The sequence below is a fragment of the Dermochelys coriacea genome, chromosome 3 (genome assembly GCF_009764565.3).
Source record: "Dermochelys coriacea isolate rDerCor1 chromosome 3, rDerCor1.pri.v4, whole genome shotgun sequence".
Lineage (NCBI taxonomy): Eukaryota > Metazoa > Chordata > Testudines > Dermochelyidae > Dermochelys > Dermochelys coriacea.
In genome coordinates, this window is record NC_050070.1 from 119,552,713 (window position 1) to 119,696,891 (window position 144,179).

The window sequence follows — 144,179 nt, forward strand, 5'->3', positions numbered from 1 at the left end:
TAACTTGCTCAGCCCCTCAACCATCAATGTCCACATGAAGATGCTTCCATACTCTCGGGGGGGGGGGGGGGATGGAAGGAGAACATGAAACTGAGCTATTGATTATCTCATTAGACATTAAGGTCCTTTTCAGAGCAATTCCTTTATTCCTTCTACACTATGCAGCAGAGGGGAGCATACATTATTAACAATTGAAGTCTGCTATTGCATATCCTTAGTAAAAAAAATTAGGGGAAGTTATGTGCATTGCAGATTATATTCAGATACTGGATTTATAAACCGACAAGTGATGCATGACTTTCAAATGAAATTCATTGGAAGCTATTATACTGCATTGATCAACAGGCAGTGCATTATCCACTTCTGCACAGTACTCAGGATTGACAAGACATCCCACTCAAAACTGCTCTAGAGAGAGATTCAAGGCCATCTGCAGCACTTGTCAAGCTTTTAAAACCCTCCATTTCAATCCACACCACAGAATGTATTAAACCTCCAGGTAGCCTGAGCATCTCCTCAACGCAGCACAGAATAATTTAGTATAGACACATAATGCAAGATTTGGGCACAAAGGGTGTGTTTATTAGAACCCATGCCTGCTTGGTGTGGCGCTCTGTCCTCCTCTAGTGGCACCTAGCCCAGCTAGATTGAGGAGCCTGCTACAGCCTAAGCTAACTCATGCAGTAGAGGCTCATACTCTACACTTCAGAAGTTCTGGGTTCAATACTGCCTGCTGACAACTAGGGTCTGTCAGCTTTACATTATGACTAACGAACACTACAAACTGCATGATGCAATACTTAGGTGCCTTGCAGCAAGTTACTATAGAATGAGTAGATGGTCATGGGCTAATGCACAAGGTTTGGGCTGTGATCACTTTGTGTGTAACTTTGGGCCAGTCACTTGAGTCACTTCTGCCTCTCCATCTGCAAAGTGGGGAAAAAAATTTACACCAGAACCAGGCAAAGCTTTTCAGATGAATAGTTTATTCACTAAAAATAAATAAATAAATAAAAATTAAAAAATATGCAGTTTTGGATAAACCAAAATGTGTCAAATTCATGACAAGAAATTCTACTCCCTGCTCATATCAGGGGAGCAGATTTGAACCTGGGTCTTCTATATGTCAGCCACAGGGCTAAATGAGGGCTTGGCACCACCTCCACTACCAGCCCCTCCTGTTTGGTGAGCATTTCAAAATTGCTTTTGTTTGTAATTTTAAAAAAATGATTTAAAATGCTCAAAATGTTTCGTTCCAGGTCAAACATTTTGTTACACAACAACATTTATTTTTTGTTTTGCTGAGAAAACAAGCTGTTTTGGGTCAATCCAAAATGAAGATTTTGATTTCAGTTTGGCCTATGAACCAAAAATAAATAAAATAAATCACTTATTTGTACAGCTCTAAATTTACACCTCCCCACCCCTTTGTGTGGTAAACAATGTTGGTAAGTGGCTTGGAATTCCTCAGCTGGGACGATGCCAGGGAAGTACAGGTTGACACTCCCAACGCTCTTGCTTTTGCAAAGAGTCTGATTTAACGGATATTTAAACTAATGTTAAATTTAACTGACATTGCATTTTACGATGCAAGGCTATGCACAAAACACTCTCTTCCCTCCTCTCCTGCTTGAATCGAGCAACTGTCATTTAATTAAAAGTCATGTGCAATAGCTTTCCATCTTTAAGTGAATTTCAAAACAGTCTTTGAGACCTGACAGAAAAGGTATGGCCAGGGTTCAGTTCAGTTATGGTACTTGATAATTTTTCAGAGACCAACCACGCCAAGCATCATGAAATTCTATGGAAATAGTTACAGGTTGAAGGGTATATTTGGTTGCGTTCCCCTTTTAAACAAAATACCTTATTTGTCTGTGCTAGACAGCTTTGCACCTTACTGTATAATTTTACCGTACTGTGAATGCAACAAAAAAGGCAGAACAAACAAATAATGCTATGGAAACTATCTTCAAAAAAGAAAAGCAATAGGTAAGATACAAAGAAGAGACATAACCTTTCAAATGCACTAAATAACTCATCAAGGACAGAAGAAATAACCTTTTGAAATCATTAGATTCTGTAACCAGACCAACAAATAATTAACTTTAAATATGCAGCCAGGGATTAATGTGGATCATAGATTTCAGATTCAGAATAACAGTAGTTACAAAGCCAGGAGAGTTGCTTAGTGAAGGCAGACATCTTCTATTGATTTTTACATAAGCCAATCAGATCAAGGCCAACGTGTTCCACTTCTTATAACTATGGGAAAGTAAAACAGCAGGATCAGTACTCTGCAACCCAGGCAATGCCTTCCTCCACTCTGGATATGCCCACCCTCTGGGCTTCTGAAACACTAGTTTTATTATTATTCATAATGTGGTGGTGCCAAGACGTGTCAGGTGTTTTCCAGGCATAGGAAGCCAGAGTCATGGCCATTCTCATATTTATCAGAGTTCTTTGCCTCAAGACAAATTTAAAGAGACAGAAACGGAGTCTGACTCGAGATCTGATCATTTTCTGAGAGCGCAGAGAGGAAAGTGTGCACAAAACAAAAGGAGGCAAATGACACAGGATTCTCAATACAAACAGAGTGCCTACATTTCTACATGCAGGGAAGGGGAAGGAATCAGAAGTGCTCAGCATATCTTTACAGCAGCATTAGTTTGTTGATGAAAGTGTAAACACTGCTGAAAACACCATCTGTTGCCAAGTAGAGGGAGCCATGGTGACCTTTGGGACAAAAAAAGATGGGAGATGGAAGAACAAAGTTGGATGATAAGGGACAGTGCATTACAGGGACCACAAGCAGTGGCTATAATAGGCCAGGGGAGGCTAAGCCTCCTCTGGTGCAGCTGCCACCAACCCTGGACGCCTGGGCCATGGAGGCCCTGTCTGTGCGCCACATCTTCCCATCCCTGCTCCATCCCTTCCCCTAGGCCCCCCACTACCTGCTGCTGCCTGGCTGAGTTCCATCTCTCCTCCACTCCACTCCACTCCACTCCCCATCGCTCACTGAGTTCCTCCTCTCCTCCCCCCTCCCCTGTGAGGTTGGGGGAAGGAGGAGGGTGGAGGAGAAGAGGGACACAGGGATCAGCGGATAGTGGAGGCCTCACTGGGGTGGGGGAGAGGAGAACATGGCAAGTGGTGGCGGGGGACCCAGCAGAGTGGGGGTGGAAGAGGCAAGACAGGGAGCTAGCCTCCCCCATCACCTATGACAGGGGCATTAGACAAGAGAATCTGCACTACCATGTGGGTCACTTAACAGCAGCAGTTGGAAATAGGAATCTAAATGAAGGGCACCCTGTTAACTAATATCTAAAGAGCCATTTTTTGGATGCTCTTTTGAATTTAACTGTCATAATTCACACAGGGTTGGATTGGCGTAATGGTAAGCGTTCAATACTTGGATTGGCCAGGCCTACCCCTTTCAGTCAGATAGCTTGGCAGATGCCATTCTTTGCTCTGGCTTTGTGAGGTGGTAGTTAAGAGGATAACGTAGGCACTCAGCGGCTGCAGACACGAAAAGGAAGACTGCCCTGAAAAATGCAGTAGTTGCAGCTGATCAGAACATGGAAAGTTTGGTGCAGTTTCTTTGGAATAACAAAGTAACTACACTTCTCAGACCTGGTCAGAAAGTCCAGTACCCTATCTATCAACTCCATCTTTTACTGTGTTGAAGGCAAACAGCTCAAATGGAATACCTTGCATAGCAAAAACTTCAGTCTTAGGCAGTACAACTAAAAACTGTTGAATATAGATATACTACATTATGTTATTTCAACACTCTATGTTTATGTCCCTTCACTTTTTCTATGAGGAAGACACTAACAGTAACATTTTATGACACTGTTCTCCTTTAAATTTCCCTTTCTTGCATTCCCCACCCCCTCATTCCACCCATACTTGGGCATACATAAGCACTAGACAACACCACCTCGCCTGTTAGCATAAATTCAATTTCTGACCTCTACATAACACTGTTTAGGCTTCAGGAGGGGAAAAAAAACCCTATAGAACACAGAGTATTTTATTTACCTTCCTAATTGAAATGAGGGTTTGGTAAAGTCCTCTGAGATCTTGGATGAACTGTGCTAGATATTTGTAGAATTTTTACTTTAAGTTTAACTTTGGTGGCATGCCAATTCAAGAATGCACAGTCTCACTCCCCACATGTTAATATGGAATTAACTAAGATCTAGACAGCGGAACAACATGGTGATTTTTGCCAGTTTCACATTTCTGGATGAACCTTCCTTTGATCAAAATGAAGTGGAATGAAATTATGAAAAGCAGGAAACAGCCTGAAAAGTCACCTAGGAATCTTAATTTTCTCAATCATTGCTGTAACGGAACACAAGTCTGGAGCAGCAGGGGTCAAATTATAGTACAAACTGTCATGCTATGCCAGATAAATTATTCTGTGCAGCATGGTTATTAAGTGATAGACAAATAAATAACATTGTAGGACTGATTGACAAAATCTAAGTGACCTGGAGCTAAGGAGGCCACCATGGAAATAGCACTACATAGTCACTAAGATTTTAAACACTAAAATTAGATTTACCACAGCACAAAAGTCTTAAAATAGCATATGCCTGTGCTGGCTACAAGTTAACCAGGTGCTAAATGTTCTTAAACTTGAAAGCCCTAAGAAGCCTGATGTATGTCCCACAGGAACAGGCTAATGATGGAGGAGAAAAACATTTATTTTTAAAATTACGGCTCTGTTGGGGTGTGTTGCTATCCACCAGAGAGAAAGTGTGCATGCAACATAGTCTTCAGGACCTTGCTAATACGGTCTTCTACTCCACCCATTTGTTGGAATGCATCACTCCACTTATATGATGCTTCCAAAGAGCAGGGGCCAACAGGCGCCAGAGCCATGCAGCAGCTCAGGGTCCCCAAGGCTTGTACCTAACTAGTGCTACCAAGAAGGAGCAAACTTCTGCCTGATAGAATGTTCCCAAGAAGACTCCATAACAGGGATTCTCTTATAGTGTTTCAACAGCTAGGATCCTCTCCTATTAGGCCCTCTCTATCCAGAGGGATTTCACTGCAGTCAGTCTATGGTTACCTAGAAAAAGCAATCAGTGACTTCTTACTGTCTGAGAAGTAGGGTTGGCTTAGATCAGTTTTTTTAATGCAGTGGAGGCACAAGAACTGGTCGGAGCAATAATTTATTGGATTATTAAACTCCACCCCAAGAAGGCCGCTGTGTAGGAGGATACCATTGGCTTTTCCAGTAGGAGACCCCAGGAGTTGCACCTTGTCTGCTCTGTAGGTCTCTAGCATAAGACACCAAACCATGGGGCACAAGGGTTTACCACATCAGATTTCACTCCTTCACAGAACCCACTTGTTTTTTCACGCAACACATATGTATTCTCATTTTGCAACTTGGTCTTTTTTTAGTAGATTTGCTGTATGACAGAAGAGCACTTCTTGAATTCTTTACATGAGCATGTGATCATATATCTGGTTAAGCACCTTATGGAGCAAAAGATTAGAAATACTTATATTCATTTCTGGGAAGACTTTAGTTCCTCTCCTCTCCAGTAAAGCCTTGTATGTGCTAGACGCTGTACAAAACCAGAAATGGTATGGCCACTGAATGCTAAAAAATACAAAACAAACCAAGACACCGGAGGGAAAGGTGGACAAGTAGTGAGGTGATTAAAGAGACCCACATATGAAGTAATGTGAAGGTCCCAGTTGCAGACAACTTTGGATTTCAAAATAGCCTGTTTGAATGAATTGTTGAAGCAAATGCTTTAGCTTGGGTCACTGACTCATTGAATCTTTTGCTCATATAACAAAAGTACTAGCTGATGAATTGTTGGCAAATGTTGTTAGCTGCGTTGATCCCAGGATATTAGGGAAACAAAAGCGGGTGAGGTAATATCTTTTATTTGACCCGCTTCTGCTGGTGAAAAAGACAGACTTTTGAGCTATACAGAGCTTTTCTTCAGGTCTGATAGGGCTCTCCCTTACCTGAAGGGCAGCTCTGTGGTGAAATAGACAGGCCTATGAACTAAACAGAAATTTGTCCAATTTAAAAAAAGAGAGATTACCTCACCCACCTTGTCTCTAGATCAGTGGTGGACAACCTGTGGCCCGCATGCAGCCCGTTAGGGTAACCTCCTGGTGGGCCGCCAGTTTGTTTACATTTGCATGGCCACCCGCCTCTCCCAGTGGCCATGCTTCGCCATTCCCTGGGGGCCGCAGGTTGGCTACCATTGCTCTAGATTGTTGGCGAGTCATTAACCTCAATATGAACATAAGAAATTCAGAAAGTCCATCTCAACCTGTTGTGATGACTGAGTAATATAGTCAATGTCCAACATATTTACAAGTGTCACTTTGACAGCCATCTTCTCTCTAACTTATGTTATTTAGACTGTCTCACATTCTGGCCAATAGGAAACATCAGTATCTATCCAAGGGATCATTTACTCTTCAAATGACCTGATTAGGATCCAAAGTCAGAAAACAAACAAAAAACTTAGCATTCACATAGGGGGTGGGGGGACACAAAAAAACCAAAACAACTGTGCTCATCACTATTAGCTTGGCTTGTTTGAGGCTGTTGGTAAAAGCAGCACAAGAAGTTGGCAGTGTAGCTAACCTACTGTCTCCTTAAGACAGAACAAAATGCTGGCAGGTGACAGTAAATACAAAGAAGATGGCTCTCTAGAGAAAGGCCCTTGTCATAACTTCAAGAACACAAGGAAGAGAATAGCAGATTTTTGTCTTCTTGTTTTGAAGTCAGTCTTAAAACTGAGTATAGCTCCACTGGGAAGAAAGAATTTTTCCCCAGGGGAAATCAGGGAAATCATAGAGCTCACACAGAATAGAGAAAAGATGGATATTTTTCTTCTGGAAGATTATCTTTAGTAGTTGGATGCCTAAAATTAAGACAGGAAATAATGTTTAAATCTAGGATTATTTCAAGCTACTATGACAACTCAATTAGGAAATTTGGGTCCTCTTCTTGAGGTCAACCGAGACCCATGTCAGTCTTCTCCTTGGAAGGCCCTCCTTCCTGTTCTTGTAGATCCCTGCCACCTCAGTCCCTGCGTATTGTCCACCCTGCTTGCTGAATGAGGCAAAATCTCTACAGAAAGAATACTTCATGACCATGTAATTAAAGACTGTATAAAACCAAGGAGGCTGATTTAAGGTTATCATGGGGTCTGTGTTAATTTGGCTGTTTCCTAACTAACTCTTTTTCCCCAATCCAAGTTTCTAGTTCAAATATAAGTAATCAATAGCACAGTTTCAATAGTAAGTTTCTTTAATACTTTACACTTGCATCTGTTTTAATAGCTGCATTTCTCTGCAGCAGGTCTCCAACTTGGTATACTCTTTTGTGTATTTAATATAGCTAATTATGCAGCATGTAGTTCTGACCTTAATTGACAGTGGCATATAGAGGAGAGCTAGTAGATTCTTAAGGTCTTGTATCTATTACGAGACCATTGTCATTTTTAATGTTCAGGTCTCTTGAAAGAGTAACTCTGTCTTTCATTCCATCCCCACAAAAATAAATTTATCACAGAAAGAAAATCAACTGGGAGCAGGTGGCATTAAGCAAAGCAAATTAGATTTTCTGCTTCATTGGACTGCCACTTTCCCCACATATGGGGTGGGGGAGAAGCAATCCCAGAATGCATGTGACAGACCAAAAGAACTATTAGAAAAGTAGTCAGAGTTCACATTTTTACAAGGAAACTCACTTCCCTAAGTACAGGCCCCTAAAATTACCTGTAAAAATATATTATATATTTTAAATTTAGCAATTAAGCTTCATTGTTTTAGACAGCACCATAGACTGAATGTAATATTCACTTTGCTGCTCTTCTCATAGACAGATTTCTGAGACCTTGCTGCAGTAGCCATTGTCATGATAAAGACTCAATCACTTTCTATCACTGAAAGATGAAATCAGACTAAGGAAACAGTATTATTCCTAAAGATAATCTCTCTGCTTCATTGCAAAGATTTCCCAGAGCTCCCTTTCTGCCCGATTCCTGCTACAGATGTAAAGAAACAGCTCAGCTTTTACCAAACAGTTGTCATACAGGAGTATTGGCTGTGATGTCCATACCAAGTCATATGAGCATTTCTCAATAGTTGCAGAATCTAGAGTTTATCGGGATGCTGGGGCGGAGTCTCTAAATGAACTCTTGTGAAAACTGACAGTTTGACAGCAGTGGGGACCTCTGTTTCACCACAGCATTACTGGCAGCACAGCAAGTTTCCCCCATGCTGCCCTGCCAAGCCCAAGCCCATCCAGTTCTTGGCCTCGCTCCTGAGACAGTCAGCAGTAGTGCCAGTTGCGATGCAGATTCAGAGGTCAGCTGTTTCAGTCCAGTTCCTAGTAAACATTTCACATACACCAGTGCACACCTGTCCAATTGTCACGACTAATCAGGCCTAGTCACAGAAGCCCAATCGAGTGATTTATTAGAGAGCTATCCATGGCATTTGGGTTTGAGTTGATGACTCATTTTGGACAAGATTCAATTCTGCCCAAAGGCAACTTTGCACTGGCATAGCTGGCACATAAGCTGTAAGGCCCCCTCCCCAGGGAATAGATCTGGTGCTTGAAGGTTTTGTGCTAGACAGAACCCGCTGCACCAGCTTTGCACCGTTCCCACAGAAACCCTCAGTGCAGAAGTATTTTTGTGCAGATTAGGGGGCGGGGAAGTGACAAACCCTGTAAGGATGCGAGCAGGGAGCACAAGTTTAGAGCTGCCCTGCAGCTACTCTAATCTCTGCCAGGGTATCAGACTGGACCACTGCAGCCTACGATTATAGCAAGCTACATATGGACTCTCCTCGGTCCCTGCACCAAAGTTCAACAGATTAGTCTGAGACCTCTTCATCAGCACTCAGTTCATCTACTTTGATTTCTTAAAGTTGCAGAGGCACAGAATGACAGCAGCAAAGCAGAGACGGTGACCCTGCTCACATGCAGGCAGTCTCTGCTTGTGCTGACCAATGAAGAAAGATTGAAAGAACTGGGCATGTTTAGTCTAGAAAGGAGGAGGCTGAGGGGAGACATGACAACAGTCCTGAGGTATGCAAAAGGTTTTTATGAAGAGGTCAGTGATCAATTGTTCTCTATGTCCACCGAAGGCAGAACAAGTAGTAACTGACTTAGTTTCCTGCAAGAGAGCTTTAGATTAGATATTGGCGGGGGGCGGAGTTGAACTATAAAGATAGTTAAGCAGCAGAACAGGTTACTTAGGGAGGCTGTAGAATCCCCATCATTGGGGATTAAACAAATACTCGGTGGGGATAGTCTTAGTATATTTATACCTGCATTGGCGTGGGAGGCTGGACTAGATCAGTGGTTTTCAACCTTTTTTTCTGGTGACCCATTTAAAGAAAATTGTTAATGCCTGCAACCCAGGGTAGCTGGGGATGAGGGATTCAGGAGAGGGCTCTGGACTGGGGCCAGGGATGAGGGGTTTGCAGGGCTAGGGTACATGAGGGGGTCAGGGCTCTGGGTGCAGGCTCTGGGGTGGGGTGGATGGGTTTGGGGTGCAGGAAAGGGCTGCAGGTTTTGGGGAGGCTCAGGGCTGGAGCAGGGGATTGGGGCATGGGCTTACCTTGGGTGGCTCCCAGTCAGCAGTGCAGCTGGGGTGCTAAGGTACCCTGGAAGCAGCCAGCAGCAGGTCCGTTTTCTAGGAAGAGGTGCACAAGCCACCAATGGGAGTGCGGAGCTGGTGTTTGGGGTGGGGGCAGCGGATGGAGCCCTGTGGCCCCCCTGCCTAGGAGTCGGACCTGCTGCTGGCCACTTCCAGCATATAGTGCGGTGTCAGAACAGGTAGGAACTAGCCTGCCTTAGCCCAGCAGCACTGCCAATGGGACTTTTAACGGCCTGGTCAGTGGTGTGGACCAGAGCCACCGCGACCCAGTGCCTTACATTCCGCAACCCAGTACGGGGTCGCAACCCGCAGTTTGAAAACCTCTGGACGAGATGACCTTAGGGCCCCTTCCAGCCCTGCATTTCTATGATTTTATGATCCTATGTGAGCTAGATTGTGTGGGCAAAGAGTGGCAAGCCTGGGGAAATCCAAGGATGAAGTAAACTCCAAACCCCAGTCTGGACGAGTCATCTCCTAACCTTCGGGGAACAGTCGAGATCTGTGTCTCCCAACAGGATTGCCCACAAAGTTTTAGGAGTGGTATCTTTGTACAGGGGTCTCTGCAATTATGCTTGCTGCAAAGGAGGGGTGGTGAGAGAAGGAGAAGCATCATAAGAAATAAATGACTAAACCACAAACAGCAGCATTTGGGCTCAGCATGCTTTGCTAATGCACAACTGATAAAAAGCACATTTTTCCCCCTCTCGCTGTGAGTGACCAGTTTTATTAATGTCTAACGATAATGTGGAATGACTGTGGGAGGAAAAATGTTTAAAATAATAAAAAGAAACCCTACAGATGAGAGAGATTGATTTTAATAAATACTGGAGAAGACTTCCCCCCACGCTCCTCTCTTCAGACACTAACAGACAAGGAGTCTGCGGCATCAGTCTTACCAGCAGGAGGCTGGTGATAGGTTGAAAAGCGTGGCTGACAGGACGGAAATCAAATCTCAAAGAGAAGTAATACAATGCAGAACGTCTAATATTGCAGATTATGGGGGGGAGACCAACCGCACAGGGGTAGTACAAATATCATTACACACAGGAAAAAAACCCACAAACTAATCAGAATGACAGTTCTGCTAAAAATCAACAGGGATGCAGATGTCAGGTTCATGACTTATCGCATTGTGAAAGGAACCATCACTGGCAACTGGACTATATTACACTCTCTCTCTCTAGTGTGGCTGATGCCCAGAGGTTATACAAGTGCTAGAATCTTAAGATCACGCCCCCACGCACACCCAAGAGAGAATGACTGTGCTCAATACAGCATGGTCTCTTCATGGTACTGTATTCTGTGCGCCTTGTAGCTTCTTCTGAACACATACCCATTTAAGGGTTAATATGAGCAGCAGTGCCATTCTCATGATAAATACTGGCTTAAGTACCAAAGTTGTAGCACCCTAAACTGAGAATCACACTGCCCAAACACTTTTGCTTATAGGATGAAAAATTTGCATTTGTGTATAAAACGTTACAAGCTGTTTCTATGCAGCACATTGTGTCAGTTATTTTCTCACACAAGTCTGCAAAAACCATCCTCCCCAGAACCTCACTCTTCTGAAGGGCATTAAAACAACCCAATAAAAGGGCTCTGGAGCCCTACTAGGGAAGACTCTTACTTGAATTCTTATCAAAATTTGGCAGCAGCTCCTTTATCAAGCACACTTCCTGTTTGTGAGCTAGAGGTTGAAGACTATCCCTAGTTTTATATTTGACAGCATCTGACAGCCCTCCCAGGCTTCAAAGGATTTTTCAGCCAATTGCATGTTGCCTAGATGAGCTCCAGCATGTGCAAAACAGATTGTGGTTTGGGTATTTGCAGTCTTATCAGAGTACGTGGAATAAAACTCCCCAAACCCACTTCTAGTCACACCTCTTTCTCCTACTTGTAAGAGGTTTCATACAAGCCTATTAACATGGAATACAATCAACAGGAGACTCTAAAGTTACATCTAGTCAGTTTTAAAACAGCTTCATGTTCTTGGTCACTAGATGAGTTGGCTGATGGGAGCTTGCAGGGCAAAGGCTGGGGATAATGGGAATATCTAAAGGTCCAGGTTGAGATCACAATCTATGAAACCCACATTCTGGTGAGGAGAGCTGGGCAGGAAGTGATTTTCCTATCCCATGAAAATGTGATATTCCAGAAATATTCCTGTTCTGCATCAGGATGAAACCAAGACCTATTGATTTTATTTTTATTTTGGGGGGGGGGGGTGCAAAAAGTTAAGCAGAAGAGACATCTACCCCAGAATAGCTGGGCCAGAAGGGCAGTCACCTCGGCTGTAGCAGCCTAGGTCAAGTCCCTGCTCTAGTTGACTTGAAATGGCTAAGGTTAAGTCCCTGCTGTGAATCAGGCAGAAAAGGGACTTGAGCGGAGTCTGCCACATCCCAGGTGACTGCCCCGAACACTAGGCTGTTAGCTATTCTGAGAATGGTGAGTTCATCTGATCAGAAATTTAATCCCGCCTGCAAGAAGCCTTTCCACAAAGTTTCGGTTATGCTAAAAATCAGCATTTTCCCCAAACAGAAAACAGTTTCATCGAAAAAAATCTCTGAGCAGATCTATTGGTGGGTTTGGTTTTGGTGGTGGGCCAAGGGGAGAGTTTGCCTATCCTATATGGATCAGTGAAGCCCTATATGGTTAGCACTTTGTGTTAGGGGTCAACAATGTTGATAGTGGAGGGGGAAGGGTGGGGGGGGGGAGAGGAAGAAAAAAAGATTACCAGGGGCCTGGCCTCCCCTCAATAGTAACTATTCTGAATGGATCAGAACTGGCTATAACCCAGGTATGGCTGACATTGAAATTCAGTAAAAAACAACGAGGAGTCCTTGTGGCACATTAGAGACTAAAATTTATTTGGGCATAAGCTTTCATGGGCTAAAACCTACTTCGCCAGATGCATGGAGTGGAAAATACGGTAGAGAGGTATAAATACACAACATATGAAAAGACTGGAGTTGCCTACCAACTTAATTGAATTGGCTCGTTAACACTGACCCCCACTTGGTAAGGCAACTCCCATCTTTTCATATGCTGTGTATTTATACCACACTACTGTATTTTCCACTCCATGCATCTGATGAAGTAGGTTTTAGCCCATGAAAGCTTATGCCCCCAAAAATTTGTTAGTCTCTAAGGTGCCACAAGGACTCCTTGTTGTTTTTACTGATTCAAATCAATGCAGCTACCACTCTGAAAGCTGAAATTCAGTGGCATTCTAACTAATCATGGAACTATTGTCCCGCATACATGACACAATCATATATTCTTTCATTTGAACTTCAGTTTTACTAATACAGCATTGGTGTAGGTGTTTACCATTTCTGAAGTATCTAATCCAATAGGTATATTGAGTACATGGAACTGTAGGTACTAAGACTTAAAATACTAGACCACTATAATGAAGAATTCCTTGGTACACACAGATAAGTCAGGTATTTGGGCTTTCTGACCCCGAGTACCATTTCCATATACTTATAAAAGAAATTGATGGTGCCTCATTATCCATTCCCCTCTCCTCAGCCCATGTGCTTGCCTCTCCCACATCACAGCCATCACTTCTGATTCTCCAGTCCTGCCCATCATCTTCATGGTCATTCCCCAGACATCTCTAGAGGGAACCCTTCCAGTCTCTGCAAGAAGGCAGATGTGTTCTGTAATTCTCAGGAGCTCGTCAGGGATCATGTCTCTTCACTCTCAGTCAGGAAATCAGCATGCTGCTTATTCCCACCCATGAGAACAAACTGATGAAAAGAAACATTTCTACTGCTCTTTATGCCTCTAAGTCCTACCAAGCACTGCACTAGATTTCTCAGAAGCATGCTTCTTCTGTGAGACTTCAGTCAAACAACCATGTAAAGACCAACTGGCCAGTTGTTCCGTAATCAGCACAATAGTTCATTCCTGGCATTTTGTTTTTTAATTTTTTTTAAACCAAAAAGGCTTATGCATTCTATGTTTGAATTAGGAGAAAAGCTATAATGGGGAATTAGGTGTATCTAATCAGTATACTATAGAACTTAGCTTTTACATTGCCATTACCTTCTTTGTGTTATAAAATAGAATAATACAGAATAAGAGCTTCTTTATTAATGCCTAATAGCATGGTAATTTAAAATATTCAAGTTTCTTTAATAAGGTACTGTAGGAAATGTTACCTAATTTGACAAGATTAATTATACAATTAATTTGAGACTGCGCTCAATTAAATTAGTAAAAATTCTTAAGAATACAGGAACCTAACTGAAGTGAGATACCTATTAAAACAGGATATTAATTAGACAGATGAAATAATGCATTTTTGTTAATATAAAGGGCATTCAAGACTTGGTAAAGATGTATTATTTCATTCCTTTAATAAAATAGAGCTAGTCCAGGCACAAAACAATTTAGGAGAATCACTCAGAGCATAGAACTCTCCAACAAAGCTTAACAGGGCCGGATTCTGATCTCACTTACACCAGCATAGCTCCTGCTGCTGGTGGAATTACTCCTGTTTTTGTCTCAGAGCCAGACTACATCCGGACCAAGAGCGTAGCAGGTGTCTTGATGCATAAAACATGCTATTCACTCATTTTTATGAAACAGGGCAGAAACAAAATTTCAGAACCACTATAGAACTTCTGTGTTCATAACAACAGACTCCCAGCTGCGATAAGCAGGGCTCTGCTACACAGTTTAACTGGAACAGGGGGAAAAGGATGAGAGAAAGTTATCTGGATGCCAAGAGTTCGACTAGGTACGCATGGGTGAGGTAGGGAGGAGGAGCCTTCCCCAGCAGAGGCATTTCAGGACAGAGAACGCAGGCGCTGGCCTTCCCCAAGGAGCAAGGCCACAGCCCCCTCTTTCCTGAATACTGGAGTGGAATGCACACTGTGCATCAAGAAGAGTGGTAGTACCACCACGGCAGGACATGCTGCTCTAGGGCAATTCTGGCTCACTCGTCCAGAGCTCCAGAGGAATTCTGGCTACTACACCCCTGCCAATCCCCACCATACAACCATAGCCCAGCCTCAAACATTTAGTCAAGATTTGTCACATGAGCAGGAAGACAAAATTCTTAAGCTTCTTGACCTCAGGATTCTTCTCATTTTTCAAGCCTGTTGTTGGCACTAAATAATTCTATTTGACATACTAGTTGGTTTAACACAGGTGAGGTCACAAAGCCCAGTATGGATGTCAGAGTTTAAAAAACAAAAAAAAAAAAACATGCAAAGCGATAGTGAGGAAGCCCCCAAAGAGGTGACCAAACTCCTATTGCCCAATTGAGAACTAGAGCTGAACAAATATCAAAACAATTTCATGACTATTCATTTGTTTTTAAAGGAATCCATTTCTGTCCATTTCAGTCCTTATGACTGTCCCCCCCATCACTGTACCATCTGAGTGCCTCCCCATCTTTCATGTATTAATCCTCACAACCACCCTGTGACAGAGGGTAGTGCTATTGTGCCCATTTTACTGATGGGGAACTAAGGCCCAGAGAGGCTCAGGGCTAGATTCACAAAGGGACTTACAACAGTGAGCCTAACACCTAACTTTAGGTGCCCTGCTTCCCAGTGGAATCCTTAGCCCTGAACTAGGTCCCTAGACTCCTTCTACAATGCATGGGGAGAGTTAGCTGCCTAAGAACGGGATACTCAAAAGCCAGCATATTGAGTGATGAGCTGTTTAAACTAGCCACTAGGAAATGCAGAGGAAAGGGGTGGGGCATAATGCCCAAGCAGAATTAGTCACCGAGTCCAGGCAGGAGGGAGGTGGCTCCCTCCTGTTGCGATTCACAGCTGAGAGACATCTCCTAGAGTTGTGCCTAAGCCAGAACAGCCCACCCTCCACCTCCTACATAGTGTGGGGGTAGTTCCCTCTCCCCTTCACACTCTATAGGCCAGTGGTTAGAGCACTCACCCGGGATGTGGGAGACCCAGCTTCACTCTACCTGATTTGGAGAAGAGACTTGAGAGCTCAGGTCTCCCACTTCTTAGGCGAGTGTCCTAATCACTGGGGTATATTCCAGGATGGGTCTTTCTCAATGTCTCTTGTTGAAGCTGTTCCACTTTAAATATTTTATACAAAGTCATTGGGCCAGAGAGAGAGAAAATGACTATAGCCTGCTGATTAGGACACTCATCTGGGAGACCCAGGTTCCAGTCCCTGCTCCAATATTTCTTACAGAGTGGAACAGGTTCAGCGGAAGAGATCCATCCCAAAATACCCTATATCCCACTGGTTAGGGATCTTGCCGAGGACAGAAGAGAGAGACCTGGGTTTGTGTCCCTGCTCCACCTCAGGCAAAATGAAGCTGCAGGAATGATTTAACCATGGAGGGATAGCATGAGACTACTACCTCAGCTTTACACATGGGTAGAAATGTATGCACTTAGGGTTCTTAGCCAACGGATTCCTAGGCACCTACATGGTTAGTTAGCAGCTGGGGTGGGGTGGGAGAGAGAGGTCAGATTTCTGAAGTTTGGCACCCACATTCCTTTGTGGTTTTAGCCCCAAGTGACTTGTCCAAAGTCACAAAGGAAATCTGTGGTGGAGCAAGATCTTGAACACAGGTCCCCTAAGTCCTATGCTAGTGTAACCCACACACTTTTTTGGGTGTGGTGTTCTGTCCCATCTAGTGACACCAAGACCACTTAAAGAAAGAGTCTGCTCTACAAACCTTAGCTAACAGCCAACTGGCTGTTAGCACATGTGGTAGAGGCTCATGCACTAAGCTCTAGAGGTCTCAGGGTCTGTTAGTGTTACACTAGCACCCCATCCACTGGGCCATCTTTCCTCTCCTTTTAGCCCACTTCACATTCCTTTGGTGTGCAAAGTCTAAAAAAATCATTCACACAGTTATTAGGAAAAACATTGACAGAAGGTGTTTTTTGAAGTAGCACAGATAATCATGAAAACCTGATCATAAAAGTTTCCACACCAACTATCTGTGGGATGTTTTAGTGCAGGCCCATCCCACCTGGGAACAGAAACACTACCATATGGCTAATATGACCAATCACAGTTAAGAAACCAGCTCAATATTTCAAAGAATTTGCAAGCAAAATAAAGTGCCAGCAAGATATTCTTCAAACAAGTTAACACAGCAAATATAGACAGACAACAATCAGAGAGTAGAAACTCTAAATTCATAAAATAAGACATTGTGAATTCATGACTTAGCTTTATTTAGACATCATGAGTTTGAAGTTTAAATGCAACTCAGGTGATATTAATTTGTACCTGAGTGCAGACCAGTACCTATGTACCAATTATCTAATATGACTCAGATAAAAACCAAGAGCTTAAGGATGTTGCAGATCATTTCATTAACTTAATGTTTATGAACTAGAAAGACATTAGTTTAGCTATGTGTACTAGACTTAAATCACACTGCAGAATTTAAAGAAGTTTCAAACCCCAGGATTAAGCAGCTCTCAAGTTCCAAGGTGCCATGTCTACTTACAACTTTCACTTGCAGCTGCGAGGACGTAATGTGCCTTCTCTGAAGCACTTTTTTGAATTAGCAGAAACATCCAGAGTTTTATGATCTTAAAATGAAGCCTACCAATACAGCTATCCAAATTAAATCATTTTGATGCCTGAGAGATTGAAAGGAAAGGAAAAGAAAGGAACCAGTAGTTTTGAATAAACTGATATGGGGTGAGAGGAGAGGCTTAGAAGGATAGAATGAACTGAGTGTGTGTGTGTGTGCGGGGGGGGGGGGTAAATAATATGTGTGATTTGAACATTTAAAACAATGAGTATTCATTTTCAAAAGAAAGGTGAAATGTGTTCAGTTACTAACTAAGCAATTACTGCTACTTTGTTATTCAATAGATACTCTATCTTTACAGGTTTCAGAGTAGCAGCCGTGTTAATCTGTATTCGCAAAAAGAAAAAGAAATTTATAAATCTCTCCTCTGTTTTTTCCACCAAATGCATCCGATGAAGTGAGCTGTAGCTCACGAAAGCTTATGCTCTAATAAATTTGTTAGTCTCTAAGGTGCCACAAGTACTCCTTTTCTATCTTTACAGTCTAGCCTTTTTAATATAATATTAGTATGACTGAGTACAGGATGGGAAACTACCTTTTCAGACCAAGTATTCTGCTGTATCAGAATAAAGGGCAGAATAAATAGGCCCTGTCAAGGCTGAGAGGTTCAACATTCCATCTACAAAGTATAGTACCCAGATTTCCCCCTCTCCTCACACCTCAAACCAGCCTTCCAAAACCACAAGCATCGACCCTCCCAGACCTGCTCCTGGCCAGTCTTCTCCCCACATTGAAAAAGTCACATGCTAACAAGGACCACCTTCACCACAAACCCAGGACTTTGGGTTTCTCCACATGAATGAGCCAAGTACTCTGTTCTTGTGAGCAGCAAGTGGATTGGTGTACATTTTAATCCCTGTCTGCTTTGAAAGAGCAAAGCAGAGCAGAAAGTTTGACTCTCTGCATAGTGACACATGCACCAAAAGGTTTGTTTTAATATTACCAGTTTTGACAAAGTCCTTTTCATTCCTCTTGTAATCTTTGTTCCTCCAACAATGCAGATTACGCCCTCTTCCATTTGGGTAGTTACCATCGCACACAATGGAAGAGCTGGGCCCAAACCAAAACCTCAGATCCAAGCAGCCTCAGACATTGCAGCTGGGCCTCAACTTCATCATAGGTCCAAACAGCTCTGACTTTGGGAAAATTTGGATCCAGATCTCCACTTTGTAACTCAGGCCAGTCGAATGTCACTGTTTATCAGTTCCAAAAAAAAGTGTGTCCAGCAACTAAAGTGCACCAAATCTCCGCAACCACAGAATGCATACTTAATTCATTTAGTACACAATTTTACACAGGCAAAAATCCTGCTGCGAGTGGATTTCTGAATTTACTGTAAAAAGAAAAGGAGTACTTGTGGCACCTTAGAGACTAACAAATTTATTCGAGCATAAGCTTTCGTGAGTGAGCTGTAGCTCACGAAAGCTTATGCTCGAATAAATTTGTTAGTCTCTAAGGTGCCACAAGTACTCCTTTTCTTTTTGCAAATACAGACTAACACGGCTGTTACTCTGAAACCTGAATTTACTATATCATTGTGTTTTCAAACAGAAGCATTGCCTGCAGAGAGCAGCTCAATTGGGAATGACAATACATTGCCAGCTAATCAGTACAGCAGAGTGCCATGATGTAATTTGGAAGCAATATGGAAACAGGGCTTCTGGGAAAGACATTCAAGATAGTTGCACTCATTAGTTCAAGAGGCAAAGCACCAATCTATGGGCATCTACACGCCACTGTTCTGTCCGTAGTTTCTCTTTTAATGAGGCTCTCTGATCAAGGCTATCAAGTCGGACAGTCACAAGCACTGAACCCTTTTATCAGACCCTCTTGATCATTATACTGTATAACAGAAAATAATTCATGCTAATTCTTAGGCTAGAAAATAATAAAATGCACTCAATTGATTAAGCTGTTTGTAGGAGTCTAACATTATGGCCTCATCATATGAGGTATCCATGAACACTGAATTATTCTAGATAGTTAAAGCAATTAGAAATTTTATTCAAATTTGTTAAGCTTGCTGCATTATTTAGCCAGCACACTTGAGAACTACAGAAACAAAGAGCCCCCCACAAGTTAAATTCCGAAGCAAAGCAATTCTAAGGAATGAGATTCTGACATTTCCAAGTAGGCTAGAATAAGGGGTGACTGACTTCAGGGTGGGGAGACTATACATTAAATAGAGCTGTCCAAGTTTATCTAAAAGCAGAATGCAGTGGTACCTGGTCTGGATCCAGAAAGGGAAATTCTCACACACCAATCAGGGCGGGAGGGGGCTTAGGCACAAGGGGCTTAGGCATTCCAACATTGAGCATCACAGTGCCAAACTTTAAACGGGGGAGAAAGGGGGGGAAAAAGAGTTAGGAACAACGCTGCAATTCACAAAGTCAAGTTAGGTGCCCTAAACAACAAATGGGGAGAGATAAGTGCCTAAGAACCTGATCCACAAAAGCCAGCATCCTAGGCAGGCAGCTGTGCAAACAAACCAATGGGAGACACTGAGGAGAGGGATGTGTGCTAAGCATCCTCTTCAGTTTTTCCACATGCTCCCCTCCTCCTCCCAGCCCCACATCTCAGCAGATAGATGGACATGCTTCCACTAAACTGCTGCAAGGAGTTGGAGGGTAACAAAGAAGTTGGGAATAGCCTCTGATAGGTTCCTCTTTTTGTTAAAAATACAGTTACTACAGCACCAAGGCAGTGGTCAGGCCCACACAGAGAAATTCTTGCCTCAAGTAGCTTTTGCCAGTCACTTTTACATCTGGTCACTGAAAACAACCATGCCATGTGCTGTTGTACAGTACAATCTGTACCTGTTGTCATGGCAGTTACGTCATTACATTATTGAAAAATCAAAACAGCAAGTGACCTAGTATTTCTACATTTTGACCACAGAAAGAAGGTAGGGAGGGGGAAAAAGAGAAACAGACATATTATAAATTGCCCCAGAGAAGCAGTTTGGTTATGTAGTAACAGTAAGTATCACTTCTCTGATTTGTCTTGGAATCTGAACGGTTTTGGGTTGGCTTGTAACAATGTAACACCAAGTGAAATGTGCAAGTATCACTTAGAATATTTCTTGTTGCTTTCCAGGTATGAGTCATGTCACTCAATGCAATCATTGGTAATGATACAAGAGCATTTTAAAACATGACTTTTATTATGCAGGTCATGAAATTTTCTGTAGTGTACAGCCTGCCTTTGACCTTGCCTTGCCCTCTCTAGCCTCTTAAGCAACTAGCTCACTCATGGTCGATGCCCTCCAGGAACTTGCTAATTACCAGAATGTTAGAGTGGCCCCTCTGTTCTGGGTCGGGGAGTCTCTGGTTGTTGGGAAGTGAAGTAAATAGGATTTATTCTCTCAAGAGAGCCAACTTTACCCCCACCAAAACCAGGAATGCCCCCTTTTCCTTTGAGCAACTCTTCTGCTGTAAAGTACTTGGGCCTGTTGTGGGTCCTCGCACTCCCTCAGAACTAGATTAATTCTTAATACTCTGAGGGTTAAGATCTTTTCAGATCAAAGGTATTTACAATCTTTTAGCACTCCATAAATTCTGCTGTAGCTGAGGTAGAAAATATAATTTCATTATCAATAAGTTCATATAATGAGACAATATTCCAGGTAGTCTACTGGGAAATGAGAATGCACATTTCCTTGGTAGCAATTTTGTGCTTATTGGTCTCATAATTTAAACCAGTTTCTTCACAGGATGTTTTTTAAGAGGCAAATACACTTATGAAATAATTGTTCCAGTCTGTGGCAAAATTTACACCTGTTTTAAGGCCTTTCCCCTACACATGGAGAATCCTCCATAAAATCAATACCACCTGCTTTAAGGCTGTTTTGCACTGCCAGAGTGGCACAACGCAGCCCTAATAGGGCTGTGGGGGTGGCCACACAATTCTCCCCTGACTAAATCAAAGGCTCCATTACTGAACCACAGAGTTGTCTCCACAATCCTTGCTTTCCTGTAAGACTCTAGCACCATGATAAAAGCAGCAACATATTGAATTCCTCAGGGCATTCTAATTGTCCTGCTGCCAAAAGTCTGCCCAATTTTTTTTGTAACCATTACAAACCTAAACAAGCACTTTTTATTAAATTTCTTACTCAGTACTATGCAGCCCTCTCCTCCCCCCTGCCCTCTTTCACATATACCAGCACAGCCTCTGACCCAGGATGTGATCTGCCCAAATTGATATTGCCTAAAATAGCATTAACTAAGAAACTTCCATGCTGTAAGACAGGGGTTCTCAGACTTTTGTACTGGTGACCCCTTTCACACAGCAAGCCTCTCAGTGCAACCCGTTATACATTAAACACATTTTTTAATATATTTAACACCATTATAAATGCTGGAGGCAAAACAGGGTTTGGGGTGAAGGCTGACAGCTCGCGACCCCCCAAGGGACAGCTCGTGACCCCCCTAGTTTGAGAACCTCCGCTGTAAGATTAATTCTGGGATATTTAACCACCTGCAGCTGTGGGAAAAAAACATCCTTTACTTATACCACAGCAGCACTCAGCTCTATTATATTTTCGTTGGGGTTGTATTTGCTTTTAACTGAGTTGCAACAGCCCAGTTAAAAGTGCAGATGTGCACACTATAGGGGTTTCTGGGGCTCAGATGTGTTTTCAAATACACTGCTGAAATCAGCAATGAGACTACAACCCACCCACCCCCTCCCAGAGTTGTTATAAACTGATCTAGAGAACCTCACTAAAGTTGTATGAACCTATGAGCCCAAGGCAGCTCCCATGGCAGTACTATCAGAACTCAGATTGGGTTGTAAGCTACTCTGCCTTTATATTTGGGCTGACAAGAGGTGGAGCTAAAATAAAGTTCCACCTACAGTCCGAGTCCACCCCTTATAGAGACCGGGCTATAAAGAGAGTGATGAGAAGTTGTAAAAGGCTGGTAGGTAATTTCAGTTATAAAGGTGAGAAATGCCTAGAGTTCAGTAGACTTGAGAGCCTAAAACTATCTATAGGAAACAATTATATAAAGAAATAGCCTGAGTGCTGTTTTTGTTTATTATTTTAAACGCTACAGCTCTGGGGGCAATTCTACAGAGAAGAATCTTTCCCAAGAAATGCATTTTGACCATTTCTTCCCCCCACTCCCGAGTATCACTACTGGGGTGTGTGCATGCACCTTAAACTGTTATATCTTACTATAAGAAGTAAAGTCCCCAAACTTAGTAAAACAAGCTCACTCTTTGCAATATTGTCTGAGCAGTAGAGATGGCTGATCCCAGATATGTATAGCTTTACTTGGGAATTCACATCTAAAGCAGGTTTGATTTCCTTTCCCTGCCCAAAAAGCATAAACTGCAATGTAAGAATCAATCCTGCACACTCCCTATCACAGAGCTGGTAGCTGATCAATCCTCTCATTGGAGAAATGCCTGTAAAGGCACCATGGCCAATCTCCATGCATAATTTGGCCAGCCAAAAGTCCACTACTCAGACATTAACTTACCATATGACCATTGTAATTTTTATTGACTTACTGAGTTCTATCTGTGTGTTTGACACTGCTCTAAACAGAGAGAGTATAATCCCTTCCCTACAGAGTTTCTATAGTTTCAGGGACCTCCTTTCAGAGGCCAGGAGGGAATCTTCTGTATAGTTTATTACGTTCGACTCTTCTTGGTACCTTCTGGATTTATCCCTGTGACAGAAAGTTAGAATATTTTGCAGGATGAGATGAGCCAGAAATTCTATAGAGTATGTAGCTCAAAAGCTTGCCATGCAGATACATTGGATGAAAGGAATTGGAGATGTGAAAAGCCTCGAGCCTTAACATAACATAAAAAGAGGACATGCCACTACATTTTGCAAAGAAACGAGTTTGGTTAACAAAATATTGGGTCTCAGACCAATGTGATTTTTCCAGCAAGAAGAATTCCACGTTTGGTAAAATAAATTAAATATTTTTGTGGGAGGTTGATTTTAAAGAGATAATGGCAGCTGTTTAGAGCTGCTCTGAGGTTCAATGTGTTAGAGTGAGTCCCTGGGGGAAGGGGGCGGGAACTGATTTGTGGGCAGAGTGCAGGTGAGATAGTCAAAGGTGCACAATAAATGTATCACATAACTCCACAGTAAAGCATAATAAATTTCCACCCTGTATGTGGAGAGATTTAAACATAGCTATCTAAGGAGATATACAGAAATATAGTACCAATTAGATAGGAAGGCTTTCTAACATTTTAAAAAGCCTCCTATTTGGGAAGCTCATAATAATAGTTTGTTTAAATACAAACTTTAAGGTTAAAAAGGAATATTTGTCATCATAACTTTCGCTGCTACCAGCCACAGCTGTTATTTTGTTGGTGAACATTCTATTACCATGAATAAAGGGAGGAACAGGGAGCAGTTATGTATCAAGATACTGAAGACAGAGATCAAGTACAGTGTAACTTGTCAGTCGGATATTAGAGAGATGTTTAAGACATCCCTCAAGCATGTGATTTCTTGACTCTAGTTTTGAATTCCTACAGCTGAGGAGATTAGCACAAGTTTCTTGAGCTGCAGGAGCATTATTATACGGAGGCATGATGGATAGTCACAGGTTGTGATAAAGTTTTTGTTAACTCAATAAGATGAGCAAAGCAGAAAGGGGACCCTCTTTATAATGGATTTTCTCTTACAAGTAAAATTCCTAATGGACGTCAAATACCAAATGAAATATTATTTAAAAATGGTGACGTGCTGGAGACTATTTTTCCAAGTAACAAAGTCACCTTATCCCTGTGGATTTTATTTTCTTTCCCCCTCCCACCATTTTTCCTGTTTCTTTCTCCCTGACCCAGGCAGAATGATGCAGACAGCACCTTCCTCTGCCAGTCTGCATTAAAGGAGGGGGATTCACCCCTGAGGAAAGGCAGGCAGAGTTTCTATTGCAGCCCTTAGTGGGAGTCCCCCTGGGGGATGGGAGCTTTGGTTTAAGCCACTGTTCCATTTGAGTCTTTGTGGCAGATGTTGCTGGATGTGAACGCTGGCTGCCTTAGCCATGTACATTCACAGAAACATTTTGTGCTGCAGTGGCTGGCTAAGAGCAAAGGAGAGGTCACCATGACCGTTAGCTGTCATCAGGAGTATTTTCTGCCACAAGGGACAACTTTGTGCTGTTACAGACCGTGGTTCATTTTAGAGAAAGGAAAGTGAATATAGACAGGTTAACACCAAAGAAAGAGTCACTGTCAGAGCTGGGATTTGAATTGTGTAACTCCTGGCTACCCATCTCAGGCTTATTCCACTCCACCTTGACACCTCTTTTCATACCCAGTTGTAATGGGGCACTCACCTCTTGAGCAGCTCCCAGTGGCTGAGTGTAGTCTTTTTCTCACCTCAGCACCCTGTGCAGGCTTCCGGCCAACCTTGGTGAGTCTTCAGTGGCTTGACCCTCAAGCCAAGTCACAGAGTCTGAATGAAACCCTTCTGGGATATTAAGGAGTCCAATAACTATATCTATTTGCACTAAGTAGGATCTTCAGCCCCAGCTCTGATTTCTTGAAATTCAGCCCTTTGTTAAGGCTGCCAAATAAGGCTGTCCCTTTCTTGGGGTTTACATCACTTTACCTCTGGCTGGTAGTGAAATCCACTACTCCAGGTTCCAACCTAGGGACCCTACGCACAGCAGCCACACACTGCTTGATTCAATCTTTCACGGTTAGTTCCCTAGTTCCTCTTCATACCAGACCCTTTTATCTCCAGCCCTACCCCAGGGCCAACATCATTAGGACCTTCTCCATATGCAATCTCAGTGCAAGTTCAGCCCACCATAAGCTCCAGCTAATTGTTAAAGTTCCTTTAGCTAGAGAGAGGACCCCACCCCCTTCTTCTGCTCCCAGCTTGGAGCTGACCTAGGAAGCCCCGGCATCTCCTGGGCCTGCTGGGCTCTGATTGGCTACATCTGAGAGGCCTCTAGGCCACCTTTGCTGGAAAGCAGTGAAGAGCCAGGAAAGGAGAAGCAGAGGGTGTAGTAGGACCATGAGGCCTCCTGGAGGGAGCTACAAAGGTCAGGTACACCCTGTCACAGTAATTTTTCCTGCTTATTCATGATTTGGAGAGTGGTACTTTAGACAGTCAATAGCAATTATTCTTGGTGAAAAGAACACACAATACAAATTAGAGTAATATAGATTTTCACCATTAATGTTTAGTTACCCCATTAGATTTACACTGAGTACATAAAATTTAATAAATTGCTTTCACTAAAACCCATTAACTGACGCTTAGAAATAGTGTTTTAATCCAAAGGAGTGCAGCATAACATTACTGCCGCTAATAGGCATGTTGTAGCAGAGAAAACTCCACTTCTAAAACAAAGCATAGCCACGGTGGCATGTGTTTATATAGTCTGAAGATGGGGGACCGGATCCGCAGGTGGTATAAATTAGCATAGCTCACCAATATACCACCACAGAAATCCACTGAGCTACGCCAATTTATACCAGCTGAGGACCTGACCCCAGAACGTAATACTGTGTTTCCTGACCCTTGGAACACTGGCCCATTCCCTGGTGAAGCTAACCTGGACTGGAGAATGGCTAACTAACAGGTTTGGCTGTTAAGAATTACTATGCCCGGGACATGGAAGGATCTGTAGCTATGGGGAGGAAGAATTTAGTCCAAACTTGTGCTCCAGCCTGCCTCTTGCCTCCCGTGAATCCCTCCATCTCCTTCAGCTGGTCCTCTCAGGGCATGTCTACACTGCAGTCAGAGGTACCCACTCTAGCTTTGATCTAGTTAGCTTGAACAACAATAGCAGTGAAGCCGTGGCAGTGCAGAGGGCAGCGGACTGGGCTGTACAGTCCCACCTGGGCCCCTGGGCATGCTGCCATTCTCCCATTTCTTCACTACACTTGTTTTCTGAGCTAGCAAATTCAAAGCTGGTTTAGGTTTGTCTACACATGGTGCAGTCAGAGCTTTAAGTGCAGTCAAGGCATACTCTTAATGAGAGCTGTGCCTTTTGGTTGCCAGGTTCTCACTCAGTAAGTAGCAGAGGGGTTGACAATATATGCCTGCTAGGGAGGCCAACTGGTGGGGTGGATACTTCCTGAAATGGAAACCAAAGCAGCTCTATGATGAAGAATAGGCCAGTGTCAGAGAACATGTAGGTGGAGAGGGAGAACGTATGGGGAGCTATTCAACTGACCACAGTGAGAGATAGGAAAGGACTTGAAAGTGGGGGAGGGGTCATTTTAACAGGACAGAACTGTGCTAGGATATAGGACATCCCATGTGAAGGGAGGGTTAGAGGCCTGAGGTGCCCATGGCATGTTCTGATCATATAACCCAGAATTCAACAAACCTCTTATCTGGTTGATACGTCTTTTCCAGGTAAGATCTCCCTAGCCATTTCATGTCCCTTTTTGAAGGAAGTAGTATGAATCAACATGTTTTTTTGCCAGTGATGTAGTCCTAGTGTAGATGCGAGTTTCTCAGCTTTTACACAGACCTTGTTTACCTTGTTTTCTTGCACTGTAGTGTTGGGGGAAACTCAAGGGTACCCTGGTCAAAATTCTGCAGCAAAACTGAGCAAATGGAGCAAAACTGAGGCACCTGGCACTGGCACCAGACACTGTCTGAAGACAGGCTACTGGGCTAGATGGACCACTGGTCTGACCCAGAATGGCTGTTCTTATTTACAGTAAATTTATATTATTTGTGTTGGCCCTTTCATAGGTGAAAACTTTGATACTAGCAAATTCACAATCAAAATGGCCAGAAATTACCTGTCTGTCCCCATTTAATGATGGTAATGCCATTAACGTTTGCCACTTCATTTTTGACTCATGGAGCATCCTAAGAATGAATAGCTGATGATTGGCCCTGGTTAAGAGGATAAGGATGCAAGAATTTTTTGCAGGTTAATAATATACCATGTTTTTGAATGGGAAAGTTTAGCATTGTGTTAGGATTTTTAAAACTGCCTAAAAGCTTTCAAGGTAGACATTTATCTTTAAATCAGAAAATAGCTTTTGACCACCACCCCCTAATTCTACAAGATGTGAGCATGCAGAACTACTACGTTTATTTAACAAACAGAAGCTACGATGTAAGACCTGATATTGGTATTCGTATTAAAAATATAAAACAAACCAGTCCAAGCCTCTTGGGAAGAGAAATGTTTAGATAATGTTTTAACAAAGAAATCCCACACAGAATGTTGTCCTAAATTTTGTGCACCAGCACAGCATGTGCTTTCAGACAGGAAGATGAGAGACTAGGGAATCAATAGATTCATTTTCCTCTTTAAAACAAAACTATTTTCTCAACAATAGCCAGAGAAGGAGGGGTGATGCCCTGTAATAATTTATGAATACTATATGCTGGCCTTGTTAGTGGGTTTTTACAGCACGACTATATTGGGTTAAAAATCAACAGAGCTGTTGGTAAAACAAGCAGTAAGAGGAAATACTGGGTCAAAAGAAGCCACCCCAATAGGTAGTTATAGGAAAATGGCAGAGTAATTGGGTCTGAGGAAACTGACTCAAACCTCTTACAGCATCTATAAAATTCTCTTGGAACAAACAGGGCGAAAGCTTGGGAAATGCAAAGAAATGCTGGCTGGATAAAATGGACTGTCTCTTTCCACGTGGGTGGTAGTTGTCATCAGGGGATGAGAAGTGCCTACAGGTACGAAACAGATGTGTATAGACTCAGTTGTTTTAAAATGCTTTGTTCCTACTGTTAAAATTAAAAGAATATTTTGGTTTGAAGAAAGCTGTCTGGTCACTTTATTCACCACTGGTCACAGATTCACTAAGGGAAAAGCTGCAGGTACCAAATCCAATTGAATCTTTTGGATAAGGACAGTTGATAGAGTGGGCTTGGGCTACAGTATCCTGTGGAAGACTTGCATTTCCAGGATAGGTAAGGGCACAAGGCCTGACATCTGAGGGGTGCAGAACTCAAAAAGGGGACAGAGGTATAGCTGGCCCTTCAGCTGTGACAGGAGGCAACACCACTGCTCAAACAAATTGATGCTGGAAAAATCTTCACTTTGTTCCTGGCAAAATGTGCAACACCAACACTCCTGAGCTAAAAGACGCTTCTCTCTTAGCGTTTGTCTGCACTACCACCAAAGACGTAAGCAGTTGCCCTGAGCAACTATGTTATTTGATGATTTATCTTTTGTGGATTGAATCTGGAGTGACTAACACACCCTGAATTGCAATAGCACCAATGATGCTGCTATAACACTGCATTATAGAGGTACTGGCAAAACTGCTGTGGACTTCTTTGGGACCATGATTCCATCCACAGTCTATAAGTAGTATGCAAACAATAGAGGAGAAGGTCAAATGTTGTGGCAGAGCTCTGACCTTGTCCCTGTGGGTCCCGTGCTTCCAGGTGGTTTATGCTAGCCTCAGAGGCTCACTGTACCCTCCACGTAGCCCTTCACTGTCTGGGGCCAGGGTACAGTTTACTGAGCCCTTTTCATCATAAGCCAGCAAAGCGGTTGGACAGAGAACTCCCACAGTCTCTGTTGTCCCTACAGGCTTATTCCAGAACAGTTTAGCCTCCTGTCCTGACAGGGGCCTGTCTTCCCCTCCCAGGAGGTGTTTCTGTAGCAGCAGGTTGGGGGGAACCCAGGCCCGCCCTCTACTCCAGGTAGCTGTTGGCAGCTGACCTTTCACTGCCAGAGTTGCTACATTTCCCTGGGCCACTTCCCCACAGCTCTCCCGCTTCTCTCTCTCTTAACACCTTCTTCACCCTTACCTTAGGGCTCCCTTATCCAGTAGCTTGAGAGTGTCTTCATTACCCAGCCCTTCAGCTGTACTTGCTCTCCTCTGGCTTTCCTCAGCTTGACTGGAGTGAGTTTTTTTTTTTAGTATCAGAGGGGCCTTAATTAGAGTCAGGTGTTCACATTAGCTTAACAGCCTCACCTGACTCTTTGCAGGCTAATCGGAGTCATGTGTCCACCCTAGCCTGGCGCAGCCCCTGCTCTGGTCAGTCAGGGAACAGAAAATTGCTTATCCAGTGGCTAGTATATCTGTCTTCAATTAGTCTGCTGTACTCAACTGGCCTGGGTCTATCACTATACACACACACACGTACGTACGGGCATATTCTGAAGGCCTTTGCATGGGTGTACAGGAACAGAAGTGCCTTTCTTGTGTGGCTGTGCAACAGTCTCTCACCACAGCAGTCCGTGCACTGACTGAGCTCTGGAGATCATAGGGACTGATCACTCCTGCTTTCTCTTGTAAGCAGGATGCTAAAAAAAACCCAAAAAACTGCAAGTAGCAGGATGTGGCCTGTAGTTTGCCCACCTCTGGGCTAGGTCATGGAAGATCTAACTGAAGATAGGTGATTGCTCGGCCAAAGAAGTGGACAAAGGCGGGGGGGGGGGGGGGGGGGAGAGAGAGAGACCCCTGCAATGTTACACTCTAATAACAGGGGGTGCTATGGCTATCACTGGCACTGCTTAAAGCAGAGGTGGGCAAACTACAGGCCACATCCAGCCCCCAGGACCATCCTGCCCGGCCCCTGAGCTCCTGGCCTGGGAGGCTGGATGTTCCCCGAGCTGTTCCCCCTCCTCCCTGCAACCTCAGCTCACTGCTCCACCAGCGCAATGCTCTGGGCAGCGCAGCTGCGGAACCTGGCCTGACCTGGTGCTTTGTGCTGCACGGTGGCGCAGCTGTAGCGCCACCAGCGCTCCAGGCAGTGCGATAAGGGGGTGGTTGGATAGAGGGCAGTGGAGTTCCGAATTGGTGGTCAGGTATGTGGATATGGGTCAGGGAAGTCAGAGGGTGGGGAATAGGGTGGTTGAATGGGGGCAGGGGTCCCAGCAGGGGGCAATCCAGAAGGGGGGGGGAGGGGTTGGATGGGGCAGCAGAAGCAAGGGGTCCCCAGGGGTGGTCAAGGAGAAGGGGTGGTTGGATGGGGCACGGGTCCCAGGGGGCAGTCAGGAAGGAGAGTGGGGAGTTGGATGGGGCAGCAAGGGGCAGGGGGTAGTCAGGGGACCGAGAGCGGGGGGGGGGGGGGATGGATGGGGCAGGGTTCCTCTAGGGGCCATCAGGAAACAGGAGGGGTGGATGGGGCAGGAGTCCTGGGGGGGAAGGGGTCAGATAGGGGGCAGGGCTAGGCCACACCTGGCTGTTTGGGGAGGCACAGCCTCCCCTAACCAGCCCTCCATGCAATTTCAGAAACCTGATGTGGCCCTCAGGCCAAAAAGTTTGCCCGCCCCTGGCCTAGCCCACCAGCACATCTTTCCACTTCCATCACCTTCCAAGGTAACAAAAGTTCAACTAAAAGAACCCACTCCAACATCCCGACAGAAGATCTTTCTGACTCTTTGGGGCTACACTGAAGATCCTGCTTTTCATCCCTACTCCCAGGGACTGCAAAATCCCTTTTTTGTGCTTTTGACTGAGCACTACTTCTTAGGTTATTTTCCACTAAAGGCTCATCTTCCTGGCAGGTTTCCCCACTGCCTCACCTCACCAGGAGTTCTGGCAGCTTCTCCCAGGAACTTCTCTTCTTCTTACAAGCCCTGTCTCATGGCCTCCTATAGTAGTCTAAACTGCTCCCTAGCATTCTCTCTACAATGCCTTTACCAAGTTTACCCCAGAGAGACAGACCCATAGCTTTCCTCTCCTGGATCAGCTCCCCACTTAGCTTTCTCTCTCTAGGTAGTCCTCCCTAACCTTTTCATAGTTGGGACCACTAATTGCAATTAAATCAATCAGCTCAGAATCAGCTGGAGATTAACTGTTGTATCACAGGCAAAGCTGCATCCAAACACTCTTAAAGAGCCAGCCAGCCTGTGACATACCTTCTACATAGGGTAAATGCCACAATATGTCCCATATAGATTTCTTTAAATAGTATAAATAAAGTGTCAGATCAGACCACCTGGCCCTCAGCCTACTCACCAATAATTGACTGATCACCTATTAGGTATCATAGCAGAGCTGAATCTTGAGGAGAGATTTGAAGAGGGTAGTGGCTTTTCTGATCAGCTCAGGGATGGTTTTCAATTTCATAGCATTGTACTGAGCCTATGCTATTTTCCCTGCCATGTGAAATTTTAGTAATGGCTTACAGCTGATGTCAATGTGATCCAAAATGAAATAATAATTGGTTCCAAATAATTTCATTTTGATTTAGTTCTCATTTTTGCAGTATTTTGGGTTGACCTGACAAAGCAGCGCATTTTGACTGCCGTGCAACCTGAGAAAGGCTGACCCCCTCGTCTTTGCCAAAGGCAGAGTGTAAAACCTGGGACCACCTGATACCAGACTAAATCAAATTAGAAATAAACAGTATTTTAAAGCAGTGTATGTCTTTAAAGCTTTTCCATTGACCATTACTTATTGGGTTTCATTTCCCAGTCACATATAGGTATGAAAAAAAATAGCACATTCAAGAAGGAGCAAAAGCTGTTGACAGATATTTTCCTTAAAACACACACACACACACACACAACAGTTTTGTGACTATAAAGACATTGTTATGCCTTCTTGTTGAGTGCTTGGAAACCTGGACAACAGAGGCAGATGCAAAACAAATTTCTAGCACAACTTAAAGTCAAACTGATTAGAATGTTTGTACAGCACACGGAACATGTACCTTCCAAAGTGCTAAATACTACTAGTTGCCCAAACAGACCCCTCTCGAGTCACACAAAGAAGTCGGCCTCCATAGAATCATCTCCCTTCTGTGTGGAAGGGGAGGGTAAACTGTTTCCATGGTTCCATTCCCACCACCCTTAGGACCTCAGTGATGCCTCCCCACTGGGACTGAGAAAGGGGAGAGGATGGAAACTAGGCAGAGAGAGGGCAGATGCATATCATCTCACTCAGGCCCCACAGAGATTCCCCGAAGAAGAGACAATCCTGGGCTGTAAGGCTGTGTTATCTCTACCACTGACGCTACCACCAGGGGTACTGGAGACATTCGTGACCATGGGAGTCCCTAGTAGTGTGGCGCTAACACAGCTGTATTATTAGGGAGCTGTGAGTAGCTGAGATATCAGCAACCAGAGATGATGTCCTAGGCCTATTCTGGACCTCCCAGAGATCTACATGGATCATGGGGAATCTGCCAAGTAGACAGCATTTTGTGCTGTGAGGCAAACGCTGACTGTCTCTCCCCCAACAAACAAGGTGAGAAATCTTCATGCGTGGATGCCCTCCCCTGCGTCTCGCCCTGTGGGGCTTTCCAATGCGAGAGGATAATCTGGGCAATTATGTGTAAGTAGGGTCTGAATGAATGCTTCCCAAAGCAACCCTTAGATACTGAACCTGGCCCTGGTTGCTGCTGGCTCTGCCTGGCAGAAGGGTTACATATGTATAGATCATTTTCTTTCTCTCATTAAGCACAGCTCTATTCCAGGGGTAGAAAACATTTCCAGACACCTACTCATCAGGAGAGGTGGTTCAAATCTCAAAATTTGATGTTGGGAAAGAAGGGATTAAAATTTTGAAGAAAACATCTGTGAAAGTTTCATCCTATATCTTGACCAGCCCTGCTAGCCAGACAACTAAAAATCTGCCAACCAGAGGCCAATACAAAAGGTGGCTGGGGACTGCATCAAAACCCAGGGTAGCATCTTGGTGGCAAGCTTAGCATTTCATGACCAGCTGCTAGAAAGAAGATAGAATTCCCACCAGGTTCTCTCTCTGAACCCCATTCAGGGGCTCTTTGTTTCATAACAGACCCTGGTGTAGTTCCTCATCACTGCAGGAAACTGAGCTCTGTGTACTCTACAGCAAGCGGTACCTAAATTCTCTGGCAATGACTTGGTGCATTCTACAGCATCCAGTCTGGGATGTTGGAAATGCCAAAACAGCTTCATGTAGAAAAAAAACCCAATGGAATGACATTTTTAAAAAGTGAATAATTTCGGTGCAATAGCCACTGGTGCTATTTAGATTGATATCAAATTCAATTAATGTTATACTGCCCCTATATTTTCAGTTTTCGATGTGTCCCAGATTTTTTCATTGATAACATGTATCTGCATTGTAGAAGTTGCCCAAGGGAAAGCTGGAGATTTGGGCAGCTAGGGAGGAAACAGTTGGAGCTTTTGGCATCTGAGAAGAGAGAGAAAGTTTAAAATTTTTGAATAAATCACACTAGCATGATGTTTCTGCTCAAATGATTTGAAGTTATCAGTGTTAATATAGTTACTTATAGTTACCAGTGTCAATATATACATTACCATCATTATGTTTCAGCATAATGAAATGACCAGGGCTGTGCACAAAACTCAGAGTAAATATTTCAGGCTCACTGCAGATTGAAAATGACATACTGCATGGGTTCACATTTGCTTCATGCTTGAATAGTTTTCTTCACAAACATAATTCTTTTTTTTAAAATGAAAACTTAGGTCCCCAGGCACATTTCTGTGAGAAAATCAACAGTTATGAAGTCCATATGGCCCTGTACACATATGACCATTGGCCCTGATTTATATCTCCTTCACTGCTGACATGATTAGGAGATGTCACAGTACTTGCAGGAAATCATCAGCTGGCTCAGACTTTGAATCCGGGTAACACTGATGTAATGCTGGTGGAATAGGGTAACTTAGTCAGGATAGCAGGATAAGGAAAGAAGGAAAATCTCTTATCCAAAAACCAAGGAACAGTCTCCAGAGTGAAAATTCAAAGCAATAGAAAGGCAAAAATTTCAATATTATCCTTAAGTTCTTATTTTAGGTGCTATTTATTGAACAATCCTCTGACTAAAGAACACTTGACCCTGAATTATAGGCAGGGAATGTCTCTTCTATAGTTACACTCCTAAAGAAGTCATGACTAGCCAGCTCTCCTAATTTCTGCCCCAAGTGGATACCTTTACCCAGTCCCTGTCCTAGCCCCACTGATGGACTCTTTGATCCTCCTCTGCCAGCTCCTCCTGAGGATACTTTGGGGTTGTCACTGACTCAGAGCTGTGTCAAGGCCTCTCATTCCCCTGGGCCCGATTACTAAGGACTCTGTCCTAACTGTTCTCACCAAGTGAGTCAAAAAATGTTATGATTTCAACAATTGTGACCAGAGACGGTAGATATCATAGGCCAGGGGAGGCTAAGCCTTCCCTAACCTAGGCTGTGGTTCCACCCATGCTCCGCCCTCCCCCATCCCTGAAGCTGGCAGGGGCTCAGCTCCAGCCCCAGCCTGGAGCTCCACCAGAAGCAAGGGGCTGAAGCAGATAGGGGTGGCTTGGGCCAGTGCTTGGGCCAGCTGGCTCAGTCCAGGCTGGCTCAGGGATCGGGCCAGCCAGCATTGGTCAGACCAGCCAGTGGGAGTCGCACCTGCCAGAGCCACTTAGCATGGCTCGGGCTGGCCAAGGCACAGCTGGCACAATCCAGGGTGGCTCGGGTTGACCAGTGTAACTGGGGTGAGCCAGCCAGGGGGTCGGGTCAGCCAGCGCGGCTCAGGTTGGGATGGGTAGCGCAGCTGGGATGGGATGGCCAGGACTTCTCGGTGGGCAGGGGGAAGGGGCTCCATCCATGAGAGGGAGACGGGGTTAGAGGGGTCAGGGCCTCGAAGCATCTACATTTACAGGACAATTACGCTAGAACTCAAAGAGGGTGCTACATTTAACAAGATAATGGCTCGATGTCCAGTTGGCAGCCAGTATCAAGCAGAGTGCTCGAGGGGTCAGTCCTGGGTACGGTTTTGTTCAGCCCCTGCCAGCTTCAGGGATGGGGGAGGGTGGAGCATGGGCAGGGCCATGGTTTTGTTCAACATCTTCATTAATGATCTGGATGACGGGATGGATTGCACCCTAAGCAAGTTTGTAGATGACACTAAGCTAAAGAGAGAAGTACATACACTGGAGGGTAGGGATAGTGTCCAGAGTGACCTAGACAAACTGGAGGATTGGGCCAAAAGAAATCTGATGAGGTTCAACAAGGACAAGTGCAGAGTCCTGCACTTAGGACAGAAGAATCCCATGCACAGCTACAGGCTGGGGACCAATTGGCTAAGCAGTAGTTCTGCAGAAAAGGACCTGGGGATTACAGTGGATGAGAAGCTGGATATGAGTCAGCAGTGTGCCCTGGTTGCCAAGAAGGTTAACAGCATATTGGGCTGCATTAGTAGGAGCATTGCCAGCAGATCGAGGGAAGTGATTATTCCCCTCTATTCAGCACTGGTGAGGCCACAGCTGGAGTTCTACATCCAGTTTTGGGCCCCCCGCTACAGAAAGGATGTGGACAAACTGGAGAGAGTCCAGCAGAGGGCAAAGAAAATGATTAGAGGGCTGGAGCACATGACTTATGAGAAGAGGCTGAGGGAACTGGGCTTAATTCATCTGCAGAAGAGAAGAGCAAGGTGAGATTTGATAGCAGCTTTCAACTACCTGAAGGGGGGTTCCAAAGAGGATGGAACTAGGCTGTTCTCATTGGTAGCAGATGACAGAAAAAGGAGCAATGGTCTGAAGTTGCAGTGCGGGAGGTCTAGGTTTGATATTATGAAAAACTATTTCACTAGGAGGGTGGTGAAGCACTGGAATGGGTTACTTAGGGAGGTGGTGGAATCTCCATCCTTAGAGGTTTTTAAGGCCTGGCTTAAAGCCCTGGCTGGGATGATTTAGTGGGTGTTGGTCCTGCTTTGAGCAGGGGATTGGACTAGATGACCTCCTGAGGCCCCTTCTAACCTTGATATTCTATGATTCTATGAATGAATAACCCAGACCATTGTAAATTATTTATACATAAAGGGGCATCTCAGGACATATCTGATATACCCTGAGTGTACCTATATGTCCCCAACAAGCTGGTAGCTGGTCCTAAAGAAATTTTTGACCTCACAAGTTTCTTCAAAGCATGACCTTTGTTTCTGAGTTCTTGCTTGATCTTGCTTCCTCAGTATTTTTCCAGCTTCTTATATCCATCTTACTCAGAGCATAGCCAAAGTGTTTGCTCCTGGGCTATCATCTCAGCACCTATTCCTCAGCAGCCAGTCAGGATCCCTTAAAATGAACAGTATCATACTAAACAGGAAAAATCTGAAATTGTTACTTCAGTATATTAAACAGATTATGAAAAGCTTCTTGTTCTGAGTGAAATTCTTATTTTAACCCAGAAACCAAAATCAGATCCTGATGCACTGAACCAGAACCTTTGAAGAAGCAAAACAAATAAATTTAAGAAAAAAAAGTTTCAGAAAACCATCTGAACATAAAACAGCGAAGAATCCTAACAGTGTGCCATGTTACCCCAAGAACAAACACAGGGATCCAAGAGTAGCCCCCCTGTTGCTCATTTCCAGGTTCCCAAGATGTTGACCTATTAATCTGTTCCTGCAAGGTGAAAGGAGAGGGGCCGCTGATGAAGGGCATAGGGTAAACCCCAGCAATTCTAAGAAACTCCCCAGGAGAGACTAGATCTGGTCACCCCAGGGAGGACACGGATACAGCCCTCCGCTCAAAGTGTTGACATCCAGGCAGTACTTTTCCAAAACAAAGTCTTTTCTTTATATAGTGTAACCAGCATTTCCTAATACATCTAAACCTAAATTAAAACATAAACATAAATCCCTTAGCACAGATATACAAGCTAAAGTACCCCAGGTGGTAATATCATTCAGTTTGAATGGCTTAAGTGTCAGTATCCTGCAATATGACTGATCACCATATACAGAACATAATCACTTAAAGTCTGTTCTTGGAGTAACAGCCACTGTAATGACAGGTGGATAAGACTCCAGGACTAATTTATCAATGAGCGGACAGTAAGAGCAGCCACTGTTATGAGCTCCTTCTCGCTAATGCAACTTCCCAAAATTAGTTTCTCATTAAACTTAAAACATGATGTGTAATGATAGGGCTTTAATTCCTTTCTACTTTCATTTCCCATATAATTCCTAGCTACTTTCTTCTGCACCTGTCTTTTATTCTTTCTTCATTCTTTGCTACATTTTTTTCCTTTTCACTCTTCAATTCTCTCTCTCATACACACACATTTATACCATTGCACTGTTTGTGTGGGGGGAATTCTCTCTCAGGTAACCAAGGGGAACTGTGACTTATCCCTCTCCAGTCCAGACACAGAATTCCGGTTGGTCATCAAAGGGAGTTGTATGCAAGTAATAAGAGCAGAATCGTGGGGTTGAGCACTTGTATGTAGATCTCAGAAAACAAAAACGGATTTCACTTTGAAGAGGAATATTGGTTCGTCATTGAATAGATGCAATAAAAGCCAGGAGGACGCATTTCCCCAAACAGCCCGGTGGCATGTCAAAAATAGGAAAGAAGGGCAAAATGCTGATCTCAGATCAGCACAGCAAATCTTTACTCTGCTCCAAGAAGAGAACTTTCCCTTTATAGCGGAAGGAGAAAAACAAATTGAGGAGTAGGTTAATGCTGAAATTATTAAGGGAGGCAGATGGGAGTGATGGTCACCTCAGCGCAAGACATTAAGTAGAGTTGTAGAAATTCCAAGTTTCAACCATTTCAAAATTTCATTCCAAATCTGAACAAAAACCAAAAGAAAAAAAAAATCAAAATTTTCCGCTAGATGGAATTTCTAAAAATATATTGTTTGGGGGTCCAATCAAAGCATTTTGTGTTGATTTTATCTTTTAAAACATTTTATATTTTAATATAAACCATAATATTAAAATAAAATGAAAAATCACTTGGAAATGAAAAAATTGAGATGTTCTGTTCCAGTAAGGTCAAAATGTTCTGTTTTCACTTTATCAAAATGCTTTTTTTCCATTTTTTTCCTAAATGAAATTTCATCAAAATCAACATTACCTCTGAAAGTTTCAGTTTTGATGAAATGGCACTTTCCAACAAAAAAAATTTTCTAACTGAACATTTCACCCAGCTCTAGTGTTGAACACACTAAAGAAAATGGAATCAAGTTGGGGTCAGAATTAGCAACTATGACTCAAAACCTCAATAAATCAATGGCCTGAGGTGGTCCTGATCACTTCTTGACTGCTGGTGCTCAGTGCCTCTGGAAGTCAAGTCATTCAAGTGATTAAACCCATTTATGATACTACCAATATAAGAGTTGATCCAAAAAGATCACAAACAACAAAAAGCTAATGAGAACCTGGGGAAAATTAAGGTTGTGCACTTAGATACACTGAAAATACACAAAATCCTAAATAAAAGAGGTGAAGCTTAGGGAGAGCTTGGGTTAGAGGTAAAAAAAAAAAACCCATGTGCAGAAGATAGAAAATATCTGCCCTTACTTATCTTACTGCTACAGGATTTTATTTAGTGCATAGACATTAAGATCTTCGTTTGAGATTGTTCTGGGCCAAAAGATACGGAGGATTTTTCTGAGGCAGGTTGCATGGAATGAAGACAGTTTGGACATGTCATGCTGTCTCATTCCCCAGCATTCTGCACTATAAAGTAGTGTTGAAAGTACGCAGCTCTGATAAATCTCAAGTTTGGTTTTGGTGCTGTCGTTTGATGATTTCCAGACTGTATTTAAGCTCCTGAAGGTGTTCCTGGCTTTATTGATTTTGTTCTGGATGTCCTGTCTTGTTCCACTATCCTGGCTGATGGAGCTACCCAAGTATGGGAATGTTTCTATATTGGTGAGAACATAATCCTCTATCCGTACTGGTGATGGTGAGGCAATATTAAAGGTCATGATATCTGTCTTATTGCAGTTGATTTTCATTCCAATTTGCTGGCTGAATGTGTTGAGTCGATCTCAAACCAAGATCTATTGGCACTGAGCAGCAACATTGCCAGGAGGCATTGGAGATGGATCGGCCATGTGCTTCAGATGGAAACTGATTCCATCACCAGAGTAGCAATAAGATGGACACCTGAAGGCAAGCGAAAATGAGGCCACCCGAAAACGAGGCCACCCGAAAACATCATGGTGAAGAGCTGTGGAAGCTGAGCTGAAAAACCTGGGGCACAGCTGGGGAACCATTGACAGACTCGTCAGAAACAGGCAGGAGTGGAGGAGCTTCATCACTGCCCTAAACGCCAGAGGCATATTAGGAACATGATGATGATGAACAGCAAGGCAGTAGGTGCCTTGGGCCCCAATTCTGCAATATAATTTGAGTGGGAGGACCTCTCTGCCTGTGCAAAACAAATTGCAAGATTGAGGCTTTAAAATTTTAATACATAAATATTTGGAAGGGGTATATCTGACTGCTATGACATTAGGACAGCTGTCTTCCTCTGTTAGTTTCACAGAGAATAATGTGCACAAGTAACATCCCCCTGTTCTGTAGATTAACAGCCTTACAACAACAAGTCGTCCAGAAAAAGAACCTGTCATTCACAGTCCTATTTTTCTTACTGGAAATCCTTCCTGGAGAAAGCTATTCCATAGCTGCCATTCTGTAGTCGGGAGCCATCCATGATCTCAGAAATGTGTGCAATCTAGTTTAACAGAAGATTAAAAAAAATACACCTGCAACAAAATAGAGGATATTTTTTTCAATCTCATTCCAATCCATACTATAGCAGAAGATACATTTCCAAACCAGAGAAAATAATTTCACTCTTTTTGAACATAGTTCAGTGACAGAGGCAATGCTAAAGATGATAAAAAAAAAGTACTGTAGGAACACCCCAGATTTACCGGCTGGTTCTGAAGAAGGATGTCACTTCTGTATGATGAATGCACCGTTTAGATGTGATGATTTGTCTGCAGTGCTTTCATGTAGAGAACTTGAGCAAAGGAGGATCCCTAACATTTTATTTACAAGGGTCAAGCCCTCAATATTTAAATTTTGTAGAGCTGTCTTGCCTCCTTTCCTTTTTAGCTTTCCATTTTTCCTTTACCATGTGATTACTAGTATAATAGGGCAAACAATCAAAGGATTGTGCTTTTCTAATTTTTTTCCTCATTTGAGCTTCCCAGCTTCCTCTCTTGCTGACAGTCCTAGCATGAGCAGCCTCACTAAGATAATTACTGTAATTCATCTAGCAAAACACCCAACTTATATTTCAGTGGCTAATTAGACAAACTCCCAAATGGGTCATTTTTCAGCCTCCCTCCTTCCCATGAGCACCAACCCTGAGGGGACTCTTTCTCAATTAGGTAGATATTTCTGAGAATGAATCCCTTATCCTCTAAATTGAAGATTTACTTTTTTTTGAGAGAGAGAGAGTGTTAAGCATCTGAGGCCAAACTCAGCCATGGTGTAAGTGGGAACCACTGCAATGTAATCATTAGAGTTATACCTGCTTACATCCAGATTACATTTGGCCCTAGTGTATTGCCAGATTATTATGGAAACAAAATCTAGTGGGGTTCTTTTTCCTATTTTTGACCCAAAAAAAGCCAATGGAGAATTATTGTTATTTCTTATATGTATAGTGACTAGAGGTCTCCCCGAGACTGGGGCCACATTATATGGTAGGCACTGTGCAAACACAAGCAAGAGCCAGTCACTGCCCCAAAGAGCTTACAATCTAAATAGACATGACTGACAAAGGCAGGAGGGGAAACAGAGGCACAGACAAAAAGTGCCTGGCTCAAATTCACACAGCAGGTCAGTGGAAGACACAAGATTTTACAGAACCCTGCCAAGCATGTAAGCATAAGAGGGGGGAAATTTATCCCTTGTTTTTACTCCACATAAGACCACAGAATTACACCAGAGATGAATATGACACTAGGGTTTTGGTCATTTTGCAAGAGTAGTAAGAGCTCTCAGCACACTGCTCTTTCACCAGGACTTTCAAAAGTAGCTTTGCAAACTCAGAGATTTTTCAGGGTTTCTAAGTACCCTGAAAGATGTTTGGGGCAATGAGAAAGGGACAAACAGAGTTCCCCTGAATACTTGAAAAAGTATTATCCTTAATAAATATTAGGGTGTGGAATGTACATTCAGAATCCATTGAGCAGTTTACTTTGGCTATTGCTGTCCATTCCTACTGTAAAAAAAAAAAAAGCCACACAACAAATAAATTAAAAAAAAAACGAAAAAACCCACCACAACCCCAAAAAACCACCCTGCTCCAATAATTTAGCTGATATACATTTTCCACAGCATTAAAAATGCACCTAGTCAGGGAAAGTGCTATTTTATTATTCAGTTATGTGAGATTTATGATATTTTGGGTCAGCATAAACTCAGCAACAGTATGCTCAAAAGTGTTCTGGTTATTATTCAAGGGTCTTTCCCCACTTCCCAAGATAAGCAAACAACATGCAGCGTTTGAACTCCATCATTCAGAACTGTAACATGGAGCAATGTGTTGTGGAGATGTAAGCCTTTTGTGCAGGTAACACAGAAGTCACCTCTCGGCTGCTGCGGCTGCTGCTAGTGCACTGGAAATAATTTGGCATAAAATAGGATATGTGATGTGTAAAATCATCAAACCAGCAAAATAAATGCATGGTTTTGGGTTTTTTCCCCCCCTCACACAGTTGACAAAAACAGATGCTAATGTATTGTGTGCAGCCTATTGAAGTTCAATTGTTTCCTAAGACAAGAGCTCTTAAGTACTTCTCACTAGCTGAGCTCTCCCTCTCCCTTTTCTTCTGCTGTAATTTTAGAGGTGGAAACAAATGAAAAAGGTTTTTCCACCGTAGCACAATGTCTCTTCTTCTGTTGCCTGGCACAAGCTTGATGCCTGCTTATTTTCTGCTCCTCTTACTTCCACAATGAGCCCCAACGAGGCTCCCTAATGACAAAGAATTATTACGGTAGTATTGATACCTGTTGTAATCACTGGCATTCTGGCTTTTCAATATTCACTGTTTACCTTGGATCAAGTAGCTCTGTGCTAATGCAACAGAAGGTCACCAGATGAAGGGGCTGATAACAGAGGGACTGTTCTACTTAACATGCGTGGAGGATTATGCTTTTCAGTCGTCCTAGAGCTAATCTTTCAAGTTGTCCTTTTTTGACTTTCTCAGTTTAATCAGTTTAATCTCATCTTCCCTCTTTTCTGATTACAAGGATTTGCTGTTGAAACCTTGCCTCCACAATAAAGACCATGTGGCAATTTATTCTTATATTGATTCCCAACATCTCTTTTCCTTGACTAGTGCACCAGTGGATGGTGGGAATGATAGGGGAGGCGGAAGATCCTTCTAGTGCCTCGTTTCTAACAAATCCATATATTCTAGTTCTCTGGGCATCTGAATACTTCTTTACTACATTGGAAGGCAGAAATGGCAGCTAGATTGGAAACACTCTGAAGTGGTTAAAGTGAGTGGAGACAGTATGAGCAAAAAAATAAAAATAAAAATCACAAGATCATTGTAAAACTGGGGCTACTTCTAATCAAATTGTTTGGGCCAAATTGTCAAAAGGCCTGCTTAATATTGGTAAGCACATCCGTTTATATGATGAAAAAACAGCATTTGTCTTCCTATCCCACACAAATTAGGTAACAATGTAAAAACCAGTCAGGCATGAAAATTACAGTTTGCACATATGAGTCTATGGACATGCAAACAGATGCACGTACAATTATTCCTGGCAAAAGTATGCATGTGGCCTTTAATGTGTTTTTGCAACTCTCCCAAGAGCAGCAGGATGTTTTCTAACTATGACTCTTTTTGGATGAAAGGGATGATAATTATTTAGAACTTGGTTGTAACTTTGCCTAAACGTCTGTGCAGGAGAATAAAAGGGAGGGGGAAAAAAACCCACATCTCACACCCCTAAACAGGCTATACAAACCTTGGGTCTTGATGCACAGGGATAAGCAGGTGCTGCGTGTCACTTATTCCCCACTTGGCATAGGCGGGCAGGAAATGGGTTGAGTCTTGGCTCCATTCCCCCTATGCACTGACCCCTACAGCAGATCCTACATAACATGTGTCACGATTTCGTGATGGTATAGGCCAACAGCAAGTTACAACCTTTCCTGGAGCAAAGGTTGTGATGCACTGGAGCTGTGTCTGTACAACTTATGAATTCTCTTTGACATTTGAAGTTGTGTTATGCAAAACTGCCTATATGTATGTGGATCCATCATTGTTGACAGGTGCTGTAGAAGGTACTTGCCAAACAGATACAATAGAAGGTGTTTGGGACTTTGTTCCAGATGTTTGCACCTAAATAGGGATACAATGGACAAACTATCTGCTTTGGAAACCAGCTGACGTGTCTGAAGGGAGGGGGAAGGTAGGAGCAATGGAAACTTACCAGGAGCAGAACAAAAGAGGAAGGGTGCCCAGGAGGGGCTTAACATACGTAAATACAAAAAAGAACAGAGAAAGACAGGAAGAGAAAGCATGGGGCAAGTGACAGCAAGGTCACAGAAGCAGGGAAGTGGTCCCAGAGGGAGAGAGCGCATGGAACAGCCTGCATGAGGAAGGGACACCCTCTCTACCTGCATTCTAATTGGGCCCTAAAAATTCCCAAAGGGAAGGGTAAGATAGAAAGAGATGTGTGTAGTGTTTATTGTTTTGTATGATCTGTACTCTCCTGCACTTTACCTGGTTAAGTATAAAAGAGCATAAAGGCATTAGACTGTGCAAAGTGTGTGTATTCACTGCTTCACAATTGCTGTGTGCCTCTGAGAAAGTTAAATGTAAACCAGAAGCTTCACACCCTATGGGTGGAGTTCTGAGAGAGGGGTGTGCTCAAGTAACTGGGGCATCTCAGGGATCTGTGCTTGTCCTAGAGGCCTACAGCAAGTGGGATGAGGAATCCCATTTCCAAGAAGTGATGGCAGACAGAGTCAGTGCCCAGGAAACGTGCCAAAGAGGCCAGTGGAGAAACCACTGATTCAGCCTGCCGAGGCTCTAGAAGTTAATTCCTTACCAGTAGATCCAGAGCATAGAGTTTGGATTTACAACTGAAGAGCAGCTGGGCCAAATTTGAATATGAGGCATTGCAGCCTGGCACATGGAGTCACAGCACCACTCAGGATTGGTGCCTGCCATTGATAGAACAACCCTCCCACCCCAGGCAGGCCCAGATCCCACTGACAATGTCACTGCCACTGGTATCCTCACACAGGCCTGAGGTGACCCAATAGGCTGAGAGCCCAGAAGTAGGAGTGAGGTTGGGGAGACCACTCCTAAGGGCAGCAGTGCTGGAGCTCAGGGAAAAGCAGGACCAGCCTCCTGGCCATATGCAGAGCAGAGCCTCTGCTCTCCCTCCCCTCCACCCCATTGGAAGGATGGGGGTGGAGGGGCTGGCTCAGTTCCAGATTTTGCTCTGGGATCCCAACAATCTCCATGGCCCTGACAAGAGGAAAAAGCAGAAAGAATTATACCTCCGAGTGTCTGAGCCATAATCCCCACTCTTATACATGTCTACTTCTGGGGTGGTCCAGGTTATGTACCACCCCTTAAACAGGGCCATGGGTGCAGTCACAATCTACCCCTTCATATACATCCACAATAGAAATAATTCTTCCCTCCCCCTTTTTGGCCATTGACTGAATCACAGTGAGATGGGATCTGGTGGTCTGGGCAGATGTGGCTGTTTTTTAGCCCTACAAGCTCTGTCTATTTTTCCTACATTTAACGAAAGATTCCACTCTCTCATCAGGGTTCCTAGAGATAATTATATACTATAGCTAGCTGAGGTGAACATCTGTTTTAAGAATTGTGAACTTATAGAGACCATTTTGTCTGTCTGATCTTTCTTGTTTTCCAGTGTGCCCTATTCATTTCTCTGCTAATTAAATATATGTGAAATCACTAAACCACTGGGTCGTAGAAACAATTAACAACCACAATTAAAAAGCAGGGGTGGAGCAGACTCCTTTCTCTCTCCACTGATTCTGCTTGGGAGAAATTGCCCTAGTTTTTAGCTTGTGTTTTCTTTTCCCTTCATATGGAAGTCTTTGGTTCGTTGGGGCTTACATACCTAATGACAACATGGTGGAGTTAACCCAGGAGAACAATGCATCCCATTAATCTGCCTCATGCTTAATTGGTAACTACTCTATGGGGCTGGCATTTCAAACACAGATTGTAAATGTACTTGAATTAGTTACTGTTTAATTGATACAACTGGCACACATCCTAGAACCTACATGCACACACCATAAAGAGAGAGCAAGAGAAAACAACAAGGAGCAATTATGAATCATCTTTATATGCAGATATCAATTACAGACAGAAAATAATTGGATTTCAGATCATTTTAACAAGGTTAAATAGAGAGAAGTGGGCACAGTGGAAAATACCAATGACTACTGTCCATAGGTGTGTGCCCATTACCCACCTATGTCATAAGCTGTTGTGACCATGCCCTGAAATACTGCCTTAAGAGGACAGCATCTCAGCCAGCCAAAGCCCTAATTGCCAAGGCTTTGTTTTGGGTTCAAGAGACCTAGGACACTGCAGCAGGGTGGGATAAGGTTTGTATGGGCCAGCCAATGCATCTTGCCCCCTACAGTCCTTCCTCACCCACACACAGGACGTGGAATTGAGCACCGGAGGTTCCTCAAGATTTTGAGCCAGCTGCCATGAGAAAGACAGTCTCCTAGAATACAGAAAATTATTTACCAGCCTACTAGAGAATAACAGACAGTTGCTATATATTAACTAACAAACAAAAACAAACCTGACACAAAAATCACAAAAGCAAGGAAGTGAAAGATTAAGCCTCTCAAAACTACATACTGTTTTCTCCTCCATCACCCTCAGGTATGAGTTATCCCCTATCATATACCACAGACTACACACCTGTACCTTGCCTCTCCAGGGATACCAGCCTTCCACCAACCCCTTTATGAAACTATCCCCCAGAAGCACACCAGTCTACCTCTCATTCCTCTTCACTGCATTACCCCTCCCCCCCAACACTATTAGCTGGGGGGATGCTGTGACCAGCATTTCCTAATTTAATACTAATATTATATGTATTTCTATCTTACGTAAATAGTTGCGTCATGCACATAAAGCAGAAGACACTGCCTTTCTCAATGTGGGCAACAAGCAGTCACATAAAATTATTGTCTCCTTGCCAAAAAGTGGCTAGTATAGACAGGAAACGTTCCAGGAAAAGATGAAAATATCCAAGAGATGAAGATAGAAATATTTCAATGATGAAAAATTCAAATTGTTAAACATTCTTGTAACATGGGAAAGTGAAAAAAAAAAAGGCTTTAAAAATGCCAGGTCCAGATCCTTGGCCATGGTTTTAAGCCCCTTTTGTGTTCCCCCAACATGGGCCGTTTGTGTATAGATATAGCAGCTGGAGAGTGTTGGCATACTGGGAAGTTGCCACCACGCAGGAGAGAGAAAGAAAGTCAGGATGGAATTTACACATTCCTGCTGCTCATGAAGATAGATATCATTGTGTCTTTAGTTACTGGGATCACTTTGAATCAAAGCACTAATTAGACTCATTAGCGATGTTCCTAACTAAGGGTTTTACTGATCAAGTCTCCACCTTTCGGGGCTAGAGTTTCACCTGCACTGAGCTAAAAGTGCTGGGAAAAGGCATCGGTAAGCCTAGAGCTACTGAGGGTCACAATGCCCTGGCTGTGCGCTGAAATGCCCACTCTGCCAGCTGAGGATTGGGCAGAGTGCTGTGTGCAGTAATGTGGCACAGCATTTTTGGAAGCAAAGAAATCAGGCAACTTTTAAATTGCTGCCCATGACTTACTGTTTTCCAGAAAACTGGATTACAAACAATCCTGGCCGTAAAAATTGTTAGAAAAATAAAATCATCGACCTTGGTTTATCTTTCCCTTTAGGGAGAAAAATGCCAGGAACAGTTCTAAGATGTGCAATTCTGTTCACAAAGCATACCGATATTACATCTGCACCAGTATCCAATTTGGATTTTCAAGTAAAAACAGCCCTGCCTTATGGGTGAATTTATACACTCACAGTATTACTAAATTAAGATAGAATCACACATCATATAACCAGCTACCTTTCCCAGACAGACCTGGTTGCGCTAATCATAAACTTCCATTCAGTGAACATAATGCAAATGCAGAAAGGGGAAGCACTAATATGATAATACATATTTACTATATAATCTATTTATTGAAGCTTTTCCATAGTTAAAGTTAAAGAAAGAGCAGGAAATCCGAGGACAAAAATCCTAAGAAATTACAGAGAAAGAAATAAAGCACCTAGTTGCTAAGGATCCTTATTTATATGGGAGAGGCTCCAGATCATTAGAGATCATAGATTATTCAAATAGTGTTGGCCCTTTGGTCTAAATGGCTAGCCAAAGTTTGAAGCCTTACCAAGCTGTTTTCATTAGCATGAGAAATTGGTGATACAAATCAACTTGGTTTCATGTTATTTACAAAAACATGCTTACAAAGTCCTGTTTGGTTTCCTGTTTATTTTTAGGCCCAGTCACTCAGCTTTCCACCTTCAACTTTTTGTTTGTTTTTTGTAGATAAAATCATCTTGTAAAGTTACTGCAGTACAGCATTTGAGTGTAACCTTTCATTCTGATTTGTTATTTGACTCCCATACTAACTCTGTTGTGAAGAGTTGTCAATTCCATTTATTGACCTGTGACAGGTTGGATCACAGAAACCCCTTTCAGGGTAGCAGCCGTGTTAGTCTGTATTTGCAAAAAGAAAAGGAATACTTGTGGCACCTTAGAGACTAACAAATTTATTTGAGCATAAGCTTTGTGAGCTACAGCATACATCCAATGAAGTGAGCTGTAACTCACGAAAGCTTATGCTCAAATAAATGAGTTAGTCTCTAAGGTGCCACAAGTACTCTTTTTCTTCTTGAGAAACCCCTTTGGGACTGCCAGCTGATGTGCCTAGACTACCTCTGAGCCGGTTTTCCCTTAGGACTTCCCTTGGGCTTGTTTGCCCTTGGGACTTTAACCTTGCCTTGTTTGAGCCAGACACGCTGGCCTGCTGCAAACACAGATCCAAGTCTGAACCACGTCCCCCACAAGCTGCAGGCTTAACTGAAAACAGCTTAAGAAATGCTCCTGTCTCCAGCACTCAGATACCCAATTCCCAATAGGGTCCAAACCCCAAATACATCCATTTTACCCTGTATAAAGCTTATACAGGGTAAACTCAAATTGTTTGCCCTCTATAACACTGATGGAGAGATGTGCACAGTTGTTTGATCCCCATATTAATACATACTTAATAAGTAAAAAGTGATTTTATTAAATACAAAATATAGGATTTAAGTGGTTCCAATTAATAACAGACAGAACAAAGTAAATTACCAAGCAAAATAAAATAAAACAAGCAAATCTAAGCCTAATACAGTAAAAACTAAATGCAAGTAAATCTCACCCTCAGAGATGTTCCAATCAGCCTCTTTTACAGACTAGATTTCCTTCTAGTCTGGGACCAGCAATCATTCACACCCATGTAGTTACTGTCCTTTGTTCCAGTTTCTTTCAGGCATACCTTGGGGTGGAGAGGCTATCTTTTGTGCCAGATGAAGACAAAATGGAAGGGTTTTCCCAGGGGCATACACAGTCTCTCTCCCCCTGTGTAGAATCCAGCTACAAAATGGAGTTTTGGAGTCACCTGGGGAAGTCACATGTCCATGCATGACTCAGTTTTCTACAGGAGATTCCCAGGAAAGCTCAGATGTGGACTGGCATCTATCAAGGTTCCTTATTAGGCAAGTGCTCCCAATTACTTGAATAATCCCTTCACACTATGTTGATCAAATCTGCCTTAGGTGTTTTCTAAAGCAAACACTTTAAATATAAGCATAGAGCCAACACTCATAACTTCAGATATAAAAATGATACAGGCATACAAATAGGATGAATACATGCAGAAGAACATAACCTTTCCAAAGATATGTTACATGGCATATCTAGCATAAAACATATTCCAGTTATGTCATATTTACACTCATAAGCATATTTCTATAAAGCATTATGGGGTGGAACACATGGACATATTTAAAATCTGTGCTTGGTTAATTGACTCTGGCAAATAAAACTTTGATGCTTGCCTTGGTTCTTTCTCAGCCTGGTTATTGAAATGGTTTTCTTGCTGTTTTTAGTGCATCTATCTTAATTGCAATCAGTGCAGAATCATTTGGCTTGCCTGGTATTGTTGTGTTTCACATTCTTTTCATACACATCTGTTACTTGGCTCACCACTTTTCTTGCATATTCAGTTTAAGATTTTGACAGAGACATTGTCATATTTAAGCCTCTTGCGGTACGGGCTGTCTTTTTGTTATATGTGTGCACAGAGTAGTACAATGAGGCCCTGATCCTTGGCTGGGTTCTCCAGGTGCTGCAGCAGGACAAATAATAAATAAACAAGCTGTACTTCAAATGTTTATTGTGGCTGTCAAGGCACTACCGGCACCAGCATTATTCTCCATTTTAAGTGTAACCTTCAGCCAGGTGATGTTGGCAGCAACAAGGGCTGGTTTCAATATCTAGGGGTTTCTCTAAGGATCACAAAATAGAACCAGCTCGAGCGCCAGAAATCTGGCAAACTGAACACGACCCCTGGGTGCATCTAAGAGGCAATACTTCCCCATTTGCAAGCACTGTGTCTGTGTATAACAAAATTAAACATTTATTAAGAGGAGAAGAAAACACAGCATTAATCTGGGACAACATTGCAACAATGACTTTGAAGTATACAGGCAGTAAGTAAAATACCCACCCACAGTATCCTGGGTAGTGTCCTTTGCCTTGGTTTCCCACCTTGCAGTGTGAAAGTCCAGCAGATGAATGTCCGTTTAACATACCACTCCCCTTTTCCCTCCCTCCCTTCCCTCACTCCTGGTTTATTGTCCTAGGTCAGCTGCAGTCTCTGCTGCTGTTTGTCACTGACTCTGCTGCTCTCTCTGCCACTGTCACTGCTGCTGCACTCCGCTACACCATCGCTGCTGCCTTTAGCAGCAATGCTGTGTTCTGAGGTTCCAGCACGTAGCCCAGTTCTTAAAGATTTCAGATCTTAGTGATTTCACTATTGGTGCCTCTTCTATGTTATCTTTTTTCACCATACCTGTCTCCATACCAGGTCTAAGAGCCAAGGCTCAGCCACCCTTAGTTCAGCTTATCAGTGATTTCAGCTTTAGTGATCACTAAGAAAGACTCAAGACTCTCAATTGAACCTAGTCCAGTCTAGCTTTAAACACTGGAGGTGGGGATCAAATGGCTTCTAGGACAGGCCCACACCACCATGTAGGAACATCCATACCCATCCGCTCCACCTTTCCCCTGGAATTTGGCATCACTACTCCTCATTTAGCGAGTGAGGTTCAAATCAGCATGAACCCCCACAATTAGGGCATATTAAATACAGTTATATAAGGATTATAACATTTCATTACCCCTGCGCCCAAGACTAAAGTGAATCTTAACCCAAACCAGCCAAAATTGATCACTTCGGCCAAGCTGGTTGGTGTGAGATCACCTAGGCAAAGTTGGTGTGTCTATGCAAATATAAAAGGAGTACTTGTGGCACCTTAGAGACTAACAAATTTATTAGAGCATAAGCTTTCGTGAGCTACAGCTCACTTCATGCAAATATAGTCTGCTCCTGAAGTATTTTTCCCCAATTCATCACTAGATGGCAGTGGAGAGCTCATTCCAACCACTGCTTACATACATATTGGTATAAGGGCACTGGCAATACCTCAAAAATCAGAATGAACTTTTTAAGAGTGCACATGGTAAAAATAATAAATATAATAGATAGATTAATAGATCCAGGAACAACCAAACAACCAAAATTTCATGTCTCTCCCTTATCTCACAAAAATCAACTTTCCTCAAAGAGACCCTTCTCACCCTTTACGCTCTTTGATCTTCCAACCCCAAACAAATTCCTTCTTCCTGTCCTTCATCTCTAAACAGCCTGATCCAATCCCACACTCCTCCTGGTGTTCTCTTTGGTCTTCTCCTCTCAGGGTCTCCAAAGAGATTTATTGATTTCTCAGAGTTTTGCTGCTGAATGGGGATTCCCTATCAGGTCACCCAGCCAGATGCTAAAGATCTTGCTGTAATGAGCCCCTGTGCATGGGTGAGATGTTATTTCTCTCAGAGCCAGCCATAGTTTATGTTTTCTGGGGAGAAAACAACTGGGTTTAAAAGTGAATGAAAAACAAGCAGAACATGGCAAGAGTGAACAGCACAATCCACCATGAAATCCACTCTGAGCAGTTACCATGTGGATCTAGTTTACTGTCATGGTCCCTATAAAAATATGAGACCATCTGAATTGTTCTTAGTGTCTTTCTAAAAGCATTATGTCTGAAATTCATGCTTGTCCAGATCTTATGTATCACTTAAGCCCTGCTTTGAAGTTTTAAGTGGGATTTAACTGGTGCATAGGCCGTATGCTGGGCCCCTACACAGGGTAGAATTTCACCCACTTTGCTATTCTTCGTGTTTCTTGGAACTCTTTCCCTCAAGACATGTATGCTGTGGACTCATTATTTCTATTTAAAAACAACAACAAGACTTCCAAAGTTTTATTTCATTATTATCTTCCTGAATCTGTTTTATTTTGTTCATGAATTATGTACTGCACAGTTTATTGGTGCTTGAGAAGCTGTGATATCAAATCTCCAAAGACGTAAAGCAAAGTAAACCACAGAACTCAGAGATGGAAAATATCCTTTTTTTTAATCTTCCTATTCTCTATGCTTTATCCAGTCTAGAGCTTTAAATCTCTCAAATAAAAAGGACAGATCTTGACTATTAAAATAATAGAATAGCTGTCAGTTGTGAAGCTGATCCACTGCATAAATGACACCAAGCCCTTTTCCTCCACTTTTTTTCTCATGCCCCTGCAACTGAACCTTTCTCAGGTTTCCCTATTGCTTCTCATATTGTCCTAGATGGTAGTCCAAAGATTTCATCCATGGACAGGCATCCAACAGTTAGAGGATTAAGTTATCACACATGATTTGTCCCTAGTGGCAAGATATAACCTGACATAATCCAAAGAACTATATCTTAACATGTCAGGATTGCAAAGAGATAACATTTACTTTGCAGAAGGTAGCATATGATGAAAGCTACAGAGTATGTAGTGAGGGATCCTTTTGTTGGCATGAATCTAGTGCAGCCTTAATTCCTGAGTGACTAATACAGTAACGGAGGCCAAGGATTAATACTTGTTCCACATTTTTTTACAATGACATTTAATCACCTTTAATTATATCAGACACAGCATGAAGGGTTAACCTCACCTCCATTTACCTGATGCATTTCTGTAATTTTGAAGGGCAGATGTTCCATCATCGATACGTCAACAAACTCAGCTGCTTTCAATGGCCATTCAGAGGTAGATTCATAGATTCATAGATACTAAGGTCAGAAGGAACCATTCTGATCATCTAGTCCGACCTCCTGCACAGCGCAGGCCACAGAATCTCACCCACCCACTCCTATGAAAAACCTCACCCATGTCTGAGCTATTGAAGTCCTTAAATCATGGTTTAAAGACTTCAAGGAGCAGAGAAGCCTCCCTCAAGTCAACCATGTCCCATGTTACAGAGGAAGGCGAAAAATCTCCAGGACCTCTCCAATCTGCCCTGGAGGAAAATTCCTTCCCAACCCCAAATATGGCAATCAGCTAAACCCTGAGCATATGGGCAAGATTCACCAGCCAGATACTACAGAAAATTCTTTCCTGGGTAACTCAGATCCCATCCATCTAATATCCCATCTCAGGGGATTTGGCCTATTTACCCTGAATATTTAATGCACATTCTTATATCTATATGAGTAATGTAAAATTATGTATATAGCAATCGATATAATTGCAAATTGTAACATGCACAAAAATTTCACACACTATCACATATGTGCATATAATTCATCTGTATTTCACATAACACCTGTATATGTACAATTCCTGTCTGTAGGCCCTATTAGAGGACTGTGATGAGGTGTATAAACCCCACACTGGGCAACGAGGTGTTAAGGGATTATTTTGGGCTCAGCCCCACTCCATCTGCTGGAGGAATTAAAAGGCAGGGAATTAGCTTATTTGGGTGGTAGAGCTGGAGGTGAGCTGACCTGCAGCCTATAGCTCCAGTAGCAGAGTAGGAACCCTAAGACTCTGACACAGTTGCCCAAAGGGGACCTCCCTAAGGGAAGGGAGGCCTCACCTCAGAGACTGCCAGAGAGGGAAATATCCTGTGGACCTTGGACTTTGGTAACCCCCTTTACTTATTGTGGTTTGGATTTTCCCACCAGGGGAAAGTTTTAGACTAAGCAGACCCCAGGGGGCATGGGCAAGAGGAGGAGGTGCAGGGAGAACAGCCTTAAGCAGTCTTGGTTGCTAGACCACTGGTAGCCCCAAAGGGCCCTGGGTCGGAGCCTGGTAGAATGGGAGGCCCTGGGCTCCCTACACACACAACTGTCTTGGCAGTCAGCGGTTGCAGCTGTGACCATTAGGCCATGCTCCCCAACCAGACCCCAAGTGAGGCTCATTGCAAGTACCAGTGGTGATACAGCTTATGTGTCATACACAGACTGAGTGTGTAACTCCATGAGTCCAAGTGTGCCAAGCCCTTTATAAAAATGATATTTTGCTACAGGTATCCTTTAAAACATTCCAATAACAAAACTGTTTTTTTACAAATGTGCTTGGGACCATTACTGCAGAATACTGCACTATTTATTGTAATATGGCTAATACTCATAATGACAGCTGGCCAGAGGCCAAAATTTCCATTCCACAAAGAGTTCACGAAAAACAATCCTTTTGAAAACTTTTGCACATTGGGATCTTGTCAAAACTTCCATTTTTATTAGGTGTTTTAGCTGGGTCTCTCTCCCTCTTCCTCTCCCCAGTCAGAGCTGACCAGAGAACCTTCAATTACCAAAATCTTCCCATAGAAAACTTTATCAAAAGTCATACAGGGCTGCAAAATGCTTTGGCTTTGACAAAACAGAATATTTTTATTAAAAAATATTTAGTTGAAAATGTTCTAACCAGCTCTACTCATAACATTTATACTGGATGCTCCAGATCCAGGCCTTCAAAACACTGGACATGTTTACCATCTGGTAAGGGTTTTCTAACTTTTAATATGCTATCAACCACGAGCAAGTGGTCAAGCAGGCAATTGTAGAAGGCAGGAAAGCAGCATAAATCTTTGAAAAACCTGATAAAATTTTTAAGATAGCTCCCACATCTACAGCAAGACGGAGAGTCTTACGCAAGCCATGCTGTTGCTGTGGTAACATTACACCACCCTTCTGGTGACTGCAGCAGCAAGGTGTCGCCATAACACGCCTCAGTGGTTTTACCATCCTCAGATGCAGACAGGGATATGGGAATATTATCTCAAGTAATTCTCACTTGTTCTCATGCAAAGACTCTCAGAGGATATGCAGCCTGAAGGCTGGCCTTTCGCTTTTTCTTACTAGAGCAAAGGATTTCATTTCTCAGACCTCTAAAGAAAGTTTACACCTGTATTTATAAAACACAGAGGAAGAAAGGCTTTAAATAATACATTTCTAGAGCATTTGTGTGCAAATGCCAAGGATAACTGAACTCTTTTGAACCACGGGCAGTTTGAAAAGCATTCTCCAAGTGCACACTTGAAATTGGCTGTGAAACAGCTCTGCAGCAACAAAAAGTCACTGAAAACCAGGAAGTACCCCTCAGAGAATAAACCTTCCTGGCTTGCATTCCTCTGATCCAGAGATGGCACAGTTAAAACAGGAGCCAAGAGAGATTTTCTGATTTTTGCTGCAGAAGACTTTTGTTGGAGGGAAAGGAGCACTTTTTAAAAAGAAAATAGTGGTTTGGTTAAAAAGCAACAAGAGCACTGTAGCACTTGACTAAGTATAGTTTAGTGGCCATTTAACATATTATGTTTTTGGTGAGTTTCAAGAGGAAGAGGACAGGAGTACATGCTGAGGGTTAAGAGAATCATAATGCTTGCAGCAGGGAGTTCTTATTTATTAGCAGTGAATGAGCTGACAGTATTTTTGTAAGGGAAACCCACAGGGAGTTTTCCCTTTAGCCCATGATAACCAGAGCAACACAGAGGGTGCATGCATGCAATGTATGCAGAGAAGAAGAGTACAGGGCTGGGGAAGCTATTAAATTGCTTTCCTATTTAAAAGACCTGTCTCATAGCCATGTGGACAAAGGCAAGATCATTTAGCAAACAATGTATACTTTCAAAAGGAATCAGCTCTCAATAGGCACCTAAATCTCATTGTTCACAGAGGAAGCTGGTGGATGCTGAGCATGTTTGAAAATATAATGCTCATCTTCCATCCTGGGCATTTACACCATGTGTGAGCTTGGTTCCTCTAGCTATGTTTGCTATGTCATGCACCAGATGGAAAATTGAACAAATTCTAATTGGCCATATCTGCTGGATAGCAGCAACAGAGATAGGAAACAGAAACAAAATGTTAATCATAATTACAAGCAAGCAGGAAAACATTTGTTCTGCAACATTCTGGAAATGGATCTGTGTGAAATGGACAGTGCTAAATGTATATGTAGACTCCAGATATCTTTGGGATTCTTTAGAATGAAAGATGACATATTGTCTGTTAATGTATCACAGTACCTTTAATTTCCTTGTCATGTCTTATTAAAGATGCCAGAAGATCTACACTAAAGCCATAACTAACCATAATGGAGACGAGGGGCAACCGTGTATGATTCCTTTTCCTAGCTGCTTTATATGTTGTAATATGAACTACTGCGAGTCAAGAATCAGCCTATGAAACTTGTCCCAAAACCAGGCATCTGTATGACCTACCTCAAAAGTGCCACTCTACGAGATCAAATGCTTTTTCTGTTTCTGTTGCGATCATAACACTAATTTGTTTTGATTAAAGTAATGAATTATATTAAACAACCTCTTCAGCTTATGAAAAGCAATACATCAGCTATAAAACCCATCTCATCTTGATGTTATATGGTAGATAATATTTCTTCAGATCGGTTTGCCAACACTTTAAGCCCTAAACTTACAAACACTTAAACCCCTAAATAACTTAATGGACTTGAGCAACCACAGTGAGTTCATTTTAACATTGCAAATAGTTAGATTCTGCTGCTGAATGTTGCTTTCCCTTTATAGTTGAACATAGGCATTTTCTACATTTTAAATTTCTTTTAGAGAGCAAGCCTGAGGAGATTAATCTGAGTAACAGAAAATTTGTAATGGAATAGTGTTAGGGAAAGCAAATTTAACAGCCATATTTGAAGAGACAGTTGGAAAAGTTTACTAACGTTATTGGAGGCAAAACCATCTAAGAAAATTACCCTATATCTTACTTTTTTTCATTTTCCATTCTTTCTACCCTAAATCCTATTAAAGACAAAATTCTATATTCCCTGCATTTCCTTAAATGTCCACTAGTTCTTAAATAATGCCTTTATTAGTAGTATATACCTGCCATTACAAGTTTGGGACACCTAAATGTTTGATCCCTAGGAATGGAACAATAAACAAAATTAAAAATATATTATAAAAACTTCTACAGATTGCCCCTTTTCAGTGTGGGACCTTATTATAATCAAAGCAAAGGACTATTTAGGAATCCTAAGAGAGTAGTCAGTTGCAATACTGGATTTTTAATCATATGAGAATTTAACATAGATGAACCTATTTGGGGAGACAGTAATTTTGTACTTCCCTTGGCAGTTATTTTCCACCAACTGTATCTCAGCTAATAATAACTGGAAGATTATTTAGATAAGTTTATCTTCTTAATCATCTAAAATGTTGGCGTTTCTTTCTTCTATAATATGAACTTGCAAATCAATCCCTTCCTGCCTTCAATCTGAGTTCTTGAGCATCATTCTTCTTTCTGGAGCAGAATTATTAAAAACTTGGGAGTTTCCCCATTCTTGCCACAGGCCACCCAATAAAATTTTAACATTAAAGAATGCACTTTTTAATTCAGTTATAGCCTTTCATAAGCATTTAACTAGCCCCCCCAGTGGTGAAAATAGAGGGATTCACTCCCCTCTGAATGAAATCCTCACCTCAGTGGTGGTGAAATATTTTGATAAGATTCATTATGAAAACTAATATCCAGCTCTGATTCAACCTGAGTGATAGAGGCAATACCAAGAAGACTGTGGGTATTAGCATGAGACACAGTAACTTTACATATGGAGTACAAGAAACAGCCAGAAAATCCAGAATTTTGCTTGGTTTATAACAAATAGATAAGTGAGATTAGATTTCAATGGGGGCTGATCAGAATCCATCCCAAAAGAGTGATTCTGACTTTGATTCCTGGTTCAAACTATATTTAGAAATTATGTACAGAGAAAGAAGAAAAGAGAAAAAATCAACAATGGTCTATGAGAAGCAATGTGGGAAGCCCCAACTACAAACAAGAAAGGAAGTCAGCCCTCAGGAGATCTCCTAGAGCAATAGTAGCAACTCAGACTTGGAGGATCAGTGTATAAAGCCCAAATGCAGTCATGTGACCACAAAGGGGGCTGGGTCTCAGAAGCTCTCATGCAGTAATAGCTTATCATTGCCATTTATTTAAAGGTATTTGGGGAAAGTGCCTTTTCCTTATTTTTTTATGCATACAGAAGACTTGATTTTTTTAAAGGGGTGAAGGGGATGTACACAGCCTATCCCAGGTGTCAAATGACTGGCAAGTGTGGCACTGAGATGTCAATTTGTCCTTGCCAGTAATGGAGGAGGGAAAAGTTGACTTCCCTTATTCCAAGGAAGGACTTCCTTCAGCATCCTCAAGTGCTCTGTGAGGTATAACATATAAATCATCCCAGGACAAGAGAAGATACTAACCTAAATCAAACAAAACACACATTCTCTTCAGAGCAGGCTACACTAGTTGCCAAAATGGCTTCATATTGATGAATGTAATTCCCTTTTCACATTCCGTGTACTCATTTCAGGACAGTAAAGCCAGCAATACCTCTACTATGTATGAATTTGTAGTTGCACTCAAGCCTGTCTTGAACTCCCAGTTCAAAGAGCAGGATTCTACCATCATACTGCTGCAGCACTTCTAAATAGCGAGACATAATTGGGTTCAGTGGAGTTCAAAGCTGTGCTCCAGCTTCATCATATCAAAGCTCATTGATTCAGCAGCAGCAGAAGTGCATTGAAATAGAGGCAGGGTGTTAAGGAAGTCATGAGCAGAACACATTTAGATCAGTTGTGTTAGATTTCTGGATACAATAGACAACTGGTTTTTGGTTAAGAGTTCAGGTGTGGTCCCCTGGAGAAGCCTTTATCCCCACCTCTAATTGCTGCAAAAATATCTCATTTTTACTAATGTCCTTTGCCTATTTCATGGCTGATACTTGTGAGACTCACTTACATTTTTTTTAAAATGTCAAGACTTTCTCTGGAGATTGTTCATTCATTATATTTATTTTCTTGGACATGATTTAACAAACCTTCCCTAAAGAGTTTGTAGCTATTAACTTTGCTAAACAGTAGCTCAAGTGAGAGTTAAAGGCAAATGGTCTAAAGGAAAGTAATGGGCCAAAGCAACTCTAGGGTATTCATCTGCCACAAAACTCATTTCAATAATTCTTCCCCACTCAGTGAATGCTGAAAGCAGGAAACAGAACTTGTTGGATGTTTCTACTCTGAGATGGTGATTCCTAAACACTTACACACAGAAGTATGGTTCTTTAGACTCTTGTGGCTGGCACGCTCAGCATTCCACCCCTATTTCAGTATTGAACTCTGATGTGACATCAGTGCCTGCCTTTGTGTGTATGCTACACCCACAATGGAGCATAGGTTGCTCCGTTTGTAGTCTTGCAACAATGACACTGGGGTTTGGTGAAGATCAAACTCGATTGCAGCTCAGAACTTGTTGAACTGAGGGTAGCTCTACCCTGTAATCAGGACAGCATGTGTAAACATATCAGAGCAAGATTTGATTGAGCTAGCTCACTAAAAATAGCTTCATAGCCACAGCAGTACAGGCTAGCCACCCAAATACATACCTCTGGTCCCAGATAAGATTATTGTACTCAGGTGGCTACTGCATGCCACTGGGGCTACACTGCTATTTTAGTGAGTTAGTTCAATCAGCACTAGCTCAGGTATGCTTTTATATACTGCAATCATACCTCCTTATTGCTGTGTATATGTACCCTGAATAGGAAGTGGTAGGCCCTGGCTGGTTCAGTGGAGATTTTATTCTGGTAAACTGAGTCAGTCAACCCGCAAAAATGAGGTGTCATAGTTCTGAGAAATGGCAGAATAGCTAACATCCTGATGCATAGTCCTCAGAGAGTGGGTTCCGGTCACATAATCTGAGTATAGACTTAATTATTTTGTGAGTTTTAAATGCCAGTTACCCCCAGAAATCCCCCAAATACACTCAGTTCACACATTTACACATGGGCCTAGTGTAGGTTTAGCCTCTGATTTAGTCTTTACCTTTTGCATTTTTTCATTATTTATTAGACAAAAAAACTATCTGGTAAATATTTGGTGTGACGAGGGCTACACAAACACACCAATTTTTTTGTTTGCTTTCAAATATTTGGGCTTTAAAAAAAAACCTAATGTAGTCATGCAAGTACCAGTCAAGAAATCTTGGGATTTTCTGCATGTCATGTGGCTTCCTTTTCAATTACTTATCTTTCCTTGCTGCACACACATCTCATTTATGTCTCTATCAAATGTAGTTATTTTTTCTTTTCTTTTTTTCAACCCGTTTACTCAGCAGTTGATAAGAATGGAGCGCTCTTTCCATTACTAATCCCCTATTTTCAGATATCTAGAAGCCTAGTGGAACAATAATTATTTGCACTTCTATAGCACCTTCCAGCCAAAAGTGGTTTACAAATACAACACAACAAATAGACCATGCCTCCTAACAGTCCATGTGAGATGGGTATTATTATCCCTGTTTTACAGAGGAAATGAGTCATTCAGCATTTAAGTGATTTGCCGAAGGACGCATAGTGAATCTGTGGCAAAGCCGCAAATAAAACTGTGATTTCCTGACTCTTTGATCTATGCAGGGGTCCTGGAACAATTTGTATAGTGGGGGTGCTGAGAACCATTGAACCAAACTGTAAACCCTGTATATCATGGAAACCACTTCAAGACAGGGGGTGCAACAGCACCCCCAGCATCCCTAATTCCCGCACCTATGGATCTATACTATTCAAACCAAAACCCATCCTTTTTCCCTCTGAAAAAACAAAATTTCACCAGGCTGAAATTCAATATTTACTCTCTTTGCCTGGAGCCCAGGAATTTGCCAAAACGGATGGCCCAACCCTCTGGATCTCAGGTCATTCAACACAGAGCAGCTTACTCAGAATTAGCAATCTGGCTGACTCACGTGAGGTGGTACAATTGGCTTCCCCAAAATGGCAGCACTACTTCTCCCTCAGAAGCAGCAGAAGGGTTGTTAATCCTGCACATACAGTATTAATTTACACAGGAATTTGCCACACAAGGCAGGTTTCCTTGGCTGCACAAAGTGCCTGCTCCCTAGCGGTACTCCTTTTCCAGTCTGCCATGTCCCCCGCCCCCATAATACCCCTACATTAAAATGTATATTGGTCATGTGAGGGAATTCAGGGCCGCCACATGTGGATGAGAATTATTCTGTGTAGTTGCCTCTCTCTTCAGTGGACACTGGGAGGGCTCCCCAAAGTAAACCCTTTCTGACCAACACATCTCAGGGAACACAAATTGATTTCAATAGGCTTTGGATTCAATGGACGTCTTTCCATTGTCTTCAGTGTGCTTTGGATCAGGCAGGCCGTAAGGTGCATGCACAGCACCTGTCCACACTATGCCTGACTCACACTAATGCTCTTAAGCGTTCACTATAATTCAGATTGAATCATGCCATTTGCTTCCTAAAGAGTCATGTTGTTAGTTTCTGCTGAACAGTTAGATTAGGAAGGGTCAAACTTCAGTGTTTTTGAATACACCTACAATACACACAGATTTACATAATAGGCCCTAATGTCTCCTTCAGAATCATTATGGCCTATTGAGTAAATAATGTCTGTATTGAAAATGGTTGAAATACCCATTTACTTGATCGACTCTATTGACTCCTAATAAGAAGCTATTAGAGTTGAATAAATATTATGCATTTTAAAACTTGCTTAAATATATTCCATTTCCATGTATTTTCATATTTACACAATGGACTGTAAAGCACGTGTTGTTTCTACTCTCAGACAGTTCCAGGCAAGCTTTCCTTTTTGCAGTTTCTTATTCTGTGTGTGGGTACAAGACTAACATGAAAAAAAGCCAAAACAACAAAGAAAATTAAACTACACAAACTGGTATTTAAATAACATTAAGCCCCACATTTTCAAGAAGTTTGCAAAGGATTTAGCCAGACTGTCTTGTGTGTAGCGAGAGACAGAAAATGGGCTATTTATAGTCCATTGCGTAAATATGAAAATACATAGAACATAAAATGAATGTGGTTAAGCAATTTTTAAAAATATATATTATTCATCCAACTGTAAAATCTTCTGTATAAGGAGCCAATAGAATCTGTCAGGTAAATGAGTATTTTGATCATTTTCAATCCATACATTGTCTTACTAAGCCACAATAATTCTAAAGGAGCCATAAGGGTCTATTGTGTAAAATCTGAATGCAGGCAGCGTCTTCAAAAGTATTGTTTTGACACAGGTATCACAGTCATGTTATGTAAATCTCTCTTTCTCTCATTTAATAATTTGTACAGTTTGGTGTTGGCAGTAATGCAGGGTTAACAGCCAGGGCATACAGGTGTTTTGTTGCTAACTTCCGGTCAGCTCTTTGAAAATCTGGAGATGAAAGAGTTTTCCTTAGACCAAAAGCAGCAAGGAAATGTAGAGAGATACGGTTCTAACTTAGTCCTTTGCCCACCCTACCGTGGACCAGCATTGGTGAGATCTCCAAACAGCAAGTGGGCTCCAATATCTAGATGAGTTTAGCTATAATTTTGTTTCATTTTTCTATTTCAGTGATGTCACTAACTCTCTCAGAGGCTGGGGGGATTCACTGAGTGGCGGGATAACCACTGTAACATGTCGGCATCATCTTATGCTTCACAGTCTCCTTGGTCTCGAGACAGATGATGCATGGAACAATGGCCCTCTCTCCAGGTCCCACCTCAACTTCCACCTGATCTTGATAGCACCTCTCCTGAACCCCAGAAACCTGACCTTGCAATGCAGCAGTGGAAGGGCTTCCATAGCACTGGATAAAGGGGAAAGCACATCACAGAGATGTTTTCTGCATGCCCCCAAACCAGGGGAAGCAAATCAGGCTTCTCTCTGTGAACTAAGAATGTGTGGTCTTAGTGAGTCACTGAATTGCCAATAAGAGTTGCTCTTAATTCAGTGTGAGAAACTATCCTCCCAAAAGCTCAGCACCTGAACTTTTGAAATATCTAACTGACCCATTCTCTCTTTCTCCCCATATCTCCAAATTATTTTTCCTGCCTCCACAGCCACTCTTTTCCTGACCTGGGAGAAACGAAGACTGGTGACAAGAGATTCCTACATCCAGCAGGGGGTCTAGTTTTTTTTTTAATGGTCTCTTCTGAAGGGATTTTTTTTTTAAATGAACATTTCCTCTAACACAGCTCTGAAGTGCTTAGTGCTCATAGCTAGAAATCCAAAGTCCTTCCTTTCTGCTGGCCACAGCTGAGTGGAAAGAAGTTGAAGGTAGAGAACTGGGAAAAATAAGAAGGCAGAAATAACATCAGATATTATTAGTTTCACTGCAGGTGGTGGGGTTTGGTTTTGTTTTTAACTGTAGTAAATGAATGTAGAGATTCTTTCTGGTTCATGTCAGTCTTCGTTTTCTCTCCCCACCCTCCACAGAATAAACATGAAGGTTTAATCTGGTCACTCTGTTTCCAGAGCCTACAGCTTTGCTAAAATATGATGATACTCTCAGTCTAAAAAAAAAAACACCCAAAACAACCAACCTAAACAGTTCAAGCTTTTTATAGCTCTGGCTCCTAGGCAGCATTCACTATAGTAGCAGCACTGGAAGGCGTAGAAGCCAAATAATGCTAATGGAGCAAACAGAATGTAACAGCTTATGTGTGCTGGTTATATCCTGAAACAAATTGTTTCTTAATGCTGAGGTCAGACAGGGTTTAATTAGGAAAAATACAATTGGTGTAAAATTTTGCAGCAGGCTGCTTGTTTGGTGTCATGCCAAGTCAACATCAAGCCTTTCCAAATGGAAATTTTCATTAAAGGCCACTGGCAGCCTTGTTAGGCTGAGTTTCAACTTTTTCTAGCCTCCTCGTAAGAGGAACCTGAAACTCAGCATATCTGTTTATTATTAAAGGGATGTCCCCTTTGCAACTGTTCACACAGAGACACACACACAGAGTTCCTGTATATATTTACATCCACTGTAATCCAGATCCACCAAAAAGCTGCTTTTCTGATATCTTGCCAGGCTGGATAAAAAGGAAGCTAGACTCAGATGTGACCTCATTTAATCATTAAAGGTATGAGCAATTTTTTTTATTGCCTTATTGTTTCCATACCAAGATGGGGTGGGACCTTCAGCATCTCAGCAGAATTTAAAGCACATTTCTAAGCCTTTTTTGTTCAGCTGTGACCCTTTTTTGTTCTGTCTATGCCATGTTCTCAAGGATTCCTATTGACGCTTGTAGCACTGATTCTGCTCTTTAAATTGATTATTACAGCCTCAGTGCTCATGCTGCCAAGGTTAAGGTTGTATCAGCATTTCCATTATAATCCCTGCTGTTCAAGAGAAGAAACCTGACTCTGCAATGCATCAGTGGAAGGGCTTCCATAGCACTGGATAAAGGGGAAAGCACACCACAGAGATGTTTTCCGCATGCCCCCAAACCAGGGGAAGCAAATCAGGCTTAACATGACTGCGAAAATTTGCTCCAGGGTGGAATTTTTTTTCCTTCCAACTTTGTGGGTGAAGTTAGTGCTCATAAAAGTGAGGGACTGAGAGAGCTGGCTAGGGGCAGGCTAGCATTGTGCAAGCTTCCCTTAGGCAGCACTTTCTCAGCACACCTCAATCCTGACCTGTGTCACACCTTGCTATCCTAGTCCTGGTAGGGGCAAATTTATGGCTCGTATCAGTAGCCAAATGGGCCCCAAATGGTAGGGCCTAGGAGCTGGGTTCTGGAAAACTGTCCCTCAGAAAATAGTGTCAACCTGGGGAAGAAAGGAGCTGTGGTGAAGTTGTGTCAATTGTAGAGGCAGGCTAAGGTACTGGAGAAAGCAAGGGAGATGGGAGAGTGAGGACTAGGGGAAGTGTGAGCCAGGCTGCAGTGGGTGGAGAGGCAAGCCAGCTGATACAGGTGAGAAGTTGCTGGAAGAGAGGCAGAGGCCCAAAGAGACAGCGGAGTAACAGTAATTTGTTCAAACATGGGCCTTTTTGTTTCAATATTTCCCTTTGTTAGGTCAGAAGATTCCTGAATCAGCTCTTCCAGCAGCACCTCCTGGCCAAAGTTAACAAGTGTGGTTTCTGGCAGGATATTTTCTCTGGCTTCACCTCTACCCTTTTATATATTTCTAGCTTTCCTCTCTTCCATTGAACCAACTTCTGTTGATGAGGGAGAAGCTTTTGAGATGACACAGAGCTTCTTCTTCAGGACTGGGAAACTAACTCAGAATGTCACAGATAAATACAAGGTGGAACAGATTGTTTAGCATAAGTTGTTAACACATATTTCAAGGGACAAGGTGGGTGAGGTAATATCTCTTATGGGACCAACTTGTGTTGTTGAGAGAGACAAGCTTTTGAGCTTACACAGAGCTCTTCTTCACGTCTGGGAAACTTTATCCTCAGAGCATACATACCTTAACATGCTCAAAACTACCTTCACAAAACAAGGACACTACACGAGAGAAATAGATTGCCTCATGGAATGGCCACCCAAATACCCTGAGAGATGTTGCTTCAATACAGAAATAAAACCCCTGCCAACGACACACTCCTAGTTGTCACCTGCCACTCCACACTGAAACTCATGTGGCAGGGGTGGCCAACCTGTGGCTCCAGAGCCACATGCAGCTCTTCAGAGTTTAATATGCGGTTCCTTGTATAGGCACCGACTCTTGGGCTGGAGCTACAGGTGCCAACTCTCCAATGTGCTGTGGGGTGCTCACTAATCAACCCCTGGCTCTGCCACAGGCCCTGCCCCCACTCCACCCCTTCCCACCTTCTCCCCTGAGCTGGCCATGCCCTTGCTCCTCCTCCCCACAAAGAGCCTCCTGCATGCCACGAAACAGCTGCTTGGGAGGTGCAGGGAGGGAGGGAGTGGCACTGATTGGTGGAGCTGCTGGTGGGTGGGAGGCATTGGGAGTGGGGTGGGGGGAAGCTGATAAGGGGCTGCTGACATATTACTGTGGTTCTTTGGCAATATACATTGGTAAATTCTGGCTCCTTTTCAGGCTCAAGTTGGCCACCCCTGCCATATGAGGTATCATCAAACAGCTACAACCCGCAGTTGATGGGGACCCCATCCTGCAAGCAATCATTCCTGAACTCCCACTTTTAGCCTTCAAACAATGCCCCCCACACACAAGCACCTCACCAAGCTCATCAGAAGCAAGCTCCTCACAGACCAGGACACACCAACTTAAAGCAGCATCAGCCCTTGTCAGAACAACATATGCAAAACCTGCAGCCATATCTCCATTGCTACAATGATCAACACGGCTCACAACACACCTTTTAAGATCCATGGGTCCTACACATACCTATCACAACATGTGGTGTACCTCATCCAGTGCACTAAATGCCCTAATAGCAAGTATGTGGGTGAAACCAGACAATCACTTCACACTCGCACGAAATCACGCAGGAAAATAAAAGACAAAAGTGTCACAAAATGATCATTCTATATCTGAGCTATCAGTCCTCATCCTCAAAGGAAACTTGCACAACATTTTCAAAAGACGAGCCTGGGAGCTTAAATTCATAACTTCGCTAGACATTAAAAATCATGGACTGAACAGAGACACTGGATTTATGGCCCATTACAACAAGCTGTAACCCACTAATAACCCCCTGCCCCCCTTCTTCCTTCCTCCCCGTGACTGGAGGGGTGTCAATGTGCCATTTCACCTTGAATGGTCCCTTGAAATATGTGTTAACTACTTAAGCTAAACAATAAAAAGAAAAGGAGTACTTGTGGCACCTTAGAGACTAACAAATTTATTTGAGCATAAGCTTTCGTGAGCTACAGCTCACTTCATCAGATGCCAAATGCATCCGATGAAGTGAGCTGTAGCTCACGAAAGCTTATGCTCTAATAAATTTGTTAGTCTCTAAGGTGCCACAAGTACTCCTTTTCTTTTTGTGAATACAGACTAACACGGCTGCTACTCTGAAACCTGTCATTATGCTAAACAATCTGATCCATCTTGTATTTAGCTGTGACACTGAGTACATTTCCCAGACCTGAAGAAGAGCTCTGTGTAAGCTCAAAAACTTGTCTCTCTCACCAACAGAAGTTGGTCTAATAAAAGATATTACCTCACCCACCTTGTCTCTCTAATATCCTGGAACCAAAACAGCAACAAAACTGCATATATCTTTTCTCTCCTCTGTTCTATCTTCTCCTCCAGTTTCTCCTGTCCTCTCTCTTCTCTTCTATCCTCATTCACTTTGGGGTATGCATACACACCCGTCTCTCTTCCCCCACGGGCTGGCTGAGGCCTCCAAATCCCTCTCTCCCTTCCCCCCAGAGCTAGCTAGCATCCTCCATCTCCCCTGCCCCTCCTCTTCCCCCTTAGGACTGGCCCCCGGTGAGGCTGGAAGCTGGAGCCTGACCCGGGTAAGTCCCAGGCAGCTGTGGGGATCTGCGGACCCTCCACCTGCCCTGGGTGAGGGCCCGGGGGGCAGGGACATGGGCTGGGAGATGCTCTCAGGGGCCCCCTCAGCCCAGGCAGGTGGAAGGACCCAAGCTTCTTGGCTCTGGCTTCTGCCTTGGGGATGGGGCCTTGGGGGGAAGAGGAGGGGTGGGGGCAGGGCACTGGAGGAAAGGATCCCCCACGTTTAGGAAGAACTGGTCTCCCCTGCTCTCAGAGTACTGCCCCTTGTTTACATTAGAAGACATGGAAAACTTGTAGGCATTTTCTGAGCACCCCACCTGTCAGATCCACCCCTACCTCCTGGATCTCTCTGAAGCAGAGATCCCTGCTGAATTGTGCAGAACTGTGTAGCACATTTGGGAGGCATAATAATCCTACTAATGACCTCTGAACTTAATTTACACACAAATTCAGTGCTCTAAAAGTGAAAGGCTAATGCATTTAACTGGGATAGGTAGAACCAACTCAGGCCAAATATCTAGCAGCCTGAGCCTTGCCCATCCCCCAAAACCACCCTGCACTTCTTTCAGGCTTAGAGTGGGCTCAGTTAAGTCACTCCACAGCCCCCAGCTTCCTCCTTTTTTTCCCAAGCTCTATGAGATGATAAAGAATCACAGAAAGCATCACTTTCTTCCAGCATTAAACAGGGATAAATAGTATTATCCATCTAGTTACTGTCTGTGCTTCACTATGGAGAGTGCATCTAAAACCTTTCCCAGGCCCCTTGTGTCTGGCTTCCCACTGCAGATTTAAAGAAATAGTACCCATATCCTCATACCATCCTCCTTCCTGCATTTGAGGATCAAGGCAAAGCACTGACCTCAGAAGTCAATGGGAATTACTCATACCCTGCAGGGAGACAATCTGGCCTTTAATGTTATCTGGCACAGGGAGATCTAAGGTAATGAAAAAAAGAGTGACCTGGACTCATTTTGAGGACATACTTTATTTATCCAATCTATCCTAATGGGTTTGGAGAACTCCATAGGGCACATTTTTACAAGTGTGTTTTGACCCCACATGCTATCATGCCTGCAATTACAATATGTTGTGTAAATCCTTCTTAGTTATGGTGGGCTGTGCCTGTCTGGCTGCTGTCCATGGTCATGGCAGCTGAAGTCAATGGTGGGAGCAGAGGCAGGGGGGAATCAGGCCCAAGATGTGTCCCCATGTGTTCTCATACACTTCAGGTGACATCCATCAGCTCAGTCTGTGTTAGCAAGAGAAGAAAAAGAAAAGGAGTACTTGTGGCACCTTAGAGACTAACAAATTTATTTGAGCATAAGCTTTTGTGAGCTACAGCTACAGCTCACTTCATCAGATGCAAGAGAAGAAAGGATCTTTAAAATCTATCGAAAAATTATATGTACATTAAAATATGTGTAACATATGCATTACATGCTATATAATCATATAATCATATATTTAAATACTGTGTTGCAGAAATTTACCTCGTAACAACATTTTTTGAAAGATATTTTGAAATTTGATTCACCTTTATGGATTTCATGGGGGAGGGAAATAATTCAGCCCACAGAATTATAGGATTGGTTTTGTTTACTAATGCATGCAAATAGACGGTCATTATTGGGACTTCTTTGGTGAGTATTGTAACATCCAATGTTCGTTTGTATCAACATGAAAACATATTTTTAAAATATCTAAACAGTGCTCAGTGGTGGTGGCTTATTAGCTGAGTTGGTGTAAGATGTGCAAGGTATGACCAGGCTATCTTGTACAGTCCCGAGCTGGATCATGACAGAACCAGAAGCAATCTCTATAGGAAGCAAATTGAAAACAGAAATGATGACTAGTTTGTGACTCCCCCTCCCCTCAATCCCCACACAGGCAGATAGGGACTGTGAATTCCTACTCAGTTAAACTCTCCCACAGTCCAAACTTGTTGGCTCTAGGATTGGAGGGTCATGAAGGTGACCTACAGCTACTCTGGTTTCCTCTCTTCCAGAGTTCACACTTCTTCTGTACTCTCTCTGCTGTTCCTTTCTTTTTTTACTTTTCTCCCCAAAAAATCAGAGGGGCAAATTGACAGCCTTTGATGAGAGTGTTCACAACTTCTGTAACTTTGTGTAGCAAACTCTCCTGTTGTGTTAAACACATGTTTTGTGTGTGTCTTGGAACATATGTATTTAGATTTGTCTCTGGCACCTCAAAGTGGGAGGAGGGAAGGACTAAATATAGCTTTTTGCAGTAAAATACTCTTTCCTCTAGCTTAAAAACCTCCAACTACTCACACTGTTGGTAGTATTATGACAATGACAATGGAACTAATGCCATTATTATTCTATTTTAAAAAGAAAACATGCTTTCTTTTTAACAAAAAAATACAACAAACCCAAATAAAGAACTGTTGTCATGGAATTACTATTTACGAGTGCAGAAGAGTGATCCCTCCTTCCCTCCCCTTCATAGTCAGAGCAGAAAGAAAGGTTCTCTGACACATAAAGCTGGGAGGCTGCAGGGACTGAAAATGCCGTCTGTACAGATGAGGAGTCCCCTGCTGAAGTGGTTGATCAGTGGACCAGGGTCGGAGCCATTAACGCACTCAAAGACACAGCGCTGGATGATCACTTGTATTGGCCATTGCCATGCAGGACACATAGCACAAAGAAGCTGGGTAGAGCGGTGTAGCACCAAGCCTCAATATTTGCATGCAGCACAGGAACGCAAGAAGTGCTCGTCTCCTGTTTAAAGGCAGCAATTGCTGCTGCACTGGGAGCTTTGGCCTTTTCAGTGGAAGACCCAAGAGACAGCCTGTCAAAAGAGAAGTCTCTAGCTCAAACAACCAAACTTAGAAAGTGTGGGTAGTAAAAATAAATGAAAAGGCTCAGCTCAATCTAACCAAAGAGCTGGGAGGTGAATGGGGGAGCCTGTTTTGTTCTTTTCACCGGGCTGCACGCAGCAGCAAGAAATCTGGAATTCAGTCAAGGCCTTGAAGATAAATTCATTAATTCAATTTTGCAAACAAAAACAAACAAAAAAGTTGATTTATGTGGTGGATGTTTTATATTTCCTAGATATATTTTTCCTGTTGTATACAGTTATGCCTGGAACTCTCTACAGTAATTCCCACTGACTGCTGTGATACTTACTGTGCAGGGAAGAAATGATCAACTGCAGGGTATTCTTCTATATTCTTCTTTTCTTAATCATGTTGAATTCCCTTTCCTTTAGTAATCTCTGCTATTCCCTCAGGAGCTGAGTTAAGATTTAATTGTTAAATTTGCATAGTAACTCAGCAAATAAACTCTCCAGTCTCCTGCAGACCTTTACCCGTAACAGGCTTCATTTTAGTTATAAATTACTTACTTCTATCTCTCAACCACGTTGGCATTTCATACTCATGAGGGAGGTGCAAAAAAAAAAATAAAAGATCCGGTGGCATTCTGTGTGTGTGCTTTTTCTTTTAAGAGCCCCGCCTGTGTACTATAGCATAATTCTTGGTTACTTCAGCAATAGTGACATGTCATGTGGATTATGTCTAGCTTATCAATAAGTGTCAATGTAGTAATATAATAATTGTACTACTAAGCTCTTAGATAGTGCTTTTCATCCATAGATCTCAAAGCAGATTACAGTAATAATGCATGTGGGTAATCTAACTAGAATACCATTTAAAACAATAAAAAACAAAGTAAATGTAAATGAACCTTCATTCCTGTTGAATTATGCTAAAATTATTAATTTTAACTGACAATTTTCCAGCTAAAGAATAGTATCTTGTAGATAATAACCCAGCTGAAGTTGTAGTAAGGTATAAAAAAAGGTAGGGTATTGTTACAGTAAATCCAACAGTAACAGAGATATCTGTAATTCTTCCAAGCTTCTAAAAACAGTCCACAACACCTCATGCTACCTCCTCCTAGGGTCGCCTATACATCTTGACTCAAAATAGACAGTAACAGACTGGACTTCACTGTTCTTATCATTGGGTTACTAGGACCAGGTGACCATTGGTGTGGTGTGATCTAGCTTCAGTGATACAGCTTTATTATTTAACATTGTGGTGATAAGGATGGCTACTTTCCCACTTGAACTTACTTCTGCATTTCTGTCCTCCCTCCTCTATTGCCTTTTATAAATAGGTTTCCATTTCTAAGTGCTAAAATTTTGATATTGGAGATGTGCTCCTAGATGCCAGGAAGAAGCGTAGGGTCAGACTGTCATATACCCCTAGTGAAGGTGTGTAGTTATGGGTGAACACAAGGAGCGTCCCCCTTTCAAGGCCCTGCACTATAAGCTAGGACAGTTTCTGTAGTCTCTGCATGTGAAGAAGCATAAGGACGTACCTCTCTATGCGCCACCAGGGGTTTCCAGCACCCCAGAGGACGTGGGGTTACTGCCCTGCCTATAGTATGATGAGTGGAACTAGAGGATCATGTTTCAAGAGGGACCTAATCTGATGTGGCACCAGAGGCTCAGGATTGCAAGGCAAACCCAGGCTGTTACCACTTAATCAACAGAACCTCAGCAGAAAGAAAAGGAGTACTTGTGGCACCTTAGAGACTAACAAATTTATTAGAGCATAAGCTTTCGTGAGCTACAGCTCACTTCATAGCAGGTAACACTGGCCTCCCAGCATGCTTTCAAAATTAAAACACATGGGTTCTTATTCTTGCTTTCTGGCTTCTGAACCTCTGGGGGGGAACTTGCTTCAGGTTTTAAATCTTTTCCGCATAATGGCGAGGGCTAGAAACTCACTTTTTTTTAAAAAATGAAAGTGGAGATTCTCATATAATCTCTTGATTCTAGCATCTGGGTTTTGGGGGAAAAAACAAATGACATGAGATTTGTAATAAAATCACAAGAGTTAACACTGACAAAGTTCTCTTTCCTACAGTTCTGCCTATCTGCAGCATCAGTTATTAGTAATGAAACACTGCCCTTGCCTGCCCCCCACCCATCCTTAACAACTGTGGCTAATGGTTATAAATTGACCCCCAAAAGTCTTGGTACTAGAGGTCAACATATAGTTCAGACTTCTCTTCCTGATAACCAGAATGCTCCAATAGACTAATGTCTATTGTGAATGTAGTTGTAGAACAATACACATTTTGACTACGTGCATGGAAACTGTATCACTCTACTGACTGATGCATTGCTATTTTTCGGGAACCTATTGATACTTTACAGAAACTTATTATGTTCTAACATGGACTTAAATTTAATGAGATGATTCAAGAGCAGCTAATGCAGAAAAGCAGCAATATAAAGCATCTATACATGAACAAATTCACTTATACCTGAACTTTGCTAGCCACATTTAGTCTGCTATGGCAAAGCAGAGGCTAAAATAATTGCTATGGGGACTACAGACCTTGTCCAAACAGTTAATTCAATGAGACTGATTCACCAAGGCCCTTAAGCACATGTCTTAACTTTAAGCATATAGTAGACGCACTGAAGCCAATGGGACTATGCATATGCTTCAGATTAAGCATGGGCTTTGTTGTTTTGCAGGATTGTGGCCTAACTGTGCAATCTCCCCTAGGGGTGGCCAACAAAATGGTGGCAAACAGAATCCAGTTCATATCTCTTAGGCACTGTACATGTCTATGTCCTTTATTTATTCAAACAAAGACAAGCCTTGATAGTCAAAGCCTACCACTGTGGAGCTATTCTGACCATAGCTAACTACAGAAGATGCTCAGTCTCATCGGCGTGGACAAGCAGAACTACAGCTGAGCAAGTAACCTGCAACAAATAAATGTCTCACATGAAGTTAATCAGTATCTTCTCCCATACTATCTGCAATTGGATTCTATGGTAATTGAATTTAACATTTTGTGTCAAATTTTAAAATTTATGGATTGATCACAAACAGTGCCCTGTAAGTATTCAATCCAGCTTGAAGATAAGGTATTGGTGAGTTATGATTGGTCTATATGTCACATGGCATTGTTTCCATTTTGTTTCCGGAGCTACGCAAGCACTTCTGGTAAGAACACTTATGCATGTGAATTTCAAATTCTGTTTCTGAGGAGACTTGTGCATGTGATTCTACAACTTGCACTCCACAAACTGTAGTTCTTTGTCATTCTTTCCTGGGACATGTACTTCATGGTATGTCAATGCCAAATTTATTCCATATTATGCAAGAGCAGTGGAATCCTGCCAGACATTATTACATTCAAATGCCATGTTTTCCTCATAAATGCTATTCAGTCCTATTTTGAAGAAGGGGTTGCTAAAATCACAGTGATTACTTTGTTTCAGCCTTGTAACTGACTAACTTAATACAAAGGTGAAACACTTACTCAGTTCTATAAAGCTATGGTAAGTCTGAAAGAACAATTGTACCAGATACAGTAACTAGACCAAGCAAACTCTATGGTTGAAAAAGAAATACATGCCTAGGTCTGGATAACTGAAAAAATGGACATCTTGGAAATAAGTTTGCTTCAGAGACATCATCCTCTACCATCCAATTGGATTTAAGGGAATCAAACTGTACACACCCAATGGGTTGTTCACTTGATGTTTTACTTTTCCCTAAAACTTTGTGTAAGGGGACTATTGCCCCCTTACTAACATTCAGTGGGGGTGTTTTGGTTGGCTAGCTCCCAGTACTAAAAGGGGAAGGGTCTATGGGAAGTCAGGACCCTGAGACTGATAGTCCCCAGGAACAATGGGGAGAGGCCAATGCTCCAGGTCAGCCTGAATGACATGGCGGACAAGCTAATCAAGGAGTCAGGAGGCCAGGGAGGTCCCGTCCTCCGTGTGAGCTGGATTTGCCTGGGTCAGACAGAGTGGGGCGGAGCTAAGGAGAAAGCAGGGGCCCAAGCTGAGCTGGGGAGCAGAGCTGTGCTAGATCCAGAGAGAGCAGACCCTGTCCTGGGAGCAGAGCTGCAGCCCCAAAGCCAGAAGCACAGCCCAGAGAGAGCAGACTTGCCCTGGGAGCAGAGCTGCAGCAACCAGAGCCAGAGGGGCCAGAAAAGCAGCCCAGGGAGCAGGTCAGTGCTGGGAGCAGAGTCACAGAAGCAGCCTGCAGAGCAGACCTGTCCTGGGAGCAGAGCTGCAGCAACCAGAGCCAGAGGGGCCAAAGAAGCAGCCCAGGGAGCAGGATGCAGAGCAGGAGCAGCAGCAGCAGTGCAGAGACAGAGTGGTGGAGCTGGGGCTGGAGCAGTCTGGAGATGGGTGCGGTGAGCAGCTGGGGAGGCTGAGGGGGACCCTGGGCAGCAGGCCCAGCACAGGGAGACGCCTCAGCCAAGAGGCTCTGCAGGCCAGGCTTGGATCGTAATCCTGACCAGGTGGGGGCAACACTGGGAAGAAGGGTCCTACCACTTAGAGCCTGAGAGCATGTGGCCACCACCAGAGCAAGTGTCCAACCCACAGCATCCCTGCAGCACAGGCAGGGCCTGAGAAGAAGGCCTGGGACTTACAAGGAGCAGACTGTGAACTGCCCTGACATTCCAGAGACACTGTTTGTGATGTTCCCTGCCACAGAGCAGGTTGATGTGTTTCCTTTAACCTTTCCCATTTTTCCTTATTCTTTTTAAAATTAATTCTTGATTAAATAACTTGCATTTGCTTTAAATTGTATGTAATGGTCAGTGGGTCAGAGAAGTGTCCAGTGCAGAAAGAGTACCCCGGTGTGGGGACACCCTAGCTCCTGTCCTAGGTGACCACAGCAGGGTTGCGGGTCGAGCCCCCCAGGAATCCTGGGCCCAGCCTTGTTGGGGTTACGAGGACTCTGCCAGACAGGAGAGTGGAAGGGGAGTCCTCAAAGGCAGGGAGGCCACTGGGTAAAGGAAGTGGGAGCAAGGACTCAGATCCTTTCGCTAGCCCACTTCACCGGGGTAGTGCAGAAGCCAGGAGAGTTCTCCACAATAGCAGGACTATTCCCCCGCTTACATTTGTACAAGCCAGGGTGAGAACATATCAGTTGTTGCAGATTGCTTGCCTTACTTGCCTATGACAACAATTGGAAGAAGATGTTGAAATATGTTCACCTTTGACAGGTGATCTTAATACTGTGCTACACAACAATCAGAAGCAACATCTGATCTGAAACATGTCCTGTGCTACAGAAAGCAGGAGGTTGCTTTATAAAAGGATATCCATAAAGCACAACAAAGTTGATTTCAGATGCTTATGGCTTCTTTTACATTTATGATGGGTAAAATCTAGCTCCTCGCGGCAGATCCTGTCATCTATTTTTATGTGTGTACAGCACACACCACCATGGAGTCCTGCTTCTAACTAGAACCTCTGGGCACTATTTTAATACTACTAATAAAATAATAATAACTGGTACCACTCATTGGCTGATTGTTCTTATTAAGATCCAACTCAGATCTATTCATTCTATACCACCTGCCTCAGAAAAACCCTCCATATCTTTTGGGCAGAACAATCTCAAATCAAGACCAATTCACACAGTGCAGCCAAGAAGATATGAGCACCACCATTACCAGTAGGCGTTGGAGATGCATTGACCATGTGCTTTGGATGGAAACTGGTTCCATCACCAGAATAGCAGGAAGATGGAACCTGAAAGCAAGCGAAAATGAGGCCACCCAAAAATAACATGGCAAAGAGCTGTGGAAGTGGACCTGAAAAAACTGGGGCACAGCTGGGGAACCATTGAAAAACTTGCCAGAAACAGACAGGAGTAGTGGAGCTTCATTGCTGCCCTAAATAACAGAGGTGTAATGGGAACATGATGATGAGATCTATTTGACTTGTTTGAAACTCAGCAGAGAGTGTTCCAAACCAAACAAAGCCTCAGAGATCTTTACTGACAGCCAGGATTCAACTTCCAAATTGAGAGGGTTATAAAAATCCTGGGAAATCTACCGCAGGCATGACAAAGTCACTGTGTTATGACTCTGAGCCACAGCCTAATAAAACAGCTGTCATATGTGGCACTTTTTGTCACAAGTTCCCTCACTTGTTTCTACATGAGAAAAGATTTCTATTGGTATAGTAGGACCTTCTCAAGTAGCATCAGAGGACTGCTGTTATACTATTATTGCAATTGGTTATTTCAGCAAATAGAAGTAGCCATTACTTCTGCAGAGTACTTTCACTCCAGTAACCAAGTTCTCATTAACAAATTTTAATCGTGAAGGAAATTGTCTCTGACAATGAACTCCAGCTTCAAGAGAAGATCTGAAGGAGAGCAACACTAAAGCTAGGGCTTCTTCTACTTATTATCATAGACTGATGGGAAATTGAACATTTTTAATAGAATTTTGAAAGGCTGTTTGGAAACTGTTGACCCAGAAGGGAAATCCTGAAAATCATACAATACAGATTTCTTACATAACTGCCAGTCTGACATGTAACAACCCAGATGTATCCTGCAGGACTGCTGCACAGAAGAAGCATGAAGCCCAAGTTAACGGTTAATGTTCTCCAAAGCCCTAAATCTGAACAAAAGTTGCTACACACTTAGAGATGTATGAATAATTTGCATTGAATAACTTTTTCAATTAATATAGTAACTTATTCAGTTCATGAGCTATTGTGATTTGCTCAAATTTATTCATTAATGATTACCACAAATTATTTGCTGAATTTGTCTTTGCCAGTAGCAATTCATTACAAGATTGGTATTCAATATTTCAGCTGTTTCGACTGGTCATATTTGTCACATTACATGTTTCTGTTCCCTGATTGGCTGAATGTGACTCTTCAAATCAGGTTTCTGAGTGAATACTTATAATTCCAAATTAGAAATTTTCTTTTTGCAAATATCCTATAATATTTACTTAAACTTTGCTGTTTTAATGAATACTTCTGCCAGTAAATTCATTCACTAAAATAGCTGATGAAAGTCGGAATAGAAAGGATGTGAACAGTCAAAACAAATTAGTTAAATTATTCAAACAAACTATTATCTGAGGGTTTTTGGTAATGTTTGCCTAGATCTGAACACAATTCCACACAACAGAAGACATAGTTTAACAAAAGTCAGATAAAAGTGAATGGTACACAGATGTATTCACTAATGCCAATTCCAGTGTAGCTTTTTTGTAAGAAAACATAAAAATGGATTTATAAAGACAGGACAACTTAAGTTCAGTGGTCCATTTCAGCTTGTGAAGCAGGAACACATACATTAACAATGGCTAAACATAGGATCCTATACACCTTGCAACCTCACATCAGGAACAAAAGATCAATGCTCTTCCACAAAATTAATTTGTTCCAAGTTTCCAAGTACAGTGTCAGTTCTTAACTAATTTCAAATTATAACTGAGGAGCACATATATGTGCGAAAAAATTGTAAATGCATATAACCTCTCAATTGTTTCATGCAGAGGTTACTATACTAAAATATTTAAGATTAGAAAATGTTATTTTGCTTAAATCTGATCACTAATTGGCAGCTATAAAAATGTAACCATATTATTGAGGAATTATTATCATTATAAAAAAGAAAAGGAGTACTTATGGCACCTTAGCCACAAGTACTCCTTTTCTTTTTTGTGAATACAGACTAACACGGCTGCTACTCTGAAACCTGTTATTATCATTATGATGTTATTTCTGCTAAAGGAAGAAAGTATCTTATGACGTGGAAATTGCATGTTGATTTGAGTTACTTTGAAGTTAGCTAGAGAGTGCTATAGCACACTTATACTGTATTTTGTTATACTAACGTGGCTGGGGTACAATCCTTGTTGTTGGTTAGAAGTGTTGCTGTTGCTCTTTCTTAATTACAGTACACCACAATAGGATTCTCCATTAATTACCATAAGTCAAAATATGTCCATGAGACTATTCTCCTTTCACATACATAAGTTTTACACTGTCATAACTCCATTGATTTCAATGGAGTTATTATTGACTTATGTTACTGTGACAGAGGATGTGGCCTCATATTTCCACTCATTTGATCTTACTCTTGACTCTTACTTTTCTATTCTGAAACACACTTGTATCTACAGTTACACAAGCCAGATGGTTAAATGTGCCAGAGAACCATTCTTCCAATCCCTTGCAAAAGCCTTCTCTGTTTTATTTATACTAATGGGTAATGTGCAGATGCTTCTCATTCCTGACCCTGTTCAGTTCAAAACTGGATTTCAGTTTCAAACTAGCTGGGTCTGAACCAAATTCCTGGATGTGAAGAACCCTAGACTTTGGGGAAGTCTGGCTCTGAATACAGTTCCAGTGCCAGATTTCCACTACAATAGTTATGCTAATGGTTCTGAAGAGTGTCACTAAAAGAAGAAAAAGTGGAGTTATTTAGGAAGTGCATGCATGGTAAATAAAAAGAAAGAAAGGGAGAGAGGGAAATTAAAGTTCTGGAATTACTCAGTTAAGTTCTAGGGCCTGTGTCAAGCAGGAAGTCAGACCAGATGATCATCACGCTGGTTTTGTAATCTAAGAAGTTCCATTCTGCATGTCTGTCCAGGACTAAGCAGCTGTTGGGCCAGAACTTCAGCTGGTGGTGTCTGTGGAGTTATGCTGGTTTACACCAGCTAAGGAGCTGGGCCCTTAAGTCATTTACATTTTGCTTTTGTCAAATTTTCTCAAAATGTCATAAAAAGGAGTGCTTTAGCTGCAAAAATATTGTGAAAATAAATTGGGGGATTTTAGTTAGTTCTGCACATGGGTATTCTAAACCAATAAGGACTTGAGTACCAAGTGGAGCTGCATACACACACCAAAACCATGGTTGTTATTGGGGATCGAACTCAGAACCTTCAGGACCAGCTTCTAGGACTGGAGCTAAAGAATTCTTTTGGCTGTACGAAATAAGCTGTACAGTGTCTGGGATCAACCTCGAGAGGGAGTCATGATCACATGCACGTTACAGTTTAGCTTATCTACAGCCTTACATCAAACATCGTATTGAACAACTAATCTATCATTCCTATTGATGCTCAAACCACACTGAAATAAGTCCTGGTGAATTTCCATATTATTTCCAAGAAATCCACAACTTCAGACAAAAGCTAGAGACTTTAATCTGAGAAACATAACACATCTTCTCAGGGTCTATATGCACTGTGAAAAATTTTTCATCTGTTGTGCTTGGAGGTGTAATAGCAGCTTGATGCTCTGATTCTGAGAGTGTGTGTGGTTAAATGTCACCCAGATAGATAACAGTTTTGTACAAATGAAAAATGGCTGCTGTAATGCAAGATGAAAGATCATTGCCCACTAAAGGAGACTCCTCTTTTCCATGCCTAACACATCTTGATACTGGCTCAAAGCAACCTCCATTAGTCCAATTCAATATCGATAGGCTCTAGTAGTAGAGTTCAATTTTCAATCTTTGTGTCAAAACTGCACTTCCCATAAGTAACCACCAAGTTCATAAAACATTTTCTCTTCCATTATCCAAAATGGTACTTCCTCCTTTCAGAAATTTAGAGGTCTGTTTTTCCTACCAGGCAGAGGACAGAGCTACACAGCTAGTAAGTTAATGTTACGCCCTCTTTCCTTTGCTTTTACTTGGTAGCTCAGTCAGTACTACAGCCAGGCCTCAGTTCTTCACTACTAGGCACCCATTACGTTCACCTCAAGAGCTAGCTCAGGTACTGTTGCACTACAGATGCTCTGAGGGACCATTCAGCTAAGATCTAAGGCAAATTTTGTACCATCTTTGAGAAATGTCAAAAAAACTGTAAGCCAGACATATGGACTTCAAATCATCAAATAAAATGACTATTTCAGAAGAGCAGGTTTTCATTCTTTATGTAATACTCCTGGGTCCTCCTCCAGGGGTTGCTGCTGCTAGTCAGACTGTCAGCGGTGGGAACCTATGGAAGCAGCACTTGATGGAGAAAGGAAGGTCACTCACCTGTAACTGGAGTTCTCAGAGTAAACTGCGTTTGATAGGTCACATCAACAGACATCCTTCCCTGAGTCCTTAGAGTCCTTCGCTGAAATAATCCTTTATCCAGCCATGTGCCCACTATTTGGAGCTGGCAGAGCAAACTTTAATAGGAATCAGCCATCTATTTTAGTGAGCAAAAGGGGGGAAAGTGGGGACCTCCTCAAGGCAGGTCTCACAATGTTGGACCACACTGGTGAAATTACAAGTTACAATACCAGTGAGGCCAATGAAATTGCCAAAGGAAAAACATGATAGAAAGCAGATGTGGAACCACCAAAAAAAAATTCCGGAATAAAATAAATTTCAGGCCAGCACTGAAAGACATTGTAATCACTAACCATTTAGGGTGCTTTAAATGAATGGGAAAAGGATTAAGGTCCAATCCTGCAGTTGTGGTGTCTGATGCAATCCCACAGAAGTCAGAGAGAGATACAGGATCTGGTCCTAAATATCAACTTGCTAAACTAGCCCTAGATTGTGGAAATATGCTGATTTACACTAGCTGAGGATCTGGCCCAAACCCACTCACATATTTCTGGAGGAAGAGGGTAAAGTTCCAAATACAAAGTCCCCTTCCAAAATTCAGAGCTCCAACCTCTTCTGTACATTTTTTAGCTAAGGGGAGGTTGTAATTTCATTTGCACAATTAGGGGCCCTCTTCAGCACTGCAAGGCTTTGCTTGGCTATTTTCTTGCTTTAAAATACCCCTGATTGGCTGGGACCGTCTTGATTATGAAAAGACTGTCCCAGTGGATCTTAGGTTTCCTAAGAGCCTGAATGATTAAAGTGATTCTCCTTCCTTTTGAACTCAAACAATTTCCAGAGCTGCCTTCTCTTCCCAAAGTAACACTATCAGTCTAAGGCAGGGCACTGAAATACCTGCATCAAGTCCGCCAAAACAGCTTAGCGGAATTCCAAACAGTTCACAGGCTTTATAAATCACTTCAGGACTGGGCAAACTATGCATCAAGCAGAGCAGAAACAGAATAAACCACAAGCGGAGGACAATAAATACCATGTGTCAATTACACAGACACAACTGGGGCGATACGGGGAAGAGAAGAGGAGAGAAAATAAGGTGCTGATCTGATCTCAAAAATACAGCACGTACTGATGCTTATCCTTAGAAACTGGATATTATACTTGCCTCTGTGTGAATCTGGCTCCCAAACATCAAGTTCTAAAAATCACAGACAAAAACTGCTCTCCTAAACCTTATCACTCACTCAGGAGTCCTGATTGTAAGCAACACCATTGTTTCTGTATCTTTTCTTCTATACCTCTCAGCTGACTGTTATTTAAATGGGAGCCGATAGTGCTCAGAACCTCCCACAGTTCCTGTGCAGCTTGCAGGATTGAGACCCCCTCAGAAACATGGCCATTTTAACAGAAAATCTAAGATGGCAGTGCTGTTCTGACAGAGATAGAGAATCAGTTTCAGCCAGTTTGCTCAATTCTTCTACATTCCAAAAGTAATAAGCAAAGCAAATTACACTCACTCCTCCCACAAACTCAAAGAAAATGAACCTTTTCTGAGATTCAAAAACAGTTCAGAAAATGTTTCTGCCATGTTATTTCATATGTTAATAACCTTTCTACTTCCTGATTCTGGTGATAAAAGACAGTTATGATATTTCTGGTCTGAATACAAAACGATGAACCAGAAAGCTCACAAGAAAGTCTGTGGTCTCCAGCCCAATTCAGGAAAGCCAGCTGTTCAGATATGTCTGGAAAGGTTCAGATATTCATCCATACTTTGGGGTTATTTGAATGGAAATTTTGAACCTTAGTTTTTTTCACTTGAAGGTACATTAATTTCTCTGCCTCCTGGTACCATGACCCCACAGTACAGATAGCCCTTGCAGAATAATAAAAGAGTGCATTATGCCTTTTGGTCTCGTATGGGGTGAGTGCATAACACAGGTCACAACTGTGTTCTAACATATTACAGAAAGAGTTCTTAAAGTGATGATCAAATCAGAAACATTAGGTATAGTGTATAGGGGGGAGGGATAGCTCAGTGGTTCAAGCATTGGCCTGCTAAACCCAGGGTTGTGAGTTCAATCCTTGAGGGGGGCCATTTAGGGATCTGGGGCAAAAATTGGGGCTTGATCCTGCTTTGAGCAGGGGGTTAGACTAGATGATCTCCTGAGGTCCCTTCCAACCCTGATCTTCTATGATAGTTTTGATAGTCAGTCCTTGAACCTACTGATGACTATGTCTGTAAAAGATACCCACCTACAAACATCTCACTATATTTTTTGCACGCTCATTTGCTTCCAGGAAAGTATCCGTGGGTGTATTATCTTACCAATATCTTTTGTGCATGTGTATCTATCTTTGTATAGCTTGCACATTGGAAATGTGTTTTGGCTTGTGTTCAAATGCACTTCTGTGCCCTGAAAAAGATCTTTGTTGTTATAAAGCAGTACTTAGATTGTTTCTAGTTTATACACATTTGTTTCTAAACCCAGGGACCTGTATTTTTGGTTATCTATCGTTGAAGAGTGGCAAAGATTAAAGAAGTGCAGGCCTTTAGTTGCATACTTTAAAATATAACAGCCACAGTTTACAGAAACCTCTTTTAAGGTGTAGTAAATCCGACTTTCTAAATGCCCAAGGCTATGTTTATCTAAAAATATGTTGGGGAAGATTGCTATGTCTATTAATCTGTTTTCCTGTTTCCTTTCCTCAGGGCTTAAAGGCTACAAACCATCCAGCTAGAAAAGGCAGTTAGGAAAAGTCTCCACAGACAGATATCTCCCTCTGCTTTCTGTTCTCAAGCAACACACTGCAGGTGTAGGAAAATCATTAAATAAAGTTATGAAGCAAGAATAGTAAATGAATGTAATATGATATGGACAAACCAGAATAGTTTCTATATAAGAAGAAATCGTGTCTCTCTATCCTGTTGGAAATCTCTGAAAGAGTTAACAAAACAGTGTATAAAAGAGACCCAGTGGATATATTTTATTTAGACTTTCGAAAGGGTTTTGATGAAGTTCCTGAGAAGAGGCTATAAAGGAAGCTAGGTAACCACAAGGTGAGAGGTAAAGTCCTGTCATGTATTAAAAAAAACTGCTTAAGAAAGTGGAAGCAAAGAGTAGGAGCAAATGGCCAATTCTCAGCATGGAAAAAGGTTAATAGTGGTGTTTCCAAGGGATAAGTAATAGGGTTCATGTTCAGTATATTTATTAATGACCTGAAGAAGGTGGTGAAGAGAGAAGGTGGCAAAATTTGCTGACACATAAAATTATGAAGGTTAGTCAGACTAGGGAGGGTAGCAAAAAAATTCCTGAAAAACTTAAGAAAAACCAAGATAGCTGATAAAATTCAGCATAGGCAAGAGAAACATGGTGCATATCAGAAAGAACCTGTTAAACTACTCAAACACACTAATAGGTTCTGAATTAGTTATCTCATAAAAAATATCCAAGCATCAATATGGACAGCTCAAGGGAGGTAACTCCTAAATGTGCAGCAGTGGTCAAAAAAAAAAAGACGAAGAAGACATCAGATTTTGCATTAATAAGGGTCTAAAATAATGAAGGAAATATTATAATCCTGTGACACTGCACTAACCAACAGTACTGGAGATCTTTGCTTTGCCCATTGCATTCAGTTTCAGCCACCTCATCTCCGCTAGGAAAAAAAATAGTAGAAAGAAATAGAAAAAGTTCAGAAAAGAACAACCAGAATGACTGGCAGCATGGGGAGGAGGGCTGCAACAAGAGACTTTAAAAGGCCTAGGATTTTTATTTGTATAGTTCAGAAAGTAGAAGTGTAAAGCAACCCATAACAGAGATACAGTATACTATATATACACGTAGTTTAGCTAAAATAATAAACTGTACAGAGAACATCAGATTTTCCAACTTGTCTAAATTATAAAAAGGCAATGGCACACATTTAAATCAGATACAGGAAATACATTTTAATGCAATGTAATGTCTAATTAGCCTGTTGAACTTAGTGCTGGAGAATGCTACGGAAACGCAGAGCTTAAAGATTCAACTATGGACTAGACACTTACTATATGTTCATAGGAGTAGAATCTGCAGTTACACTACTTAAACTGAAACTATAATCTCCATCATCTTCCTTTGGTGTTGGGATACCCTGGTGATGTGCATGATATAAAAACCTAAACAAACAAAACAGAAAGATTCAGGGTGTGAATTATCATTAACTGTCTAGTCTAGTCTCCATGAATGCTGAGGCGTTTATGCTTTTCTCTGAGACATCTAGAACTGGCCATTGTCAGAATCAGCATACCTAACTAGGTGGACCACTAATCCGACAATCCTAAAAGAGGCAGGTTGCTGATATAAGTGGTGTAAATGACAGAAGAATCAGGTCTGTTCTCACAATCTCCTGAACAGTTATTAAAACAATTTTAAAATATAGTGCGACATCCTCCACAAACTACTTTGTAAGTCAGAAAAAGATGAGAAACAGATGAACGACACAAGCCAAAGATTTCAGCCAATCATTCCTCAATAATTTTTTTTAAATCCTTTCACAAATTACACTGAAATTCTGGCAGATGCTCTCTGAATCACACAAACTTTTTTTCTACACAAGTCGTACAGTCCTAGGGTTAGAGATGACCTCAAGGGCCATCTAGTCTAACCTCCAAACAGATCACATATATGAAAATGATTTGGAGGTCAATTATGCCCATGAGCAAGTATATACTGTGCCCTTGAGTAGTTATCCACCTGAGTTTTGTGCCTACAAGATGTTGTCACTGGAAAGGCCAAAGCCCAGCACAAAAAATGTCAGCTGTTCCTGAGGTAAACAGAGAAACATTATTTTTCATTGTATGATAATTGCAGTGCTTTGTTCAATCTTCTGGGGTCAGGGAGTTGGTTTTTGTTTGGTTGGTTTGGTTTTTGTAATGTTGTTGTAATGTAATGTAATGTTCATGGGACTAGAATACACTTGAACAGGTTCCATGATTCACCATATGGCACAGTGGATGGAGCACTAGGTTGAGAATCAGGAGACCTGAGTCCCTAGCTCTGCCTCTGACCTGGGGCAAGTCAGGGCACCTCTCTATATACTTCATTTTCTCCTCCGTCCTTTGTCTTTCTTGGCTATTTATTTGAATAGAACCTCTCCAAGACAAAGATAGTCTCCTGTGTTTGTATAGTGCCTAGCACAGCCCACCCTCCAACATCTCAGTTGGGGCGTTCAGCCACTATAGGAATACAAATAATAAATAGTTATCAAACGCCTCAGGTTATTTAAATTCTCTTCAGTATTTATAGAGATACTCCTCGCCACATACATTATCTTTCTCATTTCTATGGCCAAAGGGTTTGGCAAATCTGAAACAAATGGGGCTCAGTGCTTCCATGTATGGGACCAGGAGCAGGCAAGCATCTCTTAGAAAAGATTGTTCAATGGAGGTGAAAAAAACAACTGGTGATTTCAGCTGAAAGGCCGAGGAAGAGGAGTGTTCCTGGTCCTGAGATGATAGAGCAGCCAAATGCAGCAGCACATCCCTGGCACAGGAGTAACAGAGGACACACATTCCAAAGGGATTATGCTGAACTGCTGGAAATGAAGCTTGAAAACCAACAAAACGGTAGCCTGGAAACAGCCTTGAGCTGAAGCTGGTAATTTGCCTTGTTTGAAATAAAAACAGCTTAAGTTGAAGTCAGCCGGAAATTCAGCTGACTTGAAGCTGCAAGCAAAATTAGCGTAACATTCTGCAGCTGAAACATGGAAGACATGGAGTGAGGGATTTAGCTTTCTAGGCTGTACAGGGATAGGAGTTGTTTCCCACTCTGCACTGTCACTCATAGCAATTCATTGAAAGTAAAATCATTCTGAGGAGGTCAGGCTGGATGATCACAATGGTCCCTTCTGGCCTTAAAAGCTATGAATGAAATAAAGTTACCATAGCAGAATTAGTGTAATAGGGAATAAAATAGCAACCAGACCCCCCAACTGGTACCACCTGGTAAGTGACAGATATAAAAATGTGGGCCTAGATTCTCAGTCAATGTAAATCAGCATAGCTGTTCTATTGACTTCAATGGAGCTATGTCAGTTGCAAATCTGGCCCCTGTCCTTGAATGGGTATACCCCAGGACTACAGTGCATGCTGTAAGAATGGGGAAAGGTTAAAATAGCTCTATGTGGGAGAAAGTGACTCTATGGAATGGTGAAGACAAATTGCCTAACCCAGAGTTTTGTTTGCTGATAGGCACCCTACCAAGAATCCAGCTCCAAGGACAGTAAAAAGTCTCTTATTTAGAAATATGAATAGATTAATGTAACTGACTACAATGTGCACTATAGCAACCCCAGGGTCCTCCTCCTACAAACCTCTACTGTACTTACGCTAGCAACAGAAAGATTTGCCTCTAGCAAAGGCAGAAATTTTCCCAGGCTTGCCACAGGCACCCCTTGAAACACACTATACAGACACATGGTCAGAGGCTTCTGGCTGCCTCCTATACATATGCTTCCTGCCTGAATTTAGTAAGCCAATTTTCCTGCCCAGACCCACTGGATTTACTGTTTTAAGTAAGGTGGAAAACTCAGAGCTGGTGACAGATTATACTTGGGCATGGGACCTGCAAGACTAAAAGAAGAAAAGAAATGAAGACATAATTAAATATAGAACATTACAGAGATGACAGGAAAAGAACAACAGGAAAAGACCTGCAAAATAAATATAGGTGTTTTCCAATTTTCTTTGTTGCCCTGGATTAATAAAGCAGAGAAGCAGTGTCTGAACTGGCAGAGGGGACAACCTTCAAATCTTCTGAGTGGGATTATCAGCTCTCATTAGGAACAAAGGACTGGAAGAGACTTCCTGGACCACCAAGCCCAGTCCCCTGCTATCACTGGCAACCCCTTCATGTTATCCTGTTCATGAACAAACCAAGCTCCATTTTAAAACCAATTAGGTTGTTTGCTCCCATTACTCCTTTTGGAAGCCTGCTCCAGAATGTCACTCCTCAGCTGGTTAGAAACCTTCATCTTATTTCATTGATAAGTACCAGCTGGATTAATAATGTAGCATTGCCATTGATGAAAACATCTGCCATATGAGGTTTGGTGCTGATGGCTTGTGCTTCCATCACTGGCTGTTATAACTTAGCTTTTGGTTATAGACGTTGGTACAAAATAACTCTTCTAATGTTTTTTTTCTCATTCAGAGGTCAGCAAAGCCACTTAGAAGGTGTGCAAGACTCCAGTGAGGCTGCTTTGTATATTATGTGCGGCAACTCAGCTGCCAAAAGTAGGGTCCTTCACTTAGTCTGACCTCTCATCATGAGATAGACTGAGGGTCCTTAAATGGCTGGTTTGTATGTATATACTGTAAGCATGATATACTGTGGACTTGACTCTCCTTTTACTTACACATGTATACTTCTGATCAGTGCAAATCTTTTGCTGAACTGTCTATTTTCACACTGAAAGTATGCAAAAAAAACCAATAACAACCCCACAACACTTGTTCTCTTTTCAAAATTGTGCAAAATAAAAACAGGCCAATTTACATTAGAAAATGGTCATGTTTCCCTCAGAAGAGTCACATACCCAAAGAACATTTTACACAGAAATTACTCCAATTTTGACTCTATTACAAAGGGCCTGATCCTCAGCTGGTGTAAACTGGCACGGCTCCATTTACAAGATACAACCTGCTGAGGATCTGCCCAATATTCAGAAAAATATCCCTTAATTGTCAGTAGTTTTGTGTTTCATTATTCATGTTTCACACACGTCTAGTGATTATAGACCCAACTCTAGTACTAGATAGTACTGCTGGAAAACCACTGATTCAAAACCCCACCCCAGAAAGCCAGTGGAGAGAGGGGTAAAAAGAAACACAACTGGACATTATATTTTTTCTCCCTTCAAATAAAACCTAAATTACTTCTTTTAATGCACTCAGATTATTGAGCAGGGCAGGGAGCACTCATTTAGAAAGGTTTTGTGTCTCTTCAAAGGCAAGCACTGCGGTAAGCCTGTGAACTCCAAAAAAACCGAAGCTCTGTTCCCAGTCAGCAAGCAGAACAATACCTATTCCTGTTTAATTGTGGATTGCAGCTAGTGGTTTTGCGTTTGAACCCACCTGTAATGTAGTCCTTTCCTTGTAATCATCAGAGGTGATCTCTGCCAAAGCAGCAGACAGTTGTATTTGATCAAGTGTAATAGGAACAGTCAGATCTTCCAGGATTCATGTAGTTATCCATTTTCCATGTGTAATGCTGGTCTATTTCATACAACTGGAATATGAAAAGTGTATTACAAAATTAGAGGGGGGGAAACGTTGGGTGGGGTGAATCCTTGATTTTATTATAGAAATCCTTCTCAAATCAAAGATCTAAATTCTATTCCCAGTTCTGCCACTGACCTGCTGGGTGACCTTGGGCAAATCATTCTAACCTTCTGTGTCTCTGTTTCCCCACCTACCCTTTGCCTGTCTTGTCTATTTAGAGGGTACACTTTGCAGGGAGGGAATAACGTTCACCATGGGTTTGCACAGTACCAAGCACAACAGGGCCCTCAATCTCAGCTGGGTCCTCCAGATGCTACTGCAATGTAAATACTAAATAATAATCATAATTTACACTTGACCAGAAAAGACTTTAGGATTGGGAGTCCTGACTTTTCTTAAAATACCCTAGTCCCCAAAAACAATCACATTCAAGTTTGCAATGCAGGGATCTTCTTCGGAACACTGCCCTGTGGTTTCAGCATCTCAGTTTGCTCTAACACTTGCAAAACAAACAAAGAAACAAAAATCTGTTGTGCTTGCAACCAGACACAGCAAATGTGCTCAGAGGTGTACACTACCTGTGTGCCAACCACCTCTGCTGGGGAAGGAGTCCATCATTTTGTTACATCAGAGTGCAGGAGGAGCATCAAATCACTTGCACTTCTGTCAGATGTCAGGGCTTGGGAAGGTGGTTGGTGGGGCGGGGGGCGAGGGGGAAAGGAAGACAGTCCAAATGAAAATGGGTTGGTTAATTAATTGCAAGCAGTGCTTGAAGGACCAGCACGTACATTTAATCAGTTGCCTAGTAACAAACGGTGTATGATGTGAATGCTATCAGCCTGCGGCATGAGCAAACGATGGTCCTTTCTTTTTATCAGCCACCAACATACATGCTATGGGTTTTTTGTGCCCTTGTGTTAGAAGGGCTGCTTTGCTACCACATATAAACTCTGTCGTGGCAGGGAGTCTTCCTTTTTTGCTTCTCTTCTGCTTTTCCTGACATTTCTGCTCCTCTCCCAGACAACTCAGAGGGAAGATTGTCTTTTCTTACATGGAAGTGACCTTTTAGATGGGGAAGCAGGTGACAAGAAAAAGTATCCATCCCCTGCCCCCACTTCATTTAATAAAAAAAAAAAAAAAGAGTGGTGATCTACTTCTGGGTATAGAGCGCTTGAGTTGCCCCTTTTTGGATCCTGACAGTGACACCTATGTCACCATTAACAGTATACATCCTCCATAAAACTGTGTTTGCAGAAAGCCAGAGCATTGTGGGCATTAGGCTGAGGCAGAAGCTACAAAAGAGTGGGTTTATTTGGTTTTTTTGTTTGTTTGTTTGTTTGTTTTTTGCAGTGGCCTTAAACAGAAAAGGGCAACAGATGGACAGCTGCTGGACTGCAGCACATAAAACCAACCCAATATGAACTGTGCAGTTCTGTTTCCTGTAGGTGAAAAAATAACTCATGAATTGACAAACACTGCTATGGTGCTAGATTTATGAGGGCGTTTGACAACAAGAATTTGCTTGTTGTTTTCCACCACCCATATGCCATTATGCTAGCTGGGCCTTATATCAACAATACAAAAACAACCACACCTACGCTCTCCATATTATTAAGAGAAATAAAAAGGAAACATCAAGATAATAAGAGCTGCCATTTGTATTCTAACATCCCATGACAATGTTTGTGTCATTATCAGGGTTATTTTTTTTCCTATTTGTAAATCCCACTGGATAAAAGACTACATCATCCATAAAGAATTCCCACCAGAAATCTTTATAAATCCTGCATCAGTGAAACACTCTCCTGTCATGCTGTGCAGAAGCTAATCTAATTAAGATGGGATCTGCTAAATTTAATAGCTTGCTATGAATTTTTATGGACATCTGGTAACTTGAAGGATGGAACAGCTCTAACACATCAAATCTGCATTGTCCAAGTGAACAATATATGGTCAATTATTTCCCACCCCCTTTATTTTATTTCATTTCATTTTATTATTTATTGGTCACTAGTAGCTGATTTGGGGCTCAATCCTGCCCTCGAGATTCAGCCAAACGACTCCCATTGAAGTCAATGGCAGTTATGTGTGCCTATCTGAGAGCAGAACTGTGTCCCTGCTGCTCACTGAACTGTTGTTTTTCCAATTAATGCAGGATCAGAAACTCCGTGAATGACATTCTCCTCTTCATAAACACTGTACACAGCACAAAGTGTTTGGAGTTTCCATTAACAGACTTGTTCTCAATACATTTAAGGGTTATGGGTCCATCCTGGACTGGCTGCTTTTCCTATTCAAAGCCTTACTACGTGTTCTCCGATGACAATGTTCATGTTGGGGAGTAGAGCAGTTATGCCATTTCACTCCCCCACCACTCCCACACAGTCTCCATTCTGTTGCTGGTTGTAAAATAGGAGGAGATATTTGGGGCAGAATAGGGTTCTCCACTCTTACCTCCCTTCTCCTGCCTAATTCAAACACTGGCTGAAACATTCTAATGCTCCCCAGGGAAGGCTGAGCTGAACTGTTACAGAGCTGTTCCTTTCCCATAATCCATTGCTTCAGGAGGCCACATTTACAACGGCGCACATCTTTCTATCTCTCCGGAGCTCTTCCCCATCCCCATGAGCCACACTCTGAGAATGCTGCATTAATGAGCTCTTGGTACTTTTGTGGTTTAGTAATCCATCAACCAGAAAATGCATGAACATTTCTTTACAGCCAGACTGATTCCATTGGTGTTCAATTTCCCTAGACATCACTCTGAACTGTCCATAAAAACAAACACAAAAAGAAACCCACCACACAGAAATTGCACTCATAGTTATGTAATTTTCAAACAATGCAGACAGCACCCAGGGCACAATGCCAAACCTTTCCAAAAACAAAGTTTTTGAACAGTTTTCAAATACTCATTTCCTCAGTTGCTATCTTAGTAAATAAACCTTTTTTCTCAAAGCTCTGTCCCGCTCCACACACTCCAGTAAATTTAGCAGTACATCAGGTATTGTGTCATCCCTAGACGACTGAGTTGGCATTTGAAGATTTAATCTCTTTGCCATCCACCAGTATTAAAAGCCAGCAGTGTGATTTTGAAACACATGCCAAACAGTAGGAAAGTTGTAGTTGTTGCTTGTGACTTCCTCAGGGGCTGGCTTTGTGAAACGTTAATAACGAGATTCAGACGGGGCAAGATGTAATAAAAAAAAAACCCCGCAAACAGACTACATTCACACTGCTGACAGTAAACTGGCACATTTAAATCCACAAGAGTCCAGAAATTCAATTTGAAGTTTGGGTGTGCAGTTGTAGGTGCACAACAGATGTGCAAGAGGCCCTCAGAGTTAAGAGGCCTGATCCTCAGCTGATGTAAACCGATATTGCTACACTGACTTCCACCTGCTAAGGATCACCCCATCTGCTCCAAAAGCAACTTTAAATGTACCCCCTTGTACCATATATACTATATGGGGCAAATCCTATCCCCTGGTTACACCCTCAGTGATTGGGCTGTGTTTCAATATCACTTGCTCAGTAATAACGTGAGAGGACTCCATGTTTCAAAAACTAAACTAGCTCTTTATTAGGAGAACAATTTACAGAGATGCAGCAACTACAGGTAGCATTCAGACCATGTGCACACAGACTGACTTCCTGGTGCCTCCTCCAAACTCTTCCCCTTTGCTAACCTATGATCTTTCTTGCAAGTTCCATGCAGGTTGCTAAAGACTGTGGGGTGGAGTGGGGAGGACATGGGGACAGGAGCAGATGGAACCCACCATCCAAGACTGCAAAGCAGCAGCAGCACATCCATTCCTTGAGTATTCCTATGTCATCATTCCATGGCTTTGGAATGGCTGGTGGATCTTCCCCCTTATACCAGCTCCACTAGTCATACTCTAGCCCCCAGCCTCCCTTCCTCACATTGCACCACACTGGTTAAATTATGTCTTGTACATTCTGTTGTGTCATATGTTTGCAATGAGACATAATCTTCCAGCAGCTACTGATTAACATGGATGTATGGAAACGGGACACACCTTGCAGGATGTTAAAGAAATCCATGATTTCTTAAACAGTTACATTGCAAGAATGGTGTATTTAGGTTATGCTTTCTTGGGAAAACTGAAAATTAATTTAAAATGATAACATGATTCTAGAAATGAGGTGTACAATTTTTTTCTAATGTCTTTTGTTTATTAATATCCATATTAGTTGTTACTCATCATGTTGAGAAAAATGAGAACATAGATATTGCAACAGAGGTGTACAAATTTTAATTTTTCTTGATGATAAATAAAATGGACATTTTAACCAATATGACAAATACATTAGCTAAAAATCCTTGTGGTCACAACAGTTCATGATAATTTACACACATCAATAAATCATTACAAGTATTTTAAATGGAATATGTTAAATGAAGAGCAAGGAAACCATACTTATGCCATATTCTTTATTTTATAGATTAAAATCGCCAAAGGATTCAGTGCCAGACCTTCTTTGTCTGCCTTAGGCGACAAGGTGAATTTCCTGATCTTTGTAGGTTTAAATTCTCAAATTTAACATTGCATTAATGGAGTTGTTCACATTGAAATGTTTCTGTGTGGTTTTAAGAGAAACAAGAAAGAGACTTTGGGTTAAATTCTCAAAAGCATCTCAGGTGACTTAGGAACCTAGTCCCATTTTCAAAAGTGACTTAGGCATAAAAGCAGCAAACTAGAGATGCTGAGCCTTAGACATCACAGTAGGTCTCGTGAAATCAGCAAGCTAGAACCAGCAACCCTCACAGGGTATATGTGCACTGTACAAAAACACCTGTGGCAGTGAGTCTCAGAACCTTGATCTACAGACTCGGGCTAGTGCTATGGAGCTAAAAACAGCAATGTAGACATTCCTGCTCAGGCTGGACCTGGAACATGATAAGGCTCTGAAACATGATGAGGGGTGTGGGGGGCTCTCAGAGCCCAAGCTCCAGCCTGAGCAGGAACGTCTACTCTGTTGTTTTTAGCACTGTAGCGCGAGCTTGAGTCTCAGAGTAGCAGCCGTGTTAGTCTGTATTCGCAAAAAGAAAAGGAGTACTTGTGGCACCTTAGAGACTAACAAATTTATTAGAGCATAAGCTTTCGTGAGCTACAGCTCACTTCATCGGATGCATTTGGTGGAAAAAACAGAGGAGAGATTTATATACACACACACAGAGAACATGAAACAATGGGTTTATCATACACACTGTAAGGAGAGTGATCACTTAAGATAAGCCATCACCAACAGCAGTGGGGGGAAAAGAGGAAAACCTTTCATGGTGACAAGCAAGGTAGGCTAATTCCAGCAGTTAACAAGAATATCAGAGGAACAGTGGGGGGTGGGGTGGGAGGGAGAAATACCATGGGGAAATAGTTTTACTTTGTGTAATGACTCATCCATTCCCAGTCTCTATTCAAGCCTAAGTTAATTGTATCCAGTTTGCAAATTAATTCCAATTCAGCAGTCTCTCGTTGGAGTCTGTTTTTGAAGCTTTTTTGTTGAAGTATAGCCACTCTTAGGTCTGTGATCGAGTGACCAGAGAGACTGAAGTGTTCTCCAACTGGTTTTTGAATGTTATAATTCTTGACGTCTGATTTGTGTCCATTCATTCTTTTACGTAGAGACTGTCCAGTTTGGCCAATGTACATGGCAGAGGGGCATTGCTGGCACATGATGGCATATATCACATTGGTAGATGCGCAGGTGAACGAGCCTCTGATAGTGTGGCTGATGTGATTAGGCCCTATGATGGTATCCCCTGAATAGATATGTGGACAGAGTTGGCAACGGGCTTTGTTGCAAGGATAGGTTCCTGGGTTAGTGGTTCTGTTGTGTGGTGTGTGGTTGCTGGTGAGTATTTGCTTCAGATTGGGGGGCTGTCTGTAAGCAAGGACTGGTCTGTCTCCCAAGATCTGAGAGAGCGATGGCTCATCCTTCAGGATAGGTTGTAGATCCTTGATGATGCGTTGGAGAGGTTTTAGTTGGGGGCTGAAGGTGATGGCTAGTGGCGTTCTGTTGTTTTCTTTGTTGGGCCTGTCCTGTAGTAGGTGACTTCTGGGTACTCTTCTGGCTCTGTCAATCTGTTTCTTCACTTCAGCAGGTGGGTATTGTAGTTGTAGGAATGCATGATAGAGATCTTGTAGGTGTTTGTCTCTGTCTGAGGAGTTGGAGCAAATGCGGTTATATCGTAGCGCTTGGCTGTAGACAATGGATCGAGTGGTATGATCTGGATGAAAGCTAGAGGCATGTAGGTAGGAATAGCGGTCAGTAGGTTTCCGATATAGGGTGGTGTTTATGTGACCATCGCTTATTAGCACCGTAGTGTCCAGGAAGTGGATCTCTTGTGTGGACTGGTCTAGGCTGAGGTTGATGGTGGGATGGAAATTGTTGAAAACATGGTGGAATTCCTCAAGAGCTTCTTTTCCATGGGTCCAGATGATGAAGATGTCATCAATGTAGCGCAAGTAGAGTAGGGGCATTAGGGGACGAGAGCTGAGGAAGCGTTGTTCTAAGTCAGCCATAAAAATGTTGGCATACTGTGGGGCCATGCGGGTACCCATCGCAGTGCCGCTGATTTGAAGGTATACATTGTCACCAAATGTGAAATAGTTATGGGTCAGGACAAAGTCACAAAGTTCTGCCACCAGGTTAGCCGTGACAGTATCGGGGATACTGTTCCTGACGGCTTGTAGTCCATCTTTGTGTGGAATGTTGGTGTAGAGGGCTTCTACATCCATAGTGGCTAGGATGGTGTTTTTAGGAAGATCACCAATGGACTGTAGTTTCCTCAGGAAATCGGTGGTGTCTCGAAGATAGCTGGGAGTGCTGGTAACGAAGGGCCTGAGGAGGGAGTCTACATAGCCAGACAATCCTGCTGTCAGGGTGCCAATGCCTGAGATGATGGGGCGTCCAGGATTTCCAGGTTTATGGATCTTGGGTAGCAGATAGAATACCCCAGGTCGGGGCTCCAGGGGTGTGTCTGTGCGGATTTGTTCTTGTGCTTTTTCAGGGAGTTTCTTGAGCAAATGCTGTAGTTTCTTTTGGTAACTCTCAGTGGGATCAGAGGGTAATGGCTTGTAGAAAGTGGTGTTGGAGAGCTTGAGTCTGTAGACCTGGGCTCAGAGACTCACTACCACTGGGATTTTTTTCTGCAGTGTAGATCCACAGAGGCCTAAGTTCTGACATCAGCCCAACAAACTATAGGTGTTGATCCAGTACCCTGCCAGAAGCCTGTGCCTTGACATCAGCCTAGCATGCTAAAGTTGCTGAGATAGAGATACTGATCCAATGACTTCAGAGTAGTCAATAAGCTCAGAGAAGCATATGCCTTGATATCAACCAAACAAGCAAGTCTTTGACTTGACACCAGTCCAGCAGCAGAGGCCGCTCCAGGCATAAGCCAGCTAGGCTGCTGCTTAGGGCAACAGATTTCAGGACCTTCCCAGGTTACTTCCAGGGGCAGTGGTGGGGGATGAGGCGGCCACCAGTCAGGGCTCCAAGGAGCAGGAAATAGGCCCCAGCTGGGCTGCGAGGGAAGTACACCCAGACACTTTCACTTCTGTGCTGCCTTCAGAGCTGGGCTCCCAGCAGCCTTGGAGCTTCCTACAGCCCTGCCCCTCCCCTACAATACCCAGATATCACAGGGAAGATCAGATTTCATGGTCCATGATGTGTTTTTCACAGCTGTGAATTTGGTAGGGCCCTATCAATAACTAAGGATACTTTCACCCACAGAGCTCCACACCATGGGTGAATGCACACACAGACACACACACATACGCATGCACACACGCTTTTGTTTGGCTGAATTTATAGACCTATTTGTGGACATAGGGTAAAATTTTCAAAAGCACCTGTGATTTGCAGTGGGACTTTAGGCTTCTAAATCACTGAGGCACTTTTGAAAATGTTACCCAGGGATTCCTTTCAGTCACATTTATTCAGTTGTCCCTTTCCCATGCTATTTCTCATCATACCAGAAGATGCAATGTCACTTCACCACAGACTATCAGCATCCACCATGACATACACACTACGAGAAACAACTGTGAGTTCCCCCTCATTTTTTTATCTACTTTAAACACAGGGTCCTTCATGTCCATAGTGGATCTACTGTGCTTATGCAAAAAGCCACAGCCCCGCCAACCTTCACATCCAGGCAGCAGAACTCATCATCATCATCATCAGATTCCCATTACGCCTCTGGTGTTTAGAGCAGCAACGAAGCTCCTCCACTCCTGTCTGTTTCTGGCAAGTCTTTCAGTGGTTCCGCAGCTGTGCCTCCATTTTTTCAGCTCAGCTTCCACAGCTCTTCGCCATGTTGTTTTCAGGCACCCTTGTTTTTGCTTGCCTTCGGGTGTCCATATTATTGCTACTCTGATGAAGGAATCATCAGAGCACCTGGCCAATCCATCTCCAGTGCCTCCTGGCAATGATGGTGCTCATATCCTCTTGCCTGCACTGTGTCAATAGATCTTGGTTTGAGCCAAAAGATACGGAAGATTTTTTGAGGCTGGCTGGGTGTAATATAAGTATGTACTCAACCCTTTCAAATGAAGTCAGAGCTGGCACGACAAGAATTCTGGCTGAGTTGCTCAAAATTCCTCTTGAGGATCCTGTTGCAGCAGATCCCCTTCACACTACTTCCCTTTCCTTATAGAATCCTATCTTAGAAGCACAATCCAGTCCATAATTTTAACCCCTTTAACTTTATCCCACAGCTCCTGTGCTTGAACTTCACTTTATATCAGATCAGATCCCTTTCAACGGTACACTTTTCCCAGCCTCTTCAAAATTGCTATTCAGAGCTCACTAAAGCTGGGGGCTTAAAGGGGTGAAGAATAATACAAGACAAGGATAATATGTCCCCACAGTGTCAGGGAAGCCATTTATCCCTGGAATAATGAAGGTAAATCACAGCCTCCTTAGTTTACATTGGCCTTATACTTGAGACTCACAGGCTACTTATTATTGGGGCAGCTTATTATTTGAAAGCGTGCAGCAGCCCTGTTGTGGGAATGGGAAAAGGGAGTTGCCGGTGCCTTTACATTATAATAGCAAACATGACAGTAAAGGGCATGTTATGAATTATTGATATAAGTATCAAATATGAAACTCTACACAAAGGGTTAAACATAGAAGGCTTGGTCCAAGGCACTCCATCTGGCAACTGCACCTGCATGGTTGCTACAGAAATTGTGCGTGTGTGTTAAGCGCTCTCTTTTGTCTAGAAAGCAACTAGCAGCCATGCTGGCTCCAGCGGACCCTGAGAATAGTCAAACCTGTTTCAAGTTCCTTTATGCTGCAGAGCAACTGCACCAAAGGGTAGTTCATACCCAGGCCTGCCTGAAGTACTTCATGCTTACCTCTGGGAACATGAGTTCCGTGTGGCCAAAAGCAAGAGTTTTAGGGTTTGTCTAAGGCTAAGTCTTCATTGAAAAAAAAGTTGGGGCTTTTTTCCCTGCGGGATAACCAGCACACGTTAGCTATCCTGCTGTAAGATCCTAGTGGAGGCAGGGCACTGTAGTTTTACTGGGAGGTAAATAGGCACGGTCAACCATGGGGAAGGGGTATAGTGCTGACTTTGCTTAGCTAACTCATGGTAAAAACTACAGGTGCCTTGTCTCCATTAGGATTTTACAGCAGGACAGCTAATATGCATTAGTTATCCCATGATAAAAACACACCTTTTTGAGAGTGAAGAGAAAGTTTAGTTTAGGAAAAGAGGTTGAGATTAGGTCAGGGTTAGTTAACACATATGGTCCAGGTCAGGCCTAGGGGGAGTCTAAGGTTGATCTCGACAATCCAAATCAAAATTAAAGGTGTAAACCTACTTCCAGACTCGGAAAAAGGTCAGGATTAGGGCCAAGTACACCAACTCTGACCTAACTTCAACTTCTTTTCATCATCTAGATCAGAATCTCAAACTCAAATCACCATGAGGACTAGTACGTTGGCCTGAGAGCCACATCACTGATACCTTTTCATACAACGATACAAAAGTATAGTCAAAAATGAAAAAAAATGTAGAGTAATATAGTATGCTATTAAAAGTCAATGTATTAACTTTTTTAAAACTGTAATGCGAAGAGGGGTTTTAATAAAATATAAACACTCAGTAATGCACCTCACTCAAATGACAAAACACACATTACTTTTAGAATTACTTCGGTTAAAGCCCCCTGCCTCACCCCACTCCACCCCTTCCATGAGGCCCCGCCCCTGCCCCACCTCTCCCCACCCCTTCCCAACTCTCATTCCAACCCCTTCCCCAAAGTCCCCGCCCCAACTTCAACCCCTCCCTGCCCCTATTCCAACCTCTTCCCCAAATCCCCTCCCCATCCCTGCCTCTTCTCTGCCTCCTCCCCTGAGCGTGCCGCATCCCCGCTCCTCCCCCCTCCCTCCTGGAAAGTCCTAAGTGCCACCAAACAACTGTTTGGTGGTGGGAAGAGCTGGGAGGTAGGCGGAGGACCTGGGATGCGGCATACTTGGGGGAGGGGGAGAAGGAGTGGAGCTTGACTGCCGATGGGTCGGCACCTATGGTGGGCTGCAGGAAATAACTCCACGGGCCGCATGTTTGAGACCCCTGATGTAGATCAATCCAAATGAAGCCACATCCTAGTGTTCCTTTCAAATGAGTAGCAAGTAGGAAAGTAATACTTAGTTCTGGATTTTCTGTGAGCTTTGTAACCATGGAAGTCTCGAAGTATATAAAATAAGACCTTGATTCCCCAAAGCACTTCAGCATGTGACTAGTTCCAATAGGACTCGTAGCAGTTTACGGCAGGGGCCCCTTGGCTCCTCTGTTAAATCCACAAAGTCACTCTGAGACCCTGGGGTTAGTAACCACTGTTGAAGTTTATTCATAGGCTTGTTCCCACCACCATTTCACCATGTACAGTTGACCCTTCACCATCTGCAGGCAGGAGAGAGGGAAGCACTATCACCCTGCTTCTGCTCCCTGCCTTTTCCCTTTCTTTCTGCTCCTCCCTTGGCTTCCTTCCCCTGAGGCTTTTATACAGTCCCAGGATAATTAGGCAGCAGCTGTTTCTGCCTCCCCAATTAGGGCCAGGTTATCTCCAGCCAGCTCTAATCTATCCCCCTAAATGGGAGCTCGCCTGACAGAGGGCTGAATCAACAACCCTTTGCCCAGCACCCCGTCACAGGACTACTCACATGCATCAAGTTATGCATGTGCTTTTCTATCTTAGGGGTTAAGAGAAAATATTTGTTTTTAACATCAAATAGTTATCTACTAAATCTAAATTCACCATTACTGATTTTTTTCATTCACTGGGCAGAGATGAGAAATTAAGTTATCTTCATTTTTGTAGCCTGAACTAGTTTCAAGCAATTTCATGCCTCCCCATGCATTTTGTATGCAACTGATGCATTAAAAAAAAGCACCATCTTTCTAAACCACCCCCTAAATCTTGAGGGAACAAAGTGAAAGGCTTGAAATGAAACACAAGAATGCAGCTTCATTTGGATGTCTTGAGATTAGGAAAAGAGCTAACACCTTTTATTTCCATTTTCAAATTTTTTTTGTGAAAAAACACAGAATAGCCCACTGTCTAATGACTAGGGCACTCACCTGGATGTGGAAGGTCCAGGTTCAAGTTGCTAATCCAGATCAGGCAGAATAGGAACATGAAGCAGGGTCTCCCACCTCCCAGGTGAGTTGCCTGTGCTATTGTGCATGGAAGGATGGACACACACACACACACTTTCTCTCTGACCAAAACTGAGATGGTATAGAGAGCTAAAAAGGTACTATAGAGAGCAATTCTGCACTGGCAGGGAGGTGGGCTCAATAGTCTAATATAGTTTTTCCATCTCCAGCTTCTATGATTCTGTCCTACAATACTTGCCATTAATTGTAAGAAAACATTATACAGTAGTACCATAAACAAGAGAACTGCGTCAGGGCCAGAATGCAGCCCCCAAGATTCAGCACATACTGTGATGGGTAGGGGGAGGTGAAAGCCACAAGAGAATATTTTCTGTTAAATTTGGAATAGTAATAATGACTGAATTGAGCATTTCTGGGCAGCAAGTGACTACCTAGGTGAACATAGTCAGCCAGTCAACGTCAAGAAATCCTTCCCTTTCAGCCATTATTTCTTAATTAAAAGACGTAAAATTATTCTTAAAGAACAGTAGATCTTTTAGCTATTCAATGAACCTTTTCTTAAAAAAAAAAAATCTAGAGTTCTGATCACCAGTGGTCATGATGTTAGTGAAGAGTCCAGATTTGCTGGACTTGAAGATAGATACCCTGTTTAGAATCCTTGAGTGAAATCTTGGCCCTAGTGAAGCCAATGGCAAAACCCCCTTTCATAGATTATGAGGTCAGAAGCAACAACTGTGATCATCTTGTCTTGACCTCCTGCATAACACAGGCCATAACATAACACCCCAATAATTCCTGTTTGAAGTAGAGAATATCATTAACAAAAACACTGACTTCAACAGAGGCAGGATTTCACCCATTGCATCTGCAGCCAATATATTATTTATTTCAATATTAGAATTATGAAAACAAATATCCACTCTATAAATGTGATAATTAAAAACTAAAAGAAGAAAATATATGGAACTTCCGCTCCTAAATTATACACATCTTGAAAATCCCACCCCAAGAGATATGGAATAACTTACTACTTCTATTAACAAAACAAATTAATTAAGTGGGACTAAGTGAGATGGACTGATTTTAAAATAACATTGGTAGAATAACTTTTATAGCAATGAACAGTATAATTACAGTAACTCATAACCTGTGCTGCCTTGACACTTCACAGTTGCTGCTCTTGTTTATCTGATAGCCTCACTTCTATTGCTTGTGTAATAAAATAGTTGCACTGTCAATGATTCTGTTTAACATTATTTAAACATTATTCTGTTTAACAAATTAATAACCAAAAAATCAGTAACCCAGTATCCCAAGGCAATTCTCACATGAGATGAAGAGGTTAGCTCCAGAGCCATGGTCAAATTCCAATATAGGTTATTGTAAGCAGGTGAGTGCTGCACTCAAGAAATGCTAGAACACAAGTACCAGAAGTGCCATAAGATGCCATTCCAGCTCCCCCGCAAAAAATGTTGGAGAAGAATCCCAGAGCATTCCAGCAGGATTTGAGCACTTTTTATTACATTCTACACATATGAACTCCACCTGCAGTTTCACACGGATACAGTGTTCTTAACTTCCTGTCCTAAACTATGTAATATTGTGTATTCCTAATCAGCTAGGGCATTCTACCATACAGGGGCTCCATGTCAGGGCCTGATCTGATCTCACACTGGTTTCACAATGGTGTAACTGCATTGTCCTCAGTGGAATTACTTCAGATTTACACTGATGTAACTGAAATCATAATCAGACCCATAGTTTGTAAATTGCCTGGAATCCTATGAGATGAAAAGCACTGTATAAGCATAAGATTTTTTTACTAGCTTTCCCCTCTCTATGTATTTATTTACAAAGGCATTTGTTCTCTGGAGTGGGGAAAGCCAACAAATTAGTTTTTTAATGTCATTTTACTACAGGCTGAAGATCAGCATGTAAAGAGGAGTAGACATTTGTAATAGGCAGCAGCAAGTCCTAGCAGTTGATTAGAAGTGTTCCCCCATCCACTGTACTTGAAAATTCCACAACAAACTGAACACAAGAGCCAAAAACTCCTTCTCTGTTTGGATGCTGCTCTCCAGGATTTACCCTGACACTTTCCGAACAGACTGCCTGAAAGAGATGTCTTGTCTCGTTCTGCTGGTTATCATTCTTTTTTCTGAGTGATTTTAGCAAGACCATAAGCTTGTGACAGAGTGAATTTGTGATCTTATCCAATCATCTGGGCTGTTTGCAAAACTTCAGTAGGTGGCAGCGTTTTGTTGATAAATGTTTTGTTATCCAAGTGATCTCATTTAGTGCAACTGTTGCAATATTAATAAACTGAACTTATGATTGCATTTGCCAGGACTGAAAATATTGCTATCCTATCTGGCATTTGCTCTTATCTGAACTGACAACAACATCCATTGTATTGATAGAGGGGAAAACGCTCTGTTTGTATATGTATTGTTTAGGGACAGAAGGGAAAGGAAAAACAAGGGGAAAACGAAGGTTGGATTAAGATTAGAACACTGATGTTGTTAGCCACCTGATTTGTGATTGTAATAAAAGAGCTTTCTGGCAGTGCTGTTAAAATGCTGCTCCAGGGGGAATGGATGACACTGAAGAATGTCTTTCACCTCTAGCTCATCAGTTCAAAGCAAGCCAAATTTTGGTAGCATCTAAAAATTGTTCCCATCTGGTAACTGGCAGTTTAAATTCAATTTCTACTGGACAGTATCAGAAAAACCATCATAAGTGGTACTCTTGCTGGTAATCACAACAGAGAAGCCAAAGATTGAATGGACATGGAGTCTCAGCCAAAAAAAGTCATCCCTCCAAAACAAATCTATCCCACTAGAGAGAAGTCATATATATCTTTTTCATATATGTGATAAAGAGTTATGTCTTAATAGAAACAACACAGGTGTTCATTTTGATGCTTGTGTTTCCAAATAAAGCATGCCAGATTTTAACAACCTGTTTATTTTAAAAGGAATACGACTGGAAGATTTCCAATCTGAGAAAAGTACAATTAACTATAAGGAGCAACTGGTACAAGAAGGGACCATCATCATAGCCCACCTACATGAGATTAATTTGGTTTTAAATAAATAAGGAGAGTAGAAATATTTGACAAAAGAACACTCCTTTTGGTGATCAAAGTCACCAATACCCTAAGGTCAGGCATTTCCTGACAGCTAATAAACATCTGAGTGAACAACCTAAGGCCTGGTCTACAGTACGTGGTTATTTCGGAATTAGCCGAGTTACCTCAAAATAAAACTGGTTCCTTCCACACAACCAAAGCAGTTTTTTCGATTTAAAGGGCTCTTTATTCCGATTTCTGTACTCCACCTCGGCAAGTGGAGTAGCCCTAAAACTGAGATCGCAGTTCCGGGTTACAGGTACTGTGGATGCAATTCGACGATATTGGCCTCCAGGAGCTATCCCAGAATACTCCCTTGTGACCGCTCTGGACAACACTCTGAACTCTGATGCACTAGCCAGGTAGGTAGTAAAAGCCCCAGGAACTTTTGAATTTCCTGTTTGGTCACCATCAGCACAGGCAACCATGCAGAGTCCACCATGTGAAGAGACCACACAGTCCCAGATTCGCAGATAAGCTCCAGTATGGTCCGAACGGGAGGTACTGGATCTCATTGCATGTTGGGGAGACAAATCTGTTATGGCAGAACTACGTTCCAAAAAAAGGAAGGCAAATACATACGCTAAAGTCTCCAGGGCCTGACGGAAAGAGGATACTCCAAGGACACAGAACAGTGTCATACAAAAATCAAGGAGCTCAGGCAAGCGTACCAAAAAGCCAGGGAGGTGAACGGGCGCTCTGGGTCACAGCTCCATACATGCCACTTCTACCGTGGCAATTATGGGGGGTGACGACACCACTACCCCACCACTGTCCATGGACACCTGCAAGGGGGGAGTAGCATGGAGCAAGGAGGATGAGTTTTTGGAGGATGAAGAGGAGGAGGACAGTGCACAGGTGGCAAGTGGGGAATCTGTTTTCCCCCCTAGCCAGGAACTATTCTTAACGCTGGAGCCGATAGCCTCCCCCTACTCCCAAAGCATGCTCCCAGACCATGACCCTGGAGAAGGCACTTCTGGTGAGTGAGAGCTTGATCGGAGCCACGTGGCGGGGGGTGGGGGGAAACCCAGCCGCGCTGGGCTGTTTGTGTTTAGTGTAAAGGGCTCATCCCTGCTCAGAGCCTCATCGGAGCCATGCTAGGCTGTTCACATTTAGTTTAAAGGGCTTATCTCTGCTCAGAGCCTCATCAGAGCCCCGCGATGTGTGTGTGTGGGGGGGAGGGCATTGTGTGAAGTGATCATCCCAGAGAGCCCACAGGCTGGCTGAAAGATGAATTCTGTTGCCTGGCCACTACATGTGATGGCTTACTCACACCAAAGTGGCAGGCACTTCAGTATAAGAGGCAAAATGAGACCTTGTACAGAAAGAACATGTGCTATGTACTATGAATTGCCTGTTTCACTGAGAAACAGTGTCCCCTTTGTTCTCTAAAATGTATCTTTTAAAATACTACCCTCCCTTTTTCTCCTCCTGCAGCAGGTGCAAATGTTTCAATGCGGCCCCTATCTACTCCGTCCCAGAGGCTTGTCCAGATCAGAAGGCAGAAAAAACGAACTTGGGATGACATGTTTGCCAAGCTCATGCAGTCCTCCTGCACTGATAGGGCCCAGTTGAATGCGTGGAGGCAAACAATTGCAGAGTCGCATAAAGTGTTACATGAATACGAAGAGAAGAGGGACTTGTATGATGAGAGCAGGCAGGATGCTATGGTCAAGCTCATGGGGGAGCAAACCGACATGCTCTGCTCTATGGTGGATCTAATGCAGGAAAGGCAGCAAGACCACAGACTGCCGCTGCAGCCCCTGAATAACCGCCCTCCCTCCTCCCCAAATTCCATAGCCTCCTCACCCAGACGCCCAAGAACATGGCGGGGGGAGCTACAGGGACCCTCACAGTCAACTCCAGAGGATTGCATAAGCAGCAGAAAGCTGGCATATCCTAAATTTTGATTTGGTTTCTGGACTTGTTTTTCCCTCCTCCTCCACCCCCCTAACCCAATAGCCCCCTCCCCTGTCTAGCTTCTGATTTCTCTCAATATTTTGTGCAACAAATAATAAAGAACGGTTTTTAAACAATTGTGATTTTATATACATATATATATAGGGGGTGGGTAACTTTAAGAGAAACAAACACAGCTCTCACACCGTACCCTGGCCAGTCATGAAACTGGCTTTCAAAGCTTCTCTGTTGTGCAGCATGCCCTGCTGCGCTCTTCTAATCAGCCTGTTGTCTGGCTGTGTGAAACTGGCCACCAGGCGAGTTGCCTCAACCTTCCACCCCACCATAAATGTCTCCCCCTTACTCTCACAGATATTGTGGAGCACACAACAAGCAGCAATTTCAATTGGAATATTGATTGTGCTGAGATCTAACTGAGTCAGTAAACTGCACTAGCGTGCTTTCAAATGTCCAAACGCACATTCTACCACCATTCTGCATTTGCTCAGCCTATAGTTGAATTGCTCCTTACTACTGTCCAGGGTGCCTGTGTATGGCTTCATGAGCCATGGGAGCAAGGGGTAGGCTGGGTTCCCGAGGATAACTATAGACATTTCAACATCCCCAACAGTAATTTTCTGGTCTGGGAAATAAGTTCCTTCCTGCAGCTGTTGAAACAGACCAGAGTTCCTGAAGATGCGAGCATCATGCACCTTTCCTGGCCATCCCACGCTGATGTTGGTGAAATGTCCCTTGTGATCCATCAGTGCTTGCAGCACCATGGAAAAGTACCCCTTGTGGTTTATGTACTGGCCTCTCCAGTGTTCCGGGGTCAAGATAGGGATATACGTTCCGTCTATCGCCCCGATGCAGTTAAGGAACCCCAGTGTATTAAAGCCATCCACAGTGGTCTGCACATTTCCCAGAGTCACTACCCTTGATAGCAGCTAGTCAATGATTGCGTTGGCTACTTGCAGCACAGCAGTCCCCACAATAGATGTGCCCATTCCAAACTGATTCCTGACTGACCGGTAGCTGTTGGGCATTGCAAGCTTCCACAGGGCTATGGCCACTCACTTCTCAACTGTGAGGGCTGCTCTCATTTTGATGTCTTTGCACTTCAGAGCAGGGGACAGCAAATCACAAAGTTCCATGAAAGTGGCCCTATACATACGAAAGTTTCTCAGCCACTGGGAATCATCCCATACCTGCAACACTATGCAGTCCCACCAGTCTGTGCTTATTTCCCAGGCCCAGAATCAGCATTCCACAGGATGAACCTGGTCCAACAGCACCATGATCTCCCAATCGCCACATGCCATGCCGTCTGTGTCCATGTCCTCATCACTATCATAATCACACTGTCGTCACTTCCTCGCCCGGTTTTTCAGGTACTGCACATACTGCTGGATAGTGCGCAAGGTATTTACAATGGTCAAAACTGCAGCAGAGATCTGATCGGGCTCCATGGCTATGGCGCCTGCACAGGTAATCCTGGAAAAAGGGTGCGAAACGTAGGAGAGCAGACTGGCAGCGGAAGCTGCGCTGTTTGGTTCACAGTAGCTGAACAAAGGCTGAAAATGGTTGTCTTCTGTGGCTTTCACAGAGGTGGGAGCCCAGGACAGACAACATGGAGAAGCTCGAAAGTGTGGTAATAGCGGGAGAGCAGAGTTGGTGGCGGAAGCTGTGCTGCCCGGTTCACGATGGCCGTGCAGAGTTGAGTTGGAGAGGTGGATTCATAGTAGCAGGAGAGCAGCGGTGTACCATCTGCTGAAAGCAGTATGGCATCTGCACACCAAAAAGGCATGAAACAATTGTCTGCTGTAGCTTTCTGATGACACACACCCAGAAACACCCACGAGAATGTTTTTGCCCCATCATGCACTGGGAGCTTAACCCAAAATTCCAATGGGTGGTAGGGATTGCGGGAACTGTGGGATAGCTACCCACAGTGCACTGCTCCAACATTCGATGCTAGCCTTGGTACTGTGGATGCAATCTACTGAATTCACATGCTTTAGTGGGGACACAGAAGACCGAATGTATAAAATAGCTTCAGAAAATTCGAATAGAATAATTTCAAAATAATTTCGTACTGTAGACGTACCCTAAGACAGCCATTGTCAGTAAATCCCTTCTGCTACAGGCCCTCTAGCCTGAAGCTGAGTCAAATATATCAAATTTTGGACTAGATCCCACTCCCATTGAAGCCTATTGCAAAATTCCCATCAGCTTCACTGGAAGTTGCATCAGGCCCTTAAAGAACAAATTTGGACTCATATAAGTCCTGTAGAAATGTGATATTGTCTAATTAGTTAGGCACAGAGAGAGGCTTTATAAACATAAGGCAACCGTTTTTCACTATTAGGAAAATTATATGTACTATTCCACTTCTTATCAAAATCATCACCTACTATATGACAGATACAGAGTATCAATTGATACATTTTGGAAATTTTCCTTGTTGTTTTTGCAGAATAAACAAAAAACAGTTCCATTTAATTTCTTCTTCTATGCAAATGTTTTTGAATTCCATTGATAAAATTTCAAAGATTAAGATATTAGTAAAGTGGTAGAGCACAAATAGAACTGGGTAGGAAACTATTTTCTTGTCCCACAATTTTTTTTAAAAGTTTGAAATGTTTTTCTGTCTCAAATGGGATGAAAAATTGAAAACTTGAAAATATTTGCAAACTGAAAAAACATTTTTTCCCAGTTTGGTCAACTAAAACATTTTGTTTCAATAACTTTGAAATGTTCCAATTTGATTTGGACTTTTTTTACTTTATTTTTTTTTAATCTTTATTTTAGTCTAATTTTATTAAATATTTCAATGAAAGTCATTCTGATCCAGAAAACTGGAATTTTTTCATTTTCATAAATATCAGAATGAAATATTGCAACAATTTCATACATTTCTCTTGACTTATTTTTGAGTTGGGAAATTTGTCAAAACCAACCTTGTTTTGCAAACAAGTTTGGTTTTGACAAATCAGCATTTTTCTTTGAAAAAAAACTTTTCTTAAAAGATTCCGGATCAGCTGTTTTCACAGATTTTATTTTGTTTTCTAATTTGTTCATTAGCCATGACATCCTTTTAAATACATTGATAGAAATTGTGTTATTCCAGTTATAATATGTGTTGTGATAACTGGGCCTATAAATTTACCCTAATTGTGAGCTCAACTGTAAAAAGTATGCAACAGTTCATAAGGTGTCACAGTAACCCATAACAACAAATGTTGATGGGAAAGGGTACAAAAAGGAGACAGAAAGGCTGAATAATAAGTCTAAACGAAAAAGCCTACTGATATAACTTTAATGACGGTGTTAAGATCATGCTTGATAAACAAAAAAATGTGGGCGCAGCAATTAATGAACCAAAATTGGTATGTTGCAAAGTAGGCCTAATTGGTGAACAAAATAATGAGTGGATGGGATATTCCACCCACCACTCCTTTTTGAGTCCTTAAAGAAAGAGACTTTGTGGAAAGAGGATTTTAAAGCAAGCTTCATCGTCATGACTGCCACCCCCACCATTTCCTGGCTGGGACCCTGGGCCTTCGTCATCCTAATCCTGAGAGATGCGCTGACCAGACTAGGCCAGAGAGAGAGACCCAGATAACATCACCAGCTCCACTGGTTTTAGCTGAATCCCAAATACCACCTGAGATAAAATGGGATTGAGTTTAACAACAGGAACAACAATAGCTCCAGCCCATCTCAACTAACGTCTCCTTTCCTTAAAGAGACAGTTATCAATATCTTCAACACCATCTAAGACACTGTCCAAAAAAAGGGGGTTTCCTTCTAAACTCTCTCTGGCTAAAGGGAAAGGGAACAAGGGATGCGGTTAAAATGAAAGCCTGATTTAACACTTTACATTTCAAATCTTGTAGCTGTTTTTCATTCTTTTCTTTATCTTTAATAAAAGGTTACAAGGACTTTTAATAGTGTGTTTGCCATGGTATTAAGCAGGCTGAGGTCTCTGAATACCAAACCCTGAACCTTGTTTAACACTGTTTAATGTTGGACAGTGACTGGGTTACATTAACACCTTTGGAGCATATATTCACAAGAGGTGAAACTACTGACTTAAAAACAAGTGTATAGTTTGGCCAGAACACAGCAGCGAGAATGTAAACTGCCCAGAGCACATCACTCCAGTACTTTGCTCTCTTCAACTCATTCTCCACAGGACTAGCCCATGTTATCAGAGATACTACTTGACTATGCCCACTCCCTCTAAAACAATGGAAATGGCAGCCTCAAGAGTGAACCTCATGAGTGCATGATCTTTCTCTTTCACTGGCCTATGAATGTAGTACTGATTCCCAGAAGAGACTGGGGCGGCAAGAAACATCAGAACCAAATATAAAATCAATTCCTTTGACCTACCCTTCCTGCAATAACCCCACAAAAAACCCAGCAAGAATAACAACAGACTAAGTCTAGCCCCTGCAGACTGGAAGGAGGAGAAAAAGAAAGAGCAAAATGCATATCATTATGTATAGTTTATAATCTTGTAATACTACACTGATGGCATAAGACCCTAGATGGGATAAATAAGATACCTGCTCTTGAATAATGGTCAATATACCTTGTTCATGTTAAAAACAAAAGCATAGAAGTTCCCTGTAAATGAGATAGTAGGGAGGGATGATTATGAATTTTAAATCCTTTCTCCTAAATTTAATGAATGATGGCCATAATAAGGATTGTCCAGTCAGCAGCAAGGAGCATGTTTTCTTAGCAGTAAATTGGTATGTCTGAGGGCTTGTCAATATGGTGGGATAATGCACATTCTGCCATGTGATTTCTTAAGTGCAATAACCTGTTGCTCATTGACTGACCTGACTGGTGTGCACTAAACATTCCCTGGTGCCCACCCGACAAGCCATCAGTGAAGGATGACAGAGCTGAGAGAAATCTCTTTTAGTCCAATGTCCTTGAATAATATAGGTTTCAGAGTAGCAGCCGTGTTAGTCTGTATCCGCAAAAAGAAAAGGAGGACTTGTGACACCTTAGAGATGAACACATTTATTTGAGCATAAGCTTTCGTGAGCTACATTGATGAAGTGAGCTGTAGCTCACGAAAGCTTATGCTCAATTAAATGTGTTCGTCTCTAAGGTGTCACAAGTGCTCCTTTTCTTTTTTCTTGAATACTATAGTTATACTAAGCTGATAAAGTTTCCACTGAACACTCAAAATACTATTGCTATGAGTTGGGTTTGGGTATTAGGGGTTTGTGATGGGCTGGACCCCTTGGGAAGTCACCTGATGTGCTGAGATACCACTGAGTCTAACTGTTCTGCCAGCATGGGCCCCCTTTAACCTGTCTTCTTGAACCAGGCTCTTAAAACCTCCTCTAACACACACAAAGGCAGGGCCACACCCAGCTGCAGATCAGCCCTGGGAAGACTGAGTTTAGGGGACTTGCTCCAGCACTCAGATGTTCACCTCCCTTGGAGTACAGACCCAAAGATATATTATATTCGCCTCTTCTCTCAATAGGGAAGAGGGTATGCACAATTTCTCACCCCCCTCTTCCCCAGTTAGAAATCACATAAACTGGGTTATATTATAAACAAGAAATAAATGTATTAACTATAACAGGTGTATTTTAAGTAGTTAAGGAGGTAGCTGACAGGACAAGGCAGATTACTAAAAAAACAAAACAGAGCAAGCAAACTAAGCTTAATACACTAAAGAAACTGGTTAGATGTGATTTCTCACCCTAAATATAGTTCTGATAATCTTCTTCACAGGCCAGATGCCCTTCCAGCCTGGGCCCAGTTCTTTCCCCCTGTTCAGTCTTAGTTGTTTCCAGCAGTCATCTTGGGTGGGGTAGCAGGGGAGAATTACCTCACTCCCCACGCTTAAATAGGATTTGCATAAGGCTGGAGTCCTTTGTTTCCTAGTTTGACCCCCCTTCCTTTACAGTGGAAAGTTACAAGAAGTTCCAGGTAATGTTTTAGTATCAGATGACAAGACCACCTGACTCTGTAGGGCCCTTGTAGGCATTCTTCACAGGCTGACCCACATGTTCACAGGAAGACTAATCTCTTTTACAGTCCATTGTCCCTGTTGATGAGCCATCTGCCCTGTCTGGTTTTTCCATTGTTGCACCTGAAGTGTTGGCAGTGGGTGTCATCCAAAGTAGCATAGTTGAAATACAGATATATAGTCAATATTCCTAATTTCAGATACAGAAATGATACATACATACAAATAGGATAATCGCATTCAGTAAATCATAACCCTCCCAATGATGGCTCACATGAGCCATCTTGCATAAAGTGTATGCAAGTTATGTCATATTCGTATCATAAGCATATTTTCATGAAGAATATGGAATGACACGTCACAGGGTTGAGTTAAAACCTCATTGAGATTGTGTGTGAACACACCCTTCAATTGACATAACCAACAGGAGGAGTTAACCAGAAGCCCCCCATCTAAGACAAAAGGGGGTTGTGAACCTGTCCAGGATTTTGGATTGAGTGTTTTGCTGAGTATTGTTTGTGCTTGTGTGTGGAGGGAAGACAGAACACACAGGAACGGAAAACAGACAGAACAGAAAGGGAAGTAGAGGCAAAAGACAAGAAAGCCAATCAGTGGTTGGTGAGCACAGTGTGACCCTGGAAAAAGCTAAACAGAGAGGTCTGGGGTCTGGTGCTCTGGGGAGGCCAAGGGCTGCGAACTAAGAAATGGCTCATCTTGTTCTTGCATTCAAAAAACCAAGACTTTGCGCATTCCTTGTCAATAAGCAAGGTTGCACCAAAGAAAATACCAGACTCCATCAATTTCTGCTTCCAACTGGAATACTCCCAGGCCACCAAACTTTCACTGGCTTCTCAGATTGAAAAAGGGCAACACTATGGATAACTTAGCCAAATGTTGACTGTGTAAATTTGTAACGTTAGAGTACATCAGGTGACTTGAATTAGAGGACCAGTTGTGAGTAACGTGATCATCCCAAACTCACACTGAAACAGTCTTTATACCACAGCACACAATAATACATTGTCATATACATATACTTCTGAGGGACACAACGATAATCTTGGCATACCTTGGAATGGCTCTAGCCTGAAAGCTCCACTGACATGAACTGGCTCCCAGACAAAATAAGAAAACACACTGCAGGATGAAAAAGGAATGACAAATCAGTTTCTTATGTAATCATCACCTCATTTACAAACTGAATATTTAAACTTTCTTTTTATCCTGCTGCATGTATAAATGATGAATTTAGCATGCACAAAAGGTAAAAAGATTGAGAGTACTCAACGCTGATGGCTGGTATTCATGTGCAGATGGCAGCTGGTGTGTGTAGAGATGATATTAATGTTGGTTCCCTTTCCACAACCCAGCACCTCCCCCCCATCCTCCTGACACACACTCCTTTAGCCTCTGTCCATATTACAGATTATACAGTATCAGGTGCTCAGATATTACAGTAACAAACACTATGAGTATAAGAACACTATGTAACATCAGCTGCTCAGATATTACAGAAATGGGCAACATAAAACAAAAATACACTTGACAGCACCATGTGTAAACATGCTAGTGTGTTATAACCATATTGTATAACTGTGCTATTGATAACCTATAGGTGAAGACTATAGCACAATTTAAACTAGTAGAGGAGGAGGGGTTCTCTTAGTGCTGTACGTAATCCACCTTCCAAAGAGGAAGTAACTAGGTGGAAGAATGGAATTCTTCCATCAACCTAGAGCTGCCTACACCAGGGGTTAGGCTGGTTTCACTATGTCTCTCAGGGGTGTGGATTTTTCAAGCCCCTGAGAGATGTAGCTATGCTGATGTAACTTTTCCCATGTAGACCATCCCTGAGAGTTCTCTGGACAAGGGCAGACAAGGGCTGAGATCATAGGCTGCAATTTTAAATGTGGATGTGTAACCATCTCTTCCACTGCCATGCATAGCACCACATTTCTGTGGAAGATTCACTACAGTGAATATTGTACATAAACTGTCCAATATGTTGCTCTCCTTCCCTCCTCAAACAATAGTTATCCCCATACTTTCCTCAGTACACCAGATGTGATACCATTATATATAGTCTCCTAGACAAGCAAACTACGTTTAATTTAAATCTTGGGAGAACATATCAGTAATTTAAGGGCAAAAAAAGTTACAAATATGTTGAATTATCTCCAGATCAAGCATAAAAAAAATTCAGGTCATTCAGGGTTAAGATTAGCAGAGATATAACAGAGTGTTAATAAAAGTCCAGATGAAGAACAAAAAAAGTGTTGCCCTCAAAATGTATGTCTGAGTAAATCCAGGTTACTCCCTCCACTGTGTATAGATTAAATAAATCAGTTTTTACTATTTCTGACCCACTTGCATTCATAAGTAACAATATAAGTAACCAAAAATAATTGCTTGGCTCAGTGTAACCTGAAGGGCCATTCAGAGATACATTCTCTAATGACAACTCCATCCTGCTGAATAAGTTGAGAACACAAATTTTATTTAATTTGTGGCTAGAGATTAACTTAAACTTGGGTCTGTAGCATGTGTTAATAATCTTCTTCTATCTTTCTCAGACTCCCTATGTACAGCTTTTCCTAAATCAGTAAAGACAGACGCTATCAAGAACATATGGAACGCCAACCAAGTCATAATCAGCAAAGCATGGGACATTCTGAGTGTACAAGGCTGATGATCACTCACAAAGATGTTGATGTCCTTATGCCTATTCATTTATCTACTTGAATCAAAGGGTTGTGGGGAAAAAGAAAAGGAGGGGGGAGTGTGGGCATGATTAACAATAGGTGCGAAACAGGATGAACTAGATTAAACTGATCCATATGCAAATGATACGAGTCTGATTGCATCAAACCATGCACAGTTTAATGAGTATGGTAAGATGCCTTTATCTCTGCTTGGATGTGTTCCGAAAAGGACTGCTCCAAGATAAAGCACAGTTTAATAAGAAGGTTTTTCATTATAGGGTCGATCTGCATTTGCATTTCTCTCCCTCTATCTCTGGGCTATGCAGCTTTTCTGAACCTCCATTCCTTTTCACAAGATTAGTCAGTAAGCACTTATGTATTGTTGACGCACACCTTAGGGCATTGCATACTTAACACGCACAGAGTTTTAGTGTGGTCCTTCATGACCTGGATTAGACATTTCAAAATGCAGACTGAAGCAAACCCATATTTTTCTGCTTATCTATTCAACATTCTTTGCCTTTCTGATATTTTGAAGCTCTGTCAAATCTTTTAAGTATTCATAAAATGTGATATGGAGATTTAATTTACCTTTGATTCTTATTATCATTTTGCACCAGATTCTGCTCTTAGTTTCACAAATGTGAATCTGCAGTGACTCCTGCTTTGATGGAACTACAGTACATTGATTTTACACCTGTATAACTGAAATCAGAGTCTGGCCCTTCTTTCAACAATGTATGATACTTAGTTCCTTCAAAAGACACTACCTGTTCTTTTACAAAAGGAAAAGGAGGACTTGTGGCACCTTAGCGACTAACAAATTTATTTGAGCATAAGCTTTCGTGAGCTACAGCTCACTTCATCGGATGCATTCAGTGGAAAATACAGTGGGGAGATGTATATACACATAGAACATGAAACAATAGGTGTTACCATACAAACTGTAATGAGAGTGATCAGGTAAGGTGAGCTATTACCGGCAGAAGGGGGGGGGGATCTTTTGTAGTGATAATCAAGGTGGGCCATTTCCAGCAGTTGACAAGAACATCTGAGGAATAGTGGGGGGGAAGAGGGGGAATAAACATGGGGAAATAGTTTTACTTTGTGTAATGACCCATCCACTCTCAGTCTTTTTTCAAGCCTAAATTAATTGTATACAGTTTGAAAATTAATTCCAATTCAGCAGTTTCTCACTGGAGTCTGTTTTTGAAGCTTTTTTGTTGAAAAATTGCTACTTTTAGGTCTGTAATCGAGTGACCAAAGAGATTGAAGTGTTCTCCGACTGGTTTTTGAATGTTATAATTCTTGACGTCTGATTTGTGTCCATTTATTCTTTTACGTAGAGACTGTCCAGTTTGGCCAATGTACATGGCAGAGGGGCATTGCTGGCACATGATGGCATATATCACATTGCCAACTGTGTCCACATATTTATTCAGGGGACACCATCATAGGGCCTAATCACATCAGCCACACTATCAGAGGTTCGTTCACCTGCACATCTACCAATGTGATATATGCCATCATTTTCCAGCAATGCCCCTCTGCTGGTAGGAACAGAAGCAACCAAACCGGGGACCTTTTTCACCTTTGGACATTCTAGGCAAAACTGCAGACAAGTGTCTGACTTTTTCTGCCCTGTTCTGATTGGCTGTTTACTCCAACCCATTCCCTCCTCCATCCACTCAGTCTTCATCTCTGCTTCATTCCACACCAGCCCTTCCTTACCTCCTCCTCCCCTGCTTTGCTCCCCTAACTGCCTTCTCTTCCCCTTTTCTTAACATTTAGCTGATCCTCTCCTAACTAAACCCACCCTCAAAAACAGTGGAACAAACATTTCCTTTGCTACTATCACATTGTTCACTTGGCTTGTGTGAAACATCCCCCTCCAACCCTGTGTCTGTAACGTCAATGAGAGTGTAAGCTCTTCAAGGCAAGGACCATCTCCTACTCTGTGTTTGCACAGGACCAGTGCAATGGAGCACTGATCTGGGTAGTTCTTAGGCACGGCTGCGATAAACATGATTTTCCCCTTCCACCTTAAGTAAAAAGAGTCACTATTTTCATTCTAGTTCATTCATTTCTGGGTATTTGCTTTCACATCCTTATTTCTGTTTCTCTTCACTTGCACTGGTTCCTGGGTGACTACAGCTTCCTTATACCACTGATTTCTAGGCACTAGTCATGAAGTCCTTGCTGTCCCTGGAAGTCTCTCTCTGCACACTCCATCACAATCGCTGCTGCATCTATGCAGCCTCCCAGTCCCATCAGAGACTTACTGCTGCTCTGCAGTAGAATGCAGGGACTAATCAATCAGCCAAAACACAATGGATTTTGTGGATCTCAGAAAAGTCTTTCTTGCATCTCATCTTAAATTCTGCCTTTTCAAGAGGCACAATTCCAACGAGAACGTGGATAAGATGGTGAGTAAGATGATACTCAGATGCATCTCAAGAAGTTCTGTCTCAGGTAGGGACAATCCAGGGTTGATACAAACATGGAACTTCACAGCTCCATGCATTCCCAGCCCTCTGTCAGGTGTCACAAGAACTTGGCCCTTCAGGGGAACTCTTGAGGTGAAATTCTGGCCTCATTGAAGTCAATCGAAGTTTGCCTTTGGTTTCAATGAGGCCAAGATTTCACCTGTGAATTCTGAATACATGCAGCTCCTCCCCTAATTTGGCTTTCAAACCCCAGCAGTCTCCTGGGATTCCCACTTCCCTCGCAAGTAGGAAGGATGAGGCCACCTACATACACAAGCAGAGCTCTTCAGTCCAACCTGTAGTTTGTTCAGCAGCTTCCAGAAACTAACCTCACCAGCAGGACTGCTCTGGACTTTGCTTTTCCCCTTAAGTGGAATAACAGAATGTCACACTTAAAAGCACAATACCCTTTCATTGCAAAAATAATTCTCACAAGTTCTTTGGGGTTTTGGGTTGCCTCATTCTAACCAGGAGTTCCTATCCCCTCATCCAAGTGGGCTAAAGAAAAAGCAACTCTGTAATGCATTTTTTGAAATTTCAATTGTTAGCTAATATAACTTATTCTATATTTCTTTCAAGATTATGTTGTACAAACCCCCTAGTGGGAAGTGGCAGCATCTAGTGGATTGGGCACCATTGCAGAAGACATAGGTTCATTTCCTGGATCTGTGACTGACTTGCTGTGTGAACTTGGACAAGTCAGTTAAACATCTGTGTGCCTCCATTTCCCCAAGGTGTAAATTAAGAACATAAGAACAGCCATACTGGGTCAAACCAATGGTCCATCTAGCCCAGTATCCTGTCTTCTGACAGTGGCCAATGCCAGGTGCTTCAGAGGGAATGAACAGAACAGTCAATCATCAAGTGATCCATTCCCTGTCACCCATTCCCACTGTCTGGCAAACAGAAGCTAGAGACTCTTCAGACCATGGTTTTGCATCCCTGCAACTCCTGGCTAATAGCCATTGATGGAGCTATCCTCCATGAACTTATCCAGTTTTTTTTAACCCTGTTATAGTCTTCGCCTTCACAATATCCTCTGGCAAAGAGTTACACAGGGAGACTGTGTGTTGTGTGAAGAAATACTTCCTTTTGTTTGTTTTAAACCTGCTGCCTATTAATTTCATTGGGTGACCCCTGGTTTTTGTGTTATGAGAAAGAGTATGTAACACTTCCTTATTTACTTTCTCCACACCAGTCATGATTTCATAGACCTGTATCATGACTCTTTTCCAAGCTGAAAAGTCCCAGTCTTATTAATTTCTCCTCACATGGAAGCTATTGCATACGCCTAATCATTTTTGTTGCCCTTTTCTGTACCTTTTCCAGTTCCAATATATCTTTTTTTGAGATGGGACTAGATCTACATGCTGTATTCAAGATGTGGGCTTACCATGAATTTAAACAGAGGCAATATGATATTTTCTCTTATTATCTATCCCTTTCCTAATGATTCCTAACATTCTGTTAGCATTTTTGACTGCTGATGCACATTGAGTAGATGTTTTCATAGAACTATCCACAACGACTCCAGGATCTCTTTCTTGAGTGGTAACAGATAATTTAGACTCCATCATTTTATAGGTATAGTTGGGATTATGTTTTCAAATGTGCATTACTTTGCATTTATCAACATTGAATTTCATCTGCCATTTTGTTGCCCAGTCACCCAGTTTTGTGAGATCCCTTTGTAACTCTTTGCAGTCTGCTTTGGACTTAACTATCTTGAGTAGTTTTGTATTATCTGCAAATTTTGCCAACTCATTGTTTACACCTTTTTCCAGATCATTTATGAATATGTTGAACATTACTGGAGGTACTGGAAATACTGATGCTCACCTGTCTGTCTAAAGCGCTTTGTTATCTAAAGATTAAAAGTGCCATATAAGCACTAGACATTATCTTTTATTATTATTAAAGGACTTGGAGATCTGTGAGTGAAAAGTACTGGATAAAAGAGGGTAAGGGTCGTAATTCATATTTTTCCAAAGTGTACACCAGAAATTGTAATGAACACAGCAGCTTTGTATATTAGTTCTCTCGCTTTCTCCTCAACCCTTTTGGAGGCTATGCCTGTGTTTAGAAATAACAGTAATTGCAGAGAGATGACATTGCTAAAGTAAACATTAGTCTCACATTACCTTTTCTTCTTTAAATTAGCTTACACATACTGGGCCAGATTCTCAGAAGTGTATGGGCACAAGCACCAGTGTATTCACTCAGCCCTTGCTTTTGTTTTTCAGACATATTATGTCTCTTTTGCAGACTACAGCTGTACTGTATTATAGAAAAACATTACAACAGAAAAAATGCACTTCATACAAACAGAGAATATACAGTGGCAAAAAAACCTCACCCAACCAACTATTTGGCTGTAAGTAAACAGTCATCCATTCAAAAGATAAATATCATTAAGTTGGTTATATAAGGCATTTTGTTACATATGTAGACAATGCCACATGGCATATTACAAGATTATTCAGATTCTGGAACCAATGATTTCACCATCATCAGAAGCATCCAGTTTCTCCATTTTCTGTGATGTGCCTTACTTATGTGATGTGTTTCAAAAAGCTTGGCTTCACTGTGGTCAAACAACCAAACTGTATTTTTCCTGTCAATACCCCTTGGTTGCACAAGCGTATAAGTTCATGCATACTTAAATCAAGAATTGCTTGCATGTATGTGCTGGAGTTTGTTCTATGCAGTGCAAAAGTGTACATGTATTTTTGGAAAGCTAGCATACTTACTAACTGCTGTACCGACTTCTTAGATAACTTAGACAATTTGATAGAACAAGTGAGCCAATATGGTGCTAAGGGGCACTGAACTGCTAGAGGGGCTGATTTTTAGAAGTGGAAAACAGAAGTCTTCTTGACCACTTTTGATAATAAAAGACCTTGTGGCATGTAAAGAACAGAAGAGCTGCCATACTGGGTTAGACCAAGGATCCATCTAGCCCAATATCCTGTCTCTGACAGGGGCCAATATCAGAGCTTCAGGGGGAGTATATAGAACAGGGCAGTTGGAGTGATCCTCCTGTGTCTTGCCCTGCCTCCAGCTTCTGGTATCAGAGGTTTAGGATCACCCCAAGCATGGGATTGCATAACCATTGATGGACCTGTCCTCCATGAACTTATCTAGTTCTTTTTTGAACCCAGCTATGCTTTTGGCCATCACAACATCCCCTGGCAAGGAGTTCCACAGATTAATTGTGCAGTGTGTAAAAAAGTACTTCCTCTTGTTTGTATTAAGTCTATTAATTTCACCAGGTGACTCCTGGTTTTTGTATTGTAGGAAAGGGTAAATGGCACTTCTCTATGCATTTTTCCACACCATTCATGATTTCATAGACCTCTATAATATTCCCCCTTCAGTCATTTCTTTTCTAAACTGAACAGCCCTAATCTTTTTAGTCTCTCCTCATCTGGAAGCCGTTCCATAGCCTTGATCACCTATGTTGTCCTTCTCTGAACCTTTTCTATTTCAACTGCATCCTTTTTTGAGATGGGGTGACCAGAGGTGGACACAGTATTCAAGGTGTGGGCACACCATGGATTTATATAGGGCATATGATATTTTCTGTCTTATTTTCTGTCTCTTTCCTAATAGTTCTTAATATTCTGTTAACCTTCTTGACCACTGCTGCACATTAAACTGAAATTTTTAGAGAACTATCCCTGATTACTCCAAGATCTTTCTTGAGTGGTAACAGCTAATTTAGAACCCATCATTATATATGTGTAACTGGATTATTTTTTCCAATGTCCATTACTTTGCACTTATCAAAATTAAATTTCATCTACCATTTTGTAACTCTTCACAGTCAGCTTTGGGCTTAACTACCTTGAATAATTGTGTGTCATCTGCAAATTATGCTACTTCACTGGGGGAAGGAGGAAGGTGGTATTCTGGCCAAACCCTCATGTGAGCAGCAACATTTTTCTTAACTATAATTAACCCTGTGATCTCAGTAAAAATAGTCCAGTTCCTCACCACCCACGAGTCAGTATTTTCAGTCTAGTGAATCCATTTCTCTGGTAGAATGTCTGTGGAACTTTCTCTCATTTCCAGTCCAAAACTGTGGCATAGCCTGGCAGTACACACCCTGTGTGACTGCATTTCAGTGGTGGGTGAAGTGATTTTAAGAAATTCCTTCAGTCTCTTAAGAATGTAAAACACTTTAGAATACTCTGGGATGAAAGGTGCTAAATAAATACCAGTCATTACGAGCAATGAACTTTTTTTTTTCATGATGCAAGGTTGAAATACTAATATACTATATGTTTTAAATTATAAAATCATTCCCTTTCACTCACACTTACTCTAGGTTTGCTTTTCTGCTGCTGCTATTGTTGCTATTTGTTATTTAGTTTAATCTGAATCATGAAAACCTCAAATTATATTCTCATTTACTGCGTTTTCCCCTGCCTTTCTCCCCCACCCCACTTTTCTCTCTAAGCTGCTTCAAAATGCTCTGTTACCCAGCCCTGGAGGTGAAACTACTCAGAGAACTTCAAGGTTATGAAATGCAAAATCTTGACTTTTATTTATTTCAGAGCCAGAGAGAGCAATGCACAGGATGAAAACCCCAGTTGTGCAGCTCTGCTAACACATAAAGGAAGCTTACATTTTGTTTAAAGAGCAAGTGAATTTTTACATAATTAGGAAAAAAACCCACAACAGTATTATACAAGTAATAGTGCTGTTTATACCAACATGGCTGGGAAATAAAAAAAATAACTGACCAAAGGAGATAAACAACATACAGTTTCTTATTGCTAGATGTGATCATAAAGCAAAACCATTGGTGAGAATTAAGTACTTGGTGCAGAAGGGGGAAGAGCATTTGAAGTTATCAAAGTGAGAAGTCTTGATGTTAGAAAGAAAAAGAGATGTCTTGGTTTAAAGGACAGTTAAAGCTTTTACTTTAGAATGATCTGAATATTGAAAAGTCATCGAAAAGAGATATAGAACAAACTGGGGAGTTCAAGAGCTAATAGCTGCAAAGGAAGGAATAATTGGTGGGATCTGAGCAGGAGATATGAATGTTTTAGGAAGCAGAGCTTGTAGATCTGAAGTCCTTTATCTTGAATTGGCAGTTAAGCCATTAGGACTCCCACTTTCCTTTATAAATCATGTAATAGTTTGCTTAGCCATTGCAAAAAATAGAATAAAATAAAAACAGTCCCTTTTCATTTCTCTTTCACTGGGCTACAGCTGAAATAAATGATACATATTTGTGTGTGCAGGGTTGTCAACATGTTACACTGCACTTGTAAATGCTATCCATATTCAGTGACTGAATACACAATTACAGAGCACAAGCACTTGGCTCTCTCTCAAAGATGTACAGTAGAAAGTTGTCTCAAATCTTGCTACAGATATTGCACCCAGGTGCCTGTTTATACACCTCTGTGTGTGCCAACAGTTTGTCCTTGTGTTGTAATAGTGACAACGATTAGTTACACTGAGGTACACCAAAAAATTAAAACCTTATTTAAATCAAAGACGGACCTGAGCTGTAAAGAGCCCAATCCTGTGAGGTGCAGAGTATCTCCTGCCAGGTACAGAATGACTTCAACTTCCCAGAGTTTTCAGTGGTAGTTGAGGGTACTCAGCCCCTCATGGGAAGTGCTCAGCTCCTTGCAGGATTGAGCCAAAAACTAAGATCTGGATTCAGATCCGAGTTTTGAACACCAGAAGGTTTGGGAATAATAGATCCAATATAGATAAAACTTTTTTTAAAAAGATCAAGCTCTGATGCCGCTATGTTACACACTTAGTGCTAATAATTGCTACCTTATGTTCCCACTTCTGTTGCCCTTGCCTCCCTGTCCTTACATTCTACACCTCAAGTCATGTCTTGTCACAGTTTAGACAGTCAATTCTCTGGGGTGGGGCCTAGGGGCTGTCTTTTAGGGTGTGTCTACGCTGCAGTTAGACACGTGCGGCTGGACTGTGCCAGCTGACTCTGGTTTGCAGGGCACAGGTTAAGGGTCTGTTTAATTGTAGTGTAGACCGTCCCACCTTGCAGGATCCTACAGCTCAAGCTCCAGACCGAGCCCAAACATCTAGACTGCAATTAAACAGTCCCTTAGCCCAAGCCAAAGACACAGGTCAGACATGGGTTTTAAATTGCAACTTAGACATACTGTTAGTTTGTACAGCGTCCAACATAATGTGGATTGGGTTTTCTAGATAATACCACAATGCAAGCAATCAACAGTAATAACTCATTAGAAATAGATGTGCCAGCTGCTACATTCAGATCCACGCTTGGATTTTGAACTGTTTCAAGGTTCACAGTTTAGGTCTGGGCATATCTGTCTTTTAAATACATCAAAATGGCTATAGAGAAACACACAGGCATTTTAGTGTGTCCAAAAAGCTTATTTCTGTATGTGCAATACTCATTCTTAAGCAATTCACCAACCAGAGGTAGTTAGCTCCATTATTTCCTAGATTTCTTGACTTTCAATGAGTTTTTCTGACAATTCATGTGAATTCAAATATGATTTGATATCTCCACTTCCCTCAGTTAATATCTGCCCCTATCTTGTCCTGATTTATAATTGTAACCATGGCTGCTGAAGCTTAATTTTGATCACAAAGTTGCATTGAAGTGACCCAAAATGGATAAAATAAGAAACAGGTAAATGTTTGCCCCAAACTTCAATCAAATTGAATTTAGCTGACCAGAGTACAAAATATTCAGTAAACTGTTGTTGTTTTTTTCAGGATGGGGAGGGCGGGAATGTCAAACATTCTTGCACTCAGTGATTTTGGCCGGGATGGGACGTCAAAGTACTGACATATTGTGAGATGGGCTGTTTCTCCAATCATCTGAAGTTTTTGAAAGCTCACAAAGATATCCATCCCAAAGAGGTCTGGATGAGAATCCAGACTTATGGAGTTATATTTTTTTTAAAATAGATGGTCCTTTCACTAAATAATATGGGAAATTGTCATAGTTTTATGGCTCAGATTGTACCCAATGAAATCTAGCCAAATTTGGGTTTTCACTTCTATCAAGAAAAAATTACTTCCAATCAGCGATGGCCTCTTTGTCACAGGAACCCAAACAGCTGAAGGTAGTGAATACACTGAAGCTAATAATAGGTATACAGCTTAGTTTCTTAGTTTTTGTCTCAGTTCAGTAGAGCTGCAGTGCATACTCACGTAAGGCAAATTTACAACGCCATGCTCTGAGTGTCCACAGCCTCTGTTTGCCAGAAGCTGGGAGTGGACGACTGAAGATGGATCACTTGATGATTACCTGTTCTGTTCATTCCCTCTGGGGCACCTGGCTTGGCCACTGTTGGAACACAGGATACTGGGCTAGATGGACCATTAGTCTGACCCAGTATGGCCGTTCTTATGTTCTTACAGAACTTGGGATTCAAATGCCAAAGTCTTGATTACATTTGGAAAACTGAAACCTCATTACAACATCAACCTATCAGATACTGTAAGGTGCCCATCTCCCTATACGGTAGCCAATTTAACATGCAGTATCAGAAAGACATACTCCAATATAAAGATTAGAATTTGCCATGCTAGCTTACCGCAGGCCACCCACTGGGGAAGTGGTAAGGCATGCACTGGTCTCCAGATCATCCAAAGTCCTTCACATGCTGCAGAAGTCATCTGCATGGAGAAGCAACTGACCCTCTTCTCCCCGAGGAGAAATTACCTCTACATCTGGTTAAAATATAATAATTAAAAATATTTTACTATGCAGATGAGTTATTGAAGGAAACAAATTTATGTGAAAAAATTCATTTCCTTTAAATGTTTTGATTTTTCAACATGACAAATCAAATAAAAGTTTTCAATTTTGATCAAAATTTTAAACTTAGTTTCAAAGGTTCCCTCTCTTTAACCCTTCAAGAATGGAGGGCAAGGGACGAGGAAGAGAGAGGGAACCAAAACCAAAATGAAACAAAAATTCTTGATTTGAAATGAAAGACCAATTTGTTTCACTAAAAGTACCCAAATATTGTGAACATTTTTGAACAACATTATTTTTTTTATTTAAAATCTTTCATGGAAAGTCATGTGACAGACATGGAGCTTCTCGGTAATAGTTTATGACTATGGAATGTTGACCTGGTTAATGTGATGTTTACTGTATGAACATATTCTGTAAATAGCAGGCTGTAAGGAAAACAAACAGGAAGGAAATGATGACAAGTTGAGCCAACTCCAGTAAACACTTGAGGGTTGGTAAAGGATAATGGGAAAGCTATTGGCTCTGCAGTAAGCTTAGAGGTAAGATCAAAGAAGAAACTGTCTATAGGTGTGTTTAATATTCTTTTTTGCTAATTGTTTTATTCCTACTGGCAAAGTAAACAATATTTTGTTTTTAAAAGGTTGTGTAGTCACTGTATTCACTACAGTCACAGATTCCTAAAAGGAAGAAGCATAGGTGCCAGCAATCAGTCAGACCTGCACTGTGGATACACTGGGTACTGTAGTCCAGGGTGCAGTCTAAGAATGGAAGAAGAATAAAATTCCACTTCAAGAGAGGAAAATGCATGAGGCTTTACACCTGAGGGGGTGCACGCAGAGAGACCAGCGAAGGGAAAGAGGTCCAGCCAGCCCCGAAACCATTACAAGTTCTTGCTGTATTTTGACCACTCTAGCTACTTCACTACATAACTATGTAGCCTTCTCTTTTCCACTGTCTTCCCTTCACCACCCTATTCACGTGTCTAATTGAATTAGCAAGTTATAGGGCAGGAATCATATCCTCTTTCTGTTTTGGGGGCTATCGAGCACACTCAGAGAAATAATAACATTCCATATGGCCAAACCTCTTTTGCCACCTATACCACACAAATGAGTTTTTTCTGATCTAGCATAGTGATGTGATAAAATAACAGTGAAAACATCATCCAATTACAAAATCAGACCAACAGTGATCAAGTTTGGTTTGGCTGACTCAAGCCTGGCTAATTTTAAACAGATTCATTTTATTCATAACTATTCTCCAATCCCTCGAACATTCCATTGTTGAGATCAGAGTAAAAACTTCCATATATCAATATTTAGGGAAAGTTTTGTACAATTCTGATTAGCTGTATTCTGCCTTCCCACCCAAAAATAAATACAACTGCTGGTGAGAGAGGGTGGGTGGGAGTTCTTTGCAAAATTCTTTCCCAAATCATCTGTGTGTTAATAGATTAATAGATTATAAGGCCAGAAAGGTTCATTGGATCACTGAACTCCTGCATAATACAAGCCACAGAATTCACACTGAATTAATTCCTGTTTGAACAAGAGCATATTTTTTAGAAAAAACATCCAATCTTGATTTTAAAATTGCCAGAATCTACCACGACCCTTTGTAAATTGTTTAAAGGGGTAATTACCCTCTCATGGTTAAAAATTTACACCTTATTTCCAATCCAATCTTATCCTGTGATTGAGATGCAATACATTTTATCATTTTATGCTTCCTTGTTTCTCTGTTGTTAAGTGGATTCTATGCTAGTTCAGTCTGTTTTCAGAATGGAACCAAGCCACGAAGCTTTGATCTAGATCTGAACCTTCCCAAAGTTCAATGATGTTCATATATGGGATTCTGGTTTATGCTCATCACTAGTCTGTTCATCTGTAAAGTGTAATAAGATCAGATTGAGATAGGTACCTGAGCAATACCTAAAATGTATTAGATTAGACACTATAGGTACCTAATGTCCTTTTCTCTTTTGATGCCATTCAATTTCTATTTAGAGACACTAAGCAATCTCTACTCACCATACTCACACAAGTAATCCCAGTTACTTCAATAGGAATAAAATTCACATGAATAAATTGAATGATATTTTGGACCATTATGCTAAAACAGGGGCTGGAGTAATATTATACCTCCTTGGATTGGACAGAAGGAGACAAATCAGGAGGAGAGGGATAGATATGTGTGTTTTCTACATAGTGATGGTCACTGAAGCCATGTGAGTAGATAAGGGTCCCTAAGGGATGTAGAGGAAGAAGAAGAGTTGGCTAGAGAGGAGAGCCCTGTTAGAGACCCACAGTAAATTGGAGAGGACAGGACTCATGGAAAGAGATGCTTACGGAACAACTGGAGAGGTAGGAGGAGAACCAAGAGAAGAGAGAGTTTCAAAAGCCAAAGTAGGTCAAGATGTCGAGAAGGGGAGAATGGATCAATAGTGGCATATACCTATGTATTCACTTACATATCACTTTCCATCATGAAGGTCCCTAGAGCACTTCGAACACTGCAGTGGCCAGAAAGTTTTAGAGATTTTCTACAGTTTAAACAAATTTTAGTGAATCTAAACATTGATGAAACCAGCTTAACACAAAATGCCCGGTATTTCACCATCACTCAATTTAGCAGCATGCACAACTAATAAAAATCTGTTGAGAAAGTGTAGCAGCTGCTCCATTTTTCAGCTGATGATTCATGATTAACTCTTCCCCCTATAAAATTTGGAAGAAGTGGGATATTTTTACCATCAAATTTCTTACACCCACACCAAATTAGCACCTGAAAAATATGCAAGTTTAAACTGCGCTGCCCCTACTCAAAAATTAGAATAGCTCCCTCTCCTCTTTCTTGGCTCCCCCACGTTCATGTTTGCACCAACATCCACATGACTGATAGAAATGAGATGGTGACAAATCTGCAGAATTTTCTCTGTTGAGACCTGCCAACGTAGGATAAAGATTCAGCAGGTTGTGTCAGCTAACTCCTGCAAAATCCATTTAATTCCTTTTTTCTGGTTTACCCCATGGAAATAAAGAGGGATGAATTAATTTGGATAAATAGAAGAACTGAGCAGACTCTTCTTCATCTGTCCCTCAAACTGCAACTCAGATTTTTGGAGATTTAGAGCATTTTGAATTGGGGGGGGTGGGGAGAGGTTTCTTTCATTTTCACATGCAATATCTTTTTTTTCTTCCTTATTCTATCTGGGACTGGAAGTTAGTGCTGGGAAAAGTGAGTGCTCAGAAGAGTTCGAGACCAATTTTGTAGTCTAGAGGGATTCAAACATCCTAAAATCAGGGTGCATATCCAGACTGGACTTCTGAACCTTAAATTATACCTTATCCCTAGTTCAAATTAAATTACATCTTCCCTCTTCCCATCCCTCCCTTCCACATCCAGCTCTGGAAACCTTTTATTCTCATTGAGAAATATTGTTTATGCCTCTCATTTATAGGGTGACTTCTCCCTCCACTGGGAAGCAATGCTTCTATTGGACTGAGCACGGACCACGAGACTCTTTGGCTCTGATACCACCTTTCTTAATTGAGCCAGAGCCTGAGAAATGCGGCATGTCAGCAACTGCATTGATTTCAGTGGGAATTGTGGGTACTCAGCACTTCCCAAGTTTGGGCCATATCTCAGCAGCAGCATACCATGTCTGCAATGAATATGCAAAGTTTGTCATTTAAAGCCGCACACTGGAGCAATTTGTGTCTCCATGTGCCATATGTTTAAGTGAAAGAGTGTGACAATCACAGCAGCAAACTGTCCACAAGCCATAGCCAGTTACAAAATGCAACATGATTGTTGGCAGGAACGTTCATTTAGGTCATACAGCCAATGCTGAATTACAAAAAGAAGTGGGAAAACAGGGAAGAAAAAAATCCCAGTTAAAACCACTAACTGGCTAGGCAGTGCTGCTCTGCAATTACATCCAGAAGGTCTGGTTTGATTTCCAATCTCGGGCTCTCAGTCTGTTTAATGGGAAACCTATTGATCGGCACAAAGTATGCATCTGGCCTCTGCCTTAAATTAACATAGTGCTTTGAGGGTAAGTGGGGTATACATGGGTTCCTCAAAGCTTCACCTTGAAAAAATCTCCAAACTATATAACTCTGTTGTAGGATGCTTCATTTAAAGAATCATATACCAGCAACAAATAGACAGAATGTAGAAGGTAGAGTATGTATTTCAGTGCAGGGCAAAAACTACATGTAGTCTCTGCCAAAGAAAGTTAGTCAGATTGGAAAGTATATTTTTTCTTGTGGGGTGGGAGGAAGGAGGGGAAATGTTTGTGCTCAGGCAGCAATTATATTCTGAAAGCCAGAGCTGGACGCTTGCTGCTCCAGGGCAGTCAACTCTGCTTCCTGCAGCTGGCTGCTTAATACCGCAAAGGTGATGAAACCTGAAGGGAGCCACAGACCAGGTGGTAATAATGACTGACACAATGACGGCTTGTGCACACATGTAACCATGGAACAAAACACTGCAGTTAGCTAACAAGAGATCAGAATAAGGTTTTCCACTGACACCGTCTCTCCTGTCTGACACTTCTGAAATTGGAGGGAAAAAAACATTGTGAGCTTCGGTATTCAGAGATATAATAGGCCAGCTGAGTTAAAAGTTGAATCCTAACACCGGTCCCTTTCAAAACAATCACAGCAGGTTCTATTTTCATGTTGATTTGTGCAAAACACTTTTTACCTGCATTTTTTTCTTTGCAAAACGCGTCGTGTCTGTGCTATGTTTGCCTACCATACAGCTCTCTCTCACACACACACTCACACTTACAGAACAATCTGAACAATTTTAGAGAAATGTGGAGGCTGTGCTGTGGTGGTAGCACATGTATGTCCAAAACTCCGCTCTCAAACCAGTCTCCCTCCTTTTCTCTAGCTTGAGGGTCAGACAGGCTTCTCTGAATAATGATGTTTTCATATAAAAGGATGAGGAAAGGACATTGGGATATACTCTGCCATCAGCATACCTTTGTAACTTCTAACAATGTCAAGAGATACCACCAACTCTGTTATCTCATTTTGGTTCTCACTATTCCCACTCCACTCTCTCCAAACAGCCCAAGTTACACCAACTCCATCATCTTTGGGCCTTCTTCTATGCAGACTCATATATCTGGAAACCCTTCCATCACCCAGTATGCCGTATCTCCATGCTGTCCTCCAAGTTCTTCTTCAAATACACCTCTTACCAAAAAATCCATGAGCCCCAGACCTACCCATAATGAATTGTTAATTAATGTGAGATCTGGACGGCTTGGACACTAAGCATGATACATATTGAAAGAAAAAATATCCAAATAAAAATCATGACATTACCAGATGTGCTCAGCTTCATTGCTCAGTTACATCACATTTCTTCTCATCCTGTTCCCCACATGCAATTTTTTGAACCTATCTAGATTGTAAATTCTTCAGTTCAAGGACCTTATATTTTTACCCATGTATAAAGTCCCTCATACAAATTGGCACCATACACTTAATGAAGTACATAGAGGCTACTTTGTCTCCCCATTCTTCAGAGACTACACTCCAGTTAAATTGCCTCTGTAACTTCAATGGGAAGATGCACACATGTATCCCAGGCCAGAATCTGGACCAATAAGGACATTAGAGAATTTTTTTATAAACATCCAATTCTCTTTTCTTTAATTATTTCACTGTCCTAGTTTACAAGGAACAACATGATTCATTCTGATTGGGATTTGAGGGTGGAAAGACAGGTCAGTGGCTAGCAGCTACTCTGTACATGAAAGTATATTCTCTTTGGGACCCTCTGCAGCACATACATATACTATTACTGAATAGTCATTTATTGCTCCTGCTGTACACAGTGGCAGAATATGGGCATTGGACACTGAGGATTAATTAAAAGGAATTTTTCCTTTTCTGGATCTTCATGGGGAAAAAAATGGGCATAGGATTTGTCAGAGTGACTCAAACCATTTGTCCACCATGTCCAGTATCCTGCTTTGTGCAGTGGCCAATACTCGATGTTTCATAACAACGGACATACTGGATCAGACCATAGTCCATCTAGCCCAGTCTCCTGTCTTCCAACGGTGGCTGATGCCAGATGCTTCGTTCAGAGGGAACAAACAGAATAGGGCAATTTTGAGTGATCCACCCCATATCATCCAAGCCCAGCTTCTGGCAGTTGGGGGTATAGGGACCCGAAGTATGGACTTGTTTCAAATAAAGTTGTGTATGAAAGAGGGAGCGGTGAAGCAGACGGAAAGGGAAACAAAGCAAAAGTTATTTCCTGACACCTGCAGCTATTGCCTATGCCCTGAAACTGAAGCTTTATTAATAGTGCATATAACGTAAGCAGATAAGAATCATAGAATCATAGAATATCAGGGTTGGAAGGGACCCCAGAAGGTCATCTAGTCCAACCCCCTGCTCAAAGCAGGACCAAGTCCCAGTTAAATCATCCTAGCCAGGGCTTTGTCAAGCCTGACCTTAAAAACCTCTAAGGAAGGAGATTCTACCACCTCCCTAGGTAACGCATTCCAGTGTTTCACCACCCTCTTAGTGAATAAGGTGTGTGAGGTAATGTCTTTTATCAGAGCAACTTCTGTGAGATTCTCAAATGAGATTACCACAAAACCATGGGATCCCAGAAGCTTCAGGAAAGCACCAAATATCAGAACACTTATGATGACACTCCAGTGTTCATAAATTTAAATCTCAGAAGGCTGGGGACTCCTGAAAGTACATAGGGACTCTTGATAGCCCTCCTCTAGAGGGATGATGCAGGAGATGCTTTCCCAGAAAATTGTGCTGAAAGGAGCACACAGTGGTTAATTTTAGCCACATCTTATGTCTAATTAACTCTTGACCACATTATGCAAATTTGTACATAATAAGACAGGCCTCACCCAAGGGCCCAAAAATCCAACATCCACACTGTGAAAGGCCACATTTCAAATGTTTCCAAAGGAAGAGGAGGACACAGAGAAGAAAGAGGTAGAAGACAGAAGGAAGTTACTACCAAAAAAAAAGAGAGAGAGAGAGAGAGGGCAGTTGGAAAGAAAAACCCACACCTTTGTTTTCAAAAATTAAACAAACAGACATCTGTGGCATTGCGGCCAGTCTGTCTCAATCTCCTTTCCCCTCCCCTCATCTCCTTTCTCCTCTAGTTCCTTATTTCTGTGTCTTGAACCTGCATTTTCTCTCCATCTCTCAGCAGTTTCTTGGCCATCTGGAGCCCCAAGTGCTTGGAGAGGAGGGATGGTAGAATTGTGGAAGATGGCAGTGGGCTGAAAAAATGTGACAGACTGAGGCTGGAGTTGGCAAAGGTTCTGGCCTTCATCAAAGGAGGTTTGTTTTGGGGGTCTACTTGGCGTCATGGAGACACAGGGTCTGGTCTATGCCCCAGCCTGTAACCACTCTCCTGAGAGTGACCCATTGTGATGCTGTGTGATTGAAATGTTATTGATATTGCCACTGATAGACAATTGCAACAAATTTTATACAAAGTATGTCCTAGGTCAGTGGAAAAGTTATGATTTGCTAAAGATGGCTATCCTGTTTAAATCCATTTATCATCACTGTATCTGAAATTATGAATATTGGCGATAGATAGATAGATAGATAGATAGATCTGTATCCCAAATGTGTTTGTTCCTGGGGTAACACCCACCAGGTAGAATCTACATTGAAGCCAGCCAGCTTTGTGTTGACGCCTAAGGCTAAAATTTAGTCATGAATATTTTTGGTAAAAGTCATGGACAGATCACAGGCAATAAATGAAAATTCACAGCCCATGATCTGTACATTACTTTAAGTATAAATACCACTGACTAAATCTTTACTGCTCCTAGAGTGCTGCTGTTCGGCAGGGAGGTTCGGGGGGGCACCAATGCTCTGGAGGGTCCAGGGGTCGACAGCTGGCCCCTACTCCAGCAGCAGGGGCTGCTTGTCTCAGGCCACCTGGTGCAGCCCCAGGGCCACCAGAGTGACTGGGATCAGCTGCACTGGCTGCTGCAGCTGCGGAAGTCACAGAGGTTGGAGAAAGTCACGGAATCCGTGACTTATGCAACCTCTGTGACAGACTCGCAGCCTTATTGATGGCCCATCAAAGGCAATTAACTCTCACAATGGGCCATAGAAGAAACTCATCCTGCACAGGTGCAGGCTTTCTATTTTCCCTGGGGGTGCTGAACTCCCGCTCAGCCCCAGGCCCCGCCCTCACTCCACCCCTACCCTCAAGCCTCTACCCCTGCCCTGCCTCTTCCTGCCCATGCTCCACCCCCATCCCCACTCGACCCCTTCCCCCAAGGCCCCATTCCTGCCCCACCTCTTCCCACCCCCACACCTCCCCCTACCCCACCTCTTTCTGCCCCTCCCCCGAGCACACCCTATTCCTGCTCTTCCCCCTCCCTCCCAGCACCTCATGCACCCCGCAAAACAGATGATCCATGGCACATGGGAAGCACTAGGAGGCGGGAGGAAGAGTTGATTGGCAGAGCTGCTGGTGGGCTGGAGGTGCTGGGGGAAGGGAGGGAGCTTGGCTGCCTGTGGGTGCTAAGCACCCACTAATTGTTTTCCATGAGTGCTCCAACCCTAGATCTATTAACCATTTTAACTCTCTTCTTTACTTTATTAAAAAACCCTTTAGATTTCAGTTACTAAAGGATTGGCAGCAGCATGATTATTGGGTAAGATCTGTGTTATATATTAGCTTGGCTACATGGCTGTTTTCTTAAAGGGTTCTTCTGTACTCATTTGATGACATTCGTTTTCAATAACCACTTATCATAAAGTCTAGTGTCTGAGTGATTAAATAAGTGCTAGAATACCTCAGGAGACTGCATATTTGACTTCTTGTTAACCAGTGTGGTGAAACAGAAGTTTACTTTTGTTACTAAGTTGGTATAGCCTAATGGCAGAATAAGCACCAGTGTGGGTGAGTCTGCCCTACTTCTCAGCAGTTTGTCCTGAATCTAGTATTCTCAGCAGTGACCCACTGCAGCATGGTGACACCCCTTTAGTGTGCCGGGCCTAAGGATCCACACAGTTCCACAGGGGCAGGCCCATGGTCTCCAACACTGCAAGAATGGGCCTTCATCACCAGCGATCCCTCTCTCTCTCTCTCTGGCTCCCTGCAGCAAATTGGGCCAACCCAGGCTCCTGCAAGAGGCTTGTACTGTGCCCCTTCAGGGTGCAGTGCTCTGACGGAGTATTCACAATGACACGGGCAGCCTCTCTAAAACAAAGTAACTGCTTATTAGTCACCTAGCCCACAGAATCTGAAAGTCTTTAGATTAGTGCAGAGAGGCAAAAATTAAGGTAAAGTCCATCCTGGTCAAACCAGTGTCTTGATAAGAGAGCCAAGCTGTGAAGGATTCCATCTTTGGCTCTCTTTGTCCACCCAGGTCTGAGCTCCTGAATCCCTCCCAAGAGCAACCCTTCTCCCTGTCACCTAACACCTTAACCCCTTTGATCTCCAGCTCAGTTCACAGGTCCCACCTGCCGGGGTTTCCTGTTCTTAGGTATGGATTGTTCAGTTGTTGGGGCATCTCTTTGTCTTGCTGGACCCTCTGTTGATTCGGATCAGCTTCTGCCTGTTCTTTATTGGCCTAGACAGCTAAGTGACACATGCCCACACAAATCTCCCTTTCTGCCCCGGGGGCAGACCCAATCCTGCTGGGTAGCCTGCAAGCTGCAGGGGGGAACTGAGGCACATACAGGCAACACAAAAATATTACAAAAAAAAAATCCCACCTCATCACACTTGGTTGGTATGAAAATGCAAGAACTTAGCAAAAAAGGCCCTGAACCCTCACTGTGCACTCTGTACTATTGAGTTCTAAGTAAACTAGGTGGAGTACTACCAGAGCTGGTTAAGATGACATCAGCTAATCTGTCTGAGGAAGTGCATCCACCATTTGCAAATCAAGTCCAGAATATGGGTGTTTTCTTGGTCCAGAGAAGGCCAAAGGCATGTTTTCCCATATGTTCTTGTCAAGGTGAATGAGAGCTTTCCTGCCAGATGTAGGCCTTACCCCGTGAGCCCATGCCTCATCCCCTTGAGGTTAGACTACTGTGATATACAGCATGTCAGTGATGGCCAACTTTTGCAGCCTGAATAGCAAAAATATTATTTCAAAAAGAACTCTACCCCTCCCTTTTTCCACTTGCTTTGTGGACCCAGAAAGAGGCAGTCAGCTCACATGTCTCCCTTCAACAGGCATTGGTGCAGGAATATGTCAGGCAACAAGGAGGGACTGAGAGACAAGTTGAGAGAGTAGCTGGAGAATACCACACCCCAGCCATCTCTTGGAATTTTTTTTTTTTGTACTCTGGGGGCTCTAGTTACAGAACAACAAGCTGCAAGCTTCAGTGTCTTGCCCATGGCAGTATCTTTCCACAGAGACCAGCCCTAGAATGGCTTTAAAATTATTCAGTAAGAATTGTTTTTGTGTGCTTTCTGTAGTCACCTTTGGTATTCTGTCCCAGAACCCCTCACATTCATAATATATGCTGAGTTTTCTACTTATAGATTCATAGATACTGAGGTCGGAAGGGACCATTCTGATCATCTAGTCCAACCTCCTGCACAGTGCAGGCCACAGAATCTCACCCACCCACTCCTACGAAAAACCTCACCTATGTCTGAGCTATTGAAGTCCTCAAATCGTGGTTTAAAGACTTCAAGGAGCAGAGAAGCCTCCCTCAAGTGACCCGTGCCCCATGCTACAGAGGAAGGTGAAAAACCTCCACGGCCTCTCCAATCTGCCCTGGAGGAAAATTCCTTCCCGACCCCAAATATGGCGATCAGCTAAACCCTGGGTAAGATTCACCAGCCAGATACTACAAAAAATTCTTTCCTGGGTAACTCAGATCCCATCTATCTAATATCCCATCTCAGGGGATTAGTCCTATTTACCCTGAATATTTAAAGATCAATTACTTACCAAAATCCCAATATCCCATCATACCATCTCCTCCATAAACTTATTGAGTAGAATCTTAAAACCAGATAGATCTTTTGCCCCCACTGCTTCCCTTGGAAGGCTATTCCAAAACTTCACTCCTCTGATGGTTAGAAACCTTCGTCTAATTTCAAGTCTAAACTTCCTGGTGGCCAGTTTATAACCATTTGTTCTTGTGTCCACATTGGTGCTGAGCTGAAATAATTCCTCTCCCTCTCCTGCATTTATCCCTCTGATATATTTATAGAGAGCAATCATATCTCCCCTCAACCTTCTTTTAGTTAGGCTAAACAAGCCAAGCTCCTTAAGTCTCCTTTCATAAGACAAGTTTTCCATTCCTCGGATCATCCTAGTAGCCCTTCTCTGTACCTGCTCCAGTTTGAATTCATCTTTTTTAAACATGGGAGACCAGAACTGCACACAGTATTCTAGGGGAGGTGAAGTCATAGAAATCATAGAATATCAGGGTTGGAAGGGACCTCAGGAGATCATCTAGTCCAACCCCCTGCTCAAAGCAGGACCAATCCCCAATTTTTGCCCCATATCCCTAAATGGCCCCCTCAAGGATTGAACTCACAACCCTGGGTTTAGCAGGCCAATGCTCAAACCACTGAGCTATCCCTCCCACTCTCACCAGTGCCTTGTATAATGGTACTAAAACCTCCTTATCCCTACTGGAAATGCCTCTCCTGATGCATCCCAAAACCGCATTAGCTTTTTTCACAGCCATATCACATTGGCAGCTCATAGTCATCCTATGATCAACCAATACTCCAAGGTCCTTCTCCTCTTCCGTTACTTCTAATTGATGCGTCCCCAACTTATAACTAAAATTCTTGTTATTAATCCCTAAATGCATAACCTTACACTTCTCACTATTAAATTTCATCCTATTACTATTACTCCAGTTTACAAGATCATCCAGATCCTCCTGTATAGTATCCCGATCCTTCTCTGAATTGGCAATACCTCCCAGCTTTGTATCATCTGCAAACTTTATTAGCACACTCCCACTTTTTGTGTCAAGGTCAGTAATAAAAAGATTAAATAAGATTGGTCCCAAAACCGATCCCTGAGGAACTCCACTGGTAACCTCCCTCCAACCTGACAGTTCGCCTTTCAGTAGGACCCGTTGCAGTCTCCCCTTTAACCAATTCCTTATCCACCTTTTGATGTTCATATTGATGCCCATCTTCTCCAATTTAACTAATAATTCCCCATGTGGCATGGTATCAAATGCCTTACTGAAATCTAGGTAAATTATATCCACTGCATTTCCTTTATCTAAAAAATCTGTTACTTTTTCAAAAAAGGAGATCAGGTTGGTTTGGCACGATCTACCTTTTGTAAAACCATGTTGTATTTTGTCCCATTTACCATTGACTTCAATGTCCTTAACTAATTTCTCCTTCAAAATTTTTTCCAGGACCTTACATACTACAGATGTCAAACTAACTGGCCTGTAGTTACCCGGATCACCTTTTTTTCCTTTCTTAAAAATAGGAACTATATTAGCAATTCTCCAATCATTCGGTACTACTCCTGAGTTTACAGATTCATTAAAAATTCTTGCTAATGGGCTTGCAATTTCAGGTGCCAATTCCTTTAATATTCTTGGATGAAGATTATCTGGGCCCCCCGATTTAGTCCCATTAAGCTGTTTCAGTTTTGCTTCTACCTCTGATATGGTAATATCTACCTCTATATCCTCATTCCCATTTATCATGCTACCATTATCCCTAAGATCCTCTTTAGCCTTATTAAAGACTGAGGCAAAGTATTTGTTTAGATATTGGGCCATGCCTAGATTATCTTTAACCACCACTCCATCCTCAGTGATTAGTGACCCCACTTTTTCTTTCTTAGTTTTCTTCTTATTTATATGGCTATAGAACCTTTTACTATTGGTTTTAATTCCCTTTGCAAGGTCCAACTCTACTCGACTTTTAGCCTGTCTCACTTTATCCCTACATGTTCTGACCTCAATTAGGTAGCTTTCCTTGCTGATCCCTCCGATCTTTCACTCCCTGTATGCTTTCTGCTTCTTCTTAATCACCTCTCTAAGATGCTTGCTCATCCAGCTTGGTCTACAACTCCTTCCTATGAATTTTTTCCCCTTTCTTGGGATACAGGCTTCCGATAGCTTCTGCAGCTTTGATTTAAAGTAATCCCAGGCCTCCTCTACCTTTAGATCCATAAGTTCTTCAGTCCAATCCACTTCCCTAACTAATTTCCTTATTTTTTGAAAGTCAGCCCTTTTGAAATCAAAAACTCTAATTGCAGATTTATTTTTGTTAATCCTTCCGTTCAGTTTGAACTGAATTAGCTCATGATCACTTGAGCCAAGATTATCCCCTACAACCATTTCTTCTATGAGGTCCTCGCTACTCACCAAAATTAAATCTAAAATGGCATCCCCTCTAGTCAGTTCAGCAACTACTTGATGAAGGAATCCATCAATTATCGCATCTAGGAAAATCTGAGCCCTATTATTATTACTAGCACTGGTCCTCCAGTCTATATCTGGGAAGTTAAAGTCTCCCATGATCATGCAGTTTCCATTAGTATTTGCTTTATTACAAACATTAAAAAGGGCTCTATCCATATCCAAATTAGATCCCGGAGGTCTATAGCACACCCCAAGCACTATCGTAGGAGAGGCTCTACTAGTTATCTTCCCCAATGTCATTTTTGCCCGGACTCCTTCTTATCCATTGCATCGCTTCTTATTTCTTCACAGTCTACCTCATCATTGATATACAATGCTACTCCACCACCTTTACCTTTGTTTCTGTCTTTCCTAAACAGCACATACCCTTCAAGACCTGTAGTCCAGTCATGACTACTATTCCACCATGTTTCTGTTATCCCTATAATATCTGGTTTCACTTCCTGCACCAGTAGCTCTAGTTCCTCCATTTTGTTACCTAGGCTCCTCGCATTGGTGTACAAACATCTTAATTTGGCCTCGCTCACATTTTGTACCCTATTAGACACAGTCATTCTACAGCCAGTATAACCTATTAGACTAGTATCAACACCGCCCTTGCTCCTTATATACATTCTTACTTTGTCTTCTTCCCTCTCAGTGCTAAAATCTGGTGTGGAGATTACCTGGACATTTCCCAACCATCTCCCCCAAATTCCTAGTTTAAAGCTCTCTTTATCAGTTGTGCCAGCCTTGATCCTAGAAGTCTATTTCCTTCCCTACTGAGATGAAGTCCATCCTGAGAGAACTGTCCTCTGTCCGTGAATGCCTCCCAGTGGCCATACATCCCAAAGCCCTCCTTATAGCACCACTGCCTAAGCCATCTGTTGACAGTCATAATCTTGTCACATCTTTGTTGCCCTTCTCTAGGAACAGGAAGGATCCCACTAAAGATCACCTGAGCCTCAATTTCCTTAAGCGTCTTCCCCAGCCTAGCATAGTCTCCCTTAATACTTTCCAGCGAGAATCTAGCTGTATCATTTGTTCCTACATGAAGGATAATTAGGGGATTCTTTCCCGCTCCCTTTAGGATCTTTTTCAACTTCAGGTCTACATCCCGTATCTTAGCACCCGGAAGACAGCACACCCTTACTTATTCTGCAGTCTCACAAGCATAATGGAGATAATTTTTTATCTATTTGATGAAGCCTGCCTGGCATCATATACCATCCAAACAAGATTTTGAATTGCATTTCCATTGGAGACGATACCATCACACTTTGACCTACTCACTCAAAGATATAAGCCCAAATTTTATCTGCCAGATCCATCTGTGATTCCTGCTCCCAGTTCTCCATATATTTATGCTCATGTGCTCCTTCTCCATTCCCCAGAGCGCAATAAATTCTGTCTGCCAACCCCTTTGTTACCTCTCCATCAGAAAGGATTGCTTTAAGCTCAAGCAGTTGCCTTGTACTGTACAGTTTAAGGTGATTTGTGGAGGCAAAGCTTTGAATCTTTAAAAATAAGACTAAGGGAAAGTAAAGCTTGCAATTTTAACCTGTCTCATTTATTCCCTGTAAGCTAAGAAATTCCCCTCCCCTAAAAAGCTGGGATACGAAACATTATGCCTCCTACTGCTATCCTGCTTGCCATCTTAAATCATAAGAGTGGGGATTATTTTATTTATTGTTTTACACAGACAGACACACGCGCGCACACACGAAGTATAAAGGAAGACCAATACTGACAAAAAAAACAAACAGTCAATCAAATCACTATCCATGCAAACCAAATGGGAAAAAGATGGAGGGTCAAATTCTACCCCACTGTACGTGCCATGCAACATCACTGAATTAAGTGTGTATAAATCAAGGCAGATTAGGAAAACTCACAGAAATGAAATGACCAAACTTTGGATGGAAGCCTCAAGGGGGCAACAAATAACAAACACTAGTTGCAGGGAGGGGCTAAGCAATTCTGGAAAATGCTGCAATACTCACTTTTGTTTGGAAGCTACAAACATCTGAGCAATAGGTTTCTTTGGGAAGACAGTGATGAAAACATCAGTCCAGATGTTTGTACTGTGGCTATAAGATGCTGTTTGTAAAATACAAGGGTTAACAAGTAATAGCATTCCATGAGTGGCCCTAAATTGATTGCTGAGAGTGGATTATTGATCCCCAGGCTATCAGAGAAAAAATGAGACTTCATGAATTCCCAATTTTGCCATTAATTTGTTCCATATGGGGCCTAAACTTCAGTCCTTTTGAACTCAACGCTCCCCCAAAGATAGGAAACAAAGGGTCGGAATAAATGGTGAGAATGTAGAGAGGTAAATCATGGTGTCCCCCAGGGATCTGTACTGGGACCAGTACAGGTCAAATGATCTGGAATAAGGAATAAACAGTGAGGTGGCAAAATTTGCAGATGATACAAAACTACTCAAGATAGTTAAGTCCAAAGCTGACTGCAAAGAATTACAAAGGGATGTCATAAAACTGGGTGATTGGGCAACACAATGGTAGATGAAATTCAATTTTGATAAATGCAAAGTAATGCACATTGGAAAATATAATCCCAACTATACATATAAAGTGATGGGGTCTAAATTAGCTGTTACCCATCAAGAAAGAGATCTTGCACTCATTGTGGATAGTTCTCTGAAAACATCTGCTCAATGTGCAGTGACAATCAAAAAAGCTAACAGAATACTGGGCATCGTTAGGAAAGGGATAGACAGTACGACAGAAAGTATCATATTGCCTCTATATAAATCCATGGTACACCCACATATTGAATACTGCATGCAGATTTGGTCACCCCATCTCAAAAAAGATTTATTGGCTTTGGAAAAGGTATAGAGAAGGGCAACAGAAATGATTAGGGATATGGAACAGCATCCATATGAGGACAGATTAAAAAGACTGGGACTTTTCAGCATAGAAACGAGATGACTAAGCAAGGATATGATAGAGGTCTATACAATCATGAATGGTTTGGAAAAATTGAATAAGGAAATGTTATTTACTCCTTGTCATAACACAAGAAGTAAGGGTCACCCAATGAAATTAATAGGCAGCAGATTTAAAACAAACAAAAGTAAGTATTTCTTCACAGTCTGTTGAACTCTTTGCCAGGGGATGTTGTGAAAGCCAAAATTATAACAAGGTTCCAAAAAGAACTAGATTAGTACATGGAAGATAGATTCAGCAGTGGCTATTAGCCAGGGTGAGCAGGGATGCAACACCATGTTCTGCAGGTCCCTAGCCTCTGTTTGCCAGAAGCTGGGAGTGGGTGACAGGAGAGGAATCACTTAATGATTGCCTGTTCTGTTCGTTCCTTCTGAAGCAACTAGTATTGGCCACTGTTGGAAGACAGGATACTGAGCTGGATGGACCATTGGTCTTACCCAGTATGGCCATTCTGATGTTCTTATATAGAATTCAGATGTATCTGCCCCCCGCTTTAACCCACTAGACCCCACTCCCTTCCCAGAGCTGAGATAGAACCCAGGAGTCCTGACAGAGTTTCTCTCTGCGCAGAGTTAGTAACAAAGTAAGAATATACATTAAAATTTTAAACCTAACCAGTGTCCCCTAAGTGACATGCCACAAGATGTCAAAACATGTTAGTATTAGACATGAGTGGGTCTAATACTTATTTATTTTTCTTTCTTTTATATAGGAATTAGATGCGGTGCTGCTGTCAGCTAACTGCTAAGTTATCTGCCAAAAAACTAGAGTTTTCAAGTGCCTAAGTAGCCCCTGGAATCATGGTTAAAGTTGCTTCCCCTACCAAAATCTGAAATGGCACACCTGCCAAGCAGGATCAGGCTCCTTTTGTGCAAAGTATGCTACAAACACAGAAGGAAACATGGTCCCTGTCCTGAAAAATGAACAATTTACAATACTACAGAATGGTTTTGTGGGGTTTCAGTTGGTATTGCACGTGCTGACATACTACTACAAGCATTCTAAAATCACAAGTCAAGCCTCCCAAGAATCAGGAAATAGGCTCAAATATCATGAGTTTTTTAACTATAATAAATTTGGGTTTCTTTTTATTTGCAGTCACTGCACATGGGGGGGGGGAATTGAGCCATTAGGGTTCATATTTTCAATCTCTAGTCTGCAACCATGAAAGCTAGAAACTTCATCTTATTTTTAAATGAAAGCTGAGATTCTCATGTAAGTCACCTAACTTCAGACACTGGTGGTTTAAGAAAAATCACCAAATATCATGAGATCTGGCAGCACTACAGAAATGAGTCTCCATGCCTCATCTCAAAGCCTGAGATTCCACTGCATGTCAACTAGGTGGATTAAAAAGTCTCAGACAACTGCAGATGTAAGAACAGATGCCCAATAATGTATATATTTTTAAGTTAATGAAGATTTCCAGTGATAAATAACAGATTTCTCTATTTATAGCAAACTGGTGCTCAAGAATACCAGACTGTGCTATTACACTCCCACATGCATACCAATTTTCTATATGGAAATTTGATAATCACTTGGAATTGTTACTTGTAGAAATTTGGAAACAACAAAAAGGAATGCACTTTTTTGTTAAAAAGAAAAAATCTACTTATCTATTTGTTATTTCTTTGATTAATCTGGAACAGTTTATTGTATTGGGAATGTTGTTTTAAAACCAACCAGAAATTATAGTCTGTAGAGAAACCATGCAAAAACTGCACTAAGTTGTTGCTTTGTTGATTCTCACAAACATTCAAAACTATTGGAAAGTTTACAAAAGTAAAAGAAGACAAATGAAATATTCATGTAATTCTCAAATTTTAAGGTTTTAGAGCCTTTCTCACACAATTCACAAAATGTGTTATGATGTTTACCACTATGATTAAAAAATAGCCTAAAAACTGACATCTCACGGTATTAGGAAAACTGCCCAAAAGAGCTAGCATTGAAATATCATGTAAAATGCATGGGCTAAACAGAATTCCATTCAGACTGAGTCACAGAACCTCATGCTGTAGTTGTAAAATTCACAAACATGGTGCGAGAGCATTATTACCTCCAGGCTTGTTATTTCATCCTCTGGACACACAGAAGCATATCATCCTTTCATAGGATTGATCAGCAAATATCCTCCAGAGTAGTTAGATAAGAAGGCATTCTCTTCTGCTAGCTATGGGTTTTTGCTGTGTTGCATTTATTACTGTGGTATGAAAATCCCCTACTGTGTGCAAAACCTTTAGACACTTCTTTGGGGTTTTGTTGCTAGGCACTTTGCCAAGTAGAGTACAGGGCTATTTACTTTGATAAAGAATAGTTGTAGCATAATTTACTTTGGTCTGGGCAGAAATTAGCTGTGGAAGAAGATCTGAGACCTGGTGTCTCATTACCAGCAGGTTCTCCATCTGCTTAATTACAAGAGCAAACATTTGGAAATCTGAAATCCTGCAGCAATGTCTTAAATAGGATTTCCTTGTTGAAAGATCTCAAAAGTGATCACTATAATTGTTGATTGTGTTCTGTGTGACTGTAATTACATGCCATTGATCTGATGTTCAGACACCACAATGATGTGCTCAATGTAAGAACATAAATAGAATAGAGACAATTAGACCAATAATCACTGAGGAGAAGAGCTCGTCAAAGAATGAAAAAAATTACGCAATGATTAAAAGAAGAAAAACTGCTGAATGAGTTATTTTCTTAATACTATTCAACTACTGATACTACTGGTTCAATAATGAACACAAGTCTATTAAGTTATTAAAATATTATTTAAAAGGAATAATTTGATTGGCTTCTCATCCTAACTCCTTGTTTCTCTGCAAAAATAAAATGATCTCAGCAAAATTGTTCTGAAATAACCAGCTGGAGCAGAGCATCTTTAGCAGAGAAGGGCAACAATCCATGTACCTAAGGTGTTGCCCTTAATATCAGGGTGATAATTTGATCAGCTGGATAGGGATGTGGAAAAACATGAGACAAATGCAAGGGGATAGAATTAATTTCCACAAAAATGTCTGCCTGGCGCTGGATGAAGAATTTTCACATTAGCATTTAGCACAACAGGCTATACGAGTGGGGGGAACAGAAACCTGAGAAGGAGATAGGATAAAAGGAGAATATTGCTTCTTAAGTGGGCTGTGAACTTTCTCACTCTAATTGATCTCTTACCAACCTACGCTAAGTAAAGCAACTAGCATGTTCTGCAGACAGATCATCAGTAGTATGTGTACAGCCAAACTTCCAGCATATACTGCCGTTGTCTGAGTTCACATTTGCCATCAAGACAGCTAAAGCACAATAATTTTTGTTTTAGGGGCTGGAAGAAACCCCTAATACTTGTGGCAGAATATCCAATTGGCACCCAGAGAAGCAAAATCCCCAGTCCCTCAGCCCCTGAATCCCTATCCGATCTTCCTTCCTACTCCAGCATTAAGGAAAAGATTGGTTTGGCTGAATGGATATGTAAACTAAACTACCTTCCCAAACTCATTCTCCTGGGCTGTCAAGCCTGCACTTTTAACAAACATTAAATTAAATTAAAACCAGTAGCTTACTTCTAAGGTTCTCTAAACTCTTCCCAATCTGTTGTCTCTTTTAGCACAATTATTTACTCTAGTGAGAGCCAGTTGAATAGTGCACTATTTCCATGAACACTGTTTTCATGAATTTTTGTTTCAACAGGGTTTGCCGAACTTTTGTTTTTATTTTCTGTACCAGTTCTAGCCAAGAAGTTTACTGACAGATATTCAACAAAATAGTGAATCTGAAGTAACTTTTTCCAAATATTAATAGAATAATGAATTTGCACCATGAATCCTGATCCTAGAAGCTGCTCCACACAGGTAGATGCCTGTACCTGTAGCAATGAAGTCAGGATTGGATCTTAAAGTGTTATACTCATCCATTCAGTGAACAGAAAAATAACATGTGGCCTGTATGTTAAAACAAAACATTTCAACTTTCTAACATTTAATATTAACAATTACAAGAATTATTCAGTAAATAATTTTAATAAGTGAATTTGAGACTATAGTGATCTGTTTTAGAGTAATTTGTGAGAAGATAAAGAGGCAAAATTTGTTGAAGAAATTATTTGTTATGAATTATTCTCCAAACTCTATTTCAGTCATCCAACTTCATCTCTACTGTTCCTCTCTCAGTCCCTAAATGCAAGGAATATGCAACTTTCATATGTTCAAAAGTTGGTAAAATACAAAACAAAATAAATAATACTAACTCAGCTTGCCTTTTCTTCTGTGCTCAGTGATTTTTTAAAATTTTGTTTT

The 144,179-nt window shown here is 42.0% G+C and overlaps 2 long non-coding RNA genes across 2 annotated transcripts; one reads left to right on the forward strand and one right to left on the reverse strand.

The window, feature by feature from the left end:
• Positions 1-67,802: 67,802 nt before the first annotated feature.
• LOC122459390 lies at positions 67,803-111,732 on the reverse strand. Its single transcript, XR_006280046.1, has 3 exons — positions 111,665-111,732; positions 87,754-87,907; positions 67,803-68,045 (listed from the first exon to the last, which is right to left on the reverse strand). It is a non-coding gene; the product is annotated as an uncharacterized LOC122459390 (long non-coding RNA).
• LOC122459389 lies at positions 103,612-104,311 on the forward strand. Its single transcript, XR_006280045.1, has 2 exons — positions 103,612-103,668; positions 104,127-104,311. It is a non-coding gene; the product is annotated as an uncharacterized LOC122459389 (long non-coding RNA).
• Positions 111,733-144,179: the final 32,447 nt, after the last annotated feature.